The 144179-nt window shown below is 34.3% G+C and overlaps 11 protein-coding genes across 16 annotated transcripts in view; 5 read left to right on the top strand and 6 right to left on the bottom strand.

The window, feature by feature from the left end:
* LOC115452807 (exosome complex component MTR3) overlaps positions 1-12673 on the top strand; it is a 63909-nt gene extending 51236 nt beyond the window's left edge. Inside the window, exons 2-5 of one of the 3 annotated variants that reach the window (XM_030181413.2) lie at positions 11074-11284; positions 11369-11486; positions 11705-11864; positions 12163-12673. In XM_030181413.2, the coding sequence (XP_030037273.1) occupies positions 11122-11284; positions 11369-11486; positions 11705-11864; positions 12163-12648 (927 nt within the window). In that variant the 5' untranslated portion in view covers positions 11074-11121 and the 3' untranslated portion in view covers positions 12649-12673. Of the gene's footprint in view, positions 1-11073; positions 11294-11368; positions 11487-11704; positions 11865-12162 lie in introns of all 3 variants that reach the window. The other 2 variants (XM_030181412.2, XM_037441011.1) reach the window with 2 other exon arrangements.
* Positions 12674-13464: 791 nt separating this feature from the next.
* Positions 13465-13820, bottom strand: LOC115452808 (splicing factor 3B subunit 5). Its single transcript, XM_030181414.2, has one exon. It carries the CDS (start codon positions 13811-13813, stop codon positions 13556-13558), a length of 258 nt encoding a protein of 85 aa, XP_030037274.1. The 5' UTR covers positions 13814-13820; the 3' UTR covers positions 13465-13555.
* Positions 13821-14264: 444 nt separating this feature from the next.
* Positions 14265-21249, top strand: LOC115452809. The gene is made up of 12 exons (XM_037442148.1): positions 14265-14504; positions 14665-14970; positions 15297-15413; positions 15745-15862; positions 16147-16356; positions 16647-16835; positions 17391-17465; positions 17534-17684; positions 18324-18479; positions 18952-19118; positions 19466-19696; positions 20418-21249. Exons 1-12 carry the CDS (start codon positions 14358-14360, stop codon positions 20636-20638), a joined length of 2088 nt encoding a protein of 695 aa, XP_037298045.1. The 5' UTR covers positions 14265-14357; the 3' UTR covers positions 20639-21249.
* LOC115452805 (disintegrin and metalloproteinase domain-containing protein 10) lies at positions 20962-28276 on the bottom strand. Its single transcript, XM_037442143.1, has 11 exons — positions 28226-28276; positions 27551-27794; positions 26888-27083; positions 25813-25976; positions 25281-25478; positions 24738-24846; positions 24339-24450; positions 23857-24012; positions 22896-23055; positions 21831-22003; positions 20962-21060 (listed from the first exon to the last, which is right to left on the bottom strand). Exons 1-11 carry the CDS (start codon positions 28274-28276, stop codon positions 20962-20964), a joined length of 1662 nt encoding a protein of 553 aa, XP_037298040.1.
* A 128-nt stretch (positions 28277-28404) lies between these two features.
* Positions 28405-29576, bottom strand: LOC119190016. The gene is made up of 3 exons (XM_037441001.1): positions 29314-29576; positions 28842-29030; positions 28405-28597 (listed from the first exon to the last, which is right to left on the bottom strand). The coding sequence occupies exons 1-3, from the start codon at positions 29483-29485 to the stop codon at positions 28473-28475; spliced, it is 486 nt and encodes a 161-aa protein (XP_037296898.1). The 5' UTR covers positions 29486-29576; the 3' UTR covers positions 28405-28472.
* A 4156-nt stretch (positions 29577-33732) lies between these two features.
* On the top strand, positions 33733-50461 carry LOC115452806 (facilitated trehalose transporter Tret1-like). Its single transcript, XM_030181411.2, has 7 exons — positions 33733-33876; positions 42899-43128; positions 43762-44085; positions 44507-44642; positions 47149-47375; positions 47708-47905; positions 48312-50461. The coding sequence occupies exons 1-7, from the start codon at positions 33804-33806 to the stop codon at positions 48576-48578; spliced, it is 1455 nt and encodes a 484-aa protein (XP_030037271.2). The 5' UTR covers positions 33733-33803; the 3' UTR covers positions 48579-50461.
* Positions 50462-50946: 485 nt separating this feature from the next.
* On the bottom strand, positions 50947-76690 carry LOC115448422 (dystrobrevin beta). 2 transcript variants are annotated; one of them, XM_037440975.1, is made up of 22 exons: positions 76580-76690; positions 76001-76195; positions 75102-75318; positions 73882-73967; positions 72200-72351; positions 71279-71387; positions 69890-70056; positions 69182-69309; positions 68748-68851; positions 68010-68101; positions 67647-67685; positions 66767-66879; positions 66439-66619; positions 62486-62586; positions 61235-61320; positions 60558-60620; positions 59811-59906; positions 58943-58993; positions 57613-57695; positions 57149-57208; positions 52127-56616; positions 50947-51776 (listed from the first exon to the last, which is right to left on the bottom strand). In XM_037440975.1, exons 2-20 carry the CDS (start codon positions 76185-76187, stop codon positions 57182-57184), a joined length of 2082 nt encoding a protein of 693 aa, XP_037296872.1. In that variant the 5' UTR covers positions 76188-76195; positions 76580-76690; the 3' UTR covers positions 50947-51776; positions 52127-56616; positions 57149-57181. The 2 variants fall into 2 exon arrangements, with proteins under 2 accessions (XP_037296872.1, XP_037296870.1); XM_037440973.1 differs by having other exon boundaries at positions 76379-76668.
* On the top strand, positions 63313-65491 carry LOC115455378. 2 transcript variants are annotated; one of them, XM_037440989.1, is made up of 3 exons: positions 63313-63753; positions 64385-64512; positions 65392-65491. In XM_037440989.1, exons 1-3 carry the CDS (start codon positions 63381-63383, stop codon positions 65425-65427), a joined length of 537 nt encoding a protein of 178 aa, XP_037296886.1. In that variant the 5' UTR covers positions 63313-63380; the 3' UTR covers positions 65428-65491. The 2 variants fall into 2 exon arrangements, with proteins under 2 accessions (XP_037296886.1, XP_037296881.1); XM_037440984.1 differs by lacking the exon at positions 65392-65491 and adding an exon at positions 64743-65365.
* A 3409-nt stretch (positions 76691-80099) lies between the features above and the next one.
* LOC115448427 (sodium-dependent noradrenaline transporter) lies at positions 80100-100492 on the bottom strand. The gene is made up of 20 exons (XM_037442847.1): positions 100407-100492; positions 98427-98488; positions 96185-96298; positions 93706-93868; positions 91039-91086; positions 90306-90386; positions 89240-89362; positions 88765-88896; positions 88638-88700; positions 85407-85584; positions 84851-84984; positions 84355-84494; positions 83949-84052; positions 83586-83710; positions 82858-82970; positions 82494-82631; positions 82136-82235; positions 81493-81593; positions 80815-80982; positions 80100-80319 (listed from the first exon to the last, which is right to left on the bottom strand). The coding sequence occupies exons 1-20, from the start codon at positions 100468-100470 to the stop codon at positions 80221-80223; spliced, it is 2250 nt and encodes a 749-aa protein (XP_037298744.1). The 5' UTR covers positions 100471-100492; the 3' UTR covers positions 80100-80220.
* Positions 100493-138335: 37843 nt separating this feature from the next.
* LOC115448413 (protein FAM183A) lies at positions 138336-141821 on the top strand. Of its 2 annotated transcripts, none has more exons than XM_030175840.2 (4): positions 138336-138432; positions 138528-138654; positions 139248-139407; positions 141452-141821. In XM_030175840.2, exons 2-4 carry the CDS (start codon positions 138528-138530, stop codon positions 141585-141587), a joined length of 423 nt encoding a protein of 140 aa, XP_030031700.2. In that variant the 5' UTR covers positions 138336-138432; the 3' UTR covers positions 141588-141821. The 2 variants fall into 2 exon arrangements, with proteins under 2 accessions (XP_030031700.2, XP_030031701.1); XM_030175841.2 differs by lacking the exon at positions 141452-141821 and adding an exon at positions 140257-140804.
* A 410-nt stretch (positions 141822-142231) lies between these two features.
* LOC115448414 (coiled-coil domain-containing protein 103) lies at positions 142232-143503 on the bottom strand. The gene is made up of 2 exons (XM_030175842.2): positions 142990-143503; positions 142232-142543 (listed from the first exon to the last, which is right to left on the bottom strand). The coding sequence occupies exons 1-2, from the start codon at positions 143130-143132 to the stop codon at positions 142429-142431; spliced, it is 258 nt and encodes an 85-aa protein (XP_030031702.1). The 5' UTR covers positions 143133-143503; the 3' UTR covers positions 142232-142428.
* Positions 143504-144179: the final 676 nt, after the last annotated feature.

Here is a 144179-nt window from a genome sequence, read left to right as displayed (position 1 = left end):
TAATGGAAGGACAGCTTAAGCCATGTCAGTAAAAGAGGCATAAAATCCCTATTTAACCATACAATTATCAAATCTGCCCTACAGTTTGAACATCCATAATAGTAAAAGATAGAGTCGTCCCCTTAGATGGAATAGTCTAATCATACTCATACATAGTGAATAAAAACTCCTAAAATGATTATTTTATGAAAAATAATTAATAATTGGTTTTCCCGTAAAGTACTGCATGAATACCTAAATTTCCTTTAAAGATTTAATCAGAACCTCCAAGTGCTGATAAGCAAACTTATCTGTACTTATTTTAAGACTACTTTACATTAACTTTGTAATAAATGGGAAGGCCCAATAATTATAATTTGCAAAATCAAATAAGGTGGTAAAGATGTTTTTTTATGAAATATAAAAAAACAGTGTAACAATAGTAACTACATATTATGTTACATAACATATTTTAATTTAAATAGATAATATATTTATTATTCGATGAGTATTCTTAAAGTCTACATATATTATAAAACCTACTATGGATTAAAGTACAGTCAACCACATGAGTAGCAAAATTCAATACAAGACTATAAATAATCAATGTATTATTTTGTTATGTCCCTAAAGATCATGAGAAAAAAATGAACAACAATTAAAGTTAAAAAAGGTGCTGAAATTTTCACGCATTGGACCCATGTATTTTTATTTTATTGATAAATAAACTCCAAAATCCTCAAGGATTGTTTCTGTGATCATTGTTTTGTAACTGAGTTTGTAAAATATTGCATATTTTATAATATTGGGAATCATCATACCCCATTGTTTTTGAATAATTTCAATGTCCTGCTATCTTGTGGTAGTACCATCCTTTTTAGTAAAATTTTATATTTAGATTTTTTTAAAAATTCACACATTGTTTTATCAAGACTTTTATTCATACTAACATTTTGTATAATAAGTTAAATAAAAAAAGTTCATTTATTTAATGGTACTTTATAAAAAGGATGTAAAGTAAATAATTTGAAATGAGATTGAAGATTTGTTCTTTAATTTTGGAAAAACAGAGTACAAACATATTTATGTGTTCTTAATTAGAGAACCAGATGGAAAAACAGTATTTCTTTTCCAAATGATTGATTTTATTTAAATTAATTAGTAAAATATTTTTCTAATCACTTTTTAATAACACAAATATTAGTTAATGATATACTGCACAGCATAAATACAGCATTTTATAATAATGATACAGCATCATTAGACTATATAATACAATTTGAAACTGCTTGCGTGTTAGTTATGCACAATGTATATACAACATTTGTAAAGTGACTGTTGTATAATATACTTATATAAACATGTATTTTTTTTATCTTTTGCATATTTACTATGTTAAGAGCTTGGTTTTCAAAATTTGCATATTTATCATTTAAATATAAAAAAATAGCATACAACAAATTAAAGTTTAAACTAAAGAATTATTCGAAAATTATCTTCATTGTTAATTTTCCTAACAGGTATTACAAAATTATAACATTCAATACGACTTTGACACAACCTTCATTATAGAAAGTAAAGTAAGAACAAAAAATGCTCAATATTTTAACTGTTTAAACTCATGGCTTGGCCTGTATATTAAGGTTATTTGGAGATTAGTGAATTTTTTAGAGTTTAAACTATTAAAAAGTAAAGGCTATTTTATAATACATGGTTGTTTATGCTAAAAATAACTACATTATTATTGTTATCTGTAGGTATCGTTGAAAATTAAGAATATTCAAACCATATACCTATATGGAGTAAAAATTTAATTGCAATGTATAAACAATGGCACATAAACATTACTTTATGTAGACTTACCTGTAATTTGTCTAGCTACAATGTAGAAATGGTTGCTACGAAGACGACTTGTACTAAAATTTTAGTATCAAAAAGATAACAGAGCGGGTATATATGAATTCTGAACATAAGTCGAGCTCTGGATAATATGTTTTACCTAACAATTATCACATTTTATAACTGACTTCTCACATGCAGGGGTGCCGATATAAGTTTCATATATTTATACCACAAACAATATGTTTATCAAAATACAATGAACCGTATAAACAGCGTTATCGCGTAACTAAATGTAACCTTATTAGAGACGACAAATTTATTCATCTTTAATCACAATTTTACTATAACACACGTGAAACGTCATCTATACGGTTCATGACGGCCAATATACTTACTTTTTCGTAGCGCGCAATGGCGTCCTATTCGTCAAAACAATTAAAATACTAACAATACTATAACATTCCGATGTAATTTATGTTAAATTGTTAGTTTATTATAAGCTGATAAAACGAAATTGCCTATTTCATGTTACAATGAAACGACTGGCAAACGAAATCTCGACAAATATTTGACAGGTTGAATTAATATTGACAGATTTGACATTGACTTTCTAATACCTAAACCTTTATTGATAGCAATAAAAATTATCGACACAACTGACTTTCTAAAATAAAATTATAATAATTATATATGATAGTTCTTATTAAAAAACATTTATATTCTCAAATTATGATGAAAAAGTATTTCACTATTTTCGTGTTTATCAATTTATGAACGAAACCTGATACATTAATAATTGAAATTACCACAAGAAAACTGGCTTTATTTCACTAAAATTGAGCTAATACATTTTACTGACAGATAACAATAATATCGCCTTGGTGATGAACCATAGAGGAAGTAAATGAGTACATATCATTCTCCCTCCCTAAGACATAATCCTCCAAATAGGTCGGTGGACGTCTGTGACGTGTAGATCGCCGGACTTCATCTCTTTGATCCTGAACAATGGATTCACGAGTTTCAACAGTAGTCTCAGGTTCATCATCATTATCATCAGAAGACTGTATAGGTGCTGTTTCAACAACTATGGAATCAGGAGTTTCAGAATCATTAATAAGAGTAGGCTCATGATCATCATTACCAGGAGACGGTAGTGGTGCCAAATATCTGTTCGATATTGTACCTTCTCTTCCATCGGAGTATCTTACATAGGAATAATTTGGGTTACTTTGTAGCAGCTGACCTTCTTCTACAATAGGATCAAATTTGGAATTTCTAGCATTTTTTTTTATTAAAATAGGACCTGGACTCGTCAACCACGCAGGTAGTGATACTCCATTTGGACTTCTTCGTGAATTATTGAACATTCGTTCATGAGGGGTCATATTTATGGCTGTGCACAGAAGCGATCGAATAGAATGCAAAGTCAAGGGTAGTACTCTTTCCCAATCTGTAATATTTAAACATTTGGATTTAAGACTCAGTTGTATAGTCTTCCATAATGTCCCATTCAAACGTTCTACTTGGCCATTTCCTTGAGGATTGTACGGTGTCGTTCGACTGCAAGCAATTCCAAGAGATACCAAGTACTGAGTAAGCTCCTGTGACATAAACGAAGTTCCTCTATCTGAATGAATATACAAAGGTGTGCCGAAAGTGTAAAAAACTTCGTTAAGGCAGTTGATTACAGTATTCGCAGTCATGTCTTTACATGCAAACGCAAAAGGAAACCTACTGAATTCATCGATTATGGACAATATATACTTGTTCTGCGTTTTTGATGGTAACGGTCCCTTGAAATCGATGTTAAGTCTTTCAAAACAAGCTGTAGCTTTGATAAGCTGACCATTTGATGAAGCGTACCTTGGTTTGATCTCAGAGCATACACGGCAATTAGCAGTCATTTCACGAATATCACTGATTGAATACGGAAGGTTCTTCGAACGTACCCAGTGATTCATTCGTATTATTCCGGGATGACAAAGATTTTCATGTAATTGTTTTAGGTTGTTGGTGTTCATGTGTGCGCATACTCGAGACAGAGCGTCAGCGGCTTTATTTTCTTTGCCCGGGCGATAAATGATATCATACTTAAAACAAGATAATTCTAATCTCCAACGCTCAATCTTCTCATTTTTTATTTTGCTTGAGTGAGTTTGATTAAACATGAAGGAAACTGATTGTTGATCTGTTATTAATTGAAAATGTTTTCCAGTAAGATAGTGCCGCCATTTGCGTAGAGCTTCAACTATAGCAGCAGCTTCCTTCTCAATCGAAGATTGCCGTCTTTCGGAATCAGTTAAAGTTCGAGAAAAAAATGCAACAGGTTGACCTTTTTGAGTTAGAGTAGCCGCGAGCGCGTTTTCGGAAGCATCTGTTTCTACGACAAATATAGCTTTTTCGTCAATGGCAAATAAGGTAGCCCTGGCTATATCTTTTTTTAGATCACTAAATATTGCATTAGCTTCATTTGAGAACGGAAAAGAATTAACAGAAAGGAGTGGTTTAATTCTTTCTGAAAAGTTTTGTATCCATCTTGAATAATGAGCGAAAAGTCCTAGCGCCCGTTTCAATGCTGCAGCATTTTCAGGCGTGGGCAAATTAATTAATGGCTTTAGACGATTTTCATCAGGTTTGATTTTATTGTTTTGTATCGTGTAACCGAGAAGGCTTATCGTCGTTTGATTATATACACATTTTTGTTCGTTCAATGTAAGATTATATTTACTTACTGCGTCCATAAATTTCGATAAATTATTATCGTGTTCTTGTTTTGTCTTCCCACAAACAGTAACGTCGTCAAGATAAGTGAATACACCCTGTAGTTGTTCCTGCTCTATGATATAATTCATTGCGCGCTGAAACGCTGCAACACCGTTTGTTACTCCAAACGGAATCCTAGTAAATTGATATAGTTTTCCATTCGCTTCGAATGCTGTGTATATTTTTTCTTTAAGTAGTATAGGTACTTGATGATAAGCACTTTTAAATCAATTTGGCTAAAATAATTGTATTTAGCCACTTCCGCCACTATAGTTTCTATCTTAGGTAAAGGAAAAGCATCAAGTTCAGTAAACTTGTTTATAGTTTGCGAGTAATCTATTACTAGTCTCTTTTTATGTAAGCCTCCACCTGCGATCAGAACTTGTGCTCGCCAAGGTGATACACTGGGCTCAATTATTCCATTGTCAAGAAGTTTAGAAATTTCTATTTTTATGAATAATTTGTCTTCTTGGCTATGACTTCTTGATCGAATGGCTATGGGTTTTATTGGTAAATAACGATACAGGTGGCAATGACGCCTCTAAGACATTACAAATTTGTAACGGCTCTTGCGGACCCCCAAAATTGAGTTCTAGCGAAGAATGTGTTTTTAGAATGTCGTGACCAATAATAACATCAGAGCAGAGATTATCCACAATCAATAATGGTTGACATTTATAAAGATGCTTTTCAAGTTGAATATTTGCACGACAGATTCCTTGAACAAAGGATATGTGATTGCGGGATGCTAATGTAACCGTTTGGCTACAGGAATTAATTTTTACTTTTATTCTTTGGGCAAAGTTCCTGTCTATAAAACTAACAGAACTTCCGGTATCTATTAAGGCCTCTGCTTTACACCCATTGATAATGATACACACAGTAGCCTTGCTTAAACAGTTTGGAGATGCAGCCGATATGGCAGACAGTGGATTGTTACATCGTTGTTGAACATCATCATCATAATCCTCTGTTATAGCGTTTACTCTTTGTGGTTGTCCTGATCTGCATACATTTGCGAAGTGCCCTTTTTTAGAACAAAGTTGGCAATTTTTATTTGCCGCAGGGCAATTTATACGTTGGTGAATATTTCCTCCACAAAAGAAGCATTGGCGTTTTGATATATGACGAAAGTTTGACGCAACAGCTACTGCTTTATTTCCAGAATTAGACGCAGCGTTAAGATTCAATGGTATGGTAGTAGAATTGACATTAGTGAAAACATTGTTGTTCTTCTCGGCATTTTCGAGTGAAGTTGCTAGATTAACAGCTTCGTCCAAAGACATGTCTAACTTTTCAAGTAACCTTTCTCTTATTTTTTCAGATTTTATACCAGCAATAAAAGCACCGCGTGTCGATTCGTTTTTGTATTCTTCTGCAGTTACTTGTTTAAACTGACAATCAAGTGCAAGTAGCTTCAAAGCCCGTACATACTCTTTTATAGTTTCATCAGATTTTTGTTTACGGATAGTCAATAAATGTCTAGCTAATATAATATTTTTAGGCTTTATGTAAGTAGTTTCTAATAATGCCATAGCGTCGACATATGTGTCGCATTCTTGTATGAAACAATATATTGAAGGAGAAAGGTGGTTTACTAACAACTTCAATTTCTTTGAATCAGCAATATCTGCGTATTCTTCTAATAAAAAATTTTCGAACGTGGCGCGCCAATGTCTCCATTTCAAATCTGAAGCCGCTGCATTCGGCTCTTCCTCGAATCGCTCTGGGCGAAGATATCGTGATAAGGCAGTTTCAGCTTTCTTTGCGACTGACATGATAGAAAAAATTTTAGTGAAATAAATTGATACATTAATAATTGAAATTACCACAAGAAAACTGGCTTTATTTCACTAAAATTGAGCTAATACATTTTACTGACAGATAACAATAATATCGCCTTGGTGATGAACCATAGAGAAAGTAAATGAGTACATATCAAAACCATTGGCTGATAAAATATGTATAAAGTGTATTTCACACTACACTGCTACTTTAATCATTCTTCAAGCTGTTACTCATAAGACATCGTGAAACATCCAATGATAAAAGAATATATTAGTCACTGGAAACATCTAATAAATACATCACAAAAGTGTTAGGAATAATTTTAAGTTGGAAAACGTTATAAATTGTTTTTTTTGAGCTGATAGAAATATCCCTTAGTTTGCATTGTCTTTTGTATAATGTAGCAATGTATAATAAATACATTACAGAAGATAATGATTTTTTTAACTTCCGTCGGGTAATATAAAAATTTATATCTTTATATGTAAAATAAGTTGTAATGACTAACTAGTAATTTTTGTGTATCTGTTTCAACTTTCAATGTGGAAATATTTTTTATAATAAAGCACCCGTACACCGAACACGATAGTTCTTTCCTAGTCCCACTGGTTAACCTTTAACTGTGGACGTGCGGTCTCACAGGCCGCTCGCAGTTTGAAAATTTCGTGTTTACACCTTTCCACTTGCTCCCCTTGTATAAGGCGCTCAGTAGCTTTAGTTTTAGTGACGTAACGTGTGTTAAAATGGGAGACAGTGTCGGCGGCTGCAAATAAGGCCAGTTATTTGTCTTTAAACTTTAACCGCGGTCTGTGAGACCGCACGTCCATGTTTCATATACAAATTTTTTCGCCGAATTTGTTTTTTTTTATGTTATTTTCATTCAAAATGTTAATAAATATTAATGAAAGTGCATCTACGTCAAAATAATCGCCAAGGTCACAGCTGCAACATATTTATGATCTACTTTTAGAGTCACACCAGTCTGATAATGAGGAAACTATCGAGGATTGCTTTTATCAGAAGCTTATTTTATCCGAAAAAATATAAGTGACTATGAAGATAATACCAATGTCTCTATCATAGACGATAACATTATAAGGAGTATCAGCCCCAAGCGAGGATCCGCGAAAATTTATCTGGTTTGCTAGTACAGTACTAAAATTTTGACTTGACATCACCTATCAATATAGGCAGATAATATTGATAGGGGTCGTAAAAGGCACGATGAGCCTAACATAGCCCCCCGCGATTCCTGGGCGGTAGTAGTAATGTACTTTCTCTGCCAAAACTAAAAAAATAAAAAGGTCCACCGGAACAAAAAAAATTTTGAGAGGGGTCTATGAGATATATAAATCTGGGAACCTCTGCTCTAGACGAACCCCCTAGTCAGGATACTGACTCGTCAAAGCGCAAAACATGTCGTCTTTATCCCCCAAAACTAAAAAGAAAGTCCAATTTTAATTGCATAAGTTCTAAACAGGTCATACAGTTACAGTGTTCCAAACTTTTGTGAAAAACTGCCAATAATTTGATACATATTGAACCTTTGTCAAAATTTTTATGTTTGAGTTTAAGAAAACGTTTATTTGATTTTATGTTAGAATAAGCCTTAGATTTATAGAAAACACGGTTATTTTTTCAAAAAAGATTAATTCATTAAAGTTTTCAGCCCTTAAACTGATCTCAAGTAAATTTATGCCAAATAGTGCCTGTCGCCGCAGCACCTCGTTATTCGTTGAATTGGTGAATTTCCGGAGCGATAGTGGCGCCATCTATCATTACATCGAGGAAGTATTAGAAGAGGAGGGAGGTCGATTGCTGTCAATATAAGGACCGGCCGAACGACGAGAGCTCAATCTTGTAGAAGTTTTTGTACGAGTCTTATTTGGACGCTCGAACCGAGCACATTGTGTATTCCGCTAGTGTCACTATGCAGTAAATTGTTAGTGAAGTAAAGAAGTGTTTCAATAATTGAATAACTGTCTGGAAAATAAATATACACCGGTGATATTTTGCCGGTCATGTAAAAAAATAACCAAGTAAAGAGTTTTCACTTCGACATCAGAATTGGGATAAGTAATCGATGCCCATAAAATTGAATTGTGTTCAATACATACCTACGCTATGTAGCATACCATGCTATGTGTAAGCAACTTCGAATGATAAAATGTCTGCGGGTACCGCGATCCAATTGCTACAGCGTTCCTGTATGGGTGCCGCGCATGGTGTGGAAATTCTACGGAGGCGTCTTGGTTAAAGTAACTACGTGAGTGACGAATGGCGGTTGATACTAACTGGCCTATCGCAGAGTATATTTATCGACGCCTGGAAAGTGGTATCGTATGACCCATAACCCTTATTTTATTTAACTACCTTCGTAGCATAATTGTAATGCGTACACAGTACGAGTACGACTACTGCGCTGAAGGCCTGGATTCGAATTCCGGGTCGAGCTATTAATAATTCGTTATTTTCCCGTAATCTCAGGAGAATTAGTTTTACCATGTGTTATTGGACGTGATATCCGATCTACTTTGTAGGTAGATTTGTGATGCAATAAAATTGCTGTTGACAAAGAATACTTTGTAATACAAGGTGCTGGATGGTGTTTTTACTGTTTATGGGCGGTCGTATCGCTTACCATCAGGCGAACGGCAAGCTCGTCTCAGCATAAAAAAAAAAGGGGAGGGTTTGAAAAGTCCGACATGAATGACATTGAGGTCGGAATAGGCCAAACGATGATGCTGTTTTGGTTTTTGTTTTTGTGTGCAGAAATATGTTCGCGACTCAGGGCGTGCGCAGACGCGCCTCATGCGGTGCGAGTACGCGCATCAGGGGGTGCGGATGCAAAGCTACGCGCTCCAGGCTGCGCGGGTACAAGCATCAAAATTGGGAAGAACCTCCGAGAACTCTGCGAGAACCTCCGAGAACCTACTAACCTTGCAAAATAGATTTTCTTAGCAGTTCTGCTTATGTAACAACTGTGACAAAACAACGCAAGTTGCTTTGCGTTAAAATTCAATTATTCATTTATTATTTTCATAATGCTTACAACTACACTTTTACAATAATCAACGAGAATAAAATATCTGGAGAGTGGTACCTCTGAGCTAAGTCATGTGTTACCCTTGTGCTAACCACGGGTCCTTGATGTATCCACATGTGAACCCTGAGATACCGTTGGGACGCCTTGTGGAACTGTGATTAGACATGTGCACACCACAGATTCTAAATTGACAAAACAGTGCATTAGGGATGTCTTTGTGTACCGTACTTTACAATAACCTGCGAGAATAAAATATCTGGAGAGTGGTACCTCTGAGCTAAATCATGTGTTACCCTTGAGCTAACCGCGGGTCCTTGATGTATCCACAAGTGAACCCTGAGATACCGTTGGGACGCCTTGTGGAACTGTGATTAGACATGTGCTCACCACAGATTCTAAATTAATAAAATGGTGCATTAAAGATGTCTTTGTGTACTGGCCTTACAGCAATAATGCTTTCAAAATAAGCAACATGGGTTGCTCACAGTTGTACTAATAAGAGGAAGTTCTTTCTATTCTTACAGAATCAAAATCTACTTACGAGAATCAACGAGGTCGGTGCAGAGCATGCTGCACCGCCTGTTGGTATGGCCATGCTGGCGCAAATACAACAGTTCATCACATTTTATTTGACCAGTACTCACGTGGAGTGAGCTGTGTCTTTTACAACTTACCATATGCCATCACTAAGAGTGAGCTTTAAGTTTGCCTGTGTTCACGTGGAGTGAACAAGCTACTCGTGAAACCCATGTTCCATATCCAAAGCTATGTTGCTTACAAATAAATTGACTGAGGTGTACTGTGGAAGTAAACACCTTGGCAATGAGTTTCTGTTACAGAAAAAGAATGACCCAGCGATGCAGAGCACGCATCGCATTTCAGAATGGCCGTGTCGCCGCAGCACCTCGTTATTCGTTGAATTGGTGAATTTCCGGAGCGATAGTGGCGCCATCTATCATTACATCGAGGAAGTATTAGAAGAGGAGGGAGGTCGATTGCTGTCAATATAAGGACCGGCCGAACGACGAGAGCTCAATCTTGTAGAAGTTTTTGTACGAGTCTTATTTGGACGCTCGAACCGAGCACATTGTGTATTCCGCTAGTGTCACTATGCAGTAAATTGTTAGTGAAGTAAAGAAGTGTTTCAATAATTGAATAACTGTCTGGAAAATAAATATACACCGGTGATATTTTGCCGGTCATGTAAAAAAAATAACCAAGTAAAGAGTTTTCACTTCGACATGCCTTTAACTGTTAATATGATTTGAGTAGGTGAAAAATAAATAAGGATTGATTAAAAGCTTCTAAATTATTTTATTTTAATATGCCTAGAAAATAATAAATAAAATAGCGTAAAAATAAAATTTATATTCACGTTGTATTTTAACTCAGAACATAGCGGTCCGAGAGACCGCGCGTCCGTGGTAGTGTGACAAAAAAATTACGTCCATAGTTAAGGGTTAAATTGTAATATAAAGTAGTATTACAATTTAATTACACATATATACAGTATAAATACACTTTTATGTACAACCACAGACTAACTAAACTGTTTACTGACATTTTGATTTTTAACATTATTATTGTTGCCTTCTCCTTTAGGAGTAAATCAAACAAAAAAAAAAAAACACATTATTATTGTCAACTTTCAGACCGTACAAACTTTGAGGTTATGAAAGAAAACTGATAAATACTTCAGAATGCCTCTTGATTATAGAAGATTTAATGGCCCAGAAGACAGTGTTTCCTACAAAATTTATACTAAAGATTACATCAAGCCTTACGAAGAAAGATATAATGAACTTTTAGATGAAAATGGTTTAAGGAAAGATGGACGCGCGCTTAACGAAGCCCGAAGCATGTGTATGTTTTGTATGTGTTTATTCTCAAGAGTAAAGTTATATCTTCATTAAGATATGTGAATTTAATACAAAAAATGAATTTCAGTCGCCAGAACTGACATGGTGTCTCAGGCAAAAGGCTCATCGTACGTAGAATTTAAAAAAACAAAGGTGGTGTGCTCTGTATTTGATCCCCGGGAAATCCCCCATCAAAATGAATTCAGGTGCTCAGTTTTATAATATTAATACTTAATAATATAGTTTTATGTTTACTCTCAATACTCTAAGTGATAATTGAATTATGTTAAGTTAATCTACTGATATAAATGCGGGAAATTAAACCTTAAGTTTCTATCGAGCTATAATTTCATTGTTAATCAATCGAAATATCACTGATTCTCTATAAGGTTCCCGATTTAACAGCTACAAATTTATTTTCCAGTCAACTTGGTCAAATATTCTGTGAGGTGAAATTCGCGCCATTTTCGTGTCCACGTAAACGTCGACCACACGCCCCTGACAATGAAGAGAGAGCCCTGTCTGTTGCATTGCGACAAGCTTTAGAGCCAACTGTTTGCAGGCATTTATTCCCTAATTATCAGGTATATCAACTTCCTGAGTGATCAAGTTGATAGTTAATTTTACATAAATATATAGAGCTAGACATATATTATACCTATGTAATATGAATAAGCCAGATTCCAAATACTGGCTTATGATAATGAGTATAAGGTTTTCCTCTGATCAAGACCAATGTAGAAGTTTTTAGTGAGTATAGTATAAAAAAGGTCACATAAAGGTGTAATATTTATTTTTATTATAAAGGATGAGTGAGATAACCAATTTCAGGTTAAATCATAGTGTTATCTATAAGTTACATAACAATTAATTTATTTACAGATTGATGTATTCATCTACATTCTAGAACATGATGGATCATGTTTAGCAGCAGCAATAAATGCAGCTGGTTTGGCTTTAGCAGATGCAGCAGTCCCCATGTATGATATCATAACATCATGCTCTTTAGCAGTGATAGGGGACAAGGTATTTGTAGACCCAACTGAAGCCGAGGAACATGTTGCCAAAACAAGCCTTGAGGACAGTAATATTAACCATGGCATAGTCACGATGTCATTTCTGTCTGAATTGAAACAGATATCAGACTTCACACAAGTAGGTTCAATGGACGTAGAATGTATAACAAAGGCAATGGAGGTTCTGGAAGTGGAATGTGAGAAACTGGTACCAAACTTTCAACGTATAATGGTTATGAATGTGATTCATAATTTTGAGCAAAGGAAACGGTTGGATGATGAAGCGAAGGAGAGGGAAGAAGCACTGAACAAGAAGATGGAGGAGTGGAAACAATTGATGAGTGCTGGATGAAATATATTTTTATTTTTGTTATTAATTTGTGGTTTTATTTTTTTCTTGAGGGTTTAATGAATAAAGCATGTAATTGGTCCTCAAAACAAGTCCTGCAAGGGGCAATCTAGGTATTAATAGAATTGATTTGATAGACACAGTTTTTGAATGAAGCAAAAATATTTGGAAATTTGGGGGTCACTATCTGGAAAGTATTATTGTTTACAATTTACATAAACATACTTTAATTTACACCCAGGTGAAAGTATCTTCACTTAGATCACTATCTTACTATTGTAAACTTATTTTAGCCTTTCATAAATATAGCATGTTGCAGATAGAAATTATTATGTAGATATTGCCTGCAATTTCACTGGTATGTAAGTTGCATGCATTTCTCCAGATTAAAATACTGTCCATGTTAATCCTGGGCACTTCTCAATCAAAAAGCTAAATTTAGACCAAATTAGATTTCAGTTTTATATTCTTTTTTAAGGCCCCATCCGCAGCAAAACAGAGAACTAGTGATATTTTCAGTTCTCTATTCAAAATTCCTTATACATATAGATTTTTTTAACCCATTACAAAATCAATAACATTTTTTTTTAATTATCAGTAATTGATATAGTTGAAAAGCGTTATAAATATTTACCATAACAATAATGTTCAGTTAAACAGATCCCCCATAAAATCATACTAATTGATTTGGGACCTAATGCATGTCATCAATACTAGCCAGCTCAAAACTAGAATTATTTAATAGATTACCTATAAGCAGTACATATCATGTTTTTATAACCCAACTTGTGACCATGGACGTAAAAGAAAACACAAACCTATTGTGGAGTAATGTATTGGGTGCTTAAAAATGGCATAATAACATAAAAACTTAGAATTACAATATCTTACAACTAAGATACACTAAAAACTAATCTTCAGGCTTCTCTGGCGGCGGCCCGCATGGCTGCAGCATTCTCTCCATGAGATTAAACTTCACTCTAGCCTTCGATTCATTTTCGACGATGGCAAAGTAACTTAGCAAGTCTGGATGTCCCATGTAACTGCAGCAGGAATCTCGGTGTTGGTTTGTGAGCCACTCGTATTTAGTTGTGTCAGCATGTCCTGTGCCAATGTACTTGCTTTGGAGATGCTCTAGTTGGCTGTGGATGTTGTACCGCTCACCCATGTCTTCTCTGTGAATAATATTTTGGGATTAAATTGTTATTAAACAAAATGTTTCCAATAAGATAAATAATTCACCGAGATTTACGAATATAGTGTCTTTTCACGTAATAAGTACCTTTTGATTGGCTGGTTTTTAGAAAAGTAAATAACAGTGCGGACTTCAGACACAAAGCTCTTGATAATTGACAAATGTCAATTTGTTATTTTTCTGTTGAAATGCTTGAATAAAAGAATTAGTAATTGTACAGCCAGAATAATGTTTCAAATTATGAATTCGTAGTGTTTATATAAAAAATTAAATAATAATTCTATCAATACAATATCTATCGTCTACAATATATAATTATGACTCGTTATTTGCTTCCTATAATTAAAATAACAATTGTTTTTATAATAATATAAATTATTAATTACAAAATACATGTTAAAAATAAGAACATTTATTAAATGGAACGTAGAATCAGCGCTATTTTCAAACTTGTTAAATCGATTGTCAATTTGTTACTTCGAGATTTTACAGTAATTGTTTGAAATGTTATAAAATTATGGAAAAACCAGTCGATATAATAGATATTAAAGAAAATGAAAGAAAACTACGAAAAGAAGCCAAAAAAATAATAAAACAAAGGACTATAGAAGTATTGAAAAGACCGACACATTTATTCATGCACGAGAAAAATCTGATTAAAATTGTAAGTATGAACTTAATCATTAAAATACTCGGAGTAATGATTATGTATCGTCTTCCCCTTCCCAAAACGATACATAACATTAGTACAACAGTATTTCAACTTCTTAATATTTGGAATATTATTGACCATAAGGGTCAAACTAGTTTATTTCGTTTTTTAGCCAGAACCAAAACATCCCAACCACATCGTTTACGCATATTACCATAATAATCAACTGACAAATATCGAAAACTTAGATTTGTTATATAATGTAACCCATCTTCATCTTCAATGGAACAAAATAACCAAAATTGAGGGATTGGAGAAACTATACAACTTAAAGAAGTTGTATTTAAACAACAACCGCATCAGCGTGGTGGAGAATTTGGAGACATTGAGATACCTTGAAGAACTGCACATTGAAAAGCAAAATACAGAGAGTCCTGATGGGCTGTGTTTTGATCCTCGGACTGTGATTTCTATTGGAGTAAGTAGTAAAAAAATATATGTTATTAAAATGCAAATAGCTATACGGTTATTGGCATTACTCATGGTATACGTTGGTCGTAACAACTTTTTTCCGTTTATGGATATGTTGCCAAGCGGAGCGTTGAGTTCGTATACAACTATCCATTCATGATCAAATATTTGTTGTAATTCGATGGGACGCCGTGGACCGATAATATGGACTAGCTAAGCTTTATATATTATTTTTCAAATTGTTTTTATGTTACTAATAAAAAGGCGAAACTTTAAGAATAATTTCGATGGATTATGTTTGGTGCAAAGCATTGAATGTAAATTATATTTCAGTCATCGCTCAGAATACTAAATGTTTCGGAAAATAAAATAACAGATATGGCTTGGGTGAAACCACTAAGACGGCTTGAAGTCCTCATTGCAAAGAAAAATAAACTCGAAAACGTACAGGTGAGTCAAGCGGTATGACTTTACTTCTTGGGTAATAATAATATTGTCTTTAATAATGTCATCTTTTATAATAATGTAAAATATGAACAAAGTTGAGATTTGATACTCATGTGATATCTAGTGGCTTTAAATATTGTGGCGGAGGTTAGCCGTCATGAGTAATGTTTATATGTATCTTGGGATCGATCTTGAGAATAAACCGATTAATAGAAGTCATTTGTAATAACTTCTCACAAGATTTATTTCGTTTTATCAATTTTTGCAATAGATCCGGAGACAGCACTGGGAATCCTATATTGTTTTATATAAATATAATAATTAAATATTGCAGGCCGTTGCTGATGATTTATGCACGCTTACTTCGCTAGTTGATGTTAATTTCACCGGGAATCCTATGACGCGAAAACATCGTTACAAGGAAACCATAATTGCTAGATGTTCTCAATTGCGTAAGTGATATTTATTATATTATTGGAGATGTAAAATAATCTTGGCAATCGTAGTTATAATACATATTTCTAAAACTTCCACATTATTAACTTAATTTTTCTAACCAAAGTTACTTTAAGATTTTTTAACTGTGGCGGTATAACAATAAAACTTAGTTTATCTAGATATTCAAGTTTATTATATGTTTGTTTCGGTTACTATAAATATTATACAGATATTTATTTCGTTTAATTTTTTAAGTCTTCATTAAATACATCTATCTTCCACCTCTGTTCTTTTACAGGAGTCTTAGATACTGTTGTGATTCACAATACATCCAAAACGTTCCTGCAAAGCTTCGACAAGGCAGTGCGTTTGCGTCAATTAAATGAAAGGAACAAATTGATCATGAATCGGCAGGGTGTTGACGACTTCTTTGATTTGAACATGCTGCCTGGACCACGAGCGCTCAGTGCGCTGTCAATATCCGAATATTCTAACCAGAAACCTAAATGTTGGTCTATTTTTATTTACTTTCTGATAACGGCCATTTTCAACAAACAATCCCAATTTTAATCTTCAATCCGATCCCAAGAATAAACCAATCAAAATATGTAATTTGTAATCGTGTTAAGAATGTTTTTTCTGCTTGGTTCATTTTTGCGATGGATCTAAAAATATTATATTTGTATAGTAGCGAAGAGTATTAATAACAGTCATGTTTTTATTTATGCACATTGTGTTGTCTCAGCAAACGTTAGCTCATTGTTTTTTAATTTCTAACGATATTTATTTGAATTGCAGTAACGGCTATAGACTCCACATACACGTTATCGCAGCGTTCGATTTATCGAGCTCATCATGCCCCCTCGCCTCGTGCGGGGGTCGCACCCCCTATGGAGCCGCCGCCGCTACCGAAGCAGCCAACTGTGGCATCCGACTCGCCTCCAATTAAAGGGATACTCAAGAAACCCATGCCTATTAAATACATTTGAGTTATGTTGTATTTTTGTGATTAAAGAATTTAAAATATTTTTTGCATCGTTTTAGGATATTACTAGATCCCATAATTTGTTTTGCAGACCAAAAATTAATAAGTTAGTTTAGTTTAGCTCGCATCGCTAGGATATTTTTTTGATACTTATGCCGCTGTGCGTAGACTGCAAACTATGTTGCTAACTGCAACGCTCCGGTAGTATTTCTGAGATTGTAATACTCTTTAGTTCTTGATACTTTTAGGTTATTTTACAAACAAAGGCATAATATTATGACTGAATTAGTTATTATAATTATTTAATTGAGTCACAATATTGCTTGTTTTTGTCAACTGTTAGTGTCCAAATTAAATATTATGACAGGGAAATAAATCACACTTGGCTTGGCTTTATGGTTTTTGACCTACGTCGTTTCTTTGTGCGATGAAAAAAAAACAGAATGCTACAAAAGTCGACATGTACATTTTGCAACATACTTTTTATCAGCTGATTGTCAAAATTTACATTTGTCAAGTGATAAGGTTTTAGGTTATATTTTGGAAATAAACAACAGTCAAGCTAAAGTATTATTTAATTATGGACAATTTAATAGAAGAAGCATGTGATATTCTTAACGAAGAAACATCAGGTATTAAAATATTGTATATGAGCTTAGTTTTTTATGATACAAATCTATAAAAGTTCATATTATTTTAGCATTATACTTAGGCAGTGAAATAGCCGAGACCGATGTTCTAGATCCCTTACAGTTCTACAGAGAATATGTATCAAAAAACTTGCCGGTCGTGATAAGAGGGGGCTGTGCGGACTGGCCTGCTGTGGAAAAATGGAACTCAGAGTATTTTAGGTATAGTATACAAATGATTTTATGCCGATGCATTATTTTACTAACCGTAAGCTTACAAAGTACAAGATCCAAATATGCATTAATTAAAAAGAAATTAATGTGGAATGCCGTCCTATCAGCATATACGCATTGATTTTCAGATAGTATATCCATAATGACTATTCTTGAATTTTTATTCAGAATTACTTAATATATAGAGGCCTTATATTTTGGTCCCCAAGATATAAGCATAGCCTAGTTGCGCCATTTCCCAATATTTTGTTTTAAATTTGTTGTAAATTGTATTGTGTGCATGAAATGCTTGCGCTCGGAGATGCTGAGTTCAAATTTTGGATTGTGTTAAGTGATATTGGGTTTTTCTGTTCCATATCAGTATGGCGTCTGGTATCTTTGCCCAATACGGCGATAGGCTCGATCCCTATCAAATCATGGACTAGCACACTTGGCATAAACTATTCTGGTTGCATGTCTGCCTACCCTTTTGTGGATAAAGATGTGATGAGACCGTAGGATCAATTTAAAAAAAAATATATTTCTTGACTAAATTTTGCTTGTGTGTAGTCTAGTTCCTGGTATCAAAGTGTTGGGTATTTTTTTGTGATAATAAGTAAGTGACAGCTTACAGATTTTTTTTTTCAGGCAAACAATACCAGAAAAAAAAGTTACAGTAGCAGTCACACCGAATGGCTATGCAGATGGTATTGCAGAGGACTATAATGGATTGGAATATTTTGTCATGCCGTATGAAATGGAAATGACTATGGAGCAGTTTTTAAATTGTTTAGAAGAGAAACGGTAATATTTCTAAACAATTATGAAAGTATTAGGAGTCTCACAAATTAATAGTTTAATTAAGTTTTTCGCCAGCAAAACGGCGCACTAGCCGTATTTTTAAAATCTATCTACTCAAAAAATACAATTATATTCCTACAATATGTTATAAATTAACTTTGGTGCCTTAAAATAATCAAAAATTGATTTTTAAATAAATTATTTTTAAATCTTTGCATATTCCCGCCCTAACTCCTGTGCCAATACTGTATAAATGAATGCTCATGTTTGTTTGCTCGGGGGAAGGTCTTAAATAGGGGTCAATCACAAAATAGGACAGTAAAGCTTTTTTAGTCTGTGTAAAAAATAATGAATTTTACTATGTACTTACATTTTTTAATGTAATATTAAACATTTTAATATTATTATTTATATAAACTTGTAATCAAACCAATCATAGTAGGTATGTAGGTATACATTTTTATCTTTATTACAGAGATAATTTTATTCCTTACATACAGCGCCAGAACTCAAACCTGACTGAGGATTTTGCTGAGCTGATGCCTGATGTAAAGCCAGACGTTCCGTTTGCGAGTGAGGCATTTAACAAGAAGCCCGATGCTGTCAACTTTTGGATGGGGGATTCAAGAGCTGTTACTTCCAGTTAGTTGTTTTTCATTATGATTTATTTAAATATTAGCGAAATATTTAATGAGGGTAAAATCTATATATATAATAATAAAGCCCTATTTCCCTTGGTCACGCCATCACGCGTGAACGTCTGGACCGATTTCACAAATTTTTTTTTGTTGTGTTTTTGTCAGAAGGTTCTTATGAAAGAAAAAATTTAGAAAATTTAAGAAAACTTAAAGAAAATATATATTTATATAACTGTCAATTGTTTGCAATAACTATTAGCGATCGACAGAATGCGCGCTGCAAATTCATAGTTATGACGGGACAACGTCTGTCGGATCAGCTAGTCCTATTTAAAAAAATATTTTTTTCAGTGCACAAAGACCCATATGAAAACATTTACTGCGTGATTGATGGATCCAAAGAGTTTATACTTATACCGCCAACTGATCTACCATACGTCCCCTATAGGAGGTATCCTCAAGCTGAATTCAAAAGGGCTGGTGACAAATGGAACATGGTGCCTGTAAGTGGGGGGATAAAGATCACTGATGAAGATGATGATATTGGAAATGAGGATTGTGGGCTGCCTTGGATATGTGTTGGTAAGTAAAGATATTAATTTGAAGGGAGAAGTATCGGCGCACGTTTCACTAATGATTACCTAGATACCACTAGCTTAATAAAACAACAAAATATAAAAGACACGCTGTGTACTATGTTTCTACAGAAATGGTGTGCTAGGTCAATCTTTGCTGTGTATTTTTCGAATATTCAATTGAAATAAAATTTCAACTGGCGAATTATATTTCCTTACTTGTAAAACAAGCCTTAGTGTTACAATTAAAAACTTATTAGTTCAATGTCAGTTATTTTCTAATGGTTGATGGAAACCCGAAGGCCTATTACAAACATTAAAGAAATATAATTTATTATACTTACATTTAAGCTTTTACAGACTGCTTTTGTGGTGTAGTGGTATTACGGTACGACTGCAGTGCTGAGTCTCGGGTTCGATCCCCGGGTCCGGCAAAGTGATCTTGTTTATTTATTGTGATATTTTTATTGAGGTTTTTCTACTCAGTATCAGTACAAATTGTGGAATATATGCCAGAAATAGTGATAGGATCGTCCCTTATAACGTCATAGGACGGAATAGTTACGGCAAAAAGTGAGTCGAAATGTTGCGCCTCTGCCTAACCCTTAGGAAACAAAAGACGCCAGTGAATATCTAAGTTTTTAGAAATATCGCCGACCAAAATATTTTGATTAAGACAATTATCATGTAATTAAATTTACGATCTTATTATTCTATTTTTCTTCCAGATCCGCTAAATCCGAACTACATAAAGTACCCGGAATTCAGAAAGGCGCATGTATACAAGGTGCGTGTAAATAAAGGCGATTGCCTATACCTGCCTAGTCTCTGGTTCCACCACGTTAGACAGAGCCATGGGTGCATAGCTGTCAATTACTGGTACGACATGGACTTCGACATTAAATACTGTTATTTCAAAATGCTGGAGAAGTTATGTGTTAAATATTGAAGTATGGTCTAATTTTAACCACCCTGTACATGAATGACAAGACTTAAGCTTGATTTATTAAATAGTTCAATACATTAAATGTCTACTTAAAATTTTACTCAAAAGTGAAATTGATTTATTAATACAGCAAGTTACTCACGTAAGCAGTAGCTTACCTGAGTAACTTATGATGTAAAACTTACTAATGTTACGCTCTTCTTACGGTTTAAATGCCTTTGAAATTTTTAAAATGTATTTTGCCTCAACCTACTAAATTATTTCTATGAAAATATGTAAATAAAAAATATTGTGGTAAAATATTTAATTTAATGCATTTCCGTTATTTATATTACAAATATAATTATAAGAAGTATTGTATTTATCGTGCTTGCTTTGAATGTGCTTGAAGTAGATATATTCTGTTTTCCTTCCACTTGTATATTCTGTAAGGAAAATTTATATAAGGTTGAATAGGAAAGATCTTAAACAGTAAATAAAAGCCCGTTTACTTCATAATTCAGATACATTATATATTGGAAGTACTGAGCGAATATGTATAACAACGTAAGTTGGTATCTGTTTTATTTCTCGTTATACTTTCAGCTGGGCAATGAAATTAATTCGTCATAAGACAGATTGGTTTTGATATTATAAAAGAACCCTATCTACTTTTGTTCCATCCATTAGGATTAGGGGGGTCGGAGTTAGTGACGGCCGATTTAAGGTCCCGAGCGGATACAAAGGACCCCGATTTTTTTTGTTACATAATATAGTTGTTGCCTTTAGAGGTGAGGCTAAAAAAGTTTCCTACAGCTAACCTACCGCGCGAGGCCTCTCGTATAAGCGCAAAGTCCACTATAAAGCATGAGGCTCCGGGAGGTGGCCCCCTACGTCTCACCTAATGCAGTCACTGATTGACGCAACACGCTTTTTCAAACTTGCTGCACAAAGGATTTAGGTTCGTGTCTACGATTGGTCACCATTAAGTCAACCTCTGGAGGATTCAGAAAAGAGCAAATCATGTTATAATACCGAAGTGTTGCGTGGTTTAGTAATTGAACCCAGGATCGGTCGTTGCGCAGGCAATATAAGAAATGTAATAACTTACGCAAGTAAAACTCAATTAGCCTTCACAGATTTGTGAACTTAAATTTTTCACGAAATCCTGTGGGGTTTAAAAAAAAAAGGTTACTAAATGACGATCTACGCTCACCATACTGTCCGGGTAGATGTTAGAACGAGGCGTTATGTACGTCCGTTTGCAAATCCCTTTTCTAGAACAGTACCCGACGGAATTACGCGTGACGCACACCTCGCCCGCTGGCCACGCGCGTATCGTCCGAGTCGTGCAGATATTATCATCACATATCTCTAGAGTTACATTGGCTGTAAAAACATTTTAATTAATGAGGTAAAAATATGGCTAAACACACATAAAAAATATAGTTACATTGGCTATTTATAAAAATATCTATTAAATAATAGGGTAAAAATATCGTTGAACATACAATTTCGGCAAATTAAATAACATATTTTTTTGAAGTCGGTTAAAAGGAGTTTTATTGAACAATATCCTTATATACTTAATATATAATAAAAAAGAAAAACTTTATTTATGATGTAGGCGAATAAAGTTGCACTTATACCACGTCAAAATAATTTATAAGAATAATTATTATTATTTCGAAATATGAATTAAAATCACTTATATAAGTAACTACAGACATTTTAACTGACTATTATCACGGTCAAGCTGAGTTGTTCATGATGTAGATTGTAGACAATAATGTCTACAGAGGACTTATGTCTTTTTTTGGTTGGACCAATATGTTTTAATCACATTACCATTATTAGTATTGCTGACATGTATTAGATTAGCAAACAAGGGCTCTATAACATCGCCGGTATGCCCAGTTATTCGACATCACAAGTCGTTGACATTTCATTTGACCGTATAGACACAAATATTTGTGTGAGAGCAAACATTTGTTAAGTTTTTGGGTTTTTTAAAACTAAATAGTCGACACAAAAACATAAGAAAATGTTCTAGAAATATCTTTCCGGAAAATACGAAACTAATTGATAAAAAAAAGAAACTACATAGTTCTAAGTTTCTTTTTTATAAGCAAGTATATTAATAAGCAACTACAGAGTTATCGTAGAGTGTGCCTAAAAACAAATGTTTTAAAAAAATACCTACGTCCACTATAATTGTCATGCGGCCATGAGTCCGTGGTGTGTGCTTGAAAAACAAAAGTTAAAAAAAAAAAACACCTACGTCCATTATAATCGTCGTGCGGCCAAGAGTCTGGCAGACGTGAGTTGTTCGCCAGAAACTCCGTGGCAGCCAGCTCGGCGGACACGCATGCGCCCTCAGTGTTGTTTCCTGGCAGCTTGCAACATATTCCGCACATGTTGGCTGCTGACACCGTCCCACCCTTTAGGAATATATAGATTATAATCATAGTATTATTGGCGTAGTTACAGATTTTCTCTAGGAGGAGGGGGTCAGCTGGATGAAGCAAAAAAATACATGAAAAGTCGCCGAGTTACAGCATAAGGCTTTTTCTAGATTGATCAAAGACGTTACTACGGTGGGCACCGGCCACCCTTACACCATACCTAGTATAAATGTAAACAGGTACAAGTAAAATGAATTATAACTCCCTCCTTGGTGACGTAGTTTACAACCTACTGTCATACGACTGTGCTGATGGCTCGGATTGGATCCGTCGTCCGGTAAAGTGATAGTGTTTTTCTGCACAGTTGATACTGATGCTTGGATTCTGAAATTTGTGCCCGATATGGGGATAGGCTTGGCTCTGATATTAGGGGACGGAATCAAGCCATGACATGTTAAAGTTTTTATAAATCTTGCATTAAATTGTGGGCACAACATGTAAGTAATAAATAGTACGAAGACCGCACGGCAGATTGACGTTAATCAATGAGTGAAACGATTATTTAATGAACAATAAAACATATTCAAAATTGTCAAGTTGTAATTGACCCCCCCCCCTCCTCGCGTGACCACGAAGGCTGCAAAGTCTTCGAAACGTCGGGAGAAAACTAAAATATTAAAACCGCGATAAAATCCGAAAAATAGTTTAATTTTAATTATGAATCAATGTAACTTTGACTACAAATTTCCTTTTTTAGACATAATTTTACGACTCTTTTTTGTGAACATGTGTTTAACAATTTTAGATAATTAAAAAATAATGATGTGTTGTACCTACCATTCCTCTCTTGGTACACTGACACTCTCTAAGCCCGAGTAGCGCACACTCGGCCGCCTGACAGCTGCCGTCTGCCAGACATCGGCCGCCGAGCCCGCAGCGACACTCCGCCGTGTCGTTAGTGCACGTGCACTCATGGTCTTGGGTTCGGCAGTCCTGATTTATACGGCTATTAGAATGTTGGTGCAGCAGGATGTTGAGGTGATGGGTTTATTAAAATTGAGGCTATCATATATGGTTCATGCTTAACCTATTTCCTACCGTCAGCACATATCTGCTAGTTGACCGGCACTAATGGGTTCGAATCTTAGGTTGGGGAATACTGTGGTATGACGTCAGTTAGTTGGTAGGTCGTAAAACATACCAAAATGCTTAAGCAACAAGATTGAAAAGCTGTGCTATTTTGAAAAGATTCATACCAGCGAAATCGCAAGTTAGAGTTAGTATTTTATAATCTTTTTTTATAAAAGTAAGGTACTAACAATCCCGCTACTGGTCAGATTAGCATATTGACACTTGTGCGTACAACACAGCCCTTGTGACGGGTGACACATCGCAGATGGCGCCACGGAACACCCCTCTTTATGTAAAGTTCTGTAGAGAATTCAGAAAAGCATTATGCGTTGACAGTGTCCCGGGAAATGTGATGTGGGCACCGGAACGTTTGGCAGTCCTAATCTAGCTCCACATTATGAGATCTAAATCTAATGCCTTATGAGCAGGTCTCAGTTTATTGCCTAGTTTCGCAATTGCTGGGTATTGTTGCTACGGCTATATTAGTGCTTTTGATATGCTTAGGATCAGAAAACCTATCCGACACATAATCTAGATGTATTAAAAAAGTCTAAGAGTCTTAAATATGCAAACAGAATATACGTAACCCCTCCTCAAACACCAACGCGCCGCCAGCCCTGGGCGTGCAGCACGGGTCCTTGTGACTGCACCGGGACGGCAGGCCGCAGTCGCAAGCCTCACCTTCCTCCACTATGCCTGGATACGAATCAGTCCAAGGTGAAATGAGATGCGATGGAGTCAACTCCATTGCTATTGTATATGTATTGCTATTTTCGTCTGAACTTAAGCCCTCCCGCTCGAGCAAAACGGCACGCTTACCGTATTTTTAAAAGCTATCTACTCGAAATTTATAAAATACTAGCGGACCCGGTGGACGTCGTCCTGCCACACATGCTGTTTGTTGAAATTATAACTTGAATGAAATTTCAATATATCTCTCTATACTGTAAAATATGGGTTTCTTTTTGAAGATATTGTAACTGAACAAGTCCCTTTTATGAGATTTTTAAATATGTGCTATTATTTTTAAATATATTTTCTTGACCTTGGCACTGCTGTCGTTCCGTAATACAAATACGCCAACGAGGCAGTCACCAAATGAAAAATTACGCAGAAATGTGTATTCTTACCATTGCCGCAGTAAGGTCTGTCTTCTTCATTAAGACAATAGCTCATGCTGCTCAGGGTTGCCGCGATGAGTCGTTTGCTGCATATGGAGAACTCGAAGTTCTTGGTGCTCTCTGCTGACGAAGACTGTGAGCCCATCAGGTGTCCTCGACACTCAGGGTTGGGGAAGTTATCGTCGTGATGCGCGCCGAAACTATGTCCTAAATATTAAATACTATATAAGGGGTGGATAGCGGCAAATGTGTATGGGAAATTAAATCCATATATTAATCATAATACGTGATTGCCAAGAAAAAAATCTCTGTGAAATATTAGCAATAATCAACTTCTAAAATAACCGTTTTATCAATCATGCGTATCAATCGTTAAGCTACATATTTTTCTATCTTTACATATCTATTTCCCCCTTTTAGTGTCACCTGGGAGATGTAAAAAAGAGAAATACTGCATATCTCATGTAATATAGCGTACATTTATGTCTTCTCGCTGTAATCCTTAGAAATAATAGTTTTATTGATAATAATAAAATCTTACCCATCTCATGAGCCAGTGTTAAAGCGGCGATCCTCTCTGGCACTCGATCCCTGTCTTCCATTGTCGCGTGTGCTATCGCCAGCGTGTTGAAGGACCGTCCATACGCCCGACGGTCGCACAGACCGCCCGCGGCGCCACCCACGCCGCCTCCGAGCGATGTGAAACTATCCGGTAGGGTTAAGCCGATAATAAAATAAATACGTAGGTACTAAGGGACTTATTTGTATACGCTGTATGCTTTTGTCATAGTTGTTTTTTTATTTTATTCAAAAGGAATACAAAACAGTTACATATTAAAAAAGTAGGGTATAAAAGTACACAGCTACTGCATTAATAAACATATATAAGCGCTGCAGTATTACAAAGGTGGTATTGCAGTATATAGCTGAATGGCCTATTGTTAGTGCAATCCTTGTTTATGTTATGTAAGATTTTGTATTTTAAAATTTTGCTTCAACAATAAACTTCTTTCTTTCTTCCTATAATATATGTACTAACACCACTGCTATACAATAAGATAATGTAACAAAAATTGACAAAGAGTACACATGGAACTTAATAAGTTAAAGTTGTGTTGAGAATTGGTTTCGAAGCTGCGATATTTGTCTCGGCAGTCCATTCTACCTCCAACTAAGCTAAAGTCGCTTACATCGACGCAGTTAGAAGAAAATCTTTATCACGATTTTAACGTAACAAATCGTTCAACATTAAACAAAATAAAAATTACTAAATAATAATCAATTTTATGCGTTATAAAATAAGATGTACTCATGAGACCGGTTTTTGTAACTTGCAAGATTTCGAGACAACAGTTACCTGGTACTCTTCAATTTAGCCCTCGACCCCATCTCTGTAATTTTAAGTAATGTACTTATTGCATCATTTTAAAAACGCTGGGTCTTCGCCGTAAATCTAAACGCCGCATAACTCATAACAAACTATAAAAAAAATTACACGTCGAATTGAGAACCCTCTATTTAGTCAAGCTGTTTAATATAAGTACTCATTTCCTACGTATTATTTTTTCTCATAGCTCCATTTCATAATCGAACCAACAATCAAAATATTATATTACCTGAGCCCCAAAGTTCGGTTATGGAAGGCATGTCCCGAAAACGCGACACCAAGACAGACCTCGGAGAGGCGACGTAACCTCGCAAACTTCATCAAGTAATTCCGACCGTCAATTGCATGTTGGCTAATAATGTTCCCGAAGACACGGTTGTTAGTGTCGTTGGAAGTAAGTACTAGAATGTATTTCACTGAAAACCCTGAAAAAAGCAAAGTTAACTACAAGATCAAATTAAACTTTAATGTGCTACATTTTTGTTTTAACATTAAATAAAACTTTCGTAAAAGCACAAATTATAGGTAAATTTGAAGTACGTATAATCGATCAGGCCAGCGTGATGGAAGGTCAGCGTGGTGGAAGGCCAGCGTGGTGGACTAAGGCCTAATCCCTATCGATAGTAGAGGAGGTCAGTAGGCTGATATTATTATATATGTTTGATCAAAGGAAGTATGATTTGCACGCAATTTACTTTGTCCTTATATAGCTGTTAACATGTCCATAATTAAATATCGTGATCGGAAAATATCTTTGGTGAATTATATTAGGTACAACTTTAAGATCTAAGTCTCAAAATTTTACAGCAAGTTTTTTTTTCAATCAGGTATCCTAACCTGTTTCTTTTAAACATGTAATTTATACTGTAATATAATATAATATTATCCTTACCAATATTATCAGGAATTCCATCTTCATTAAAATCGGCATTTCTGAATATAATATCCGCCTGAGCGACCGCATGCATCATTCGCATCACCACATGCTTCAGGCTCGAGTTGGAATCTTTGTCGAAGAACTCCTTATCAGCAAGCAGGAGAAGGTCGCAGATCCTCGCGGGGGCGATGCCTGGGGAACGCTTCTGCTCCTCGATGCGGTATGGGAAGTAGGGGAATGTTGCTATTGATGCGTCTACCTAGTGTAGAACATTAAAATGTTTTGTCGTTGCGAGAAAAGTTTGAAATTGATGGGTTTGATTTTGGTCAGGCCTTTGATTCTCTGTATTTTTTCTTTTTATCGGTCTAAGTAAAGAATGTAGTACCTGATTATTTACTGCCAAAATCATTTAATAACTATCTTTATATGATATGATATTACTGAGAACGTCAAAGTCTATCTTCTTTGTACATTGATTGATCCCAACAAGTTTAGAAATTAAAACATTGATATATCGTTCTTAGGTTGGAATTATAGAAAAAAACATCAAAGTTTACATATAATCATAGCAAATCTGTATACAATCATCATCAGCCGCAGAACGTCCATTGCCTCCCCCAAAGATTTCCAGAACGATCTATAACGTGATCGAATCAGAAATGAAGAGATCCGTAGAAGAACGTAAGTCACCAACATGGCCCATCGGATTAGCAAGCTGAAGTGGCAGTAGGCAGGACACATAGCTCACAGAACTGATGGTCTATGGGGCACGAAGGTTCTGGAGTGGAGACCAAGAACTGGCAAGCGCAGCGTCGGTCGCCCGCCCAGTAGGTGGACAGATGACCTAATAAATTTCGCAGGAGGTCGCTGGATGCGGGTCGCTTCTGTATACAGTATAAGAGCGAAAGTATCGGTGTTTTATTACTGCACATCATCTTCACCTGATCACCTGGGTATCGTCTCGTCGGAGCCGTGGCACCGCCATATTGTCATTCTCGAACGCGCCGAATATCTTGGTGAGGTCATCTTTACCGTAAGGGTCTGCGTGTAGTGTTCTGTTACCTGAAGACAGGGTAATAAAGATAATATCTAGTTCTTATAGCGTCAGCTGATAGCTTTCTACTGAAATGGCGTGGGATTATTAGCTTCTGTTAAATTTGTTTCTTTTCCCAATCAGAACTATGCAGGCATTATTGTGTTTTAATTTGAAAGCTATATTCAGTTGTCTATTTCATACTGGTTTATAGTCCTTCTATGATACTATTGCTACAAAAGGATCAACACGATTTGTATTAAGTTATCCTACCTAAATGCAACACTCCATAGAACTGATGGTCTTCTCCAATATAACCTTCGGCAGATCCAGCGGCAGGATCGTCAATAGGGAATCCGTACGCCAACGCCAAATCCTCGAGGTAACTTTCAATCGATTTGTGGTCTTCCGAATCAGGTTCCAATAATAAGGCTGAATTCTGACTCGTCAGTGGGAAGGAACCTTTAGACGAAATCAAGTTCTGAGGTTTGGTGTTATTATAATAAGTACTAAGTAAGTTCTAACATGGTTTGTGAGATTGATTGCGGACTATAATAAATTATAGAATTTTTTTGTATTATTAAATTTTAAAGACACAGCTTAGCTAGAATTATTTTTTTTTTAATTATCCTAAAAAACTTGTTATTTAACATTATAACATGAATATTTTTCTTCTAATGATCGCTCTTTACACAGTTTTTGTACTTAAAAAGGCGTGTTAAAGTATACATGTTTTGAACATTACCTATGGCTGTTCTTTTCAAACACAATAAGTAAGTTTCCTTTCCGAACTTGGCTTCGACAAGATGATATCCATAAGCTTTGCAAATGAAATCCCCTCTTTCAACCTGACCTATATCTATTGCGGCAATTCTCAAGCTGTATTGATATACTAATATTAATAGTATTAGAATCATTGCTGTATTACTTATAATGGACTACATTTGAAGGAAATTGTAAGATGTCACATTTTGACTTCACATCTTGATGTTTTGTCAAAGAATTTAACCGAGAAATAGACAATTTATGATTGGCTACTAATAGAAACTACGTAGGTAGCTTAAAATGGAAAACATTGATACATATCTTCACTATTCTTTTTGGCCAAACCAACCCAGTTCGTACAAAGTAAAATCCAATCGCATCAGTTTTAATTGTAAAACATATAAATGAATTCCGCATAACACATTAAACCACGCGAAATACGCAAACAACCATTTAACATCCATAAAACTTTACGTTAAACGTTTCTCCCGCCAATTACTTAGAATATCCCACTTAGATACAATTAAGAGGCATGCTAAATACCACTTTAAATCCCATGACATCGCAGCGTATCTGAATAATTAGTTCTATTTTTAGTTACCGCTAGGTGTTCCTTGAACGTTGGTACTAAATATAAAGTAATTAATTCACGCGACGCTTTACAAGGACTTGGTTACGAAGAAGTCTAGCTTTTATGGTGTTTCAACCACGAGTTTACACGAATCAGTAGTTATGGTAATGAGATCCTGTCTAGATGAATTAATTTATCCTTACTGTAATTTCAAGCAGCTCTGGAACAAAATATATTGGGCAATTTCATGCTTTTGCGTTGTTTTTTGGTGAAAATATATTTGCGGTAATGTGTCATTTAAAGTAGCAAATTTGGTGGTCTGATAGATTACTACAGATTGAGAGATCTGATTTTAAATAAACTTTACCATTGCAATCGAAAACATTAAATTCTCGTATTACTCGCATATTTTTTATTGCATTGTATGACGAGACGAGCTTGCCGTTCGCCTGATGGTAAGCGATACAACCACCCATAAACAGCAGAAACACCATTCAACACCTTGAATTACAAAGTATTGTTTAGCGCTCCACTGCGCTCGCCATCCTGGGATATGAGATATTAAGTCTCATGTCCAGTAGTTACACTGGCTACAATGTTCTAACCGGATTACAACAGGGACTACACACTGCTGCTTGGCGGTCTAAATAAACATTGCGATGGTACTTACCCAAGCGGACTCTCACATATGAGAGACTTACCACCAGTCAAACTTATAATAGCTTTTATTTTACATTTCGCGTAAAACACAAGCTATTATAAGTCTGTTCACCTATAGCTCAATTAACGGCGGATGAATGAGGTCGTCAGTTCTATTCTACGCGCGTACACACACTTCCTTGAAACGATTAAGAAAATCAATGCGGGAACGCAGTTACAGATCGTATGGAATCCATTATATATGGGAGAAATATCACAGCAAGAAGTAGCCACGCGTCTGTGATATAAAGATGGAAAGGCCATCTTTTATTATGAGTAAGAATTAACGAAAGTTCGTTTTGTGATTTCGCGATTTACCTCTGTTAATTTTAAATAAATTTTCACCATTCATGAAATATAATATTGAAAATAGATCCTCAGATATACATTTATTAATAAAAAAAATATATTAATTAGTAGCGATTGTGATTTGACGTTTTGGAATTTGAAATTATTACCACTATATTAAATGAACAAATGATAAAACTTATCCATGAATGTACCCTAAGAATGATATCAACTCAACGATGATAAAGGCTTATAATTTTACATTCCGCAACAAGAAGAAAGTAGCGTTAATAATTTGTATCGCGTGTAGATATATCAAGTGGTGATAGGCAGCGCATAAATTAACAAACAGATCGCAGGCCGTGTCCAGTGTGTAAGTAACGGAGCCTTTACACCATAGATTTATTGGCGGCCAGATATTTCAATGTATTTCTTAGTGATGGGTAACTCTTCTATTTGTGTGTGGGAGTACATTTTTGAAAGGCTCTCTCAAGGTGTCTATAATTGGAGATGAGCATTAGTTCGATGGTGTATTACCTATCTCTTAAGAACGGGGCGCAACATGCGTCTTGTCAAAAAAGGTTTTTAAACAAATCATTCATTCATTTAGTTCACTCGCGTCACTATCCCATTCGTCATTTTTTAATGACGACATAACTACGCCTTGTAATTATACGATATAATGCTGAGTAAGTTTTAATATTCGAACTCAAGTGTCTCACACGATGTAACTAGTCAATAAGATACATCACTAGTATAACTTCACAAGAGCTCCAATTAAGATCTCTGAAGAACTAAGTTTTAACTCTACCGTAATCAGTATTTAATAGCAGCTTGTAATGTACCGCGTGGTCCTGGGTTCGATTCCTGGATCAGGCATTAATTTTTGTGTGACTGTGACCATAATGTGTGGCAAATACCATTGGCTCCGATTTTGGTTGCTGTAGCGGGTCTAAAAGGAGTGTCGACTGACGAGAAATGATTTTCCCTTCACCAGTTGATTCAATTAAGTTGGCGTCTTTGACACCGGATATATACAGGCTGATCCCGGAACGCGACACACACAAGGGCTACCATGGCGGATTTTACAGCTTTCAAAGGTAGCAATCCCGGCGAATACAATTAATATCCTACCACCAATAATGACATCCAACAACAATAGAATTAGATCCCTCAGGAGTTGACTTGAGGCAGGCGGCTGGCTGTAAAACTATTCATATTGCAACATGTGAGACACAACACTCGTTGTGTTGTCTATCCCAGTAAGAGTCAGGTACGAGGAGTGATAAAAGATACATGCGGGGTAAATTCACCGATTTTTATCACCTCTATCGATCTATATTCTCTAATTCATGACTGCCTCGTAGGAGATGCCTATGTCTGCTGTTAAGTATGCTGATATCAATAATGAAAAATCAACAAAATTTAATCAGAGGGCAAAATACATGTTTTTACATTTTGACCGTATTTATAAAATTTTCTAAACATTGATTTGTTTGGTATTATCACATATATCTATCACCTAATAGTACGGGAAAATTCTAGACCAACCGCAAATGTAGTAGAGTTTATCTGTCTACCCTTTAGGAATGCAGGTGTAGGCTTACTTATGGTATTAAATCCGCCAATGTATATTATACATATTTGTATATGAAGTGCAAATAAATAAAACTTACCGGCGTTTCGAATAAACGATCTCATTCGCTTTTAACAATCCGTCGTAAAAATGGACTAATCAAAATGAAGTTTTTTTTGGAAATTATTACAAATAACTAATTTTGATTGGTTTATTTTCAAGATCGAATAGAATTAAGGTTCGGTTCTTTAATGTACCTACCGTTAGTTCATGGGAATGCAACTAATATTTTTCTCCTAATGGGTCACCGTCAGAAGTCACTCAAGGCAACTAGATCGCGCTAATCAGTCTAACACAATGTAAACAAAAAAATTAAATCATAGAGTAATACATTATGTTATTGTGATGATAAAAACATTAATTGACTTATTTGGTGTCGCAGCTAGTGTTTCATTACTTCAATTGTTTTAAATATTTAGCTGGACTGTGGGAGTATATTGACCTATACTTAGCTCTGGGCTTGGAACATAGCTCTACAAATAATATGTTTTTGTTGTTATCTTTGAATAAATTGTAACTGCCCTAGTTCTGAGAGTAACAAAGTCGCATATATAAGTTGTTTTTTGTACTTGAAAAGCGTATTTTATTATTTTTTATCGACTTTTGGCGAATGTAATATAGGCTTACGTACATTAATGATAGGTAGTAGGCGTGAGTGAATTGTATTGTAAATTCGAATTCATAAATACCTTTAATAATTATATATTATGTGTTTATTTATTTTAGTGTTTATTTTTGAATAATTCATATATAATTTAAATGTAAAATTCATGACGCTATGAATACATGCTTCATATAAAAGGTATATAGGTATATATATATTGATTACGCGCGTAGCGTTATGTTTTTGTACACTTTTTGAATGGAATTTATAAACATATTTTCTAATCCTTTATAAGTTCTTGTAAAATTAATATGCATTTGAATCTTATAGAGTTTGTTATGTATTTTAGCAGTAGTCATTTTAAAAAAATATTTTATTGATCTTATCAGAATACTTGAGCAGGACAGGGACGCCGTTCATAATTTCGTCTCATTGCCCTTGAACCAATTCCTCAAGTCCCCGCTTAACCGGGAGCTCATTCCCGAAAAACAAGCTTTGTGTTTAATTAACACTTAAAGTCCCACGGCCACGTTTCCGTTAGATCGCATCGGAAACGCAGAAGTTAGCGCCTCTGGCTATAGAACCTCATTCGTGACACGGTACAGCCGCGGGCGCGCGCTCTCATGTCATTTTAAATTTATTATCTGTGATTAAATTTTTTTAAGTGTAAAAATGTTGAAATACACGGTGAAAAAATATTGTGCCGAGGGGAGCAAAATTAACCAGATTATAATTTCAGTTTTAAGTGAGTATTTTAATTTCAATTCAGCGAGCTGATATGAAGAATAAAATTGATAACGTTAATTGTTTTGAAAGAAACGTGTAAAATTTAAACAATCTGAACACGTTTAAAATTAAGCGTTACATTGCAATTATGCAGTACAATTATTTTAAAAACATTTTTAAACCCAAAATTATAAGTAATATAAATTATAAAATAACGTTGGAACAGTTACATACATAATATGGGTTTAAATTATGTATAATAAAAAATAAGAATTCCAAATGACATCTATCCCATTCCCACCAGCTATTTTCATTTTATTTAACTGAACTACAGAAAAGAATTACTTAGTTATAGAAAAAAAGGAAATTCATTACGTTAGCTACTTACATCGTATTTAAGATTTTTACCAATATTACCGAATTTTAGACTGGAGACCAAATTTTTTGGATATAAAAATAGATCGTTTAGATTATGTACTATTTATATTTGCAGCGATAATATATTATAACGAACGTTATAACCAATTGCAACATTGCAAATTGAAATCCAAAGATTAGTTTTTCTGAATTTGCTTAAATTAAATATTTATTTTTTTTTATATCAAAGAAACAGGATTTAAAAAGCCGGCAATATTATGCGTTATTATGTTGTTTTGTAATTTTGTGCAACATTTATTTTGAGTTAATGGTGTGTAAACAGTAAGATAAAAAAGGAGCGCCTAATATTAGCTTAATTTTATTGTAATTACTTGCCAATAATTTGCTATTAAATTCGAAAAAACTAATATATAATCTCAATAAATAAGTAGGTATTTTATGATAGTAACATAGAACTTTTGGAGTCTACGTGTGTATTTACCGAAACTCATTAGTTTTTAAACCTATGAAAAACTTGACAAACGAGTGTTCTGAGAAAATATTTTAATAGTAGATACAATAGTATTTTAGATACTTTAAGTTGAGGGAATAAAATAATATTCAGCCCAATATCCATACAATGTAGACCTTGTCCGAGAATTTGTTGTATTGCGAAAAATAAATAAATGTAGAGACGATGTAGAATAATAGTGCATTCCGACCTTTTCTGGGGTTGAATAAATAATGGAAATGTACTGTAAATTAATTTCATTTCAATGTTTGGGAATCTAAGAGGGTCATTATTTTGCCACCAGTGTAGAGGAGACACTTGATAGTAATATCACGGTAATCACGTGAAAATTATACTCTGTAATACGGGATAATATTATCGTTTAATTCCTCTGACAAATTATTTTTTTGTGAGCTTTTACAAATCACCCCATAAGTTCGGCGGTTAAGGCTGTATACCGATGAGTTCATGCGTTTAATTCTCGTGATGTGCGATTTAATTTAAACGAATTTACGAAATTAAAAGTTCTGCATGATATTTAATTTTATTTATTTCGGATATAAAACAATTTTACAATAAATTAAAAAAGTAGGATTTCATAAAGATACGAGATAATTGTACAACTAATTATATTAGCCACAGCTTATATACACATACGATATGGCGATAACCTTGTTTCGTAATATACCTTGGAAGAGAGTTAAACTTGGCAAACTTCGGGTGCTTAAGCTACACTTCTGCCCACCTTCAGGGGATATAGATTATAAAAGATATTCCTTTGATATAATGCATTCGTTTTCAAACATACAATAATATTATATATTTCGTACTCATGAATAATTAATTACCGAAAATCGTTAGGAAATGTTTTTTACGATAATAGATATTATGTGGAGCAGTTGGCATCTGAATCAATATTGCTTTTCTGTACCTGCATTTGACAACAATGATTAACCCAAATTAGTGTATGAATTGATTAAATTATATTTAAATTAGATGATATCTCTCTTAATTGCAAAAGTTTAAGTAGTCACCGTTTTCGCTATCTTTGCTGTTAAGCAAGGGTGTGCAAGGATTTTTTTCTACCGTCATTTTCAATAAATAATCCCGATCGCTTTTTTATATCTATCTCAAAAATGGATTTATCAGGAAAAAGTTTTTTTGACGCTTACAAATGAGTTATTTTGATTGGTTGATTCTCGGAATCTGATTGAAGATTGAGATGAGGATCTTTTATTGAAAACAGATGCTACTTACATCTACACTACTTGTACCTTTTTTATTGAGAGCAGGACAAAGTGGCTTCATTGCACCTAATGGTAAGTGAAGAGATACCCAAAAACATATCGACGGCCAAGATAATCATCCCCGGACGGTTGGCACAGTTATGCCGGCCTGCTTAATTGCTTCTGCATGCTCCGCTTGAAAAACCCCAAGTTGAAGGAAGGAGGGAACACGTATATTGTATTCAATCTAATTACTAGACATTATGCGGCTTAACCAATGTCTCAAGTAGGAGAGTAATGCAGTGCTTTATTTGATGTTCTAGATGTTGATTTTGTTTACGAGCGGTATATATAGCGGTTGCTTACGAACAAGTGTCATGCTACTGCTGGCATTCAGTTATTAAAAAAAAAATATTCTGCGTGTAATTTCGCAACCAACGTTATTGCTATTTCTCGGGATAAAATTCTTTCACAGGCATAAAAGTATTCAGCATTCGGGAATATGGTAGGTTCCTATAAGTGAAATCATTTTAAGAATCAGTACTGTGGCCGTAGACATCGCTTAAAATCGTTAAAGATAATAGAAAAGAACAAAAAAAATTGGAATGACTTATCGATAAGTCAACTAATCCATATATAATGTATAAAATATATAATTCCGTTAACGATTGTAGTTCCAATCTTATCTCGTGTGAACTATAAGGCCTTTAGCTTTTACCATCTTTAGCCAAAGCCTTAAAAAGCACGCGCGGGACTATGAAAAAGCCAAAATCTATAGCCTATATATTTTTTAAGATTTCATTGATGGAAAAAATCGCTGCGAAAACTTTCTTTTTTTTTTACAGTGGCTATCGCTTGGTCTTACTAAACTTACTAAACTGTTTTTATAAATGTCGATGAAAGTGATTTGAATTCATATGTATTGCAATTTCACTTGCTAACCTAGAATTGTTTGAGTAGGCCTTATTGAACGTGAGGTTAAGTTCATTTTTTTAATCAATCATCATGTGTCGTAACGGTATTTTGTGACGCTTTGGCAGGCTCTCCAATACCCAAGGTTCTGAGAACCTAATTTTTGCCGAAAGTTACTTAGTTAATTGTTTACCCACTAACCTACTTATAGGAAATTACTTTCTTGTCTATTGGATTAAAGCAGTATTAGATCGGTTTGAGTGGTAAAGAGATATACGGTTATAAGTATTAAATACATTAGTAGTTTACCTAAGCTTTTTAACTGACTCCGAAAGGAGAGAGGTTACATTCGTAATATAATTTAGATACTGAGCCCAACAAAATATTGAGTATGCATATAAAAATAAAAACACGAACTAAAGATGACATTACTTGTGTTTTAATTTTTTTAAAACTGTACAAGTTGAAAATGATGTTCTTAAATAGTAAGTTACATACGTAATCTATAATAGTAATATCTGCCCTGTATTATATACTGTCCCACTGCTAGGCACAAGCCTCCTCTACTACTGAGAGGGTTTAGGCCTTAGTCCATCATCCTGGCTCAGTGCGTATTCGCAGACTGCATATTTCTTCTGTCGTACGTTTCATCCCGCAAATTTACAGCAACACAGGCGCAGGCCCGAGCAAAATATTAGTCGCCTGTGATTAAAATCACGACAAAACATAGTGTTCGTAATTTGAAATCAGTTTATTTATCTTTACTTATTAGAAGTTTAGAAAAATGTCGATAATATTTGAGTATGCAAAGCGACTGGTAAGTGGTAATTAGTGGTGACTAATTAATGTTTAACTCATTTCTATAATTAGAGACGTGTCGCACGCATGTTGCTATGTGGAAGGTTAATGATTTTTGGCATTTCGATAATTTGCGCTTTGGCTGTATTTTACAGGTTCCTTGGTTCAATTCCCTAGCTGAGCAAATAGGCTTTCTAAAGAGTGAAGAAAAAATACTTAAGTGGATTGAAATTTTAAATTTGTGTGAGTTTCACAAAATCATGCAATTATGTAAGTGATGGTAGTTCTATCAGTCTTGTACAGGCCGAAATGACCAAGTTCACTAGGATAGCATAACTTCGAAGTTGAAGGGTTTTCGCGATACACATATAAAAACATTTCCACTTGTGGTTCTTATAACACGGTCGATGGGAAATGATGATAATATGCCCTCAAATAAATTACCTAATCTTCGGTTGTACAGTAATCTGTATTACGTAGTTTAAAGTACTCTGTGCATATCATGACTAGAACAAAAACAAAAAGTAAATATGTCTAAACTTTAATTTTTCAAGCATACCTATGCCTCAACTCGCAAAAAGACTCGGCTCGCATGAAAGAATTTTCTCGGAATGAAAGTTACACTCAATACATTTTCAGGATTTTCAGGATTGCCAAATTTTATTTAATCAATCAAATCACTCAGCAGTTTCTGTGTTTACTTCTAACAAACATCCAAACTTTCAAACTTTACCATTTAATTTTCAGATTAATAATATTGTCTAGTAGTTATACTAAAATTACAATCATTACATTCGCAGTCATTTTAAATAGTTCTCAATGAACACTAAAGTAGCCTACGTAAAACGATTTTATAGCTTGTTTACAATATTAAGTAACGTAAAGGTTGGCGTCGACTAGAGCAGAGGAGTAGCGGACCGGATATACCTAATCGTATTTATTCTGCCTCGATTTAGACTGCCTCGGTGGCGTAGTTGTACTGCATGCGAGGTACGACAGCGCTCTGAGGTCCCGGGTTCGAAATCCGGGTCAGGCAAAGTGATATTTGTGTTTTTCTGCTCAGTATCAGCCCGGAGTCTGGAATTTGTGCCCGATTTGGCGATAGGCTCGCCTGATCACATCATGGGATACTTTGCGAAAAATGGGTGCCCTTGTTGCGTCTCTGCATAGCCTTCGGGGATAAATGCGTGATGTTTTGTTTGTGTATTCTGTATGCACGTTCATTTGACCTCGGTGTTCAAACGTTCCTATAAGACGCAACACACAGCTCAGTTTCCTAGTAAATGTATAGCAGACTTAATACGAACTTGATTCGACTCGCGTCTAGTCGACGCTAGCCATAAGCATTGACAGTAGCAAACAATAATTTGTTAACGAGCTAAGCATTACGACATTGATGCTATTTTTCGGTATCTAGATATGTGATAATTTTTTTTGCAAAAATTAAACACACTCAACCCACTGTTAAAATGACGGAATCATGAACTTGTCGTGAATAGATCGACACGAGGATCGACATAATATTTGGCGTTTACGTCATTTTCTTAAATATTTTTTACCATTTCAGTTACTTATTCTTGTTATGTGTCAATTTATGTTTGGTTAAGTTAATGGATTTACTCTAGGAACATAGTCTCTAATATGTTATGCTCTGACATTCTGAAGCTATTAAACTATAATTTATTCGAGATCATAATTGGCTCTTTAACTTTTTAAAATTGTTTTCTGAAATCCGACTAGTGTTTATTGCAGAAATATATTTTTTTTATTGCTTTGAATGACGATACGAGCTTGCCGTTCGCCTGATTGTATGCGATACGACCGCGTATAAACACTAGTAATACCATCCAACACCTTGAATATATATAAAATATTGTTTAGTGTGCTACTGCGCTCGCCATCTTAAGACTTGAGATGTTAAACTTTATTATGTCCAGTAGTTACACTGGCTACAATATCTTTCAGACCGGAAAACCACAGCGACTACGCAATGCTCCATGGCGACAGAAATAGTCATTGCGGTGGTATGTACCCAGATAGACTCTCACATAAGAGACCTACCACCGGCGCAAACTTACAAAAACATAAACAAACGGACCGTAAACAAGATTCCTATATGGTCATCTTCATTCTACTAACTAGGCCATTTCATTATCTTAATTACTATCGAGAACGTTCAGACAGCAAGTCGTCAACAATTCAATCAGAGCTTACATTGTTTCCCGTGCCAATTGATCAGGCTCAATTACATCGCGATATTAAAGGCGTTATACTCTTCCAGGGACATCCTTATTTTGTAATAAAACAGCATCAAATACTACGAATATTTTAGCTAGAGTAGCTGACCCGACAGACGACCTGACTTAGCTATGAATATTCAATTAGAACTTCGGCTTTCCGTTTAAATTCAAAACCATTTTGGGAATTGAAATGATATTTTAAAATTCGTATTCATCATCGCGCGGAATTAAAATACCTAGTCTTGCCATAAATATTGTAATAAAGAAAAAAGAAAATTGTTAACTGCAAATAACATTTATTACTTTTACAGTGTGTCAGTTTAATACATAAATATAAAACAATTAAAAATATAAAAAGCTTATTCGAAGTGGTCTCCATTGGCTGCAATACAGTCCTTTTAAACGATGAGGCCAGTTATCAATAGAAGCACGCACTCTTTCCATGGGAAAATTCTTCACTGCCAATCGTATAGATTGTTTTAGGGACTCAAATTATCATGGCGTTTAGAGCAAGCTGTACTCTCTAAAACTGACCACAAATCATAATCCAGCGGATTAAGATCGGGACTAGACGACGGCCAGTCTTCAGCTCTGATGAAGTCCGAAACGTTCGATTCCAACCAAGACTGCGTGGACCGAGCTTTATGACCCGGCGCCGAGTCTTGCTGGAAGGACCATACTTGGTTATTGAACATGGTGATGTTAAGGGGCTTAACTACCTTCTCAAGAATGGTATCTTGATACACTTGTGCCGATGTTTTGATACCTTTTTCACAAAAATATGGCTCAGTCACTCCTTCATAGCTAACACCCCACCAAACCATCACTGAAGTCGGATAATGTCCACGTTGCACTCTGTCGACTAATTGGGAAGCTTCCTTAGAGCTTTGAGCATAAATACGGTCATTTTGTTTGTTAAAATGTTGCTCAATTGTAAAAATTTTCTCATCCGTAAACAAAATTTTTCTGTGACCTCCCTTTGCGTACCGCTTCAGTAGTTGTTTCGATTTTACCACCCTATTCTTCTTTAAATTATCAGTTAAGAAATGGCCAGTGCGTCTCTTATAGGCTGCAAGTCCTAAGTCATCTTTTAAAATACGCGACATGGTTCTAGGTGCTATCTTCATTTCCCGAGATAAAATCTTTTGCTTTCGGACAGGATTTCTTCGAATTCTTTCCCTTACTGCTTTGACCACCTTTTTCGTACGAACACTACGTGGACGGCCAGATCTTTTTCTGTCACAAACAGAGGAGGTCTCATTGTACCTATTAATAGCCCGGTACACAAACATTTTACTAATACCAAGTGTATGGAGAGTTTTAAAAATTGCATTTGGCTCCATACCTACTTTGTGTAATGCTATCACAGCGATTCGGTTCTCTTTATCACCCCACACCATTTTAATATCGCAAAATATTTTACAATGTATTGGCGCCAAAATGAGAAAACACAATGAACAATCGTATAAAAATGACAGATTCGAAATTCAAATGTAATATTTTTTTATAATTAAGTGTAACAGTATTTATGGCCAGACTAAGTAGTTGTTAGGTATTAATTTTTCCTATTGTTTGAGCAATTTTCTTAATTTGTCTTTCTGTAATAACCTTTTTCAAAGTCTTCCAAATACTGGATTGACTGCCTCGGTGGCGCAGTGACTGTCTTAGTGGTGTAGTTGAGTTACTGTAACGTAAAACTGTAGTGCTAAGGTCTCGGGTTTGATCCCGGGACCGGCAAAGTGATATTAGGTTTTTTATTCAGTATCAGCCCAAAGTCTGAAATTTGTGCCTATCATATCATGGGACGGAATACACACGACGGAAAGTGCCTACGTCTTCGTATATACGTGTGTTTATTGTATAAAATGTGGCCGGCGGTGGTATTAACTAATGCCAGGCTCTGGGCGGTAGAATTTTTGGCCCTTTTTACTCGATTTCCGAAAGAGGGGAATGTTTTTGTGTTTGCCCTGTTCATCATCCCCTAAGGCTGCCACTACAGATAGCAGTTTCACTTACTATTTGCATTTTAAATAAAAGAATAACTACTTTAAAGTCTAGTATCAGTAACTCGAGAACTTTTTGTTAGAGCGAAGTTCAGGAAATAAAAGACCAATTAAACTCTGTACATTCAGTATGTAAACACGTGTGGCTCATAAAATTGAATGACTCGTGTATCCGTATTAATTACGGATTGATTGATATTCATTCATAATAATTGAGATGAGCAAAGAAAATTAATGCTTGCATTTTAGTGAGTGCATGTTTTGAACTTTGAATTGGTTGCAAGGTAAAAAGTATTAACACTTTCTGCTTGTTAATTTTGTTTCTGATATCATTTGACCCGATGTCGATTTATTATGATTTGTTTTTTTAACTCTCTCTGCCCTTGCGCTTTGAAACAACGGTTTATGGGTTCAATTATACATATATTATAGACATAAAATGTTTGAACAATTCGTAAATTAAAAAAAAATACCCTGTCTCGTAATTTCTAATAACTACAACATAAGACGATCTCATAGTATGGAATAAGATCTACATACCTACTTATATACGTATGTATTATTACACGAATAGTTTTTAATTACTAAAGATAAAAAATAGCGTTGTTGTGCCATTACTAAATAAATATTGTCATAAAATTATGCCTAAAAGAAGATAATTTTTGGTCCAAACTTACATTGATTCCTATTTCCTAATTTCAGTTTTCCAGCGTCAATTAGTCGATCATTATACAACTTGGTCATTCATTAAATAATCGTCTCTTACGGCCATTTAGTATTCAATGATAAAAACGAATCTGACGTGTGACTTACATAGTACTTGTATACACTTACACAGGATTCAACTCGTCGTATCTTTGTCATATCCATATAAACAAAAATTCTAGCTACACATTTATGTCTTACCTCTTTTACATACCACATTTTGTTTTTTTTTAATAAAAAACACTATTGGTGTTAATAGCATTACAGTGGTACTCTTTTTATTTTCCAGTGGTCCTACCAGTATTCTCATATGGCGCTGCAGTGGGATGGATGTCACCCATGGGTCCAAGGTTGATGTCGAAGGAGACGCCTGCCGCCGAGCCAGTGCACCCTGACGTCATATCCTGGATGGCGTCAGTGGTCTACCTGGTCGGCACACCTACTGTGTTCCTTTATGGGTACATCGTCGATAACTATGGGAGGAAGAAAGCGTTGTTGCTAACGTCTTTTTCTATGGCGGTATGAGTTTCAAAATTTTATCTCTTAGAATTAGAATATGAAAAATGTGCTTTAATTGATTGTTGGATCTATTTATTGCGTAAATTTTAAATGTATCTACGCCTAATATTACAAATATGTAAAGTGAGATCGTTCGTCGAAAAGTGGGTCTGAAAATTCTTACCAATATGTTATTAATATTTATTAAATTAAATGAACATTTATTCTAAACATCCATAATTTGTACGCATTTCACATTATGTTTTTGGAAGATAATTATTTAAAACTGTCACCCACGTGTCCTCCTATCTTAATCGTTAAAAACTCATAAAAATAATGTGCAAGGGCACGTGACCAGGAATGAAAGCAGGTTAAGAGGGAAGGGTTGTGAGAGCCGCTCTAGATGTTTAACTCCTTTTGCCATGTTAACGAGACATCATATGACGCGTAGATAAAGAAGTACAATTAACAATATATATGGCCGCTTGTAAAAGGTCGATGACGAAATCTTTATACTTCAAGATTCAGAATCTGTATATAATTGGTTACCTATCAACTATGTATAAAATGAATTTTATTCCCAAAAAATACGTATTCTTACTGCAGTTCTCAATTTTACATCGCTTTATCTATGAAAGATAACATTTGTTACAGTTATGCTGGATCATAAAGCTGTACTCTACCGATACCTGGGCCTTAATAACAGCTCGAGCTATCGTCGGCATGGGAGTCAGTGGGTCTTACGTGGTCACCCCTCTTTACATCAAAGAAATAAGCGAGGACTCGATCAGAGGCACTTTGGGGAGCCTCGTAGTTCTCTCGCAGAATCTGGGAAACCTAGTAGTGTTTATTCTTGGAGAGTATTTGAGCTACAAAGCGATACTGTGGGTCTGTTTGGCGGTGCCAATACTCCATATACTGTTGTTCATGACAATGCCGGAGACACCGTCGTATTTGTTGAAGTGTGGGAAAGTTGAGGTTAGTATTTATTGTTTAAAAATTGTTTGACGTGTTCTGGAAAGCATCACAAATATTTGTGGTTGTAGAAGTATAATTTTTCTCTTTACTAAATAATGTCAGTTTTGATGATATTATTATAGTCCTAGGTCAAAGAGTTCTAAGATTAATTGTAGTTGAATGACTTGCTTTTACGCAAACCAAAATTAAATTCAATAAAGGATTGTAAACGTGAAGCGATTGGCGAATTGAGAGATTACTTACGAAAGCAAAATATTATCTAATTATTGCCAAAATCGCGAATGAAATGGTGAAGCTATTTTTAAAAGAAGATGTCTTTAATGCTACGATACGTTTTTCTTATACGTTATTAATATTGTTATGACAATGTTTAGACTACAGCCAGTTATTACGGAATGGATAAAGTCATAGATTTTTTCAGGAGGCACGCGACGCGCTTGCCTGGTTGAGGTGCAGGGATGGCTCCGAAGCAGTTGTAGATGTAGAGTTACAGAAACTGCTATTAGAGTTGGAGCATAGCAAGGCAGGACGGTTTACAACTGCAATTAAAACTATAGGTATGTAACCTTTTTAGTTGTAGCATGGTAAAAAGTATACAAGTGAATGATGGAGAAGTAAATGAATGCCATCTGAACGTCATGACAGCTTTTTAGTAAAGCCGAAAACGTTACAAGTGCCAAAATTTACATTTTGCTCGAAGATTTTGGATGAAAAGAAAAGTTGAAAAGTTCAAAATTATTATAGACAAAATGAAACCGTTATACAATGTAGAATGTAGATAGGCATGAGTAATAGACGAGCGTTAGTTTCTGTCTGGGTTTTACGTACTTTACAACCAAATTATCGGTTCTAATGACAACAAAATTAAGTATGTACTTAGATGTCATTTATGATGTTACTATATTAAAAATTCAAATAGAATGAGTGTATTTAATTGAACCTAGTTTCCTAAAAAGGACAAATAGAAAAATACCGCTATCACGCAAATTTTCAGCATATTATGTGCTAAATGAACTCCATAAACGAAATGGCAAGTTTGGGATAACTGTAGTATACGCACGTGATTTAACACCATTATCTACGTCTAGCCACGTCTAGGTCAACTAAATATACCTGTCAACGTGCTAATACGTTCCCCCAATCGCTAATACTTCGGTAACAATAAGTAAACGGTACAAATCGGTAACGGGACGCGTAGTGCTTTCCAAACAATATCGTTTCCCAGGGAGTCGTGTTGCCAGTTTTGTGTAGTGTTTGCTTACGTCAGAGGTTCCCGAACGTTCCGATTCACGCTGTTTGTTTACAATTTTTTTGTTGTTTTGATTTTCTTTTTGGTGGGATTGTTTTTTCTACTAAGAATTCCTGATATGGCTCGATATTTGAAGTGTACTTAAATCTATAGATTTCTAATAATCGTAATGTAAGCCGATTCAAATCAAGAGCTAATTATATTCGTTAATTTGAAACTCAAATTCGTCAAACTTAAAAATCACACGCAGCACTTTATATTCCTAACTGTACAGCTTCGTTATACGTTCACTTAAAATAATTTAAAATTATAAAGAACACACAATTCAAATTCCCGGTTCGCGGAGACCACTTATAAAATTTTGAGAACTGCCGTCCGCTAGTAATGAGAAAACCGATGGTTTATGTACATTCGCAGAGAGGTTTGCGTGTGGGCGACGTTGCCCGTCTATGAACGGACCGTTATAAAAAAAAACTAGCTTTTTGAAAACGTACGGCGAGATAGGTCGTGACAGATTTATTCGACTCTTGCATTTGTATATGTTGTGGGTAGGTAAATATTGTTTGTACGTAGCAATTGAATTGTTTCGGATTGGCTTGCAGTGTGAGGAATATTGTGATAAAATAATAAGTTTATTTATTCGTACTTAAATTGATCTCTAAAAAGCATTTTACGTAGATATCTTAATTATGTAAAATAAAACATTTTCACAGCAATGAATAGGCTTTTTAAATTAACTTTTTAATTAATTATTTATTATAATATCACACCGATTCAGGAAAAAGCATCTTTGTCCATTCTCCTAGCATTAGGTACTGTTACATTAATTAAAACAAAAAAAAAACATTTCTAACAACTAAAGACGCAAGCGCAACTAGTATACAAATAATCTTAAATATTGTGCAACCGAAACTCGTCTTGGACCACCCGCCGTATGAAACGCGATACAATAACTGGCTACGGGTGCTTTCACATCACTCCCGACATAAACTCTATTGCAAATGAATATACGTTACCTATTAGATGTTATTTTTGACTTGTGTTTTATTTTTATTCGAGTACAGGAACGGTGAATATAGTGTGGTGTAGTAGCGAAGGTCTATATAACACGATTCGTGCTAGCTTTCCTTTCGCAATTTATGTCTAATTATGCTTAGAACGAACTGTAGACCGCATTTATGCGTATTAGTACACAACATAATAGATTATGTTGGGTTCCCTTTCAGAAAATTTGACTCTTCCCCACTGATGTGGGCCTAGGGAAAGGCTACTAACTATAGTTGTAGTATTATAGAGTAGGTGTGGGGACCTATATTGTATTTTGGTGTCTCTACAATTATCATAGCCTGCCAACTGGGTTCTTAAAATTTTCTTAAACAGAAATAAATTAATCTTGATGGTGACAATACTGTACAGTATTGTCACCATTAAATTATTTTTTAGGAATTAAACAAGGCTTTGAATGTATTCTCGCAAATTAAGTACCGTAAGAGGTAAAACAATTGTTTCAATTTCTTTTTTTGTAATTTCATACATGAAATACTGAAGTATTTATTGTTATTCAAGGTCTATTTTGACGTCTTCAAAATATTTTACATCTAAGTTTTTTTTAAGATAAGTACTTATTAGTACACCCTCTCTTCTTATGCCCGTAGGTCATAATTAACACTGATTTCAATGAAAAATAAATCGCAAATAGCCCAGAGTACCTATCGAATCATAAAACGTCTAACTCAATTAAAAATCCTATGTTGTGCTATAAATAACAACATAAGGGTTAGCAAGATTATAATTTCTGTATATCCTATTTACAGTAACCGACCGCAGCACATTCCGCGCGTTCCGCATCACTCTGATCATCACAGTGGCCCGGGAATTATGCGGCTGTCTGGCTGTACTGCATTTCGCTTCCCTGATCTTTAAAAAAGCAAGTGATGGGGGCTGGGTTTTGACGCCGAACCAGCAGGCCGCTGTGTTAGGGGCGGTGCAGATGGTCGGCTCCTGTACGGCTTCTAGCCTTGTGGAAAGGACTGGGAGGAAGGTGGGTGTCGAGGGGAATACGTTGAAAATAATTATATATTTAATCTTTTACAATAGTGTATTTTAGATTAACTAAAGTACTATTTAAATGATATGTATCGTAAAATCTATTGTTTTTTTTTGTATGCATAAAAGAAAAATAATAATTTCATTTAATGATTTCAAAATATTGTCATGTGTCCAAAAAAAAATTGATATAGCATTATGATTTTGAAGTCGTCACGAATAATATGTAGAGAATGTTAATACATTTAAAAAAAGATATAGAAAAGCACACCGAGAGTATTAGTATAAACTACATATATAATAATTAAATTACATTTTTTTCCCCAGCCACTCCTAGGCACCACCTGCTTAGTGTCAGGTATAGCTATGTGTGCCCTGGGTGCGTGGTTCTACGCGCAGACCCTCACCGGAGTGACGGGGTCCTCCTGGTTGCCCATCGCCGCCCTCTGCCTCTGCATCTACTGCGACGCCGCTGGACTGCAGCCAGTGCCGTTCGTTATCATGACCGAGATGTTCTCTTTTCAAGTAAGTATAGTTTTGTAAAGTACCACCTAGCCCTTTATAAATCTAAACATATCTCCCCGAGTTATGTAATTTCTTTACGAACATGACATACTTATCCTATACTATCTCTTTGCCTGTTTCTTCTCGCCAGCACCAGTTTTAGTTTAAGATATTACTTATATCTAATATAATTACTGAATACTATGATAGGTAAAAAGTGTTTGCGTTCAATAAAGTCTTTCAATTTATCTGCTAAATTTCATTGTCCTTACAACTTCCATTCAAACCATTTCTTTCTCTACACACATAAATACAACAATAAAAAACGCACACACACAGTTACCATACCAGGCACACAACGGATTCCTTGCATGATGTGTGATAGAAGGGATACCAGCTCATATTAAATGCGTACTTTTTTTTGCAGCTCCGCGGCACAGTGACGTCGATAGTGATTGCATTTGCCTGCGCGTTAGTTTCGGTAGAATTGAGAGTCTTCCAGCCTATGTCTTCCTCCGTCGGTTTGCACTTCGTTTTCTGGCTTTTCGCAGCAGTGTGTATAGTTAGTACAGTCTACATAGCCTGTGTGGTTCCGGAGACAAAGCGGCGGTCGTTAGATGAGATATATGCTGAGATAGGAGGGAAAGAAACGAAAGACGAAAAAGATTGCGAAGCTGTTGTTACTAAACTGTAGTTAAGTTTAAATTGTTTTATGAGATTTTATTTTAAGCCGATTTTTGTAGATGATTCTAAGTGGCTGAATTTGGTTCCTTGGTAAGAATAAACCTAAAAGTCGTTTGTAAAATTAAAAAAGGAATCTTTTCTGATTGGTCGATTTTCGTTGTCGATCCGAAGATAGCGTATAGGATCGTTTATTAAAATCGGCTATATATAAGTATACTTGTTGCGTTTTAACTGACACAGATCAAAGCGTTAGAAGAGTTGTGTTTTTCTTGAACGCTCGTCTGCTTTCATTGTAATTATGACGTAAGCGCGTCGACAAATTTCCATCTCACATTCCCAACAACTAGATTTCCTATTGAGTATATTATTTTATCCAGAATAAATTTAGTTGAAGGCGTTACCTCGTAATATTGCGAAGAGTTTAATTCTGTCAAATATTTTTCGATATAATATTAACTGTCATACAAATTTTCAAACTTCGCCATAATTAAAAATGTTTCATTTTAATGTTGTAATCTTTATTGTAATTTTCATTACAATAAAGAGGTGACGTAAAAGAAACAAAAATAAACATCCAAAAATAGTTTTCGGGTAATTTTATTTTTAAAATATTTAACTGTACTTTGTAGTTAGTTGGTTTTAGCTGAAAAATGTCGATAAGCAAACGCTTTTGTTATAATGAGTACTATTTACAGCCGTTTTCAATATACGATCTCAATCTCAAACTTCGATCCGATTCCGAGAATGAACCAATCAAAATAAATAATTTATAAGCATGTCAAAAAGCTTCGTTCTGATTGGTCCATTTCGGAGATAGGTCGGAAAAAGCGATTAGGATCGTTTATTGAATATAACGGTTACTGGCTTTCGAATACTCAAAACTTTATGTTACACTTAAGATGTACTTTTAAATATAAGTGTACGTTGTTTTTGTTATAAAATGTGTAATGTATGACCTACCACTTGGCTATGAATAGAAGACATACTCAAGTAGTAGCACAGTACTAGCCAGTACTACACGTATACTTCGTTGTTATAAAAAAATTGTCAACTAAACATCTAGATTTCACCGGTAATTAGCTTAGAATAACTCAGTTTTTATGAGGCCGCTACGAGCTTTTCATAATATTGCAACGCTTGACCTAATACTTGGTCCTGATCCGTTTATTTCGGCGTCCCTCCAAGGTCTGTACATGTTTTCAAACGGCTGTCTTCGGGTCAATGATAAGAAAATACTTAATATAACCCATTGAAAGAAAATGAAATAAATTATTTCCAGTTAATCGATTTCGTTGTTGATTTCAAGATAGCACTCAAGATGGTTCATTCAATCGGCTGTATATAAGTAGCAGTGTCTGAGCACAACTGGCACCGCCCTAGATACGGCACTGAGCTTACTTTTTAAAAGCTGTTATATTTGATTATTTTGTACTAAAACAAAAAAAGATTTATTGTTGTTGACTGCTTAATAATTCGTTATACGTAGTGTACTTAATTTGGCAATTATTTACTATCGGTTTCAATAAACGATCTCAATTTTAATCTCCGACTGATCCAGAGAATAAACCAATCAAAATACGTCATTTGTAAGCATGTCAAAAAGCTTTGTTCTGATTGGTTCGTTTTCGCGATGGATTTAAAAAAAGATTGGTGTCGTATTGATTACGGTAGTTATAGTGTGTTAATGGTTACTTGAAGCTTCTCCAGACCCAGTAATGCGGCGTGTTAGCACTACTGCTTCCCGTTGCTCCACACAATGTCTGACACAAATTAGTGATATTTGTAGTTTAGGTTATTTTAGTGCCATTTATGTACTTAAGATATTTTGTGTATACTTTTGTTAGAAGCTAGATTTATATTTTAATAAGAAATATTAAATTTAATTGCAATTGATACGTTTTTTATTTAGTCAAATTTATAATCATCTATAAGGGTATATAAGTTTATTTTCTAAAATAGAATTCAAAATATATACCTACATTTACACTCCTGTATAGGAACCAGGCTGGAATACCTCTATTCACAAACAGATATGCGCGAAAATAAAAATGGGAGTCAATTTAAATAGCCCTAAAGATTTAGTTATCTGCATAAAAATAATTCTAGCGACCGTCGAGAGGTATACTATACTATTTATTTTATCGTCTTTATATTGGGACTAAATTATAGCTCACCATCAGGCACCGTGTAGCACGAAAGAAAATGCTATGCAAGAGAGCTCATACACTCATTCCTTAAATCTCTGAATGGGTAGGCAGAGGCAGACCTGGTGCACCCACTTTTCGCCGTGTGTATTCCGTCCCATGATGTAAGGAGTGAGCCTATGCCAGAGAAACATTTTGTAAATCAAAAGTATTAGGTTTAAATAAAACACAAAATTCACAAGCAATGGAATGTTTACAGTTGCGATGATAAGTTCTTACAATACCATGTATAGTACGTGTCCTTGAGAGGCGGTCTTAGCTCGTCAAACTACACATATACACGTATATACCGCGGATACTCTCTACTTTTCAAACCATTCGTTGAAATCACAACCTTATAACACTCTGTCAATTTCGCTTTAATACATTTTGGCCGAAAATAAATATACTTCGCCTCCGTTCCAACCCGAACACGTTCGGCATTGTGACAGAAAGACTAGCGGCCGAAACCGAAGACGAAGCCGAATTTTCGGGGAAACAAATAGGCCTCTCTATAAAGGACTCAAGGAACCAAGATAAGACCGCCTTTCACAATCAGTCAGAAATAACATTATTTTTTATACACAAATACAAAACACCTCATCAAATATATTCGGTTAATATGCATATAATATATACTTATAAGTAATAATTTTATTTAAGTGTACCTAGACGTATACGATACAGATAAAAAATGGAAGTTTACATTTGTTATATCAAAAAAGAAACGACGATCACATTATATTTATGTAGATAATATGTATAGAAAATGAGTGTTTCAGAAATTTGTGCCATCTCCTATGTATAGTTATAGATTATTGAACTGCCATGAAGACAGAAATAACTCACATCAAAAGAATTAAACCTTACCACATACCTGTTTGTATTAAAACTAAAAAAGCAAATTTTTATTTGCATGTTTTTTTTATAGTACGGCAAAGTGACTCCACTGTACCTGATGGTAAGTGGAGTTGGGTCCAATAGAATGGTGAGTGACAAGAGACGATTACGCCTTAAGGCGATACCTCAAGGTCCATTTTCATACATTTTGTTTCGGCTTTAATCTGGGTAACTAAACAAGTATTGGCAAGTAAAGAATTTAAATTCACGTCTAGTTAGTGATTAGTTCTCGCAGTTGAAAGAAAAATGTAAAAATAATGGCCTGGCCTTTAAAATTGAATATGTTCAATTTTAAAGGCCGAAATATCCATGATTATTAATTATTTTTACATTTTTCTTTCAACTGCGAGAACTAATCACTAACTAGACGTGAATTTAAATTCTTTACTTGCCAATACTTGTTTAGTTACCCAGATTAAAGGCGAAACAAAATGTATGAAAATGGACCTTGAGGTATCGCCTTAACAATCGACACATTTATAATTATGTTAAATATAGAAGTATATAACGAAAAAATTATTCACGAATTTAAAAAATTGGGCACACCAATAGTACAACTAAACTCAAATGTATACTTAAGTACCAATAGTATAATCATGTACACTATTTTTTGTCCCCATAGATTTGATATATTACAGTTATCTATAATATTGAGTTATTTCTGTCGCCATGGCAACCCACAATACATTAAGTATTAGACATACACCTACCGCTACCCTATTACAAAATCTATCCAATCCGAATAGTATAAAAGGTTACATTATGTACTTACGTTTATATCTCCACATTGCTGTATCATGAATTTACATTGCATGTATTTGGCCAGTGGTTATAAAAAATATCGATTACATCGAGTATCGATTAATCATAATCGATAGTAAAATGAGTACATAATTTTTACGTCAATTAGATGAAACAAATATTTCACCTAGATGTTTTTATAGAAACAAAATCATAATACGAATAAATTAATTTAAAATTGTAAAGTATTTTATTATCAGTAAGGAAATCATACTATACATATTTAAGTATGGTTTTTACATGATTAGTTGGATATTTTAATCCCACAGGATTAGAGAGGAGACTATGTCATATCGAACACAAATCTATTTTTTTACACCACTGGCCAACAACTACAAACATCGTTTACAAAATATTTCTGTTTAAGTACTTAATATCATATCACGATTTTCCATTTAGTACGCGGGAGGGACGAGAGAGAAAGGGGGGGGGGTACCTTAAAACACTTAAATAAACAATATCTACGTAAGTATATGCGGGGCGGATGTTTTTACATTTTCGATAATTAATCAGTTTGATTTCGAATTAAGTAGTTTCATTTTTTCCAACTTGATTAATTTATAGTTGATCTGAATGCATGGGAACTGTAAATAAAAATATCTGATCTACCAAACATTTTTTAAGTACTAATATATCTGAATGGTAATTAATAAATGCATTAGAAGTCTTTATTTATAAAAAATATTTAAATTTATTTTAATATACCTGTTAACTGATAAATGCGTCAAATTTGCCCCGCTAAGTACACAATAACTTACACACTACATAAACCTAATAATATGCTTTGGATCGATATTAAAAAAAAAAAAAACAATGCCACGAAAATGTTTTCGCATATAACAGATCTATAAACACAATAAATAAGTCCATCACATGTAGGCAAGACCACGTACCTTCATATAACAATATATTGCACTATACAATGTTAAATATGAAACTCTAATATAGGTCATTTCATTCGCGACGACGCGTCCCTCCATTTTTCCAGGGGGGGGGGGGGGGGGGTTTCGGGGCAAGGGGTCTGATTCAAACACTTCCCCGATTCATCGTAATGTGCGTGTGTACTCATACTGCTCACGCTCACTAAGTCCTTATAAAGTAGTGAGGCGCGTCTTCGTGCATGAAATTATCGATAAAATGATATGCAAACACTTAGCCTAATTTTGACGAATCGATTCTATACCTCAGAAAACCAATTAAGCGATCATTGCCGATTACTATAAACGATACCAGCTGTCGTCGGTAGCACGGTGAAAATGGACCAATCAGATTTTGACATGTTTACAGATGTTATTTTGATTGGTTCATTCTTACCGTTAACGCTTCGTAAGCGGTTAGGATAGTTTTTAGGATCGGGCGCGATATCGCTATATTAACGATGCTATACGCTCAATTATGTCATGACTCATAATATGCATGATTAGTTGAACTAAATCATATAAATCTTAGGACTTCTTTAATTTTCTGATCGAGTATAGTAGTTAGAAATGTATAAATATTTTAGAGGTATAGAATCACGACATAGCTGTCTTTACGAAAGGTTAAAACCATCGATCGTCTTTAATTTTAAATTTTATTATAATTTTATATATTAGTTAAAACGTGGTGTCCACATTATAATGTCTGTTTCCATAACGATAGGGCTCAGTTTAAAATAGTAAGTTTATTTAAACTTGCATAAAAAAAATGCTTTGGTTGATTTGTTTTATAATTTTTTCGTGCATTCTAAATTTTCTTTTAAAGTTCAAAGACTTTTGAAAGTCCGTTATAAGTTTTAATCAAATTTTAATGGTATTTTGAATATTCTAACTGAGCCCTTTGCAGAATAATATTAAATAAAAAAATGCATACGTCATTTATAATTTGTCTTTCTGATTGTAAATGAGCAATAAAAATCCATAAAAATTGATAAATTCGCAAATACAAGCCACTTTTGTTAAGTACAGGACAATTCATTTAATACAATTTACACGACAGGGGCGGAATGCAGGGTAAAATGTTGGGGGTCAGGATCCCCCAATTCATGACAAATGGGATTGTCATTCCCATCATGCCATTTTTATATATTAAAAAAACAATAAAAAATTATAAAATTAGCAGAGCTACAATGTAAGAAATGTCTAAAAGTCAATTTTCACTTTAATTCTTTTTTTAAAAATGATCGTTTTTATAACCCAAAACGATTTTTTGTTACAAATTAGTATTTTCTTTGTAATAGCTGCCATACATTATATAAACTAAATAAGTTTTGGTTTCAAAAATTTGGTTTCCACATACGGTGGTTGTGATAATTTTATCAGTCTTCAAATTAAGTGGTTGTGAGCAAACATTAGAAGCTAACATTGTATCTTTAGCTGCAATATCCATTACTTTGGCTATTGTCGGCAAGCCAATAATTCTCGAATAGGAAATTTCGTTTGTTAAAACGATAAAATATATGAGTACAGTATGGGTCAGGGAAATAGTATAGCGAGAAACATTGTAGTTTCAAGTAATCGAATCAGTAAGTGGCAGAAAATCGAAAAGTATACAGCCCAGAGCTTTATAGTAAATTAAAAAAAAACATTATTTGACGTTATATAATTTTACTCTGACTTAGAAGTAGCCTAGGATGGATGATCCATATTCCCGAACTATACAAAATTCCTGGTTAACTAATCCTATTAAGATTTAAGTACTGGATTAGATTTGCAAGAAACCTCCCTGTAGTAAGGTTTAAGACTCACACAAGCTGATATACTTTTAGATTTTCAATGTTGAATTAGCATTAAAGTTTTATCCTTCAGCAAAACGTCATTTCTTTGTAGGATAAATTTAAATCAAGCGAAGGGGAAGTATCAATTGACATATTTGTACGTTTTTGGAAGGAATTGACTAATGGAAGACGGAGAAAGGAATATGTTTTAAATAATAGAGGCGACAGAATAGACGTTTCACGATAGATATGCAGTTATACCGTTGTTACTACGAGAATACGAAAACGAATAAGAATATTCATATTAATATTCTAGTTTTCAGTTCGTATTATATTATGATCCACAGCCGCGTACCCCCTCTACTGTTAAGATTTAGGTCTATCTACTACACTGGACTAAGGGTTGGATTATCTATACTAATATGTAAAATTGAAGAGTTTATTTAAACCGATTTGGATTTTTTTTTAATTAATACGAAGCACTCTTGAGTGCAACTTTTTATCCCGGTTAAATATTTATGACGAAAAATCTTTTTCGAAAAAAGTCAGTGCAAAAGCAAGTATTATAATATATAGACAATAGATTTACTTATAAACAATAGATCCTTACCAAATGTCTTAATAGTTTTGAACAACCGAAATTTTCGGTAGATGGACAAAATAATGCCCGCTTTAGTTAAATATTAATAGACATTTTAGACTACGATTTCGTATCCTCGTAATAACCAACAAATTTCTTCATTCGATTCGAATCAGAAATATAACTTATTACATTTGGAAGTTATATTAATACATATAGTATCATCATAATGTACCGATCATAGTTGCCTCAATCCAAACAAAACAAAACCAGCGTCGACTAGACACATAAAGCGAAAAACATATATTTACATAAAAACAATTGTTCTCCAAACATCTGCGGAATAGGGATACATCTGTCTTAATTAACGGATTTATTATGCATCGCTACTTCTCATATACGTGGATGAAGTTCGAAAAGGTTGTTTTGGCATCAAATAAAATCATTAACTTAATTTTTTAAAAATTCCATCAATAACATATTTCTTTTCAAGTTATTTATATGGACATTCGTTGTATCGGTAAACAGTTACCTGAAGCCAATTCTTATCAAATTAAAATAATAATTTTGCCATTGTATTTCAGTTTAATTACGATTAAATTAAATTTAATCCACACTTCTTTTATAGAAGTATTTTATTAACGAGAAATAATTTCAATATTTTCATTAAACTCCAACCCAAAACTGAAAAACTAAAAAAAAAAAACTCAAAAAACCTTTCGAACTCCAACCACTATCAAACAATGTAGCATCATTACGCTAGCGGTCGCGGCAATTGAAAACGTACCATCCTAGGAAACACAAATATACATCCTATATATATATAACTATGGAGCTATGTGCGAGGGTAGTAGTGGCCGGTGCGGGCCGGCAGCGGCGGCGGCGTGTCCTGCGGGAACATCGATTCATTCGAATTAATCGAAATTTAATTCGAATAGATTGATAGGATCGAAAATTATAGAGATACACGTTAGTGGAATATGTATGAAAAAATAAGTTAAAGACTACTAAAATGTAATGTTAAAACCCCAATTAACTATATTTGAATATAGTTAACACAGACTTCTCACCTTCTATTATACTCAACATTAATATAAAATGGATTTTATATTGGTTTACAAATGGCTAATGTTTTCCATGTAATGTTAGTTTATACAGTCTATAAAAACATGAGGCGAAATAATTACGTGGGGGGTCATAAACTGAACATATAACCAAGTACATTCCTGTTTTACACCAGTTTTGACTTAAAACCAAGGCTATGGGATAGAACTATAATTCCGAGTGTGAGAATTTATCGAATATTATAAGCTTCCAAAATCCCCTCAAACCATTTACTATTTACAAACCAAAAAACTGCAGCCAAATAAATAAATAATGTTAATGAATGAAGTCAAATAAAATCGTGCAGATAAACAAACCTTGTAATGAATAATTTCAAGCACAACTCTAGTTTACGTTTTGACACTTGGTGCCATGCTCTGGAATAAAACCGACATCATACATTTAAAAAAAGCAAAATAATTAATGAAATAACAAAAATATGGATACTGAAAAAATTATTTTCCCATTTTGGACCTTACACCCAGGTGATGAGAACCTCTTTTACGTGTAATTTGAAGTCTTTATTTTGTATGCCAATGACAGATTAAAATAATTTTCAATTCAATAAAAAAAAAATACAAGCCAGTGCGAAAAAAAACCATACATTCTTACCAAAAAACAAAAAGCTAAAAACATAATTTATCAGTATTACACTGGCATTCCAACATTGGTTTTTACATTATAATAAAAAATGGGCAAGCCAGTGCAAAAAACGGCTTTTTTACAAAACCAAAAAAGTATCTAACCGCAAAAAATACCAATATTAATAAACACTCTGTACCTGAACATTGGTGTCGTGTAGATAGTGCCGCGGCGGCTGCGGCCGAGGCATCGGCTCGTCACTGTCTTCGTCTTCCTCAAAATCTGCAACATACATGCTTCATTACACAATATGTCCAATCAACAGGTACAGGGTGTTCCGTAAACTGGGTATTTTAAAAATTACTAATATTATGTTGATTTATTGGTTTATACAGGCTGTTGTACGATATGTTTTTTTTTTTAATGATATATGGCATCTTTGTAGCATCGATAATTTTCTTGTTGAGCAGCATATGTGGCTTTGTTAAAATATTTCTAAATCGAATAAATAAAACTTGCTTATCTGCAGTCGCTTAGCATTTTAGGCGACTTAAAAGATTTTTTTCATCATTATTTACTTTGGATAACAATATATTTATATTAAGCCCAATGACTTATTCAGTTAGAGCCGACAAATCACCAATCAAAAAAATGTTTTACATTCGAAATACTTAAAAAAAATCATAGAAAGCAAACTTATTTCCAAAAATTTTTTTTTTTATATAAAAATTAAATATACGCTTTTAGAGTATTTTTTTTTTATATATATGGCTATCTAACTCGACATTATGTCAACGGGAACGGTTCCCTATACATAAAGAAATATTAAACTACTTACGTTACATGAAAAATACATAAAAACATACACAGATAACATGCCAATGACGTGCAAAATATTAAACATTTTAAATAGATAACATAGAAAAATACTACATGGTATTTATTTATTATCATGATTGGTACATACTATACATAAGTGGAATGTTTTTATTAAAGTATAATAAAATAATAGTAAAATGCAGGTATTTACATAATATCAATAAATATTAAATATTATATTGACAAATATTTCCTAATATCAGGATTATAAAGCCATTTGATAGTTTTCTTATGATTTTGGTGTTTGTAAACAACGCGATCGTTAATCAAGTAAAAAATATTTAAGTGTACCTACCTGATCATAACTATTGGTTAGCGAAACTAAATGAAACATGACTTTTGTGTAAAATGGTTAGATATTCTTTCCAGGGTTATCAGGCGATACATTTATATTAAAATTAATACTTTTGTTGTTAATTTGTGTTGTGTGCCCGATATGGCGATAGACTAGAAACACACTTGACACTCAAGTGGATGCTCTGGTTGAACCTCTATCTGTCCCTTCGGAGATAGAGAGGTCTGTGTTGTTTTGATGTTATGTAATTTAAACAAAATCCATTTACAGTGCCCCAAATAATCTACAAGATACGACCCTAAAAAGTCGATGCCTAATCACCCGATAAAAAAAAAAGAACAAAACTAAGTCTTACCTCTCGGTTTCCTTGTCTCGCCTTTAACGGTATCTTCAGTGTCGGACCCCTCTGCAAAATATTTACCATAGTGAAACATCTACATACATAGACTCAGGACGATGCATGGGGGGCGATTCGCATTAAACATATATGACGCCTGATTCACAATACAATCACTTGGAGGTTATGTTTATACATGGTGTTGCAAAAACGAGGGATCAAAATTTATTTTTAATCGATAAAAATAAAAACTAGACTTCGATTCTTAAATGATTGCATAATTATTAGAAATTATATAGCGGTAAAAAATAATCGTTTTTTAAGATTATACAACTGTGTTTTGAACACATTTTTAATTCTTGCACGTGTATATTATAGATTGAATTGATTTTATAGTTTGACACAATCGTAAGCAGTATTAGAAACTGCGATTTTAAATGAGGCACTTATATTAGTATTTTGTATCCATTGAAACTAAAATAGACACAGATTTAGTCACAAAATTATAATGTGAATCAGGCGTTATAAACCACCGTCGAGTCCACTGGTGACGTCATAGAATCCGGAACATGCAGTGCATTTAACAAATGAGACTTTTTTTATTTTTAAATTACTATACATCTAATACTCATAACTTTCGTCTCCTAATATAAACTGAAAGAGACAAACGTAAATCCAAAATGGTACCGGGCCGTACAATGAAACATGAAGAATTTAATAAAAAGAAAACATTAAATCATGCCCAATGCACTTCACTCTATCTATTTATATAGAAACATGCCAAAATTGTAAAAAATCTTCGGCAACTATTCTCGATGGTCAAGTTCGTTGTACTATACTCCGTGGAGGCTTGAAGTTACCATAGACAAGTGGAGAGTGTACAAACCTGAATTAAGCTCTCTGACTAGCGTCGACATGGCGTTGGTGACGGAATCTGCGGCGTAGAGGAGGTCGCTTCGCAGGCTGCGGTTGTCTATGCCCACTAGGAACAAATACAAATATTTAATGACAAAACAAACTCACATCACACCTTTTATCTCCAAAGGGGTAAAGAGGTTTGCAATTAGGACACCCAATTTTTGCCATTTGTATTCCATCCCGTGATATGATATGGGGGCGAGTCTGTGGCCATATGGGATATGAATTTCGGACTTCGGGTTGATATATAGCAGAAAAACACCATATAAGTAATATTCTCGAGTCAGGATTCGAATTTGGGACAATAAAGTGTAATTGTACTGCGCACGCAATATAACTACGCAACCTAGACGTTGTTTTTTTATTAAAATAAAAGGACCCTACATCAATGAAGTAGTCGATACATTATTTACTAATATAAACAAGGGTCCTAAACAATATATTCCATCGATCACCGCAAATAGACCGATCGGAAAAGTTTACTTTGGTATGTATTGGGAGTCGATCAGGAGATGACGAAGGGCTTTTTATGTACCCATGTTAACACCGGGGGAATCTTGCGAAAGGGTTCCCTCGGCTTAACGACAACACGGGTATACGGGAGAAGGGGAGGTAGGGGAATGTGGGGAGGAATTGGGGATAACAAAGGGTGTGTTTATTAATTTCGCACGTAAAACCACAATTTAAAACTATAGGTGTTAAATAATTAACTCACTCGTTGTGGGTCGTTGGTTTTGATGAAAACTTCTTGTGTCATTCGTCATGCCTTCCATTGCTCCTGAGGAAGAATCAATGGATTATGAAACACCCTTTATATAGTTATATCTTGAACCAGCTTGCAGAAAATGTATTTAATATATCTAATGTTTATTTAACTGCTCGGAGTGTTGAGAAAGTAATAATATACTATAGAAATATATATATATATATATATATATATATATATATATATATATATATATATATATATATATATATATATATATATATATATATATATATTTCTTTACGATTAATGATTTTTTATGCCTTTTAACACGTGTAATATGATTCTTGTGGACTCTGACCGAAAAACCTACGACCAACCACTCATATATTGCTGAGTTTTAAACTCTTCTTAATCAAATAACCTATACTAGATTTTGCCTGCGGCTCCGCTTGCTTGGAAAAGTTTTCCTGGGATAAAAAATAGCCTATAGCACTTAGAAGAAATGTCGCTTCATATTAGTGACAAAAAATCAAAATGGGTTCAGCAGTTTCTGAAGGAGCGCGTTTTCGTTCAAACTCTTCAGTTTTATACATTAGCATAGATTTTATCACAAAGTCTTTGTTCCTTATTATAAGTCAATATATTTTTTTTATTCTACTGCAGAATGTGATGTGGTATATTACCAAGGCTGTGCGTCATGTCGATCCGTTCTCGTTCGCCGAGGGACGGTGTCTGCGGCGCGCTGCGGACCGTGCCGCGGGGCGGCTCTCTGTACCAACATAACAAAATGATATATTCATCACGTAGGTGGACATACTTGCAAATATAAGTCAAGATACATGATAATATTTAATTATTATTTTAATAAAGTCGCTTATATAACTAAAGACATTTTATATTAGATATCAAATTAAAAAAGCGGCGATAGCCTAGTTGGGTGTGGAACGGACTGCCAAGACGAATGTCCGGAGGTTCAAATCCCAAGGGCACACACCTCTGACTTTTCTAAAATCATGTGTGTATTCGTTGTGAATTTATCGTTCGTTTTAACAGTGAAGGAAAACATCGTGAGGAAACCTGCACATCTGAGAAGTTCTCTATAGGAATTTCGAAGGTGTGTGAAGTCTACCAATCCGCACTAGGCCAGCGTGGTGGACTAAGGTCTAAACCCTCTCAGTAGTAGAGGAGGCTCGTGCTCAGCAGTGGGCAAGTATATAATACAGGGCTGATATTATTATTAAATTACCTATATACATGATTACATATTAATATATTATGGCGGTAAACCAAGGGAACACGAAAGAATCCTGACGATTATGTGTAGACCAATGATTTAATAACAAATTAAATGAAAAAGATATTCCGCATCCACACACAGAGGCATATATATATGAGTTTCATGCCCATAGTCTATCTTCAATTTCAGTATTTGCAGGACAGAAAAATGTTCAATATTTCGGAATCCCACACCGATAATCCCGCAACTTGCGAGACTGCAAAAAGGCGCGGGATTCCGAAATCTATCTAATCTAATAATAAGTAGTACACCAGAGTATATAGACCAGAGGTTCCTAATTGTTTTTTTTCATTAACCCCTTTCATAATTTGCTGGTTCCGGTGGATCTTTTTTCTGTTTTTAGGTTTCGCAGGGAAAGTGCATTACAACTGCCACCCAGCCATTGCGAAGGATTATGTTGAGGTCACCGTGCCTCTTACGACCCCTATCAATATTATCTGCCTACGTTGATAGATGAAGTCAAGCCAACATTTAGTAATTTACTATCAAACCAGATACATTTTCGTGGACTCCCGCTTACTAATTGTGGACCATCCATTTTTTTATCACGCCAACGTAGACCCCGTCTAGTCTCCCGTGGACCCCAGGGGTCCATCTGGACCACTTTGGGAATCAATGATGTAGACAGCAACATTACCTCTCCGGCGCGGAGGGTTGCGGCTGCGCACCCGGCAGCGGAGGACTCTTCGTCGACCGTGGAGACGAGTTCGGGGTGGAACGAGGCGACGATTGCTGCGTCTGGAACAAGTGCAAACGTTTCATTGTATATTAAGGCTGATTACCTACCTAGCCTTACTATAGTACTATTACTACTAAGATACGTATAAAAAGTTATATTAAACTAATAATATTAACCTCCTTGTTAGTGCAATAATTATTTATGTTAGTAGTATTTTGTGTTTTTCATTATTTATCTTTGTACCAACAATAAACTTCTTTCTTTCTTAATAGGCCCAGCAGGTGTAATCCTATCATAAACCGCTCTCTACAAAGCCTGTATTTATGTAAATTATGTTATAACTTTTAAGATCTCGATAACAGCGCCACGGTCCTAAAATAATATAATTCAATATCGAACCAACTAAACACATTTATGAAATACCAATATTTCCAATGATAGAACCTTATACAAAATCTAGTATCAGGAGATGTAGACAAGATGTATTTTTACAATCGTTAACGCTAATAGCAATGTATGGTAATGATATATCTAAGCAACAAACTTATTGCGAAGATATCATTGCCATATAATCTTTTATTATGTATGGGATATATAGTTTTAACTAGTGTAGAAAAATCTCAGGTATAAAATCATAAATAACGCAACTATCAACTATGAAATAAATAACTAATGGTAATTTATTTTTATTACGTTCTTTCTGCAAATATTCAAAGTATTTTCCATCATAACAAAACATTCATTCTATATAAAAACGCAACAAATCATATCTTCAGCATTTGCAAACTGCATCAACTTAAGTTTAAACTTCATTTAAATAAAGGTGTTTGAAAGGTTATTCTATAAATTCAAAATGAATTTCTACATCGCATTTATCATTACCATATTATTACAAACCGTTTTATCATTACCAAAAACGGAACCGAAAATAATTCCAGCGAAAATCGACTCCAGGAAAAACATAAACGACGTTAAAATTGGAACAGTACAAAAACCTCCAGAAAAACCTTCAAGTGACTCCAAAAACCGAGAACTTACGAACCGTGGATATTTCCACGTGGACAATTCTGAGGAGTCCAGTTCTGAAACGCACGAATTGATACCAGTTCCTGATAACCTGAAGGGAGTAGACTTAATTTGTGTCGTAAAAGTCTTGTCAGAACTCGTTTCGTGTCTCAAAACTACCCAACTGTCTGCGAAGGGACCTACGGAGGCAATCACCGCAGGTATGTAAGAAGCGGTATGTGAGAAGGCCGACGCCGCGAGCAATAGCTAGTATAATATAAAACATCATACTAAGTATTTTAGTGAAAATTTATAATAATCCCCTAAGATAAATAGCGGAGGAACTATGAATTATGGTCTTTTATTATTGCAATAATAATAAGAATTAACATAGAAACTTGTTATAGCGAGTCAGCGATATGTCATTCCCATTAATTTTGTTTTTTTTTTAGCTTCTGTGATTGCAGAAGGCGTCTTGAGTATGACCTCAAAAGTGTTGGCTTTCAGGGCTAATATTATAATAAATAATAATATTAGCCCTGAATTACATACTGGCCCACTGCTGCTGCACGGGCTTCCTCTAATACTGAGAGGGATTAGGCCTTAGTCCACCACGCTGGCCTAGTGCCGATTGGTACACTTCACATACCATCAACATTTCTATAAAGAACTTTTCAGATATGCAGGTTTTCTCACGATGTTTTCCTTTACCGTTAAAGCAAGCGATAATTCACAAATACACATAACTTTAGAAAAGTCAGAGGTTCGTGTCCACGGGTTTGGGATCTACAGACATTTGTCTCGGTAGTCTGATTATTGTATTATAGAAGTAATAAAGTTTAATTGTTTCAGAGGATTTGCTCGTGCAAAACGGCCAAATAATGGCTTGCATAATGGCAGCTGCAGCTGGTTTGTCCCAGTGCATTTCATTAACCGAGATGGGACCACACTCGCAAGAATACGAATATGACTCCTCTGAGGTAAATAAATAAATAGTTAAGTACTAGGAGTATATTTTAGAGAATTTAAGATCTAATTTCATGATTCCTGAGAGGGTTATTGTGCAAAGTTACTGAAATTTAAATTATATATTTCTTATCTCTTTTATTTTTAAGATAACTGTACTAATATTATAAAAATGTAACGCTTGATTTTATGATTACGATTTTGAAAATACTTTCACTTATACGTAGCTACATTACTCCTATAGGTTACTACTCTGCTATACTCATCCCGGGAAAATATAAAGCGGGACTTTGATCCCGGAAAAACCTTCACGGGGCCGGAGTCGCGGGAAAAAATTAGTCAATGATAAAACTAACAAATCCCTGGTTTGCTTGTCAAATAACATAGATAGTAGTAAGACTACCCAGAATATTATAACACAGAAGAATATTGGTGCGCTGTTGAGACATTAGAACAGCTATACTCATTACTCAATCTTCGGTTCGCCGAGCAGCTGGCCCATCCACCCCCGTCCCCCTCTTCCCAGAGGTAGTAGCGATAATGTCTTCTTTCTCCGCGAAAAATAATAAAACGGCCTATAATACGTATTTATTATTATTGTTATGTGTCAAATTGTTAATGAATTCGTCAATTGTGCATTTATTAATTAATAAAATATACTTATTTATTATTATTATTATTATGTAAAGAAGGCAAGGAATTCGTAATTTTGTAATAGTATTTATTAATTAATAAATTATGCATGCTCTATTATTGTCTTCAAGTTGTTAAAGTAGGCAAAACATTAGTATCTATCCTGTGGATTTTCACACATAAAATGTACTTAGTTAAATGTGATAATATTCAAATAAATATTTGAGAAGTTAATATTGTGTACATATTCTTTATTACAGGAAATGACACATGGTGCAAAGTGGCGAATCAACTAAATACGTGCCGTTTTTGTTAACTTGAAATTGTTCTAATAAATATTATATGTTGTTTAGATAAATATTTTAATTAATATAACTAATTCCTTAGGGTAAATTGAACGGACGTGGAGAGGCGCAAAATTCTTTAATTCGTCAATATTATATTTCAACTAATTCATTTTGAGTTTACAGTATACCCAATTTACTAAAGAATACTAAATTTCACGTGCATTCACTTTTTTATTCCTTCTCTAAAAAGAAAATACAGTAATGTGTACTACACGTGCCCAATACGACCCATCTAAAAAAAAACACGAACTGTTGTAGTCCTCGCACGCGGGCGGCGCGTGCGCAACGCGTTCGCGATTTTAACACATCTTAGAAGCTGATATCGATTAGTGCAGGATCGAAACGCGACTAAACGAATCCTATTTTTATTCCATGTGTCGTGAGACGTGTCGACGTTTTCTAAAAGAGGGTTTTAATAAGCAAGAAACTTGCAGAAGTTATCTTCCGTAAGCGATTCTTACGGTGTGGCAAGCTCACTGTCAATTAAGCTTCCAGCTAGCAGGACTTGCTGCGAGTCGTATGTGTATAGGATTACTGGAATATTGAAACTAGTATAAATGCATCTGGAAGATCTTGTGCAATAAATTGCTAATAGAATTTGCTAGTCTAAACTTAGATATATGTCCACAATGTCATAGTAAATGTGTAGCAAGCGAATTAATGAGATTCGATCCCACGAACCTAGTGGAAACTAGTTATTTTCCTTTTTTTATTGCTTTGGGTGACGATACGAGCTTGCCGTTCGCCTGATGGTAAGCGATACGACCGCGCAGAAACAGTAGAAATACCATCCAACACCTTGAATTACAAAGTATTGTTTGGTATTCCACTGCGCTCGCCATCCTGAGACATGAGATGTTTAAGTCTTATTATGTCCAGTAGTTTCACTGGTGACAATGTCCTTCAAACCGGAACACAACAGCGACTACACTCTAGGAAGCTAAAATATACCGCACCCACCTTCAGCATCCTCATGAGTCCCTCGAGCTGCTGCATGAGATGCTTGCGCGACTCCTGCAGCGAGGACAGGTGACCCTCCAACTCGTCCTTCCTCTGCCTCAGGGCCCTCAGCTCCGACACCAGAGGCGGCGCCGACCCTGAACTGCTTGCCCCCGCGCTGGCTTCCGCTTCTTGTTGGCGCCTGGAGGTCAAAATTTTATGAATAGACGTTAGATAAATTTATTAATATTAAAATTTAAATTCTATGGCGTAAAAGAAACACAAAGCCTAAAATAGCCGATAATGCAAATTATTATGGTCACGATAAGACTAAAAATCGTGTAAATACCTGAGTCGCGCTATCTCCCTCATGATCTCCCGGTTCTTGGCCTCGAGCTGGGAGATGAGCTCTCGCTGCTGCCTCGCCGCGTCCACCTCCGACCCCTCGGACGACGAGCGGCCCTGCACACGAATAGCCATTGTTTACGTTAATTGGTTTAGGTGATAATGATTTTAGCGCGAATGTTAAGACATTAAAATTAAAAAAAATCGGATTTTATCGCTTTTTTTTATATTATAATTTTCTACCGACGTTTCGACGGACTGCGTCAGTCAGTCGTTCAGTCCGCCCCGTGATCAGGAAGTCTGAAAAGTCTTCGAAACGTCGGGAGTAAATTATAATATAAAAAAAACCGCGATAAAATCTGTAAAACAGTTATATTTTAACACCATTACATTATTAATTTTTAAAAATTAACTTAGTTACAAATCTTCGGGGATAGTGCAATACTACATAACTAAAATGGGCAAATACAGGGTGACAAAAAAATCAGTGACGACTTAAAACTGCAAATGTCGCCGTTTACTTTGCAAAAATAAAAACGGGATAAGACTCCCACTTTATAGATCATTATCTCGGAAAAATTGAGCCTATATTTTAAGTTAGACCTCTAGCAATACATCGGTAAAAACTGCATTGAATTCCATGCAGTAGCTTTTGCATGATGCGTGTACAAACATAGACATAGACAGAAAAAAAACTAATAACTCTTGTTTTGGCTTCTGTTGCTTTAATAATGACTTCAATAATAGTTTTTCTTCAATATACATAATGTACAGACATCGGATTGTTACAATTTTATTATATATAGACATCAATTCGGATTTTTTTAACATTTACGCAATTGCACTATCTTTGACATAAGTTTAATGTTACAAACGTTACTCACTAGTTCTGGAGTTAAAGAGGCAGACCGGCCGGCGCGTGGCTGCAACAAAAAAAAAATCATCATTAGATGTAAACAATCTACCAAATCACTTGATTATAACTGCTTATTATCTATACAAAAGACTAGACATAAAATAAAATGCTTTATCACGTAGGCGAACATAGTCGCACTTATGATAGGTCAAGTACATGAGAATATCTAATTATTTAGATAAAGTCTAAATTATTCGTTCCCTATACATTGCTTCGATACTACTTCATAACTAACATTCGTTTTAGTTGGGTAAAATATCACTAGTTAATAAAATCAAAAGGTATTATGGCGGCTTCAACTTGAGATTAATTATATACAATTCAGACTCACCATCGTCCTATTTTCCTGCGCGAGTCTCGCCGCGTATCGCGCGATCAGGCGATGTTCGTCGTCCACCCCCCGAGACAGGTGTTCTGCTATACCTGATAAACAATTCATAGCATAGCACGCTAAATTTATTTATTTATTTTTCTCACACACAGTCATTACAGAACTATTCCAATGCGACAATGTGGGGTAACTATCATTAATTTAAAATAAAAAAAAAAAAACAATTAAGTATAAAACAAAAAACAAAACAATCATAAACATATTAAAAACATTGAACAAAATAAAACATAAAATTATTATAAATAGTTTAACGGAGTGAAATTAGCCACTTTACCCGCTGTTTTCTTCGTGTCTATTGTAATAATTAGCAAAAAAAAACTAATCCGTTCGTGACTAACTTCAAGACGATTGAATTTATGCATTTTGTGTAAATTGATTTCGCTATGTGTACAACCAATATCATATTTTACTACTGAAATGGAAACTTAAATCAGTCGATCACCGGCTTGAATTCATTTGATTCTTTTTGTAGTATTCCTTCAGTATCCCACAAAAATAAGTGTGACGATGATTTGTGACTAATTTCAGGTCGTAAATAGGTTAACACAAACCGTTTATTACATATTAGTATTTTTTTAAATCATATATTTTGCGTGTAGTATAACACCAAATAATTCTTATTAATAAATTAAATTATTATTTTTTTTGTGGTAAAGGTCTGTTCTTAAGACGACTTACTTCGGTGAGTTGATCTAGAGGAGCGCGAGTCTAGGGATCCTGTGTTCACGTACCCGCCGACGTACTCCGGGAAGCCGTTGTGCGCTGGCACCGGAGATGGAGGTCTGTTATCAATAAATACATAGGTTATTATATTAGATAACAGTTTCATTTGGGATTAAATATTCATGGATGTTGAAGTAAGGCATTCGGTGGCAAAATCATTTTTTTTTGCAACTTGATTGAAAATTGAGCAGAATAAGGGCAAGGAAAATAAGTAGCAAAGAAGAAGGCAAAGATTTGTTTTGAGGAATATTATTAAAAATTGAGTGTACCAAGGCCAAGAAAAAAAAAGCAGCAAAGAAGAAAGGAAAGAGAAGTAGAAAGAGTAGGAAAGAGAATATTGAGGAATAAATAGAAGACGAGAAGAATGAATAGTATTTTGTGTAACGCACACGATGTGGCTGAGGTTGAGCGTGCGCTCGGGTTGGTCGGGGTAGCGCGGCAGCGGCGCGCGCCCGCGCTCCGGCACGCAGCGGAACGACTTGCGCAGCGTCGCGCCGATCTGCTTCGACGGCGACTTCTGCAACACGCGCGCACCACTCACCACTCACTACTCACTACTCACTTACACATCGCTACTTGATTAATTTCATTTCTACGTTTCGTGAACTGCAGCATATAGTTATGTGGCGGAAAAATCAAGAAAGTTTTATTTCAATAAATAATAATTAACTCGATATCGTTTATAAAGGAAGGTTCATAAACATCCATCCATTTACAAATGATGATACACATGAAAATAATATATATTACTAGGTTTATAAATCCATAAAAAAATGATACAATGAAACATAAAATTTAAAAACTAACACAAACATCAATAATCTGATAATTATTAATATTTCTTTTTACGTTAAAAAAAAACGAACAAAAATTCATGGTTAACCTAGTTTCTATTATCTTTCAGGATTATTCAAACTGAAAAGGTAAGTTTTGACATGTGATACATATAATTGAATAATTCATAGCTACCCCTTCATGTATCATTAGGAACTATTAAAATTTTAACTGAAAATGACTTAGAATCAAATATTTATAATATAACTGAATTTGGTCATAAAACATTACCTCACAACAGTACCTAGTTCTCGTGTACTCACATAAGCGGCGTACTCCTTGACCTCGTGGTCGTTGGTGTGCGCGGCGGAGACGCGTCCGCGCCAGAAGCAGTCCTGACACAGCGTGTAGTTGGCGCAGCGCGTGCAGCGGTACCGGAACCCCGTCAGCGACCCGCGCCGGCACGCGCTGCACGCCAGCGGGTGCACCACTGCGACACACTACACTTAACGCGGCGTAGAGGAACGGATGGTGGCGTTCCTCTATGGAACGGGAAGATTCCCGTCAGGCAGATGTTGTGACTGCCGAGACGAATGTCCGCAGGTACAAATCCCAAGGGCACACACCTCTGACTTTTCTAAAATCATGTGTGTGTTCTTTGTGAATTTATCGTTCGCTATAACGGTGAAGGAAAACATCGTGAGGAAACATGCACATCTCAGAAGTTCTTTATAGGAATTTCGAAGGTGTGTGAAGTCTACCAATCCACACTATGCCAGCATGGTGGACTAAGGCTTAATCCCTCTCAGTAGTGGAGGAGGCTCGTGCTCAGCAGTGGGCAAGTATATAATACGGGGCTGATATTATTATTTATTATTTAAATGTGCCTGACCGGCCGCAGCTCCTCCGACGGCTCCTATTCGGAGGTGGTAATGCAACGCGTTGCTCAAATTGTGCAAGCGTAATCCAGGATCGTCTGTCGCCATCTAGCGTGATTGCTTTGTTATCACTAAGTCGTGTCAACGCATCGATCATCTTGCAGTTCCGGCGATGTTGACGAGATGGCGGTCTATGCATTGATTGTACCGCCATAAACTCACACCCCGGAACCAACAGCACAGTCTCACGGCAGTCGACATTCTATTGGACCCCAATCCACTTACCATCAGGTGCAGTGAGGTCACAATGCCGTTCAATTAAAAACTCAAACTCAAGACCGAAGAAGCAACGGAAATAATATTTTCAACTCATCCCTATCTTCCTATTTGATTAATTTCGATACGATAATCGATAGAAGTACTACAGTTCTCAAAGACTCGCTGTGTTTCATAGTTTGGTGTCATAATATGAATGCTTTGACTGGTTAGACAAATAAATCAGTTTTTGTAATATGTAATATAAATATAGATTTACCCCCTTATTCATAAACGTTTTTTATCTAAGGACGGAGTAAAGCTGTGATAACAAGCCTGTTTCTCATAATAGACATAGGGCCGTTGTGATTGGTTATTATTGTTGTATTTCAATATTAGCCAATCACAACGGCCCTACGTTTACGCACTGCGAAGACTGCCATGCCGTCAGCACTGAGAAACAGACTTGTTATCACAGCCTTACTTGGTCGTTAGATAAAAAACGTCTATGAATAAGGGGGATAGGTTGCATGGTTTATGAATTAAATTAATAAAAACATAAAGATTCTCTAATATTACCATTTTCGACGCTCGCCAGGCGATGCAGTAACGGCAGCCACACAAGACACGGAGGTCCTGGGTCCGACATCAGTGTGTCCAGGAAATCATTCACGGTTATCTTGCCATTCTAAAAACATAACATATAAAATTTTTACAAGTTAATAAAATAAATGGCAATTTATTACTTTTCCGCTTGGACTTCAAAATGCTTTTTAGTAGCAACTAAAACATAATTTTAAACGTTTGAAAACTATAATTTTGTAATAAGACCAGTGTCAAATGAATGAATAAATGTGTACTGTAGGCAACTAGGCTAAAATGTGTGAAGACCATAGGATATAAGCTCATATGTAAAGACTTGTCAGTTTTTAATAAATGATTAAATAAAAAATAATTATTTGAATAAAAATAATATTACCCAAAATAACATATTTTACACACCCGGAGAGCTACCACTAAACAATAGGTGAAAAACCCGCCAAAGTGGCCCACATTAGTGAGGCGCGTTCCGAAATACGGTTTCAAGCAGGCCGGCATAATTATGTCGACTGGCGAGGGATTACCATCTCTCACTAGTCGACATTATCTGAACCCAATTCTGCTTACCATCAAGTGCCATCATGTCATCATTACACGTACATTTTTTTTTACATCATCCTTTTCTTCCAAGAAATCATCTATTTACTCGAAAAGCATGTGAGTAATTCAATTATGAAATATGTCACACCTGTTAATTAAACTATTTTATTTAGAGCAAATTCAGAGTTACAATCAGAGTTGCGGATGGACAACACCTCAGCCCCCCCCCCCCCGTGTCCATGAAGGCTGTAAAGTCTTCGAAACGTCAAGAGAAAAGTAAAATATTTAAACCGCGATAAAAATCCGTAAAATAGTTTAATTTAAACATTCGCGTAATCATAAGAAATCATTATGTCACACCTGGTTAAATATGGTGAGCGCAAGCGTGTCGTTGTAGTTGAAGGATGGTGACTCATACACCGCGGCGGGCAAGGCCAGCACCTCGCGCAGGTAGTCCGACAGCCGCTTCATCAGCAGGTGACCGTTTCCGTCCGACAGCTGGGAGAATATGTCTGTAACAAACATTACGCTGTATAGTTATAGATTGGACATCGGGACCCAATTTTTGCTTCAAAAGTTATTACCAACTAGCGACCCGCCCCGGCTTCGCACGGGTGCAATGCTGATACTAAATACACTACAGAAAAACTGTGAACGTTGTATATAAAAACATAGCGGCCCGCTCTGGCTTCGCAAGCGTATAACATAACAAAATAACATTATTTCTCCACTATTTAATGGATGTTATTATACATATAAACCTTCCTCTTGAATCACTATCTATTAAAAAAAAACCGCATCAATATCCGTTGCGTAGTTTTAAAGATTTAAGCACATAGGGACAGAGAAAGCGACTTTGTTTTATACTATGTAGTGATTGGAAAGTTTGAAATATTAATGTTGTATAGATAACATATGGCCAGATGTAATTAATTAATCTCATAAAGTATGCAGTTTTAAACAATAAAAGACATCTTCGTAAATTATGTACAGAATAAATTCTATAGAATGTTAACCATATTTTATTTAAATTAAATTGTTTTGGTTTGTGTATAAATTGAGAAGCTCCAGCCGGTAGCAAAGACATTGAACAGTAGTTATAGACTAAATATCCGGATTAAATTTATGCTTTAAAAGTTATTACCTATTAGTAAGAAGTCGCTGTCTCATTTGAAATATCTGTGTGACAAAATGTTAAAGCAACAGATATTAACACAAAAATAACATATTTACTGAAAATTTGCCTATATGCGCATTAAAAACGTGCAAATCACGATATGGAAAAAAAATGAAGTATTTTACATTGATATATTGCTATTTTACGGTAGATTGAGCAACCATCACCTGAGCGTAAGTAAAATTTTTGTATGAAAATGTCCGCTTTATATAAGCTTAGAACTCTTTGGTAGGTAACAATTTTGTGTGGACTTTTATATGCGTTTAAATGACTTCACTGGACTTCTTTGTAAGCGGAGTGGGGTCTGAGTTACTGATGATTATCCCTCGCCAGTCGGCACCATTATGCCGGCCTGTTTGAACCAGATAATTATTTATGAAGATAGATCATATTTAACTAATGAACTGTTTTATGTTATTTTACGATACACTGAACGTTGCCAGAGGGTTCATCGAAAGTCAACACTGAACTGCTTAACCAGTAGCACATATTATGACAGCTTAGTGAATGAGATACCTTGCTAAATTTAATTGCAATATCTATAATTAACCTATGCCTGATCGGGAAAGGGAAGAATATTTAAAAAAATAATCTTAGTATGATCAAACATGCAACTCCTCAGTTCAGAGCCACCTCATCTCTTCACCAGGGGAGATTAATTACGTATGAATTGGCGAACCCAAAGGTGAAAAAAAACTGTACAAATTATTATTTCTGAGAATTAAAAAACACTGTGAATCATTTGAAAAAAAAATCTACTGCATTACATCATAACAAAGATTACCACACTGTAATAAATGACATCAACGTTTAACACATTCAGATAATATTCATAATGATTAATTCATAAACGCAAACGACTCACATCTCAGTTTGTCCATGAGTTTGCCCGCACACATTGTAGCCAAGGCAACTTTGATTGAAAACACTCTTATTTTACCCACATTATCCCTGAAAATAAATAGAATTATCAATTTCAGCATGTACAATCAGACAAAAAAGTAGCTGGACAAACTCTATTTTCCAACTGCTTTTAATTTTTGTGTCCTTATCAATATTGGTTTTTTGTTTATAAAATAAACTTTAAAGTGATGGCTTTATTTTATATAAATAAGATTTCTTTTGAAGTTAACATGTAGGACGGATTTGGAGTTTTGCAATTGTTCATCTATTTTTGTGGCTGACTGTACAACCAATTAATTACTTTAATTTGTTGTACAGTCAGCCACAAAAATATTCGACATAATATATTTTATTTCAGTATAGTAATTAAGGTAAATTTTTTGGTCACTAAAGTACTTTCAAAATAATTTGTTCCTTTTACACAGGTGAGAGAAAGTGTCCAAGACAGGACAATCTAAATGAGTAACAATAGTTATAACTTCTGAAATACAATTTACTACTATATTCATAAGAAACATTCAATAAAAATGATATTTCAATATATTAAATTTAAATAGGTGTATTTAATACAAATTGTCCACTTTAATTTACAGAGGAGGTGACAAAGATAATGCATCACTTTGATAAGTTACTACTGTAACAACTTGATGCTTGTTATATTATTGTAAATATTTGCTTAGACAATTCCTTTTGTATTGTTGATGACTCATAATGCATGACTAATATGATAAATTTATCGAAGAGTTAACCAATGACATCAAAAGACAATCATTGTTTAACATTTTAGGGTAGTTAAAAATCAAATTTTATTGTAAACAGATAGTTTTAATAACTTTTGGTATGTTATTAGCCTGTAAATAATATTATCAATACATCTATATATATAAAATGTATTTCTATTTCCCTTCGTCACGCCAAAACGCGTGAAATGCTGGACCGATTTCACAAATTTTTTGTTGTTGTGTTTGTTGTCAGGAGAAGGTTCTTATGAAAGAAAAAATTCAAAAAATTGCGCGGAAATTTTGAAAATTCAGTGAAATGTCAGCGATTGACAGAATGCGCGCTGCAAATTCATAGTTAAGACGGGTCAACTAGTACATAATATAATTATCAGATATTTTCTTGTTTTTATATAGCAAGTAGGAGCATTATAGAATGTTTAAAATATAGCAATATTCTCACCCCGTGCTATACGCAGACAGCAACCAATTCAACAACAGAGCAGAACACGCCTCCACAGATACTTGGTGTGCGGGGGGAAGCCTCTTATTTAAGTTGTGATACAGGGACGACACCAATGTCTCCAATCTTGTCACATTCACGCATGCTGTCGGCTCCAAAGTGTTCAGAGCGTTCTCACGGAAAGCCTCTATTACATTCCATATGTCTATTACATGTACTGAAAAATTAATTACCATCAATTGGTTTAATTAAGCTAGTTTGTAAGCTCTAAATTGAGGAGATTTTTGCTTCTGTATTCCAGTGATGTTAAGATGTTCAGTAATGTTACAATTGATAAAACAGTTAAATAATCAGTTAAGTAATATTTATATGTTATGAGCAACTGGATTGGTTAAATAAAATTGTTCTGACATATGAATATCCAACTGTCTAACTTTGGTCTATATAAACCTAGATTTAATGTAAATTAGGCATAAAAAATCCATTAAACAGCTTCAGTATTTACTTTTAAACATCCATCTGATATGGTGGCTCACAATTGGCTTATTGTATATTTTCTTTATGTTTATTGTTTTAGAGAGCTGTTCAATATTATTAAGATCTGTCTTGTATATATTTTTTAAACATTGAGATATTGTTAATTAAGTTTATTATTTTTTGTTGATAATTTAATAATTATGTGTGTTAATAGTTACAGAGAAGAAGTATTTTCAAATGAAACCAATAGTTCACAAACTATAAGTTTTGATTCAAATTAATTTTACATAGCAAGCAAATGAGATGTTTTTAAAAATAGATATTGTATAACTAAGTTAAATAGCCACTGTGTTGATATTTAATATAAACAAAACATCCCTTCCATTGATTTAAACAGATCTGAACTAAAATATGACACTCACAGTTACATTTCTTCTGCACATATCTAAGTTTACATGCTGTTCTGTATGATGCAAATCTGATCAAGTCGTAGTTCTGCTCCCTCATCTCCTGCAGGAGTTGGGAGCGAGGGTCGGAGCCGCCGCCACCGACGCCCCCAACGTTCCCCAGGGGAGGCATACCACCCACACTTTCTCTCTCCATTGACATGTTTTGCACTGTAAATGACTATAAATTACTATTCCATTACACCACTGTACACATATTTATATAAAAAAAATATTTAGTGAATATTTTTGGCTGTACTGTAAACGTCGGTTGGTATAAACCGTCTGCAAGGTGTTTAGTTGTATAAATTTATTACTGATTTAATTTTATGTATGACTAACAAACTGTCCTACCTTAACGCAACGGTTAGCTCATAACTTTGTTGACATAACGATAATATATTCACGGCAAAGCACAATTTGATTTCAGAGATAAATCGATCTAAGATATTATAAGACACAACATAAGTTTTCTTCAAGACACTATTGTTATATATCACCGCAATATGTCATAAAGCACTGGTTTACGTGTCTTCGCAATAGCGAGATAATTACCTTATCGTTTAGAGTTATGAATAAATTAGGAAAGACATTTCTTTACGCTAATAAATTACGGAATATCGAAATCAACATGACAAGCCTGCCATTAAAAATTTGTTTCTTACTACGCAGTACAATTTAGTGTATAGTATAGTATGAGTATAAATCTTTTTTTATGATTTAATTTTTCCTATGAATATGTTTGATTATAAAAATAATAATGATAGTTTTTTCTTACATACGAGGTATAAAGAAACACAACAAACGAGTAACAATAAAGAACGTAAATTGGAACGTAATGTGAAAATCAGTCATTTCTTTTTCCATTTTCTTTCAACCATGGACACAAATTTAACTTACTAGCTAATAGATATTATGATGATTAGATGCATTTTTTAAATATTTTTTATTTTGCATGCATTTTTAAAGATCAATAAGAAATAAATATATTTAGGAAACCTGCATGTACTGAAAAGTTCTCTATAGGAATTTTGACGGTGTGTGAAATCTACCAATCCGCACTAAGCCAATGTGGTGGACTAAAGCCTAATGCCTTTCAGTAGTAGAGGAAGTCCTTACCCAGCAGTGGGATTGTATAATATAACACATAGCTAATATTATTATCTAGTTTATTTCAACATTCTCAAAGTACTTATTGAAGATATTTTCGTGGTTCAATACAACCAAAACGTGTAGGTACTGTATATTGTGGTATCGTTTGGGTGGCGAAATCTTCTTGTAAGGATTCTCTAACTATACGACGTGTATTTAATATTGCGGCTTTCGACATTGTGATGTAGGTATTTTCTGGGTTACTTACTTTAAGAGAGTGTAACAAGATCATGGACTTCTTCTTTCAGCTCTATGTATTTGTGTATTTTTCTGGAAGTCTTTTGTATTTTATGAGTATTCGATACTGCAATGTCAATAACATATAGGTATTTATTTCTTAATTGTAACTATGAGTATGTTGTCGGGTCTGTTGTGTATAGTTTTGTTCGTTAATGTAGCTCGATCAAAGTACATACATACTATAGTTGATATTCTCTAGCACTGGTTTTTATGTGTATTAATACAATATAAGCATGGGAAAGGGAGGTATTACCTTTGCTTACTTTTGCTGACGATGGGAATGGGGAATAAAAATACTAAAAATGTTCTTACGTAATGCGTGGACAGCCCCTCAGTGTACATTATTAGAGAATTAAAATTTTATTTGTCTGACCATGTTTATAATGTTAAAGTTAAAGTGTTAGATGAATTACGTCAAAATATGTAAAATGAAAATTCAATTTACGCGAGGCCAGCATACGAAAGAATATGTCTATGCGCTTAAATCCATTTCCGGAGATTTCCGGCTCCGGTGCGCTATGGCGGCATTTTGAAATAATGAATCATATCGTTATCTAACACATTTATTTATAAATGAACACAGTTTACAATTACATTATAATCTGTTGCTGTCAACTCAAAATCTACGTATTTACATCACAATCATCACTAAACACTACTAAGTTTATACATTATTTTTTACTCGCCCGGAGCGTTGTCAATACACGATTGTCTAAATATATATTGTTCACAATTCTGCGAGTTTTCCTTTATTTTTAAAAACATAATAAACTTCTATTTCATCATTCTAAACTTTCTTATTAATTTTACTATCTTGCATGAAAAAAACTTGCTTTAAAATTGCCTCAACGGTTAAGAATATGCAATTTTGTAAATGAGGATAAATAGTTAATAAATATTATATTAAGTATGTAGATAAATACGATAAACCTATCCATTTATCGATGATAACAGTTTGTTTGAGAACTGTGAATATATCCAAATTATTCAGAGATAAAATAGTATCTCTACATAAGTCCAATACATCAATATTATACAATATGCTTTTAATTAGTTATATATAACATCTTATTTATATATAGTTAAGCTTAAACATTGTTAAATAGACTTTTCTATTGCATATTGTCATAGTTTTAACATAAACAAAATCAATAGCTTTGTAAAATGTAATACAGTCAACATTAATTTTATTTAAGCCGTTAAAACGCCTGCGATACACAGAATATCAAGAATCATTATTACTTATTCCTCCTTTATCAACAATTCTATTGTCATACTATAGAAAAAAAATCATTAAAGAATTTATTTCACTAATGTCTGTTCAAGTTTCATACAAAATTAAATTATTTCATACAAAAATATAGAAGCACATATTGCATAAATACATCTAAAATTACACAAGTGTACGTAATTCAGGTATAAGATATATTTATAAATATATATTATGTTATTTATACAAAGTTATTGTGTTCGTCACAGATTATTTTGCCGATTTGTCCAATGGACGAAATATATGCGATATCTTGACTATAACGATTAAAAGCGTTTAAGCAATGGGAATAAATATATATTCTATGCTACAGCTAACTATGTGGGGTGATTTTTTTACATTTAATACTTTTGCTATTTATTTACCTATATAAAGATTATGAAATAAGGTTCTCGAATATGATTTATTATAAACACTACCTACTGTTGATACTAGATACTTATCAAAAAGAATCTATGCCGCGCGAAAAACATATGGTCCCAAAAGAATTTCGGAGCTTATTTTTTTTTTCTTGACGTGAATTAAGTAAATAAAATTATATTTATACAAAAATCATGCGAGTAATTCTACAGATAGAAAATGATCTATACGAAAACTAAATACTGCATATTGTTTGATAGAATTCATTATAATATTTCCAACAATTATAAAGTTATTTTTTATATCTAGGCTGTATGTTTCTATAGGCTATTGTAAAAATACACACTACGCACATGAAACGATTGATATTATATTACAAGTTATTTGGCAGGACCATTTATAGTTAATTCTACGTTTAAGTACATATTAAGTAGATATTTCTAGGCTTAAATACATACATTTTAAGATATTTTCGACTAAATAGCTTTATAGGATAAGTGACCTCAGTTGAGAGTTGAAAATTTTTAATATTAAAAAAAAGAAATAACAATAAAAATAAGCTATTTCATATTATGTTTAGTTTATGGTTGTAGCTTTATAGAGTTACATACATAGCAATATTAAGGTATTTCTAATTTACAATTATTAAGAACTACATTCGACCTTTATTTTGGACTAAACAGATATTTACTTATTGTTCGCCAAAATATTAATTGGCCGATGCCTGCAATTTATTCACATTATGACGAAACTATTTATAATGAAATTTATTACTATACTCATAGATAAGATGTAAGCTTATACAATATTTTTACATCTAGACAATTTTAATTACTAGACCGTTTAACGTTCGAATAATATTTAAATATAGTATAACGTTCCAATTCACATAACATTGCAAATAAATGTTTAACAATATATTTACAAAATAATTTCATAAACAATATAAGTAATTTATTCAATAAAATATTATTTGATAATTAAGGTATAGCATATCTATTTTATAAGTAACATTTAATATTTTAGTAATAATTAGAAGTTCTAAATAGCATTCAATTATAAAGTTTTATAACTTAAATAGATATTTATATTTTTATCAGCTAAGTACACGAATATTTACCTTATTTATAGTTTTCTATTAGTTGCCGTAAACTTAGGAAAAGCAAAATAATGCTTAGACATACAGCCAATGTTTCCAAGTAAAGCGACTAACAGGAGCGCCGCCGCGGATGGCTTCATGTTCAGATTCCGGCGATATGCAGCAGGCGATACGCTGGAATGAGCAATAATGACATCAAATGAACTCGTTTATTACTGTCATAACAGTAACATAGGACAGTGGTTAAGAAAAATATGCATAATTTTGAACTATAAGTTATTAATTTATTTACCTATCTGTTTCATAATACATCTATATTATATTATAGTTACAAACATAAATCGCTTCTGAGTAACAACCATAGATATGGACAATTATTTATACATTTCCTGCCAAAATGTATTTGGCGGGAAATACATAGGTGACGTGAGAGTCGGCCATTTTGCAAAACTATTCCTCCTATAAGCGACTTCACTTTGGCAACTAAAAAAATTGCGCAACTTTTACTGCAAGGATGTTATCGTCTTCAAAAAAGTGACAATTATCATACATAACCAAAGACATTAAACGATATAGTTACTTAGTTATCTTAGAACTATTTGTACATAACCTATAAATTGACAAATCTCTAGCACCCTTAATATATACATACACGGAATCTGATATTACCTGTCTAAAAGTACCAGGCGTGGACACGATCTTGTAGATGGCGACGATGGGTATCATGAGAATGGAGGAGCAGGCCAGCCCCCAGCCCAGCACCACGGCCCACGGTGGGTACGTGTAGTGCTGGTATTGTAGTGGCTGTTGATATAACAGCCCGAAGACTACCACACCCTAGAAAGAATTAGTTTATAGCACCCAACTCTAGTCGGTCATGCTTGTTTCATTTTATGAATAATAGTTTGTGACGGTGATTCAGCCATGCTTTATAAAGTGATAGATGCACTACTGACTCGATATTATTCTTAATTCCACTAACCGACTTAATAAAAGAAGAGGTTCCCAATCCGACGTATATATATTTTTATGTTGGTTACAATAATCAGTATTTATTAAGTGACTAATAAAATTGCTAGCTTGATAAATACTTGAACAAATATACAAAAACAATACATACTTATATAAAGGTCATATTTAGTCACTGACTTCAAAATTGGTTACCAGTATATACCTCTTATGTTAATTTTTTTGGGTTTTGACATAAATTTTTTGTTTTTGAAGTTTAATTTTTGTTAAGTACTTAAATAGTTTTGACGCGTTACATAATTTAAGTAGTTTAAAATATAGATCACTATATATTATGATGGACATACTTCTTTCATTTTAAATAAGAATAATGCTTACGATGATAAATATCGGACTGACGAACTTCCAGCATATCCTCCAGTAGATCCCCGGACGGAAGCCAAGCATCTCTTCGACGTCATCCGAGAAACGTTTCAGACCTGCAAATGGTGTAATTAGTAAATCAATATAGAAAAGCATAAATAGAAAAACAACTTTTCACTTATATCCATCCCATGGTTGTCTTTAAAGAGTAAGATCATCATTTGTACTTTGTTCTCTTTCTTGTGGTGTTTATAAGTCACTCATGTACAAGAAAGTATTATCTACTTATATAAATAAAAATCAGTTGCCACATATACTACGTAAGGTCATTATTACTAATAAGCGGCTCGACCGACTTCACTGACTCCGTTTTCGTTATGTCCCTGATAATCAGGAAAAAGGTTCCACAAAAAAAATCTACAGAAAGGTTGTCAGTTTGAGTGATATTTTTGTATGAAAATATGTTTTCGTACACGTGATTTCAATACTTAAACAAATTGAGAGTTTATATAGTTCCAGTTTCCAGTTTGTATCATAGGATAATTTTCGACCCGATAGGTGGCGCTGCTGTCGAGACCTAAAGGTGAAAAATATTTTATACAAAATATGGTATGTGGCAACGTCTGCCGGGCCCACTAGTAAAATTAATAAATCTTACCATAGAACCAGGAAACAGCCAAAGCTTCAAACAGGGCAGAGCACAGTAGAGATATACCAGCGGCGTAGGTGTCCAAGAGGTGAAACATGTAGATGCCTCCCTGCAATATATTAAACTTATGGATCTTCTTGGTTTAAGGCGTTAAGTAGACGCTGTCTTTTGTTGCTAAGAAACACTAAACTGTTATGAAACTGATAGATACTGATATTATTAAACCTGTGGAAACAAATGCCAGTTTCACACCAGTATATCTTAGCAACACGTTGACAGCGTCTGCGTTGTGACTTATAGAACGAAATAACTTTTTTTTGATACATTGGGTACAATTGTATCGATTGAATTTAATTGTATTGATTACCGGAGTAACGTTGATGCAAGCGACGCAGAAGGATACACAGACGACTAGTAAAGTGAAATGCTCTCGACGCAACCAGTGAGCTCCACTGGACCTCGCCTGGTCCAGCAGACCGGTAATGACACATTCCAACCCACCCATCTGTGTAGAATATTATTATCTTAAGTATATGATTCAAAAACATTATTTGGCAACACAAACATAAAATAATACGAAAAAATGATTTTCCTATTTTGACGTCACTAAAAAAAACAAGATAGGAGAGCACACAATCTACAACACGATGTTGTGATTTGAACACAGATATCATCAATTCGTATTTTCATATTTCAGGCCATTACTTAGTTTTATAGCGTCAAAATCTTACCCCAGAATCTAAACCGAGCATAATCAGCATAAAGAAGAACAGCATTGCCCAAAGACTTGCTCCCGGTAGAGTTGCCACCGCTTCGGGATAAACTTGAAACACCAGTCCAGGTCCTAAAATGAAGACACGCAGAATATCTTCTGCAATTATGTTCTGATGGATGTATTCATATAACATATCATACCATGGAACTTTGGATATTACACTAAACAGGATTGAACTATCATTGTTTCATAGAACTCTGTGTTAAGAATTGTTTCAAAAAAGTGGAAAGGTAAAGATGACTCTTAAACGGTGTGCCACTCTTTGTTATTAACCCTTTTCCATCAAAGCGGTACTAAAATAACCTGAGATAACTAAATGACACTATTGGTGGCAACTGGCAGCATCCTCATAGGTACCAAACTAACTCTAACAATCTTATTTGCTTCAATTCGTGCAGTTAACGAGGGAGCAGGAGCTGAGGTATAGCTACCGTCGTATTAGCCCTATTAGTGTTACAGTGCCTCCGAACTTTAGGGGCCCGTCTTGGCTAATACCTACATTAAACTAAGCGGGCGCCTAAAAGTTCGCACTGCCCTGGATTGGCCTCAACAATTTTTTATATAGGCCCCTTTTATAGCAAGCTACGTCACTCAACAGGAGACCCATTAAATTGTGATTTATTTTTTATTTTTACATACCTTTTTCGAAGATTTAATAGATAGGTATCATGCCATAAAAATTACCTTCTGTAGCCACTGAGGAAATCGGCACTCCTTGCTTGTACGACATGAAGCCAAGGTAAGTAAAGATCACGAAACCGGAGAAGAACGAAGTGAAACAGTTCACCAAAGTTGTGACCAAGCAGTCTCTGCATGAACGAACGGAATAATATAGTTTTCTTTTTTAATTGGTTTACAAAATGAATAAATACATTAATCTTATTTATAGAATTTGGTAAGATATTTGACATTTACCTAAAGATTTAACTTGAAATTGGTCTATTAGTGTGCTCTATAAACTTAAGTAGTTAGATACATTACATAGATCACAAATCAGAGAAGGATTTAAAAAGGCAGTCTTATCTAGTTGTTATGTTATATATTTACCTATAGCAGTTGTTATGGAAGGTATTATAGCTGGCATAGGAAAGGTGAACTCCAAATCCAGCGCCAACGGAGTAGAAAATTTGGACAGCGGCGTCTACCCACACCTGGAAGGACAAAGGAATGCTATATCAGGATAGAAGTTTAAATAGCTATAGAGATTAATATCCCAATAGCCCTAAATTTAGCCATTATTTGCAAAAAGAAGAAGACCGAATATGTCAGCTCCCAGAGATTTAATCTATCATAATAAAGTTATGTTTACTATCGCTAATAACATATTCCGTAATAAGGTTTGGAATAATATGACAGCTTATAGAATAAAGCTATAAAAAGCAAGACATTGGGGTTAAAAACAAATACACTGCAGATAATTAAATTAGGTTAATCATTAAAACCATGATCATACCTGTGTATCCTTAAGTCTGGTGAGTTCTGGTTGCAGATAATACGCTATGCCTCGAGTGGCACCAGGAAGCAACAGACCCCGAGCTAACAATATCGACAGTACCACGTATGGCATTGTAGCTGTCATCCATACTACTTTGCCTACAAGAAAAGGAATTATAAAGACTTACCACTATTATAATTTCAAAGTCACAGGTGAAGACTAGTCCTATAAGGCGATGTACAGATGCTTTCAACGTATCTTCGAGTAACGCTACGTTATTTACGAAATAGATAACTGATTAAACAACTTCAGGTATCTTTGCTACCTTCAAAAGTGGCTTCAGTAATTTCACCAACTTTATGTTTCGTAGCATTGTAGGTTACTAAAGTTATTGAAGCAACTATCAGTTTCAAAATCTAGAATCCTTTCTCGGCACCAAGTTGCAGCGTCTGCACGGCACCTAATAGGCATTCTGACTTTCTTACAAAACTTGGAAATGTTTATGCAAACTTACCCGAACTCTTGACTCCTTTGAAAAGAGAAAGGTAAAGCGTCACATAAACCAATCCCAAACAGACAGCCAGTTGCCATTTCGGAAAGCCCAAGTCGTTAAGTCCTTCTGAGTGCTGCATTTCCAGGACAGCACGGCTGTAAGAAGAAACAATGTTACAGTGTAGAGGGATAATATAAAAAAGGATAGAAAGAAGAAGCATGAGACAGATCTAAAATAAAAGCTGGAGGGCCAACACTAACTTGTCCAGATTTTTCGAATTAACTATGAGTTGGATCATAGAGGTTTCATGATAATAATATTTAATTAGCTCTGAGGCATGAGTGAGATGCTAGAAGAATCTTAAATATATTAAAAAGTTCGAGGCGTTTCAAATCATCTGATAGTATTGAACTTCGAAGATAGGTACTTATGTTTCCTGCTTAAGGTAAGTTTACAAATTTAACATTTATTTTGCACAAATTATCAGTACTAATACTTACAAAAACTGTACATTTTATGAACCCGATGAAAAAAATTATTGACTCTCCGAAACACTATAAAATATTTAAATACTTACTGAAAGAACTCGGAGGCCGGGGTAAAATGCGATAAGGGTCCTTGGTACTTCACATCAGTTCGGTTGGTTGCGTTCAGCCGAGCCGCGTCCCAACACTGCTCCGTGTTCCAGGAGTTGTCGCAGTGCACCCACGGGAGCTCGGAGCGGGCTGATGATATTAGGAAGTAGAACGCCCATCCTACGCGAGGATAACAACTATACATACGTGGACATACCGCATTCAAAAGTAAACTGGGAGAACTTATTATATTTACAGGCGGCTGATTTGTGTTTGAAAATATAAATTATATACCTTTGTACTATTTTTTAAATAAACTGAAAAAGAATTAAATTCATAAATCGTCTTTGTTTTACCAATCACTGATTAATATATTTTAAAACAGAGTTCCACGAACATGTAGGTATATCTGTCTGAACGCGATAAACTCAAAAACAACCTAACGGATTTATGAAATTTGGTATGGACATAGTTCGATATCTTAGGAAGGACAAAGGCTACTTTTATTCCGGGTAAATATATACTTAGCGGCAGTTTAATCCCAGAAAACCTGTTTAATGCGTGCGAAACCGCGAGCAAAAGCTAGTTATAATTATAATTGAGTACGTAGTACTCTAACACAAATATTAGTCATTTACTATGGTTTTTGCAGTCCAAATATTATATTCTGGCTTTTTAGTCTCTTTTCAGCGCTTAACAAAGATCTGCCAAAGATTTAAGTGGCGCTGATATTTCAACGACAATAACAGGAGAGGACGGAAATGCAACTATTCTTGCACAAACTCAGAGACAAATGACTCAAATATTTTCCACTTTTTGCTCGATGTCAACCACAGATTTCAATCCTATATCATTTTGGAATATTCAATATAAATTTTGCGACTGAAAGGTCAAATTCACAATATTAGATTGAAGCTTGCGGTTGTTCGGAATTTCTCAATTTTCATTCATTGAAACAGTGGTTTTAGTTATGATCTTGCTTGCAAGTATCTTTGCATTTGTATCAGAATATTCTAGAATGTATTGCGATATTAAAATATGACATGAGTTACGTAGATATGGCACATAAAATATTCAAAATGCCTGTATTATTGAAACATTACATGCCCATTAAAACAATGTAACTTACACGAATAAATTTTAAATTTTGGTAGCGTTCCAAACGACCAATTAGATCATAATATTTTAGGGCTATCGGTTACGGTGTAGCGTTGATAACATATTACATATTGATAAGACATTAATTGATAATAGACTATTATAGTAATACGTATAACGATGGTTTGCGGCAACGCGTGCTATAAATAGGATCATATTTAGCACCATACGAATCTGAGGAGTTTATTCTATACTAGCTTTTGCTCGCGGCTCCGCCCGCGTTATAAAGTTTTTCAGGCTAAAGTTTTCCATTATAAAAGTAGTAGTTTCCCGGGAGCCTATGTTCTTCCCAGGGTTTCAAACTGTCTCCATACCAAATTTTATCTTAATACGTTGGGTAGTTTTTGAGTTTAAGACGTTCAGGCAAACGGATGCAGCGGGGGACTTTGTTTTATAATATATTTTTTAGAACTTTTTAAGAGGAATAATCCCGACATACATCATTGTTGCATAACTTTAACCGTTTACGCAGCGCACGCAACGGAAGCTCTCAAAACGAATAAATTGTCCCCGTATTTGTAACATGTATCATTACTGCTCCGCTCCTATTGGTCATAGCGTGATGATATACAGCCTATAGCACCCCACAAATAAAGGGCTATCCAACACAAAACGAATTTTTCAGTTCAAACTGGTAGTTCCTAAGATTAGCCATTACTGCTCCGCTCCTATTGGTCATAGCGTGATGATATATAACTTAGAGCACTCCACGAACAAAGGGCTATCCAACGCAAAAATATTTTTTCAGTTTGGACCGTTAGTTCCAGAGATTAGCCATTGCTGCTCCGCTCCTATTGGGTATAGCGTGATGATATATAGCCTATAGCAATCCACAAATAAAGGGCTATCCAACGCAAAAAGAATTTTTCAGTTTGGACCGATAGTTCCTAAGATTAGTAAACAAATATAATGAGAAAGCTTCGAACTGCTAAGCTATCGGGAGTTACACATGTCATTGTGAGTCAACCATAAAAGATAGACATATGCTGTCGTGGGATATTTTTACATAATTTTAAGGAGAACATTTCCGTCATACATGATTTCTATGTAGCTTTAACCATTAAGGTTGCACACGCGACGGAAGCTTAAAAATGGAGTAACTTCTCCCGTTTTCCCAACATTTCCCTTCACTGCTCTGCTCCTATTAATTGTAGCGTGATGAAAAGTATACTATAACCAGCACAGGAGTATGACAAATAATTGTACCAAGTTTCGTTAAAATCCGTCGAGTAGTTTTGTTTCTATAACGGTTATACAGACAGACAGACAGACAGACAGACAGACAAAAATTTTACTAATTGCATTTTTGGCATCAGTATCGATCCCTAATCATCCCCTGATAGTTATTTTTGAAATATATTTCATGTACAGAATTGACCTCTCTACAGATTTATTATAAGTATAGATAGAAGATAGATAGATGACAGAACAGAGCCATAGTTATGCTTTATAAAACACAATTTATTTTCTAGAACATTCCGGGGACCTAAATGTCTCCTTCATTACCTAATCTGATTCCTTGCCATCAAGACCGAGAACACTTGGTCTCTGGTATCATAAATGGTATTGGACGATGAATAACACTGCACTGGTTATTTAGTAGGTCTTTTATTGTCCAAAACCGAAAATAAAGCAGCTAGACCGGAATGGTAACATTATCTTAAAAATTCTTTCGTGTAGAAATATAGATATCAACTCTTTATTGAACACCACATAAGTAACAGAAAAAAACACACAAATATACTTATTAACTATATCTAGTGTAACAATAGGCGGTCAGTTGCAAAAAGCGCTCTCTTCCGAACGTTGGAATATGGGTTTATTTTTATGTAATGTAATTGATAAATAAAGACGTAATCATGTATATGCATATACCTATATACATTTACGTAAAAATAAATATAAACAAATAATATGTGCATAAAATAATTGATTATGATTTAATATAAGTTTACTTTTTATGTTATTAAGACTGGTAGAGCTACAACATTATGTAAGATGGTCGGTCTCGTTACAACGATTCTTTTAAAGTTGTGTTAAGTGCTAGATAAAGCTATTTAAAAAGAAATATTTACCTATGATAACATTGTAGTAAAAAGACACGTAGAAAGCCACCATGACTGCGCAGAATCCGACACCTAAAACAATAAAACATAATTAGTATCATTAACTATGCACTAAAAATGTTAACCACAAACATACCTTTGAATAGAGGACAAATCTTCCATAACGTGATGGGCCCTTGCCGGTTGTATTGACCCAAAATGAGTTCCATGTAGAATAGAGGGACGGCTCCGAACACTAACATGAGAGTGTAGGGAATCAGGAATGCACCTGTACGAACGAAGGAAGCAATCAATTACAAAGGTGAGACATTATACATTGTCAATCTATTGTAGAAATTGCTTTTTCTGTCATCAAGAATCAAGAAACTACGTATGAAGGATAATACAAATTAAAACGTCCTGTTAGTATGAAAAAGTTTATTTTAATCTGAACAACCGACTTAAATAATAATTAAAAATTTCAACGACTTTCTGCTGCAGAGAAAGGATTATAAAGGTTATGAAGAAATTAAAATTGCGGATATAAAATAACTTTATTTATGTTTTAAATAAAGGCGTAATTTATATAATTTTATAATAAAACATAGGTACTATGTAAAAGTTGAACTCACCTCCGCCATTCCTGTAACATAAGTAAGGAAACCGCCACACGTTCGCAAGGTCAACCGCGAACCCAATTATGGACAAGAGAAAATCCGCACCAGTCCCCCAAGTTTCACGGCCGTCTGTTGTTTCTAAAATTTTAAAAAATAAGTAAAATGTCTGGGTTGTTATTTGAACTCAATGTTGGAAAATATATTTTTTCAATCTAACCACCTAAATATTGAGAATTAGTAAAAATATGTACATAGGTGAACATAATTAATTATTTTTCATCTATTTTCGGAATACAGTCGTGAAATTTGAAAGTATATTTATTGGACTTAAAATACTACCAATCAAATTTATTATTACGCAATAAGTTATATTAAGTATACTCTATAACCCTTTGCTAGAGCAACGTAAACTACACACCTTTATTAGTAAATCTTTGACTAAATAATTAGAGTCTCATATGTTTTTATAATGTTGACGAAGGTTTCCCTTGAACAGAAAATCAAAACTGTTATTTACGTGAAGTTTTAATTTCACTTTAGTGTGACAATAATAATAAGACAACTTTTCCAATTAAATAAGCAGCGCGAGTATAAACACTGAATTCATTCTGTTCATACAAAATTGACGAAAATTATCATTATTTAGCATGAACTCATTATTTTTGATAACCCGATTCCATTTTATAGCAAAAGTATGTAGAATCAAGTAATTTTTATTGTTAAATATAAAGAATATAATAATATTATTTCGCACGAAAAAAATGCAAAGCCTAGACTCTTGTGGTAATTATTAGCAACAAGATTCACAGGCGTCAAGTTTTTTGTTTTTCAAAATTATTTTATATTTAAAATGATGGACCGTCTACTACGAATTTTTTTTATACTTATATTGGTAAAATGAACTACCCTATGTCAGTCGTCTTAAAAATCCACTCTATATAATATTATCTTCCAACTTTTACGTCTCTATTGTATTTAGTAGAAAAACTGTCAAGACAATTAAAAAGGGATTGTTCGCAAACAAGATACTTTGTTTTTATTTTTTATCTTTCCAATATAGTATAGATAATATACAAATTACCAGGTTTAATACTGTTCGCCCTTAACCGCTTAGAGGTGTCGGTGTAGAAGCATTCTTCTTCAATCTGAATTTTAGGCTCTTCTGAGAAAAATAAACTTATATTAGTAAGGTAAAGTTATGTTCAATTGTTTAATTTATTCCCCTCCACTCTTTTCTTCAACAGAACCATGCATAGTGGAAGCCACAGCTCGATGGTTAAAACCTTCACGGCCCAAACGCATAGGTTCGCCAACTCTTTACTATGACACACCATTAGGCTTTGGAATAGTTTGCCTGGGCGTGTACCTTCTTCCTATAGCCCTGAGTCCTTCCGTAGTAGCGTGAAGAAACCTCTTAGTAGGCCGGCATGATTGTGTAGAATGGTCTGAGATAGCCATCTGTTGCCAATCGATACTTTATCTGGACGGCGTCGCGCTTACCATCAGGTGTAATTCACAGCCACGGATCTTTTTCGAGGCGGGGCAACATCTGGTAAATGCCGCCACCATCCACCTTTATTTTTACCTTTGTCATCATCATCATTTCGGGCCCCGCGGAACATCATTTATGTGTTTATGGCAAAATTGCGTTAATGATAAGTTGGGTATTCGTCTGCCAAGTTTGAATTTGCCGCCATCTGACTTCGCCGCCCGGGGCATGGGCCCCGGCTTGCCCCCCTCTAGATCCGGCGCTGGTAATTCATTTCCTTTGCCGAGCTCGATTAAAAAGAAATATACTAAATTTATGTACTTACTTTTATAGCAAGACAGAGTGACAACGGATCCTTTCGTAGATTTATGATCTGTAATAAAAATTCATTAGTTAAATAATATTATGGGAGACATCCAGCAGGAACAATGCAAATAGATTTATTATCTATCAATTAAAGGTTGGTGTCGTATCAGTATTTGTAATACACTTATAAGGTAGTATGACCACAATAGCCTGTTTCCTAACATGGTCCACTACACCAATTTCTTTTGTGTTACAAAATACTATGATTTTTGTTAGTTATTTTATTATTAAATTTGAAAATATGTAAGAATACGTTGATATTTAATCAAAGAGATTTTAAAATTAAATGGGCTATCAATGATACCGTTACTTTAGTAATATTTGTTGCAGAAATTCATACATTTTGTTTCAATCAATTCAAGAATAAGAATAAAAAAAAATCTTATTCTCCAAGAAACTCACAAGGGAAACCACAACTATACTTTCAAAAATCACCAAAACATACCCTAAAATTAAACCATCAAATTAATACCTCATTCTTACGGAATACCTCGCCATCCCGTGAGATCTTAATAAAGCCAAGCATCCGTCCCTGCACCGCATAATGGGATGCCGATGCGGAAAAATTCCGCAATAATTCCGCAGAGGTGCCAACTCCATATTGGAATTCAAAAATGGAACCCGCTAATATCGGCCGCGCTTTGCCGTACGAAATGGAATTTTACATGTCTAATTGAATATTTTTAGTTATTTGTATTAGATTTAGAACCGCATGTTGATTATATTTATTCTGTAAGAAAATACTATTTACTCTAGAAACACTATTCATTACTAAGCTTGTAAAGGATAGCAATAAACAACATTAAATATAAGTACCTATTTTTCCAGAGCCATAACAAATAAAAAAAAAACCAAATAATATAGATTAATACTAAAGAATTGGTATATTATATTATATAAATTAACAATTTTATAAGCATGACTCTACATAGAGCAGAACCTTGCAGACTTTTAAATAAAAAGAAATGATTAAAAACATTATTTAAAAGAAATAAAGCAATACTGAAACATAATGTATACCTAAAAAATCAGCATACACATTCTAAAAGATCTTCGTCATTTAAAAAGATATCAATTTGAAAGAGCTCATCAAAAGGTAATCAATAGGTGGGTAATAGAGGTCACCGGGCCCTCAGGGAAACTTCCTGACAGAACGAAAATTACTTACATTCAGACCTTAAAAATAACCAATCTTTCTTGTCATTGAATTTTAAGGACTGTCATGGTAATAATACGCCGCGCCGTGTTTAAATGTTCTGCCCGTATCAGAGGACTTTGTTATAATATATTTTTAACTAGCGACCCGCCCGGCTTCGCACGGGTGCAATGCTGATACTAAATACACTATAGAAAAACTGTGAACGTTATATATAAAAACATAGCGGCCCGCTCTGGCTTCGCACGGGTATAACATAACAAAATAACAGTATTTCTCCACTATTTAATGGATATTATTATTATACATATAAACCTTCCTCTTGAATCACTCTATCACTTAAAAAAACCGCATTAAAATCCGTTGCGTAGTTTTAAAGATTTAAACATACATAGGGATAGAGAAAGCGACTTTGTTTTATACTATGTAGTGATAATCATTTATTAATTGTATTTTTTTTATACGCTCGAGGCAAAATGATCCCACTGTGCCTGATAACTGTAAGTATTGTAGTGGAGTGTAACTGTAAGACTGTAAGTGGAGTGGGGTCCAATAGAATGTCGACTGACGAAAGGATTATCCCTCGACAGTTGAGACAACTTTGCCGGCCTGTCTGAACCGCATATACACAGGCTGATCCTGGAACGCGACACACTTATGTGGGCCAATATGGCATAGTTAATTAAAGTTTAATAATACAAAATAACTCAATAAATATCAATGGCCTTTTAACTGCATGAAATGTTACTGCGCGATATACCGAAATACTTCAAAAATATTACATTTCTACCAAAACATGAATTCGGATGAAACACTTCAACCATCGAAGCGATAAAAAAAATCTCTTGGTGTTGCAAGCAATTTAACCGTGAAAAAATATATTAAACTGGACCGTAGGTGATGTAGAGTGCTCCAGTGTTGCAAGTTATTGCCACTTCAATGTTTATTTACTTCGGGTTTGTACTTCCGTACTACGTTTGTTATTGGAGAAACTGTTTTCTTTATTATCTCGGGCAATTTAGTGTGATGCTCTGATTTGTTAATTTAAAACAGTTCGACATACCTATTAATATGGATGTAAACCGCGTAGTGATGAGTTAAATGTACCATTAAATACAGATCCTGAGATAGTTATAGTAAGTCCCATAAATTTTATATCAATTTGGATACTAGAAAGAAGAGAATTCTTTCTTTCTCTTCCCCTTCCATGGGGAAAGTGGCAACCTTCAGGCGGTGGGGACTAGGCAACCGCCTAGAGCTTCTTACTTCGTCATGCCTGTTCTTTCATTTTCGTTTTTTTTACAAAATTACTACCCTGATAAGCAAAGCACCAACAACGATATTTATAAAATCGAGCATAATTTTTTGCTCCCGGCTTATGCATTGCGACGGTAAAAGCCGCCACTGCATAGAGGAACGCTATATCAAGAATAACAGTTATAAATTTATGAAGGCTGATAAAACACTTACCAAATGCCCTCGGCGTGCTGCTGGCCGAACAGTAGCCATCGTCGCGGACGCTTCTGCCTCCAGGAGTGCCACTGGCCCCGCGGCTCAGTAACGCTGGACTAGCTCGCTGTTCTTCGTACGATGGAGCAGTATGTGTGACCACAACAGTGCCGCTGAGACTCGCCTATGAAAAAAAATAATTCTAAAATCCAATATTTTTAAAAACATAAATTAATAAAATGAGGCTTGTTCATTGATCTATATATATTTATATTAGTCCAACGCTTGACTTATTTCTAAGATTCCTCGCGATCGTCTTCCGACGTCTTCATTAAGTGTGTGTGCGTGTGAAATTATTGTTATAATTATTTCAATGTTTATGCTCTATGATTTTGTCTATGTTTTCATCTATAGTGTATCCTGCTTATGTGCCTTTATTTGAAATAACAACAAATAATTTGATCGTTGTTCCTGAACACGACGTAAGTACAGTTATTTATGGCTAGTAAATAGATTTACTTGTTTAGGTAGTCTTACCTCGTAAAAAAATGTACGATAGAAACGTTATTGCACAAATCATTAAAATAAATAATGCCCAAGTGGGTTTTGGCACGTAATAGACCCCAACATACTTTTTTTTATCAATTTACAAGCAAATGAAACATATTCCCAATACGGCGAATGCCAAAAACTATTTACTCGGTACGCTATATAATTTGGATCTACAATTTACATTAACTAATTACTCAGTTCATAATCATCCCTACATTAGACAAGACAACAGATAAGCGGCGGCGCCTTGACTCTTAAACCATCTAGGGGCCGATGGGTGATTAAGATTACCTAACAGAGTTATAAAGCAATAATGTGATAGAGAATTAGCTTAGTCATTAGCGCCACATTCTATATTATATCTTATATTAAACTATTATTTTGTTTTTATTAGTGTAGATTTTTCTATAAATTATAATTACTCTACAGCCGTTTTCAATAAACGATTCCAATTTCAATTTTTAATCCGATTCCGAGGATGAACCAATTAAAATAAATCATTTGTAAGTATGTCAAAAAACGTTATTCTGATTGGTCGGTTAATGAGATAGATCGAAGAAAAAGATTAAGATCGTTTATTGAAAATGGCGGCTAGTTGACAGCTTAGCAACGGACGGCTCACTATAGTAGCTAATAACTAGGTAGCTAACAGTGGCGAAAGGTGACATTTTCCGAAAGGGAACCGGACACAGCATATAAATACTAATATCCATAAACTCGATCTGTAAATCATTGTAATAGTAATTAGATTATATAAAAAGGCAAGCCAACAGGAATAGGGTTGGTAGCAACACCACTACTTTGAGTTACCTACACTGCATTACCTAGGGCTGTAGCTAAAACGTCTTGCTATAAGCGTAATGCTAATAGAATACACAAAAAAATGGTATTAAAATAGGGGGCCTTATTCCGTATATAGAGGCGAATCCGTAATTTTGCAATTACGCGCGTTCTATTCGAAGAACAGCTTCGAAAGTCGTATAGGTCAGAGTTAAACAAAATAACTTATTTACTTATACGACTATTACAACTGCCCTTCGATTAGAACGTTCGTAATTGTAAAAAGACGGATATGCCCCCGTAGGCGGAATAGGGCCCCCCTGATCTTAACATATTCGATCGATAAGTCTATCGCTTGGATATATCGATGATATTCAAAAACATTTTATGTTTTCTTTTAGCTTTAACAATTGTGGAAAGGCGTCTTCGATACGACTCATGAATTGCATTTATCTTCCTAACAGTTAGTAATTATATCGGCTGCAATATCATTTAAATGAAAACAAAAAATACGTACGTAGGTAGGTACAATTGAATACATAAAAAATTCATTCCATTGAATAAATTCTAGTCAAGTACTGACAGGTAAGAGTTCAATAGGTGTTCGTGAATGTAAAGGCTGTCCAGTTGGAGGGTTCGTATCAGGGTTAAACTCAATCGTATTACTGTCAAAAGTGTCTCACACACGCATGTGACCTGTCCAAGTTGTCGCATAAACAGATTTCTCCAGAATTATATAGGTAGGTTACGTTAAAGGAACTATAAACGATATTGATATTCATGTTTATGATTTAGAGATTTAAATTTTATTTATCTCGGAATCTACTAATTGGATTTCTGAAAATTCTTATACAAGTGGGAACCTAGATTATGAAATTACAATTTATGGGCGGAAAGACAATGCAAAATTCACACGCATTAGCTTACGCGTACATGTATACTATTCCTATCGAAAATGGTTGGATATATATTTTTTTTTATTTAGGCAAACGTTTCATATTGAAATAAAACGCGTCAAGTAGTAGGGGAGAAATCCGAAAAAAAATGTTTTATTTCAATGCTACAGAATCCTATATCATTTATTGACCACATATGTTCCACGAAAATAGTAAAATACATTGAGTATATTTAACGACGGTAAAAGACCCAGGAAAATAAATATACAAACCATAGTAGGAACTTTATCGTAATCCTTGTCATAGCTGCTAGGTCTTGGGCGCGAGGTTGGCAGAGCGCTCGTCAAGTCTGGCTTGTGAACGGTCGCATCGCAGCTGTCCTGGTCCTGAACAAAACGAGCCGAATTAGAAATACTGTATAAGCAGGGGCGTAACTAACCACCGTATCAGCTGTATCAGGGATACGAGGCTCCCGAGCATTGGGGCCCATCATGGCCCATACCTACATAAAACTAAGCGGGCGCCCAAAAGTTCCCACTGCCCTGAAGAGCCGTCAACAAATATAGATATAGAGCCACTCTATGGCCAGCTATACTACTACCACTACTACTGTGTATAAGCGTTAATTTTCAGCTTGTGGTAGTTTATATTTCGTATCCGCCCAGACAACGACCATTGTACACAAGGTGTTAAAATCCGCCATAGTAACTAAGCCCCCTTAATGTCCCAAACAAACGCGACTCCGTGTCGTTTTATTGTGATTGGTTGCGAGAGTAACACGTGACTGATGCATTAGTCTCTCGACCAATCACAAACATCAAAATTAAATTACTTACGAGTTGAGTTTTTTGGGACATTCTAAGGGGACTGGTAAATGTGTCGCGTTCCAGGATCAGCCCGGAGACTGAAATTTGTGCCCGGATATGGGCTCACCCAGTATCACATCATGGGACAGAATAAACTGCCAAAAATGCATCTGATGCGCCTCTACCTACCCCATAGGGAATAAAACGCGTGAGTATATATGTAAGGAAATACGTTTATTTCGATATAACAGATACTAAATTATTGTTATTCATACAATCAGTGTATTTTGTATAGACTTTATCAGGAGCTACAAAACTATTCTTAAAGGTAAATAGTGAATAAGTCGAATCATAGAAATACAATTTCCGGCACGTGTCGAGTGACTGTGGGTGTTACTTCACGTGTATTGAAAGCGATTTGGAAAGGTGTTTTTGCTATGGGTAGCTGTTTACTGTGAATTGGAAGGTTATAAGTTCCGTTCCTGGGTCGGATTTGATTATTACTTCTTGTGGAGTTTCTCTTAGATCATTTAAACAACACTAGATCGCTTAAAAAGGATTATAGCAGTCAATAAGCAGGTAGCTGTCTTGGTTAAAATAAGTTAAAATCAACCCTGTATAATACGGCGTCATTTTGACATTATGTTACTAAACAACATACTTACTTATTAGTCCATTGAAATGTTACATTTTTTAGGCCTTACCTTGCGTTTTTTAGAGGACGCAATTTTATTTTTTTGAAGTGTAGGGGGGGTCAGTCTAAAGCTAAAACCAAGTTTGTGGGGTCGCCACCCTTGTCCCACGGCCGCCATCTTGAAAATAGGGGTTGAAATGGTTTTTACGATGTATCTCTTAAACTATTTATCTGACAAAAAAAATCTATAAACATTTTTTGTTGCAAATTAAATTCTCTACAACTTTGGTCTAGTAACTTTTGTCGTAGAACTATAAATAAAAAAGTTATAAGCGAAAATGTTAAGAAATTCAATGTTAAGCAATGTCCATTGCAACGTCATCAGAACGTGTGTTTATAAGGTTCATAATACTTTTTTTTGTACTCATTAATACCCAAATACCCAAGGGACCATTAGGGAACAAAAGAACATCTGCCTGCTATTATTATTATTATTTCTAACCTCTTATTAGGTTTTAGCTTTAAACTGACCCCCCCTACACTTCAAAAAAATAAAATTGCGTCCTCTAAAAAACGCAACCCCAAATGTAACTTTTCAATGGACTATATCTATTTGAAAATAACACTTTACAAGAAGTTACTTGAGTCGTAGATGTAAAATAAAAAACATATAAGTTTCGAACAAAATAAATATTAATAAAAAGTAATTTTAATTTTACGCGTCCTAATAACTACCTACTACTACTTTAAGAGAATTCGTTGTAGCGGCAGCATCATACTTTCAGTTAGAAACAAACTCACGCACTCGCCATATTCGAATTAAACTACAAAATGATAAAAAAACCAGAAACTAAAATCAGGACTTTTGGTAAAAATATTCGTTATGATGATTTTTGCCACAATATCAGCAAAGGTGAAGACGAGCATGTGCTTTTATTTAGTAACGCAATGTCAAAATGACGATGTATAGTATTCCAGTGCTGGGCACGGACCTCATCTCCTTCTGAAGGGTAGGGTTATTAAAATAAACATCGATTCCATTAGTTAAGAGCTAGATAGGATGAAACAACATACCAAACCACCGCGTGGTGACGATCCGCGCCGGGAGCCGCTGCTTGAAGACCTGTTGCTGGCCTCTGCAAACAAACAAGCATTTGGAAACAAAACGAGGCTCAGGGTTTCTGGATTTATCGGGTTTATAAACGTTTGCGAGAACACTTCCTACAGGGTTGCTCTGCTCATTACATGCGATGTCTTTCATCTTTTTATTAATTACATTAAATCTATTTTGTCTGCAATATAATAACATTCAAAAAACTTTAGAAGTCAAAAACAAGCGAAGTCTAGATTGTGATTTTATTAAAAATCAAATTAACTTAACATGAATGATTATTCATGAAGAATGTATAAAAAAATTACAGTTAATTTCATTTATCTAATAATATTGCAATTTAAACGTTCCAATCATCGCGTTATATTCAATACTTCAACATACTTCCTTAAATTCCAGATAATTTCACAAATATAACTCTGCATTACGGGGAAATCAATTGGGAACAATTATCGTGGACTCCCAACGCCACGCAGGTATCAATCATACAGCCACTTCAGCCGACTTCAAATTGCACTGCAGTTGTACGCAGAATCGAAACGGAATGAAAAACATTCGACCCACGACCTTTGGACTGATATTTAGACTTTAGTTACTGCTTTCTATCTATTATAGGAGTGGGGCAGAGACCCCAAGACGTTTGATGGTAAATGGAGCAGAGTCCAGATATAGTTTGGACTGACGAGAGACCCTCGGCAGTGAACACAATTATGCCGGTCTGTTATTGCATTAAATCTTGTTTTATAAATGATAATAATGTATTAATTCGGAAACATCACTTTTGTAAAGTTAATAAATAAACTTTCTAAACAAATCGTATTATTGAAATATTAGTTTTCACTAACAAATAATGCATAGTTTGAACGTTTGACTCTATATGCCTGAAATGCTTTACACGAATTCCTTGTAGTTTTAATACAGATGAGCATTAACAAAAGAGTTTTGATAAATTCCTTAACTGATTATTCAGTCAGAAAAAAAATATTCTTAGGATAAAGTACAACACAAATAACTAAAAATGACAGTTGTGTATATAAACTAGTCTACTTGTCTCACATCTTATTTAGTCATATTTTTTATGAATAACTTATAATAATATTTTCTCTTTAACTGATAAATCACTCCGTAAGCAATTACAAAACATTGCCATGTGCGTATTCTATTTATTATAAATATTTATTGAAAACAATTCTATAGCAATATTGCCAAAATATTTATTAAATAATGCTATAGCACATTGCCAATAAATTTACCAAAAATATTTAGTTATGCCGTGCTTGATAATCCTGTCCATAGACTTAAGTTGGTCAAGTATTTCGTTCCAATCATATTATATTAATCGAAGAGAAGCCACTAGAAAATAAAGTTCAACTTGCTCAGGGTAAACTTCCAATTGTAGAGAATTTACTTAGATTCTAAGGCTTATCTATCTTGCCTAAGCGCAAACGGCTATTGTAAACGCGCTGACGACACACGTTATTGACAGGTACAGTACTGGGTCTGCATCTGTATACATTCTACAATTGCGAAGTGTCCATATAACCCAATTCCTGCCGTCTTCCCTTTATTTAGAATTTATATAGAATCTAAATATACTTAGATTGATTTACAGACTCTATTTATGCATGTCAGTACCTATATATTGTGTCAGGTTTCCTTTCAGAAAAATGCACCTTTCGCCAATGATATACTATTTACAGCCTTGTTAACTTCAAATACAACTTACAAGCAGAAACGGGAAGTTGCTTGCGACTTCAGCTTCGTAATAAATTTTGTCCGAGATATAAAATTGCCTTCATCACATATTAAGTATGGTAATACAGAACATAGTCTATTTGTGTGCTAAATTATACTTCTATTCGTTTTGCGGTGTCGGCGTTGACTTTTATTAACTATCCAAATATTTTTACAAACTTTCACATTCATAATATTAGTAAAATTACCACGACTGGTGTCCCTGAGCTCGCCAGCTCCCACGCTGTTTCCCAAAACTGGCATTCCCGCCATCCCGGACGCTACGCTCGCCGCTCGTTCATTGCGTCACACCTGAACAAAAGAAACGACATTATTTCATTTTGTTGTTGATACTTACATATATAATAATAAATGAAAATGATTTTTTTCTGTAATATAGGTATATGTTTACTATAGACAAGCTAAGATGACGTTGGCCACATTACTAATAGCTCTCTCAATACAATGTTCAATGGCCGTCCCGTTTATTTCTTACCAGTGAATAAATACCACAGTTTCTAGAAATAATGTAAGTAATTATGAGGAAACCAAGTAATACAACACATTAATATACCTATTATATACGTGCAAATAGGAGTAAAGATATAAATCGTTTCGTTTTGAATTGACACTCACGGATAATTAAAAACAAAAGAAAATCTGCATTATTTTATTCTGTAGCTTTTTATACGTAGGTACACCATGGAACTCAATATGCCATGCTCAAATAAAGGTGAGATTAGAAGTAAGATTAACGTCATAATCGATTATATTATTACCAAACGAAATACACATCGTATTTTCCTCACAATGTTATGCATTTTTATACGAACAGAGCGGAAATGACGCTGCCTCGTCGCCGCATTAAATTCAAGAGTTAGACTCCGAGATTCCTTCAAAGTTTGTAAAGAAGTAGTGGGACAGACGTCGGAAAAACTCCAAGACTTATAAATACTTGAAACGTGCGATCTTGTAGAATGTGACCATGATAATACTGACGATAATATTTTAGCTGGAATTGGGTATATTATAGACATAATTAGGAAAAAGTTACTGTCCCTCATATGTCTGTGTACTGCCCTGATGGCGTAGATCTGCTGCGGTATAACTGACGCTAAGATATAGGTTTCTATACGCGAGTCAGGTTTTATATTGAGTTGTTCTAATTGATATTATTTACAATCCTGCTGAAAGTATTTTCCTTATTATATTTTTTGGCAGTAGACTGCTTCGATTGCGTAGTAGTATTGCGTGTATGACTAAAGCTCTTAAATCTTAGGTTCGAATCCCAGGTCAGGCAACATGATACAATGAACAGCATCAGGCCGGAGTCTTAAATTTGTGTCCGATATGACGAGGGATTTGCCCCTATCACGTCACGAGGCAGAGATAAAGGTGTGACGTGTGTGTGGGTGTGTGTGTGTGTGTGTGTGTGTGTGTGTGTGTGTGTGCGTGTGTTTATCTTTTTGATTGCAGCGGTCTTAGGGGAGACGAACAGGGCAACCACTTGGGACCTTGCGCTAGTGGGTTCTTCACGTTGTCTTGGCTGAGTACCTTTTTTTTCTTTAGCTATATCCCTTTAAAAAACAGAGTCAGTCTTCCTACGAAATTGTTAAAATCTAAAATCTTATTTCGCGTCGGCTTATGCCATCACTGATCTATAATTTAGCTTCCGCAACCAGTTTGGAACATTCATAAAACAAAATTCATCGTATTACCTGTTAATGTGATAGTATAGTTAATTACATTTCATCACGTGACTTCGCAAATTATCATAGATTTCAATGTGGAGGTCACACGAAATTAGGCTTTCAAGGTCGAAATAAAACTGACAAATAAACCTTGGATATTGAATTGATGGACATATCATATTTTAGGGAAATGCTTTGATTGCTTCATGTTTTAATTATCAGGCAATTTTTTTTTTGTTTACTGTAACATTCATGGGCGCCGCCAAGATTATTTTTAGGGAGGTGCATCTGCATCTGCACATATTTTTTTTTCAAATGAAAATCGCATGGGTATTTTTATATTATAATAATAAATAATAATATCAGCCCTGTATTATATACTTGCCCACTGCTGAGCACGGGCCTCCTCTACTACTGAGAGGGATTAGGCCTTAGTCCACCACGCTGGCCTAGTGCGGATTGGTAGACTTCACACACCCTCGAAATTCCTATAAAGAACTTCTCAGGTTTTCCTCACGATGTTTTCCTTCACCGTTAAAGCAAGCGATAATTCACAAAGAATACACACATAATTTATTAGAAAAATCAGAGGTGTGTGCCCTTGGGATTTGAACCTGCGGACATTCGTCTCGGCAGTCCGTTCCACAACCAACTAGGCTATCACCGCACATTTATATTATGCTAAACCATAATAAAACCTCTGTTTTCGATAGTTCCCATTGTCATTCAGTTATTTTTATTGTGATTTGTTCTGGACAGGGGCGTGCATATGCATGCACCCCTATCCCGGCGCCCATAGTAACGATAATAATGTGCGGCGACAATCCATTACTCTAGTGAGCGTATATGAGACCAGAACGACTCTTGGTTTGATCTCTAGGAAAATCGAATTATTTATTTAGATTTCGTTAAATAAAATTTCGTACATGTCATCCAAACTATAAACGCGGACACCCAAATAAATCAAAGCTAATACGCATAGGTATAATGTAAAACTTTATTCGGAAAATGCCTTCATTTCGGGACAAACTCTTCAACTTTATTCGAATTTTATTGAGTACTTGTAAGATAATAATAAGACCCTTGTTTACTTTGAAGGAAATAAGAAAGAACATTGCAAATGTCACCACCTACGGACAAAGCTATCGTATTTCCCATTTATAGATATCAAACAAACCTTATAAATTCATTCCACTCACCTTGGAAAATTAATTGTTCTGACGTGTCATATTAACAAAATTATTTGTTAACGAAAATTTTGTTTTTGAAGAATTTAATCATCATCATGTTTAGAAAACTTGAAATAAGATATTATGTATTTTTAACAGCGAAGAAAACTCATTCAATTCTCAAAATGAATCAAAACTGTGCACACAGGTTTTTTTAAAATTGAACCTGCTCGTGTTATCCTAAAATGTCGTTTCAAAATTTCGTAATTATCGTCTAAGAACTTTTTCATATATATTATCGTTTCATTTCGAATTCTTGAAAAAACTGTTTCAAATTCATTCAGTTGAAATAAAATATTTCGTTTCAAAATGGCCGACTCTAGTATACAGTTAATAAACTTCACACAACAAATATGAATATGTCTCGTTGATTATAAAACTAATTTCCCTCGTTCGCAATGAAAGTGACGCATGACGTGACATTTAGGTAATGACGGACTTTGCAGAACAAAATAATGCTTAGAAACTTTGTTCATTTAGTTTCATGGTAAAGAATATCTCACTGGTTGAAAAAGTATGTTCTAATGGGACATTAATTAGTTAACATATAGAATGTGAGGATATATTTTTTTAAAATAAATTACCATAGAGTCAATAATGGTACAAAACAAAAATATGATAGTATGTTTCCGATTAATCGACATTTCTCTTCATAAAATTCATATACCATGAGCTTTTGTCACAAGTCCGCCCAATCTCTAATTAACTAATTTAAACTTAATTTAGATTGTAATTGTTATTATTATTTATTTCTGCATGTGAAAGCTTGTAATTGGCGTATAGTTATTTAAGTTACAACTTATTTTGTAAAATTTGCCGTAAGCTCCCCGAATACCCCAAAATAAAATAAAATAAACATTTGGTATATCATATAATTTCTTCAAAATAAAAACATCTTCAAAAAATTCTGTTAAATTAAATCTAAATCAATTCAATACACCTATACAAACATTTTACAGACAAAGTCAATTTCATTTTTACTACCAAGAAGTTCCCCGCAACTTAATATCAAAACTCAATAACTCTCAAAGCTGAAAACGCTGTGACCTTTGCTCAAAGATGCTTCAAAACAACAATATGAAAGCGCTATACTTAAATCCACAATGTTTTGCTGGCCATCGTAATGTGGACACTGCTTTATTACCTCTTCTGTCCGCCCCCAAAAGGTTATACCTCCAACAGCTGACATTTAACGGCGTATCAAAATTAATAGTCCGCTTTATGACAACGGATTATTAAAAACTATTCATGTGAAATTAAAGTTAGCAAATGCCTAAGAAATTAATCAGTTGTATGTCATTCATTTTAAACCAGTGTTTCAACTAATTGCTATTTTATCACTGTTATTGTTATTTTCTAATTCAAAACAATTAATACAAGTTTCTTCGATATTGCTTACGTTATTTATTTATTTGTTTACTCTTTATTGTACCAAAAAGAAAAAAATTATACAAAGAAAAAAAGAGAGACAAAAGCCACATGTACAAATGGCGGTCTTATCGCTCTAGGCAATGTCTTCCAGACATTATATAAATATTTTAACAGAGTTTAAATTAAATAGACTGCTCATTATAAAGTGACGAAATAATCCGTCACATGACGTAAAAACCTATCATTTACATCACAAACCCGTCTGAAGGGAACTCGCTATCAATAATATAGTAACAGCGTTAATTTCAATCGGCTCTTAGTACCTACTGTGTTCTGTTACTATTTCGGGAAATGTCCGTAATTGGCCTCTAGCGTCATCCACATGCATTGCATGACGTCAAGATTTGAGCCTGTTTAAATTTAAGCTAACACGTGAATAATTATTAATTAGACTTGAAATTAGTCAATTACTGGAACTTATTTGAAGATCTTATTGTGTCGTGTCAGTAATTTCAAAGAAGTTTGCTTCACTTGCCGCCAAAAAAAAATAAAGCCTAAACCTTAAGTTCAATGCATTATGCAAATCGAAAACTAAGCCAATTTAATTTAGCTTATCTCGCATATCTGATATATAACTTTAATACTTCTTCCGCAAACTACGTAAACCATCATAAACTGTCACCCTTATTCACAAACAATACTATGAGGATGTATAATGCGCCCGAACGAATAGCGTCGGCAATTCCATAGTTTTCTTAGGCCTTGTTCAGTTTTGTTTATCTGACAACCAACTGAAGCAAAGACGTTTCTCAATATTAGTCAATCACAGCGCCCCAGGCTACGCCCTGAGAAGACTGTCACGTCAAAAGCACTGAGAAATTGACTTATAATTGTGTGTACTTGGCTAATTAACATTCTACGCCGTAGCAGTTTTTATAATAAGTTCTATGTCTATAGTCCGCGGCGTAGAGTCGCCAGCGGCCTAGGTTTCGGCATATTTCAAAGTAGGCCGTCCCTACTTTCTGTAAATTAAATGCATTAAGTATGCAGGAAGTTTTAAGTCTGATTTGAAGAACACATTGTTATATACAAATTGTTTGCTTGAGGATGCTTTTCTTTCCTTCCACGGGACACGCAGAGCGGCGCAAACTAGGCGCCTATTGTAAAGGAAAGTATTAATCCGGCAATGGATATGGAAGTATAATTTCTACATGTAATTTTGTTAGCTATGCGAGTAAACTAACTTGTCTAGTTTTTGATCTGCAATCCGCGTTATATCATTATAAGTACTACTCTACACAAAATGGTTTTAATGCGTAAATGCCAACGAGGAGTTCAACGCCTACTTCGTCTTAATATTTCACACGCCAAGACTCTTTTCCTTTTTAATTTGAGCATCAATTTGTTGTTCTTGTAGTAAACCGTGGATATTGATTGAACCTGTACATTTATATAAATGTTGCAATAATAACTGATTGTTAGCAAAATTTGTTATCCTAAAATATGTAATTAAATCATTTTTGCTACGGACATCTGTAATAGCTACTGTCATTAACGTAGCTTCAAAAGTATGATTTAAAAAATAACATTTCCGAAGCTGATTGATAGGTTAATATAAACAGAAGCACATTAGCAAAATGTTTGACTCGCAGGAAATTAAATTGTACCGTGCTGCGTCTTCAATATTTTTAACGTCGAAAACATTCGACACTTACAGGTATTTTACAACCGACTTTCATGATGAAAACGCTTTTGATAAATAATTTAAACAGAATTTTGTCCAGATCTCGATTTAATATAAATTGTAGTCTTTATTAGTTAATTGAATTTAATGCTTTAGTGTAAGATGATAATAAAATACGTCGTTTTAGATATCATAATATTCCATAGACAATATTATTTTTATAAATAATTATAATACCTGAGTATAGTCTATTGAATTCGTTGTTAAAATTACCATATTTTACAAGATAATCAAAACAAATTGCAATATTATTATATTATTCGTTAAATTATTTTATATTATGCAATAAATAAATAACAAAAGTCAATGTCACCAAATATTTTTGCAGCATAGACAAAAACAATGCATTTTTTTTAAATAACCTCAAAACCGAACAAAAACGTTCCTAAAACATAAAAATCCTTGGCTCAGAAGCCCGCTGAAACTGCGTGAAATCCGTGCTTAATGTAGCATAGGTACAATTTACAAACGAAAAGCCCGCGATAAAGCAATAAACCTCACACGAGGTAAAGGAATCGCTCGCCCCTTCACGATAACGGAATCTTCAAAACCGAAGTTTAATTGTGCGTGAACTGGCCTTAGCAATGACCTTGTCATAAAAATCTGATATTTTTTACGCTGATGATCGTACACAACGAGGTTTGAAAATTTTTTAGGGTAGGCTGCGGCTTGGCTGCGACTTGATTGCTGACATCGATAGGCAATGGCAACCTTACCATCATTTTAGCTGTGAACTCATCCGTCCTTGGTGGCAATAAAAAGCATTTTTTTCAGCTAGAGAACATAATACCTACAAAAACAATTTAATTGTGTTCTTTTATAATCAGTCATTTTGATAGATAAAACTCAAAATATGATGAGCATATATAAATGGTAGTTGTTATTCATAGTTAAATTTACATGTTCGATTGTGTATTGTGTATACAATATCTTTTTTATTGAAGGGATTGATTTTGATTATAGTATTCATGGATAATTCAAACAGGATATTAGGGCTGAGAAAAACTTAGTTCAAAAACAACTATTTCATAGATGTTCCTGTCGATGTAATGACAGCGTGGTTGATTTGAAACCAGGGTTTATCAAACAGGGTAAAGATTTGTAAATATGTTGATGTATTACTGCGTTGATTTTTATGCTCTATTAGATTTTGCTTGCAGCTTCGCTAGTGCAAAAGTGTTTTTCCTGGATAAAAGTCCCGCTATGCATTTTCCCGGGATATAAAGTACCCTATGTCCTTCCCAGGTCTCAAACTATCTCCATATAAAATTTCATCGAAATTCGTAAAGTACGTAGTTTTTGAGTTCATAGCGTTCTGACAGACAGACAGACGCTGCGGAGGGCTGTGCTTTATAATATGTTTAGAATCTGGCGAGAGGTTCACTTTCATGTTACAGAAAATATTTCCGGCACTTTAAACTACCTTTTTAAAATTAATCGTGTTACATTATGAACACCGACTACAAATTGTTAAATTTGAAAAACTTTTTGTAAAATAAATTAAAACGTCTTCAAAATCCACTAAAAACAAAAATAATAATATTACCTATGTACTGGTAAACCATTTAAAAATTCTATGGGACCAATCTAGTATTTTCTATCAAGTATACAAAGATTGAGTACTGAGGTAACAAACTTTAAAAAAATACACCTTCAATTGCGAACATCATACTTTTAAAGTCGGTTTAAATACTAGAAATCCATAAACTACCAATGTCCGCATATTTATAAAACCAGTACTACTTGATCAAATTGAGAGCCATTTCGTCCGCTCCGATCAAACCAAGAGCTCGCGGATCCGAAATTTATCTTTGAAATGAAGACATTTGTTATTCAAGCATTTACTTAATACACTATATCAATGCAATAAGGTTATGGATTGATTTAGTTTACCACCATCGAGCAACCAGTAAAAGTGAAATTTCCCGAAAAAACCGTTACAACATATATGCATAAATGCGGTCTGTAAATCTGTCTAATGATAATTAGATTCTATATGAACTCTACATAAAGGGAAGATGGCAGGAATCGGATAATAGGGATTATAGACCCCTCAACACTGGTAGCAAATATCCTACTACCACCACCAGGACCAGTTTCATAATGTTTGAGTGAATGTTAATTATCGAATAGGATGATCAAATAAAAATGTTAATCTCCCAAATAAAAGGTAAACAAAAGAGTGCATTTAGCATCAACTCGTATACGTTAACTGGGTATTTAGTAGTGCCGGATTTATATTTTTTATGAGTGTAGGCCACTTTATTTCCGCCGTCCCGCCATTAGGTAGGTTAATGTATGTATGTATGTAGGTTTTTAAAATACTTAATAATTTTCCATTTGTTTGTATTATGGAAGGCACTAAAATTAAATAAACGAACGATTAATTAAATGGAGTGAGCGTCCTCTAAAATCTGCCGCCCCTAAGAGGCTGCCGCCCATAGTCCGCGGCCTATACGGCTTATTTACAAATCCAGGACCGGTATTTAGTACTTACTCAAGTGAAACAGAACCTAAGTGATTTGTCTTTTTGATTATGACATTAATGTTTATAAGAAAGAAAACTACTATAAATAGGTATTACTTATAATGATGAGTACAGCGTAGTATAATTATGTGTATTGTCAAACGTAGATTGCGCAAGTCATCAAAATTATCATAATGGGACTTAAATTTGATTGACCTGGTTACGCCTTTGATAAAAAATAATGCATCTTATATATATTTCTTAATAATTTCTCTTTATATTTGGGGCCATCACGCGGTGTACCAGTTTTCCCTACTCATCTACTTCAAACAAAGCCACAAAACTCTCGATAATCACAAAACTGGCCTATTTGTATGAAAGTTCCAACAATTTGCTGATATTTATGCACGGCTTCCTGTTTTCTTTGTCGTATTATTATTTCATTAGCGATATCTTACTTGCATCTCGCTTTCATGACTTTATAGAAAAATTACAGAATATTTGAGAATGTTTTATGGAAGTTAAATGTTAAGAAATTTGATTCAAATGAATAGCTAAATACTTTTGTGCTATGCTGGCGCGCAATTTTCTTACCTTCTCAGGCTTTTTTTAGGATAAAATCATTTTCCAAAATGTGATATTATGCTCTTTAAGTATATTATGGTATATAGACTTTCATTAGCCCAGCAAAAGAAGATGTGGACTGAATTGGTTGGGCAATAATTTGTTTAGACTTTTCCGATACGATTTGCTCGAAGCTTGAAAATGATTTGAAGAATTTTAATAGCCCGCAAACAACTTAAATACTCAACCGCGTCGTGGGAAATTTTCTAAACGTTAGTATATAGATAGCTACAGTTACATTTTTATGCTTTTAGAATTTTATTATAAACGAGCTTCCGCTCGCAGCTTCGCCCGCGTGGATTTCGGACTTCAAAAATGGAGCCGGTCGCGAACGTTCGAGAATGTTCGTTTTACGAAGCTACTCGCTAGCCTCTAGGTGCCAAGCAAGCCCCCTGCCTGTGCGTTCGCGACCTTATATATATACAAAAATAATCCTTATAGAATGATTCAGTATTCACGCATGATGGCTTATTATTAGCGTATTTCATGTATAATTTTGGTGTTTCTATACCGATTTCTATGATTCTTTTTTATGGAATATTTAATAATGTTAACTTTTTTAATTAGGGATGACTGAGAGTGTTAGAAACGTAAGAGTAGACAAATATAATGAGAAAGCTTCGAACTGCTAAGCTATCGGGAGTTACACGTGTTATTGTGAGTCAACCATAAAAGATAGACATATGCTGTCGTGGGATATTTTTACATAATTTTAAGGAGAACATTTCCGTCATACATGATTTCTGTGTAGCTTTAACCATTAAGGTTGCACACGCGACGGAAGCTTAAAAAATGGAGTAACTTCTCCCGTTTTCCCAACATTTCCCTTCACTGCTCTGCTCCTATTAATTGTAGCGTGATGAAAAGTATACTATAACCAGCACAGGAGTATGACAAATAATTGTACCAAGTTTCGTTAAAATCCGTCGAGTAGTTTTTGTTTCTATAACGGTTATACAGACAGACAGACAGACAGACAGACAGACAGACAGACAGACAGACAAAAATTTTACTAATTGCATTTTTGGCATCAGTATCGATCCCTAATCACCCCCTGATAGTTATTTTGGAAATATATTTCATGTACAGAATTGACCTCTCTACAGATTTATTATAAGTATAGATAGAAGATATAGATAAGCACCTCTCTTTTTTTATAAAATCGAGCACTAGCAAGACGATATTATGCAGTACAAAGACTATAGGAATCTCAAAACAAGCATTAAATACCACATTTCCATCTCTTATGAGTCGCAAGTCGAATATACTGTAAGATACTTAGTTAAAATACATCGTGAGTTAATGAGCGCGCGAGGCTTTACCGGTATATGCTCCGATAATAACTATTCAAACGTAGAAATAATTAGTGGCTTTGTTGATGAATAATCTGGGATTTAAACTGACATTTCGAACTCTAATTCAAAAATGGGGTGGTTTTGAACTTTGATTTTCTGCTATGGGGTAACTAGAAATACTTAATGAACAACTAAACAAGCTAGTATCTACTAAATTTGGTAAAATTGAGGTGCTTCATACGCATAGTAATAACAAAAAATATTAATGACACTATTATGTATTTCAAGCAGCTTCAAGTTCAAATAGCTCAAATATATTGGCGTTTAAGTAAAATTTTATGTCTAACTTGGTAGGTAACGGAAAAAATCAACGTGCAGAAATCTGCATACCTTTGATTTTTGAGTCCTCGTTATGCTTTCAAAAGTATAGGTAGTTCGCCAACCCACATTAGGCTGACGCAGTGAATGTAAGACCTAACCCCCTCATTAGTAAAGGAGGCCCTTGCTCAGCAGGGGTACAATTAAATTTAGGGGTAATATAATATTATTTTTATATTTTACGACTACTTTTAATACACAAGGGTAACCACGCACTACTCTAAGCGTAGTATATATTGCGAGACATTTTTACCCAATTAATGAATAAAAAAAAATGTAGTCAATATATCGATGCAGCAATAAGGCAATTTGCTTGCCAAATTTCACTAAAATCTATTACCAATTTATGCGTCCAATTCTAACTAAATATATTTACAATGGTATCTAATATTATTATTGTACCACGTAGGATGATAGGGTAATGATTTAATATCTATTTTATATATAAAACTAAAATGTTCCCAAGGTTTAACGATTTAATTATATACTTTCCTACATATTTGTATACATCCCTCCACATACAATCTCGTATTACATTACAACAATTCCTCTTAGAATTTATTGCGTCGTACATAAACCTAGTCAATATGATAGATGTCCTAATATCCGTAACAGTATCGGCGTTGCAGACAGTCACTTACCGGTGTCGTGTTCCATACTAATGGTGTATGCAGTGTCCTTGATATGCGTTGTCTTAGATAGAACTTCTTTGATAATAAGGCGTTTAAAGTTCGCTAATTACTGTACGGAAATATGTTGGGCGTAGATTAAAAAGGGGTCCAATTTGCAACAAAATGTATTACAGTTGATGTTTTAATGAATATACCATGTACCTTGGTTAGATGGCCAGTTGGTATAAACCTGCTGACATTTTATTAACTAACAACTGAGGTATAATGATTTCTTATGTTTACGCGAATGTTAGACATTGAAATTAAACTAATTTTCCGGATTCTATCGCGGTTTTCTGTTTTTTATTTTTCTCCCGACGTTTCGAAGACTTTGCAGCCTTCATGGTCACGGGGGGACTGAGGTGTTGTTCATCCGCAAAGTCAAAGTTACAATATCTACGTACATTTTACAATTATACAACTTTTTTTAAAATTTTATATGATTTATAAGAGAGTACACAGATTAGAGCTGCATATTACAAAAGTATATACCAACTTATCAAATCACAGACAGACATAAAAACAAAACAAAAGATAAGATTCAATTTCAACGAAATGCAATCTAAACATTATTATGAATAAAATACGTTTACAAATTGAAATTGCAGTAAAAAGTTCCAATAAGAAATACAAAGGAAAATAGAGTTAAGAATACACAGATGCACTCAAGTCTTATTATAACAGAGAAATCTAATGCTGAACGGTGACCTTGAAGGTTGCATCAATAAATCTTTCAGACGCAAATAATTTTGTATTTACTTGCAATAATGGCCGTGAAGTTTTTATAACTTCCGTTCTTGGTAAAAATATTTTTCATATTCAGTTTCGGTTAACGTAGTTTCTTTTATTGCAGTGGAATAATGAGATGAACGTTCCTCTCACCTAATGATAGTGCAATATGACCGGCTATAAATAGTCGCAATACCATACAGATCTTTGAATCACAAAGCACTGCATGACACTCCACTCTATCCAGGTTAGTTCTTAATTTTTTTTATTGCTTTAAATGACGAGATGGACTTGCAATTTGCTTGATGTCAAGCGACATGACCGCTCATAAACAGTAGAAACACCATCCAACACCAAGTAACAAAGTATTGTTTGGTATTCCATTGCGCTCTGCATCCTGAGACACGAAAGGTTAAGTATTATTACGTCTAGTAGTTACACTGGCTAAAATGTTCTTTAAACCGGAACGCAACAGTGACTACATACTGCTACTTGGCGGCAGAAGTAGATATTGCGGTGGTACCTACCCAGGCGAACTCTCACATATGAGAGACCTACCACCGGTAATACCAACCAAAACGACCAATAAAATTATTTGGAACACATATTAAGCCTCGTCATAAATGTAATTTCTGTGTACTATATTATGAGTTAACAAGTATGGTGTATTATTAAAGTTCAAAATTACCCCATTGAATTTAAAGAAGTTAACCGTTACTACTCATTGCATCTGAAGGTTAAAAAACATAATTTATAATGTAAATATCCATATTAAGACAATAAATATATCGTAAAATGATGTATTTTGATTATTGAATTCTAATATTATGATTTATGATATTAAAATATTGAAATCTTATCAATAAAGTTTACATAATATAGGATTAAGGATAAGTAACAAGACGAAGAGATCAAATTAAAAAAGTTACAAAGTCTATTGGGAATCTCTTATCTTTATGAAGTTTCATTAGAAAACCTTGTTCTTATAATTAATATCAAACTTTTTAGAGTATCTTCCAATGTCTCCACGCATAATTATACACCTGTACACACTACATACATGGGGCATACACCGTATATATACGCTATTATTTTAACAAAGGTTTTTCATCATAATTATTTTTTTCCGCTCTGAAGTATTGTTACGTAAAAAATAATAACTAGATTTTTATGTGTAATAAAGTCGGTTAAAAATAAAATCTGACATAATTTTATTCCATAATTGGTTTTTATTTATTCTTTCAATATTTTTTATGTAGGCATGTAAGCGAAGAAAATGAATTCTATTTTTTTAATTGTATTGAATTAAACATGCTCCGTTGTTTTACGGATTGGATGGTGACAAACGATGGGGCAACCCAGTATTGACTAATGTTTCCTTAAAAACGTTTTGTACGTTCATAAAGAAAGATAAGAAAAAATAGGTAGGAGGAAAAGCCAAGCGTTTGCTTTTTATAAATAATAGAACGTTAGCTAGAAGTTCATGTTTTGCTTAACTAAATACAAGTTTAACTGGTTTTAATTCGAGTTACTAAAAGTAACTTAACTTTTTTGGATTGTAAATATCTTTGGTGGTCTATAGTGCCAGATTCGTACCCAGATCAAACTATTCTACTTACCTATAATTATAATTACTTCTAATTAACTGTTTGAGATATAATAACGAAAAAGGTACTTAAATGAATAAAAAATAAACACGACTCAAAAGTCGTTGTCTTTTTTAGAAGTATTAAAAGTATGGAATCTGAATATATTCAGCAGTAAAGATTGTAGAGTTGATGATGATAAAATGTAATTTAAGGTAATCATAGCCATACATACAATATCGACCGCCTGAGGTCGTAATAGCCTATGCTTTGTAAACCTATACGGATATTACCGCACACTATCGTAGATTGCTTGATTAGAGCATAATGAAGCTGATACAAACCTGCAGTTCAATGGGAGCACTGAATGGCTATGAAAGCCGTATTAGCCATTAGACAGGGGTTTAAGAACACTAGGAAATACACAAATGGGGTATTTAGTTCATTGTGTTTGGGATGAATAAAACTTTATAGGGTTTCGTAATTTTCTTTGGTAAAAAAAAACATGAATTAAGATTAAGAATATTACAAAATAAATAAAATTATTTAATGTATGCAAATATTATAAACACGATCGTATTTCTATCTTGCCCTTTCGTGGGCACTTAACCAATTTTGATAAAATTTAGAACTGATTATGTTTAAATGTCAAGAAAATACATAAGTATACTACGTTTCTTTTTTTAAAATAGCTATTCGCTGCTTACTTAATTCGACACAGACGAAGATATGTTTAAAATATGGTGCACAATACTTCCTTCGTAACATCAATTAGATAAAAAAAAACAGTAATTTGTAGTTTACATACTATTTCAGTAAATACCCCATTAATTCTTAAAAACAATATTTTGCTTCAAGTTTTCTATGAAACCTTATTTGTCGGCCTTCGTTGTCAGTCATAAGAACAGTAATAATTATTAGGGCACCTCAAGGGTAATTTTCAAATTAAAGTATTCATTTTATAAACAAAAACATGGTTTCGTCAAGAACAGTTGAACAATATAGAATGTAAATTTAGAATAGGGTGTAATATAATTTAACATACCTAACCTATTAGTGTTAAATATATTATTATGATAATACTCAAATATTTTTCCTTGCAACATATAAACTAACTAAAAAAAATTAAACCCTATATTTTCCAAAACTTGAAATAAACGGCTACGTAATAGATTTATTCATCAAATGGTATAGCGTGTACTTTTTCATTAAGCCTTAATGCACACTGAATATACATTAAACGGTTTTACAAAATACCTTTCACTAAATGGCCGGAACAACTGATAGTGACTACAAAAAGCCAGGATGTGGGTAGCACGAGGACACAGGCTGTGAAAATGTTTACTAAACTTTTATGTTCAGATATAAGGCATAATGAGCACAGTAGATATTATAGTGTATGTTTTGGACTACAAGATTACTTGTATATCGTACTTAGTTTTACTCGCGGTTTCATTTACATGAAGATTTTTCCACGGAATAAAACGTGTACTGTGCACGTTACCGGAAAAAAGTAACGTATTGGGGTAAGTTTTACGTCTGCATGTTAATTTCAATATTTAAAATCTTTGCAAATATATATAATAATTATAAACTTATTATTTAAAAAATAGTTATCTATGGTAACAGTTAATAACATCAATAATTCATATAAACTTTAAATTATTTGGTAAATGACTAACACAAAAAGTAGCCATATTAAAAAGCGATGTATTCTCCAAATATAATTTACTGTTTAATTACGCATTCTTTAGTACTAATACTACAAATAAATGACACCTTATTACGCCTTTAAGTATTGCCTGACACTTTTAATGGATAGTTCCCAATTACCCCAAAAATTTGTTAAGTGAATAATAATGATAAAAACTTATTTTCTTTAAAAAAAAGTCAAAAGCTCTTGATTGATCTTTAATAATACTTTTGTCATTACTAAGCATTTGTAACACATAGAAACAGATAATTGTGATGTTCTACATAATTGATAACAACTTTAGGCTTATGTTTATGAAACGATTTATAAATTAGTATATTTTTACGATAGCAAGCCTGGATTTAAAAAAAAACAATATGAATCTTAATCATACTCATACAACTAAACCTACCTTTAACAAATTTTATTTAAAACAAGTAGAACTGTCCAAGACACAGCATCTAAGTCCGTCACTAAACAAAGTTGTGAGTTCACGACAAAGTTTTCAGTTCTGTCGTGCGGGAGCGTGCGTCCCCTCCAAACAATGGTACGCGACTGAGCACGCTTTCAGAACTTCAGCGACCCATCACACATTGCGGCGAGTCTGTTGTCTTTCTTATGTTGTTTGTAACTTAAGTACTTTTACTGTACGTTAGTTGAATGTGTTCAGATTTACCTCCTTGGATTTATCAAGAGGGGTAAGTTGTAACTAAAGAAATAGTTTTACTCTGGTACGTGTATCGTGCGTGTTCAAAGTTACCCCACAGAATATTATTATGAAAATTTCTCTCTCGTCTTTTTTTTTATCTATCAAATAATATATGGAATGAATATATAAAACAAAAAACAGATGACAGACAAAATGGTGTATAACAACAATTCTTAAATCCTATTTCGTTACATAGATTTATTTTGAGAAATACTCTGACACTTATAAATAATTTTCGACAGGTATTCATGCAGATGTTAGTCAATGCAATTAGCACCAAAGTGATCTGTGGGCCCAGCGCCCATTGGATTCAATTATTAACCACTTAGAACACTGCAAAATAATAATAATATAGATAGACATCGTCATTACAAAACGTATTCCCGAGGTTTCTGACCTCATCGTCTTGCTAATATTACAAAAGCGAATGTTTGTAAATGTGTTCAAATGGATTTTTAACCGACTTCAAATTATGTTGTTCACAATTTGACGTATTTTTTTTAAAGGTTGTTGCATATAGATTTCTGGTTGTTATTGAAACAAATTCTACTCTGCTTCCAATTATACTCTATAGAGAAACCACATAAAAATTTGTTTAATAATTTCGAAGATGTAATAAACTAACAGAAAAAAGACAGACAAAAAGTATTCCACAAATCTGTAATTCGTGATCAATTAGGTACTCTTATTTTATAACCACCCACTTTTTTACTACTTTTCTTTCACTGTATAGTATCACTGGTTCTGCTAATGTAAGTATAACTCTTATAAATATACGTACAATTTACTGAATAGAAGTATCTTTTGTAAAGACGTGAGAGCAAAATCCTCAGTGCACGTGATAATTGGGGCGTTGAACGTGTGGTTTCCACTTAAAATACGACGCGGTGACAACCTTGATATCTCGAAATCGAGAGGGTCTCGCTTCGTAGTAATTAAGTTAGGTTTCTCAAGTATTCTACAACTTTTCTACTTTTGGGTGTACAAAATATTTGAGTTTCAGTGTTAGATTTAAAATTTTCATAAACTCTTTGTGTAGAATGTCTTTTAATTCTCACGTACAAATATATATCTACCATTTAACAAATATATCAATAAAATAAATTAGTTGAATTTATTAATTCTATTCAAGTTCAGTACAGTAACATTATTTTTTCTGTTACTGAGAGGGTTTTAGGCCTTTGTCCATCACTCCGGCACAGTCCGGGTTGGCATACTTTTCATACCCAGAAAATTCTTCTTAAGATATAAGAGAAAAGTTTAAACAGTATTGTAACTAAGGAAATAGCTATAGTTGGGCTAGACGGTGCAGTGCAGCGGGTTTGAAGGTTAATTGAACACTGACCAGTACCTATACTGAAGCAAATTTTTCTATAGAACTTTCTTTTGCTCCCGCTTAATAGAGTACCCAGGCCCAAGTGGAGATATTTACGTCACTGGTACTGATAGTAATAACACAGCTCCAATTTTTTTGCAGTAAAGCTCTGTCTGTAGTCGGGCTCCCTTGCTAATGGGATGGCGGCCCACGACAACTATAGCATTCTGCCAATTCTAAACTACAAAGGATACGTCTGGTGACACGTCAAAGCTTGTGTTACAGGGTGATGTTTATACCTATGTAATTGTAAAATTGTAAAGGTTTTAGTTCATTTGCATTTAAAATTTAATAAAAACATGATATCAGTACGCGAATGTTAGACATTCAAATTAAACTATTTTTTGGATTTTATTTTATTTTTATTTGTTTTTATTTATTTAATTAGATCCGCCAGCGATAGTTCACAATAATATTATACAAAACCAAATATAAAACTTAGGATCGTGTGTACCATCATTATAGGAGGATACAACGTTATAATAATTTGAAAAAAGTATTATAATAATATAAATCCAATAAAATAAGCGTCACAGTTTTAAAATATTACAATTAAAATTAAGTAAAATATAAAATATAATCTAATTTAAAATAACAAGTACAACGCAAATAAAAATCGAAACAAAATAATAAAGTCTAAAAAAAATGCATCCATGTCCTAATGTTATGATTTAAAGTTATTAATTTATATTTTAGCGCGGTTTTAAAATTTTACTTTTTTCTCGACGTTTCGAAGACTTTTCAGCCTTCATGGTCACTCGGTCTCCCCCGTGAAAAATAATTTAATTTTAATGGTATCAGCACATTATAAAACAAAGTCGTGTGTTTCGTCAGTCTGTCTGTACACGATAACCTCAAAAACTACCAAACGGTTTTGCATACGGTTTTTAATGATGGACGGAGTAATTCAAGAGAAAGGTATGCTTACAATTGATTAATGTTGTGTACGGCAGAAAAAATTAAGTGCTCAGCTACGTGTGTGATGCCGAGGCAGATCGTTAGTAAACAATAAAGTCGATTACCAAACAATCTACATTGTTCGTAAGACTGTAAGCCAATTATTGAAACTGTATTAATTTATCAACAAGCACTTTTGTTACAATAGTTCCTTATGAAAGCTTTGTTTTCATTATTGTATTCTGTTAGAAATTGAGTGCTTAAAATCTTTTTCTTATTGTAAAAAATGGTGTAAAGAATATAGTTTCGGCCCGCATTCAACAGATACTAGTACTAATACTACATTCAACAGACACAGGACAGAAACAAAATCACACTCTTAATAAAATAATGATCTATTTCAAAATTGATAATTTGTGGCAGTCGTCGGAAACTAATTTTTGTTTGCTACCTTTTTTTTTTGAAGTTGCTATAAAATTAAGCTTATTAAAGATAGGTAAAAAATTAAACCTATAGCAGGAAAAAAAAGGGAAAAAATTAAAAGGTCGCAAACAGAAATTGGTCGTTTGACGATTCCCACAAATTGGCAATTTTGGAATGGGTCATTATTTTATTAAGAGTGCGAAATTAAAAACGAATGTTTCATCGGTTATAATTTAAAATCTTTACCATCTTGATGTCAAATACTACGTAGAATGTTAATCCTTTGGGAATATAGGAAAACGCATTGAGGAAAACGTTATTACCAACCAGAAATCAGATTTTTTAATTAGTCCATTACGAGATTACGTTTCGTCGCCGCTGAGATTCACTAACACACCATATAGATACATGTTTTTGTGAGATTTAAAATTGTTTTTCCCAATCGTAGCGGAGCCGCTACCTATTAAAGTTTAGTAAATAGTTAATCTGTGTACATCTTTCTGCTTTCTGAATATTTGACAGGAACAAAAGGTCTAATTATTTCCTAAAACATACATATTATAATTAACGTCCTATCTTGGTAGGAAATGCGGTCAATCTTATTTCTCTTATAAGACATTTTTTTTTCATCACAACTACTGCACTGAAAACTTACAAGACAATGTAAAGGTGTCCATATTTCCTTATCGCATTTGTGTCCTATGAAATGATTTGTGAGAAGACCTTCCAAAAATACCTAAATAAATTAAAATTCCATCTTAAATCTAGTCCCCTTAGAATGTCCTAAAGAATGCAAGTGATTAGTTGATGTGTAATTTTGATATTTGTGATTGATCGCGAGACCACTAACTACGTCAGTCACGTCTTATCTCTTAACCAATCCCATTAAAACGAGATGGAGTTGCGTCCTTTTTTGTCTCATTCTATGCACACATAGTGAGAATTGACTCCAGTACAATCAATAAAGCATACGCCTACCAATAACGTAATATTACAGAATATTGTACAGTAGGTACTACACCGAATTAATAGTAACATGATTCAATTCTTCTAAATAGTCATATTTATTGTTGATTTTATTACCTTTTGTGTTAAATTTTGAATAGTAATATTAATTCCGTTTATAAAGAGACTATGTAATTCTGCACACGTGCAAACTTTGGAATGGACTTCATGCATCGGTGTTTCCTGAGCGCTATGATTTGTCCTTTAACCGAGACTTTACAAGAGTGCTCAGGTCCCGGTAGGCAATAAATTGGGTGAAGTTTTGGCTTAGCTGTGCCTCTGTCATTATTTAAGCCCATGGTTGGCGGATACTGCTTACTATCAGACGGACCACTAGCTCGTTTGCTTACAGAGGTCATAAAAAAGAACATCATGAGTTGTTATGTTTATGCGAATGTTAGGCATCCAAATAAAATTATTTCTCGTATTTTATCGTGGTTTTTAACCGACTTCAAAACAAGGTAGAGGTTCTCATTTTGACTGTATTTTTTATATTTGTTACTTCAGAACTTTTGACTGGGTGAACGAACCGATTTTGATGATGCTTTTTTTGTTTGAAAGTTGGTACTTTCCGTGTGGTCTAATAAAAATTTCATGGTTGTTGGACTATTGACTTCGGTAATACATCAGAAAACACTTAACATGATGTCGTCAACTATAAAAATTGCTTGTGACGGTTCAATAGAAAAATATATTTACCTTTTCATTGATTAACTGTTTTCAGTTCCTCTTAAAGAGAATAAATGTCCCAAACACAACAAAACACTGTACGACTTTAAAACATTTCCTTCAGGTGTGAGTAATGAGTTTTTAAATACTGTCGATGTTTTCGAACATGTGATAAAATAAGAGCTCGGCTGTTCGCTTCCGCGGAGACATCTAGATTGTACTTTATTTCTCTCGCCATTACAGATTTATCGGGACTTAGAACGGTATTGTAATCAAAATGAAGTAAATATTTTATAGCGTTACATATTTGGAATTATATTTGGGCTGCTATTACTAACTATAGATTTCATAAATTTTTGTAAACATGTGTTAACTCACGCACACATTACTAAATGGAAAAAAATATTGCCCCCACTTTTCCACAAGCTGGCTTTCACTGGTTACAGGTCTATCACCGGTGAGGTGCTGTCTGGGTAGGTACCAGTGCGATTTTTATTTTTACTGCCAAGCTACAAGCATGCACTGTTGTTGTATTCTGGTTTCAAGGACTTTGTACTCAAGGTAATGTGCATTACAAGACCACCTTGTGACATCCCCGAGGCAATTCTTGAGCACTCGGTCTCCGCACTTTACGCACGCCCTTGCACTGGGGGATTTTACTGTGACCCTAGGCACAGATTTCAGTGTGTATACCTCTTGGTTATCAATACTTTTTGAGGCTCGCGAACATTTCTCTTCCTTCGCCCCTCCGCCCATCCTAAAGTGGGTTTCTATTCGTGTCCCACACATCCTCCACCAATGTTTCTCTCACAACTCTCCGCCGGAGCCCTGCAGTTGCTAAGCCAGAGGATTCCAGTATCCCATTTACAGGCTTCCCCTGGTGTTGGTTGCGGGGTTCGATACACAACAAAAAAACCTTACGTCTCAAGTTAACGAGCGCACAGACTACTCTGAAATTGAGACTTCTATACGGTATTCCTATATTACTATTTATAGGCGATCGTATTGTCATTTAACTGCAATAAAAATAGATACGTTTTATTGTGGTCTGATGAAAAATTACAGGTTAAGGTCAGAGTACTCTATTCGATCTATAGGAGTAAATCCGTTTGTTGTAATTACGGACGTCCTATTCGAAGTACAGGTATAATGGAGCATTTTTCGGTTAAAAAACTTCACTGCCTCATTGACATAGTAGGTGACATAGTACGATACCGATTTAAGGTCCCAAGGTCGAATCTCGGACCGGGAAAAGTGGAATTGAGTTTGCTGTTTGTAATTAATTCCCAATAGATGCTGATAGGCTAGCCCCATATTATATCATGGGAACACACATGGCAAAAAGTGAGATCCTTGGTTTCTCTACCTAACCTTTACCTGATAAAGGCGTGATGCGTGTATTTTAAATTGTGCTGTATGGTTGATGTTTAAATTGAGTTTACAGTTGTGACAGTGACAGATATTGCACTCGCACTAGACTGACGTAATTTGTATGAAATTTAGGAAAATTGGAAGCTATTGCCACACAGATTTACATAGATTAAATATTTTTACATATATCTACCATGGAAGGATATTTTTATAATTGTATCTAAGTTATTAGGAGTATTCTTCTTATTCTTTAAGTGCCTCTTCATTGTTGAAGGTTGACCGTTAGGAGTATTAGTTACGTAAATTAATTGCTTATAATAGGTCGATCTGGAAATCTTTGGGGAGACCCATGTTCGGCAGTGGACATCCTGTGGCTGATGTTGATGATGGGCTGTTAAGTATGACTTAAGCAGAATTTCAGTATTTTTAACTACGGGCTTTTTTCAATTACGGGCGTGTTAATCAATGGACAGCTTTGATAGCCGTATAGATATATAGTTAATTTTTGAATCTATAACCTATACGAGTAACAAAACTGTTCATCGATGAGAACATCCGTAATAATGAAAAGACGGATTCACTCCTGTAGACGGAATATATTTATAGTCTAAAAAAATATAAAATAGACAGGCCGGCATAATTCTAGCTATCATAAAACAAGCAACCACTCTCAATAGTCGATAGCATAATTGGACTACGCAGAACATTAGGCCGTGAAGCCACTTTGAAAAGATAAAGATATGGTGAATCAAAAAGAACAGACGTTGTGATTTACACAATTATTTTCAGCTTATTCTGTTGTTTATTACATTGCGACCTTTCCTGTACGGAAAATAGCAAAAGGTTTAAATTTAGTACGCGCTACCTAGAGGCGTGTCGTACAAAATTAATATAAGAGACGACCCTTTGCATGGTTCAGTGACTTTGCTTGCATCATAAGGAATTTATTAAAACCCGCTGTTGAAGGAAAATTTGGAGATTAGCTTAGATCGTTGTTTAAAAATTGGAAAAGGTGAGAGAAATAAATTTCCATCATTGTCATGTTCGTCTAGATCTGTTGTCTATGGATTTGGTCGAAATTGGGTTCTTTTTTTTCGATAATACCAATCTATTACTTGGCTAATGTCATCAATGTATATCTGGGTGAATATTTGAAAATAGACATATTCGGTGTTCCTAAAATAAATTCAAATATTGCTCCCAATCGCGATCTTTATCGATTCGATGTAAAGTTTATCGCACTTATATACTATATAAATCAAAGGCACAGTCTGTAAATCGATATTCAGGTCGGAATTGGATTTGAAAAATGTTCACGAATGGCAATGAGAAATGACACATATGGTAATTAGTATTTGAAAAATGGTAATTATAGTAGGTGCTTGGTAGGTAATAAGTTAATAAATAAATACCGTTAAAATCATATAATATATTATATTTATGAATTATATATAAGTCTCTAATATATAAAGATTGAAAACAAACATCTATTCATTGCCACCATTATAATATATAATAATTGTAACGCAACATGATTAACCGATTTTGCTCTTAATAATCAACAAAGTTTGATCAGCAAAATAAATACATCTAACAAAATAACAGTCTTGTTTAATTATTACAATAATATTGTATTTTAAAACCAACAGAAATGAGAAAATCCATTATAAAAATGCGTTAAGGCGATACCTCAAGGTCCATTTTCATACATTTTGTTTCGGCTTTAATCTGGGTAACTAAACAAGTATTGGCAAGTAAAGAATTTAAATTCACGTCTAGTTAGTGATTAGTTCTCGCAGTTGAAAGAAAAATGTAAAAATAATTAATAATCATGGATATTTCTGCCTTTAAAATTTCGTTCAGATTAAAGCCGAAACAAAATGTATGAAAATGGACCTTGAGGTATCGCCTTAAACATTGATCTTGACTTAATTCTTCAAGGAAATAATGCTAAAATGATACAATATGTCGAATGTCGACGGACCACCTGATATTCAGAGGGACTAGTTGCTTTAGGTGTTTGGAAATTAATTGTAGACATACTAAGTATGTCGAAAAATTACAATGTGATAGCAAAAATGAATCTACTTATACTATGAATAAAGAAACTATTATTGATGAGTTGGGTTAGTGAAACTCTTGTGCTAGACGATCTGTCAGAAGACCCCGGATCTCCTGTTGTTAAAAAATATTATGAATCTGATTCTAATTCAAGTTTAAATATCTTTTAAGTTCCTATGTTATAATTTATCAGTTTATCTCATAACCTTAATTAAGAAATACATTTACATGCGACTTGTTCAAAATATTATTTTTAGTTGATTTTATTTTTCATATAACAATTCCGATAGATCTAAAATCTTTTCAACATTTCTTTCTTTGCAGTCTTCTAGCTCTTGGTGTTAATTCTTAAGCTGATAATATTTTTTCTGTGCTCTTCGTTTTTTTATCGTTGTTTTTCTTTCTGTTTTTCCTGGGCGTATAATAATAGGATCAGCTTTAATTTTTGTGTATCTACTTCTAAGCACAATTCTCAAGGCTTTTGCTTATACTTCTTCATTAGATTTTTTTATTCCCAGGCATCTTTAAACTCAAAAACAGTGAGATGGTAAGCGATACGATCACCCATAAACAGTAGCAAGTCTACCTGGAATTTTAAATTACAACGTACTGTGTGGTACTTCACTGCGGTTGTGATCCTGAGAAATCATAAGGCGTTAAGTCTCAAGATGCCCTGTAATTACATTGTTTACAATTTTCTTCGAACCGACACACAACAGTGCATGCACACTGTTTCCTGGCAGCAGAAATAAACACTCAAGAGAAGCTACCTTCGTTTTATCTAAAACTTCTATTGACTGGTGATAGGTCTCTCATATGTGAGAGTCCGCCTGGTTAGGTACCACGGCAATGTCTATTTCTGCCGCCAAGCAGCAGTGTGTAGTCACTGTTGTGTTTCGGTTTGAAAGACATTGTAGCCAGTGTAACTGCTGGACATACTAAGACTTAACATCTCTTGTCTCAGGATAGCGAGCGCAGTGGAATACCAAACTATACTTTGTAATTCAAGGTGTTGGATGGTGTTTCTGCTGTTTATAGGCTGTTGTATCGCTTACCATCAGGCGAATGGAGGCCTCGTCTCTTCATTCAAAGTTAATAAAATAAAAAAAAAAATATTAGTGAACTCTCCTAATATAAGAATTTATTAAACCATTAATTGCATAACTCTTTATACTATTATTTACTTTTTAGGGTTCAAATAACGTTTATTGTCTTAAGTTTATATAAACAAAGTATAAAATACGATATTAATACATTTTTGTTTACTTCAACTTTACGCAATACTAATTACAATTTGTTATTGCCAATTACCGTTTACCAAAATTCAAACGGTAAACACGGTAATTATAACGACGGTAAGCAGTTTTTGCTACATTTTATTTTATAAAACATTCTTTATACTACTTTATAATTTAAGAAACCATAAAACAGGACAGTTTTTTTATGACGATAATTATAGTTAATCCAAATTGTAAATAAGCAACACAGACTTACCACAGCAAGCTCAAACGGAAATGAGAAAAATTTGTGACAAACGCTTTTTTTCGACCATAAATACGAGCTGCAGCTGCCGTATAATCAATTCTTGATGTGTAATCTGCTTGAGTCGCGAGAGGAAACTCAGCTCTAGCCGCAGAATAAACCAAACAGGCACCGACCCGTTCCGTTTAAGTTTTAACACTATGACTATTTCAACAAATGGTAGGTAGAACAATGTGTTGGGACAAATTTCAAAGTGGTTAAAAATAATATTAAAGTGATCTTTATAGTTTGGAATTTGGGTAGCTTGTAGAGTATGTATTCTATTATCTGAATAGTTTAAAAAATACGATCTTCAAAAGTTTTTACTACTTTTCGCACATGGATTGCTAAAATTTGGAAATTGTGACACGGATGGTAATTAGATTTAAGGCATGTTTTTGAGGATAGCTTTTCTATTTATTACAATACGGATATGTTTTTCACATGCACATATAACCCATGAACCAAGCTTTAGGAAAAATAAAAAAAAACATTAAATAATATTTGTCTAGGTAGTTATTTATTTAGAGCCGCGTAATATGCCCTTTTCAAATATTCACCCATCTACTGTTCTACTGCTGATTATGATGTGATTCTTTCACAGGCCACCTCTACTACCTTGAGAGATTAGCGCTTAGTCTACAACGCTGGCCTAATGCGGGTTGACAGACTTAACATACCTTCGAAGTTAATGAAGAATTCTCAGGTATGTAGGTTTTCTTACGTTTTCCTTTACCTTTAAAGCGAACGATAATTGATAAACGATACACAACTTTCGAAAAGTCTGAGGTGTGCCTGGATATTTAATCTCAAACATGCATCTTGGCAGACCATTTCATTTCCAAATAAGCTATATTTTTTTAAAGGCCTATAATATGCCTGTACGTCCCCTCCAACTAAGCCATCGCTTTTTTAATAGCCTATATGTACGCCCTTCTGACAAAAAGCCTACACACTTGTTATAGATGAAAACTAATTAGAAATCCCACCTCACCTTGGATCTTTCAAAACTTAGGGTTCTGGCGGTGTACCGTCTGAAACCGGAGTAGTCTTTTATAACATAGGTATCTAGGTCTCACGACGCTGTAAGGTTATAGTATTCATCAGCGATAGTCAAATACGATGAGCGTGGGTATAGATTCTGAAGTTTATACATAGATTAAGGTATTACCGAAGGACTTTTAAAACAATCCCAAAGACCTGCCAAGTCATCATCGTCCACCCACACTGTCATAAATTACGTGTGATTTTGTAAATTAGGGATGTGCTGATTTCGACAGAAACCCTTAAATTTAATAACAATATTCTAATTATTATTTAACCTCAAAAAAATTTATGACTGGCCACAATTTTATCTAAGACCCAAAAAGTCATATGAGCTGTGAATCTTATTCCCGCATTACTTTTATTGTCTTTTGATTGTAAAAATACAAATTTTCTATAATTTATCACGGGATTGATGCCCAATAGTATGTCAATCGTATTAGAGGACTATATTAAATTTGTCCGTCTTGCGTCTTTAGAAAATACACGACTACAGCGAAGCAAGGAAGGGTAATGATTTAATTTACAGATATATGCTTAGTTTTAGGTTTTTTGTTTGTTAATGTTAATGTTATGTAAATTAATTCAAAATGTCACCAGTATTTATAAAGATACCAAAGAGACACACATTTGGATTAAAAATCAATTAAATATATATATGTCACATAACTCCTGCGTTCCTTTATCCCGAGAAAATATATCCCGGACATTTTTATCCTACGGGCGGAGCTGATAGCAAAAGGTAGTGATATAAAATTGGTTCAAACATCTCTAGCAACTTCCAAAGTTTTTACCAAAACCAAAATCTTGGCGTCAAACAAGGGGACACAGATTAAACAGGGTTAAGATATCTCTCCCGTTTGTAACAAGCGCGGCTATTTTCAACGAGAGAGGGCCATTAAATACGACAATAGCTTCCCAAATTAATGCTAGACATTATCACGCTATTTGAATTTCTATTAAACGTTTAGAGAAGATTCCGCGATGGTTTATTTAAAAAATAATGAACGTTATTAATTTGTTACAATTGGTAATATTAAAGATTTATGGACGTAATGTCGCCTGTTTAATGGTTGCGTACAAAAACTGTGGACCACCAGGTCCTATGTTCAAATTATATGTTGCGTGATACTTTATGTTAGTCAATAACAATATTTAGATTTTACTAGTGGTAGGTCTCTCATATGTGAGAGTCCGCCTAGGTAGGTACCACCGCCGTGTCTCTTTCCGCCGCCAAGCAGCAATGTGTAGTCACAGTTGTGTCCCGGTTTGAAGGACAATATAGCCAGTGTAAGTCTTGGACATAATGAGACTTAACATCTCACGTCTCAGGATGGTGAGCGTAGCACCATACCAAACAATACTTTATAATTCAAGGTGTTGGATGGTGTTTCTACTGTTTATGGGCGGTCGTATCGCTTACCATGAGGCGAACGTCAAGCTCATCTCGTCATTCAAAGCAATAAAAAAATGAATATGATACAATATGGGACCTAACATTGCTGACGAAATACAGGTGTGGTCCATACTTCTGACAAAAAAATTAATAGTCATACTACATAAATCTTCTGTTAATGTCGTATCGGGTTCAACTCTTTATTTTAAAAGACAAATGCTGCAATCATGCTGTATAATAATTTATTAATTTCTAAGCTTAATGTGATCCGTTTTTTTTTTTGTATTATTTTTAGTCATATTGTTTATGTTAGATTGTTTTAATTTTATGTAATATGCGTATGAGTGTCAAGTGGCAATACATTAATAAAATATTTTATTTTACTTAACTCCATTAAAATATTAATATTAACCACGATTAAAAACACAGCAAAGCTTCAATAATCTTCATTACTAAAATACCAATACCAAAGCGATTGCAGCTAAGGAATTCCAATTCAATCCGTATCAAATGAAAGTGCAAGAACTTAAAACTAACCAAGTAATCGCTCGGAGGTTGCGCGGGACACCTGTGTCCCTTACAGGGATCATTAAGGTCTACTCGTGCCTCCCTGGGGTGGAATCCACACCCATTAGGTTCGGTTTACCATCTAAGCCGTAATCTACCGTGAGCGATTGGAAATGTTCTTTCTTTTTGTATGTACTGTTGATTGCGATTTCAATTACACACTTGAGGAAGGAATGATGATATCAGCGTTAAGAAGTTGCTAGATGCTGAATGGCTGATAATAATGGTGGGACAACGAAATTAAGTATCATTTAGTAGAATCTCGCAGAAGGGTTGGTAGAGCAGTATACTTATTTATCAATATGTAGAAAGTGACTAACGTAAATTGATATTGACCAAGGTTCTGGACATGCTCACATAGTAGGTGATGCAGATTTGGATAAGCTACTTTGATGTTTACGGTATTAAGATCCTCTTACAAAATGAAAAGCTTACAGTAAATTACTGGAGTTTTAACATAATAAGTCAACGTAATCAATAATAATATTAGGTAAAATTGAATACAAAAAAAAACTATAATTTCAAATAAATAATTCGATAATCAACTCCATCAAAATTCCATACGTCAAATGAAAAATACCAAATAAAACCAAAAACATTTCAAACATGAAAGCTATGCACAATAATCAAACGCATCAGCACAATGAGAGCCGCACCTTACCGACGGGGGGTGGGGGGTCGATGGGGGGTCGATGGGGGGCCGATGGGGGGCCGGGGGGTATTTTGCGGCTATTCCAATTATACGTCTTATGAAATAGTTGTGTCGCCGGGTGACGATTTCGCGGATGCCCGCAATATCGACGGGACGCAATCGACGATTGGAATTTTTGTTGTAATACGCTTTGGTGATGAGCGCAGCGATTCTTAATGATAAATGTTTATTAGTACTTAGAATAGATAATTAATCATTAAATTACATCCATGAAACGATATTAATAGTGCTTAAGGGAGAAATTCGAAATTAAGTAAAACAACAAATTACTAAAGCAATTTTAATATACATACTCACTGATTCATGCTTTTTATATCCAAAAGATTAAGCTAAGTCGCAAGCTGCCGAACTAGGGCACTCACTTTTAGCCTTACAATTTAACTGTGTATACGTATTTCAAATCTACAATTTCTGGGATAGATAATGGGTACTAGAGGATTTATTTTACATAGAATTAAGATGCTTTATTTGGCAACAAGTGTAGCAATAAACGCGCTTTTCACCCCTTGAGTTATATTCACCAAGCTATTCTTTTTTTACCCATTTAATCATTATCTTATCTACTAACTAAATAAAATTATATTTTTAATATAGTGTTTCATACATAGTATAATGTGTTTAAAAGTAATTTATTATATCCCGCAAACACATGAGATTGATCCAAACGGAATTATGTTAGACAGCTAGTATACAAATAATAAAATAAAAAATAATACGCTTCCGAAATTCCATTGTAATGAAATTTTGAATTGTGTTTAACAAATATTTACTAGAGAGTCATTTCGTAGTTCCCTCCTAAAAGTCCTTTATTAATGTCTGATACTGTTCACTCGAATATTTGAGTTAACAACTCAAAGTCATCAAACGATCATCGGTTTAAACCTACTGAAGTCTGCAAAACAATATTTATGAAAACAAGTATCACAATATTATTCACTGAACATTTATAAGATTAATTGTTGTGTGATTCTGTTATTTTAAGTTATATTTTCATGAGTCTCGTAATAAATATATAATACTGGCTTTTGCTAGTGGCTTCACCCGCGTGGAGGAGTTTTCCGGGATAAAAGACCCGCTATTTTCTCGGGATATATATAGCCTATAACCTTCTTAGGGTCTTAAACTATCTTTATACAAAATTTCATAAAAATCCGTTCAGTAAATTTTGAGAAAATCGATAACATACAGACAGACAGAAAATGGGACTTTCATTTATAATATGTATAGATTATGTTTAGTAAACAAATGTTTTGTTATTTCAAATATATAGGTACGTGATTTATTCAAAGGTAGACTATCTCTCATGGACTAACACGAAAAATTTAATTTATCAACATCCCTAAAATGCTACAAAATATTTTTACATAGGGTAAAAAAATCAGAATCTCTTATTTTATCTGAAATAAAAATTGTAAACCATTCTACGAGTACTGAACAATAGTTTTACGACAACAGGAGTTAGAAAGTTTATTATTTTTTGTTTCAATTATTGCTTATTAATTGTTCGCGGCTCCACTGACGGCAGTAACTTCTTTATCCCAGGACAAAAGTCTCCTACGTACCAATCTATCAAATCAGATCACAGTTATAATCCATTCCATATTATATTAATCCATATATTACTTATTATCACAAACTTTCGCAATTTATTTACTATAATGGTATTAAGAACTTATAATTAGTATGAAGTAATATAAGATTATTAATTAAATTAATATTGGTTTCCGCTGCTCTTATGAACATGGCCTGGTTCTAAGGAGCCTCACGCGTCTCCATTGCGCGAAGAATGAACGATATAGCCGCACGATCAAGGTTTTAAATTCAGTTCATGGATCTCTATCGGAAGGGCGATTCATTTATTGGATTTTTATTATATTAACATTCTATGGCAAATTATTTTGTAATTTTGAATTTGTAAATACAACCTCTTAATCATTCTAACCTAATAGCATTAATAAGAATTAAAATACGTTAATTTGTAATATTGTATTTTTTACAGAATTGAAGTAATATGGAAGTAGAATCTTCAATTACATGGTAAGCGTCAGCTCGCAAAAGATCAGTGTGATAAAACACTCTCTAGAATCCTGAAATGAAAAAGCACTTGTAACATTTTATATTTATATACGTATATTTTCACAATTATATATTACTATTAATGAAATAGCATTACTTAGTAAATTATTATAAAAACTATGGAATAATAAAAGAATAATATTCGATTTTGGTCAGATTAGGTATCTATTATGAACTACATACCCATTTTAACTCTACAATGTGGAGTCCACTATGCTATGTGTACACTGTACACCATGAGCCCTAATTATGATGCATAACCTGCATCATAATTAGGGTTCATGGTGGCCACACTGAGGGAGGGTACCTACACGGTTTTAGATTTACATTAATTAATGCGAAGACTTGTTTTCGGGAAAGATTTCTCAAGATATTGTTTATAATCTAAATATATATTATTATTATATAAAGCTGAAGAGTTCGTTTTCTTGTTTTTTTTAACGTACTTATCTTAGGAATTGCTAGTTCGAAGTAACAAAATATATTTAATTGTGAATAACCCATTTATTGAGGAAGATTATAAGCTATAACATCGCTATGAACAATTAATGAAAATCAATGAATATTTATTCCATTTAAGTGCTTCCGTTGTGTATGTATGGGCGGTTTTATCGCTTACCATCAGGCGACCGTCAAGATCATCTCGTCATTCAAAGCAATAAAAAAAAAGTATATGATACAATATGGGATCTAACATTGCTGACGAAATACAGGTGTGGTCCATACTTCTGACAAAAAATTTAATAGTCATATTACATAAATCTTCTGTTAATGTCGTATCGGGTTCAACTCTTTATTTTAAAAGACAAATGCTGCAATCATGCTGTATAATAATTTATGACTTCTAAGTTTGATGACCTAATTGTTTTATTGGCATTATTCTGTAATTAGTTGTTTATGTTAGATTGTTTTAATTTAAGCTAATTTTGATTTAAAAAAATGGAATATCTAAGTTCTACAGGCTACTACCCTTACTTATCCCGGAAAAACTGTTTCAAGCAGGCGGGACCGCGATCAAAAGTTAGTATATAATATATAAATGTAGTATGAATGCCAAGTGGCAATACATTAATAAAATATTTTATTTTACTTAACTCCATTAAAATATTAATATTAAGCACGATTAAAAACACAACAAAGCTTCAATAATCTTCATTACTAAAATACCAATACCAAAGCGACTGCAGCTAAGGAATTCCAATTCAATCCGTATCAAATGAAAGTGCAAGAACTTAAAACTAACTAAATAATCGCTCGCAGATTGCGCGGGACACCTGTGTCCCTTACAGGGATCATTAAGGTCTACACGTGCCTCCCTGGGGTGGAATCCACCCCCATTAGGTTCGGTTTACCATCTAAGCCGTAATCTACCGTGAGCGATTGGAAATGTTCTTTCTTTTTGTATGTACTGTTGATTGCGATTTCAATTACACACTTGAGGAAGGAATGATGATATCAATGTTAAGGAGTCGCTAGATACTGAAAGACAGATATCCTATAGCTTATAATAATGATGGGACAACGGAATTAAGTATAATTTAGAAGAATCTAGTAGAATTTAAGATGTTCTACATTTGCTGATGGATTGTGTGAAAAGGAAACATGAAAGAGATATATTAATTAGAGAAATTAAGATAAATAAATGAGATGTTGGAATAGTACAGACTGTTTGAACAAAGCCTCATACAGAAGAGGCAAAACTATTTTAACAAAGTCTCAAAGAGAAGTGGCAAAATGTTTATGTCTCTTGGCAACTAATGATGATTAGTTTTAGTATTTTGTAACCATTACACTCGAGTACGTTATATTGTATGTAGTTAATATATTTTCATTTATTGTGCTTGTGTTAATATAGTTCTGATGGGGTTGGCATGTCCTTATGGATAAAACTCCAAAATAAATATAGAATTAAAAAAAAAGAGTCTCGCAGAAGGGTTGGTAGAGAAGTATCCTTATTTATCGATACGTAGAAAGCGACTAACGTAAATTCATATTGACCAAGGTTCTGGACATGCTCACACAGTAGGTGATGCAGATTTGGATAACCTACTTTGATGTTTACGGTATTAAGATCGTCTGACAGAGATGAAAAACTTACAGTAAGATACTGGAGTTTAAACATAATAAGTCAACTTAATCAATAATAATATTAGGTAAAATTGAATATGTAAAAATTATAATTCCAAATAAATAATTCAATTATCAACTCCATCAAAATTCCATACGTGAAATTAAAAATACCAAATAAAACCAAAAACATTTCAATAATGAAAGCTATGCACAATAATCAAACGCATCGGCACAATGAGAGCCGCACCTTACCGACGGGGGGTGGGGGGTCGATGGGGGTCGATGGGGGCCGATGGGGGGTATTTTGCGGCTATTCCAATTATACGTCTTATGAAATAGTTGTGTCGCCGGGTGACGATTTCGCGGATGCCCGCAATATCGACGGGACGCGATCGACGATTGGAATTTTGTTGTAATACGCTTTGGTGATGAGCGAAGCGATTCTTAATGATAAATGTTTATTAGTACTTAGAATAGATAATTAATCATTAAATTACATCCATGAAACGATATTAATAGTGCTTAAGGGAGAAATTCGAAATTAAGTAAAACAACAAATTACTAAAGCAATTTTAATATACATACTCACTGATTCATGCTTTTTATATCCAAAAGATTAAGCTAAGTGGCAAGCTGCCGAACTAGGGCACTCACTTTTAGCCTTACAATTTAACTGTGTATACGTATTTCAAATCTACAATTTCTGGGATAGATAATGGGTACTAGAGGATTTATTTTACATATAATTAAGATGCTTTATTTGGCAACAAGTGTAACAATAAACGCGCTTTTCACCCCTTGAGTTATATTCACCAAGCTATTCTTTTTTTACCCATTTAATCATTATCTTATCTACTAACTAAATAAATTTATATTTTTAATATAGTGTTTCATACATAGTATAATGTGTTTAAAAGTAATTTATTATATCCCGCAAACACATGAGATGGATTCAAACGGAATTATGTTAGACAGCTAGTATACAAATAATAAATATACAAATAATAAAATAAAAAATAATACGCTTCTGAAATTCCATTGTAATGAAATTTTGAATTGTGTTTAACAAATATTTACTAGAGAGTCATTTCGTAGTTCCCTCCTAAAAGTCCTTTATTAATGTCTGATACTGTTCACTCGAATATTTGAGTTAACAACTCAAAGTCATCAAACGATCATCGGTTTAAACATATTGAAGTCTGCAAACAATATTTATGAAAACAAGTATCACAATATTATTCACTGAACATTTATAAGATTAATTGTTGTGTGATTTTGTTATTTTAAGTTATATTTTCATGAGTCTCGTAATAAATATATAATACTGGCTTTTGCTAGTGGCTTCACCCGCATGGAGGAGTTTTCCGGGATAAAAGACCCGCTATTTTCTCGGGATATATATAGCCTATAACCTTCTTAGGGTCTTAAACTATCTTTATACAAAATTTAATAAAAATCCGTTTAGTAAATTTTGAGGAAATCGATAACATACAGACAGACAGAAAATGGGACTTTCATTTATAATATGTATAGATTATGTTTAGTAAACAAATGTTTTGTTATTTCAAATATATAGGTACGTGATTTATTCAAAGGTAGACTATCTCTCATGGACTAACACGAAAAATATAATTTATCAACATCCCTAAAATGCTACAAAATATTTTTACATAGGGTAAAAAAATCAGAATCTCTTATTTTATCTGAAATAAAAATTGTAAATCACCATTCTACGAGTACTGAACAATAGTTTTACGACAACAGGAGTTAGAAAGTTTATTATTTTTTGTTTCAATTATTGCTTATTAATTGTTCGCGGCTCCACTGACGGCAGTAACTTCTTTATCCCAGGACAACAGTCTCCTACGTACCAATCTATCAAATCAGATCACAGTTATAATCCATTCCATATTATATTAATCCATATATTACTTATTATCACAAACTTTCGCAATTTATTTACTATAATGGTATTAAGAACTTATAATTAGTATGAAGTAATATAAGATTATTAATTAAATTAATATTGGTTTCCGCTGCTCTTATGAACATGGCCTGGTTCTAAGGAGCCTCACGCGTCTCCATTGCGCGAAGAATGAACGATATAGCCGCACGATCAAGGTTTTAAATTCAGTTCATGGATCTCTATCGGAAGGGCGATTCATTTATTGGATTTTTATTATATTAACATTCTATGGCAAATTATTTTGAATTTGTAAATACAATCTCTTAATCATTCTAACCTAATAGCATTAATAAGAATTAAAATACGTTAATTTGTAATATTGTATTTTTTACAGAATTGAAGTAATATGGAAGTAGAATCTTCAATTACATGGTAAGCGTCAGCTCGCAAAAGATCAGTGTGATAAAAACACTCTCTAGAATCCTGAAATGAAAAAGCACTTGTAACATTTTATATTTATATACGTATATTTTCACAATTATATATTACTATTAATGAAATAGCATTACTTAGTAAATTATTATAAAAACTATGGAATAATAAAAGAATAATATTCGATTTTGGTCAGATTAGGTATCTATTATGAACTACATACCCATTTTAACTCTACAATGTGGAGTCCACTATGCTATGTGTACACTGTACACCATGAGCCCTAATTATGATGCATAACCTGCATCATAATTAGGGTTCATGGTGGCCACACTGAGGGAGGGTACCTACACGGTTTTAGATTTACATTAATTAATGCGAAGACTTGTTTTTCGGGAAAGATTTCTCAAGATATTGTTTATAATCTAAATATATATTATTATTATATAAAGCTGAAGAGTTCGTTTTCTTGTTTTTTTTAACGTACTTATCTTAGGAATTGCTAGTTCGAAGTAACAAAATATATTTAATTGTGAATAACCCATTTATTGAGGAAGATTATAAGCTATAACATCGCTATGAACAATTAATGAAAATCAATGAATATTTATTCCATTTAAGTGCTTCCGTTGTGTATGCTGCCTAAACGGTTAAAGTTCGGCAACAATCATGTATGACGGAATTATTCTTCTTCAAAAGTTCTAAAAAATATAATATTTTAAAACAAAATCTCCTGCCGCATCTATCTACTTGCCTGAACGCGATAAATTCAAAAACTAACCAACGGATTTCGATGAAATTTGGTATGGAGGTAGTTTGAGACCTTTTTTTTTTTGGTTTCGCGGAGAAAGTCCCTTATTACTACCGCTCAGCCTTCGTGGGGGGCGACTGAGCGGTTATGCTGGGGTAACCGTGCCTTACGGCCCGGCATTGAGCCGCCTGGATGTGATGACAACCTTCGGGCGACCCCGGGCCGAGTCCTTAACCTGAGTACAACTAACCTATGCACGGCCTACCAGCTAAAACTCCGCGGTGGCCCTCTTCGGCGCATTAGGGACGGCTGCGGGCTTCCTCTGACGGAAGTGTCTAAGTCTTCGTCCGCAGCCGCCCCTGCGCGGTGCCGCCTTGCAGCCCGTCTCCTATGAGGGGGGGGGGCTCAGAAGCCCCCGCGCACCGAAGGACGCCCACGGCGTCTACGGCAGCATGAGGCCAACTACACACTGCCGCCCATCCCGGGGGTCAACCGAAAAATGTGCAAGGATGCACAAAAATGCACTAGGGCGGACAGCCCCCTGCTGCCCGCCGACGACCCACTTCGTGGCCCCTATTAGTCGCCTCTTACGACAAGTAGGGGATACCGTGGTGGAATTCTTCAAACGCCCCCATTCCACAGGGCGGGAGACGCCGGTCAGTCGTCTACACAGCGCATGTAGTTTGAGACCTGCGAAGGAAATCGGCTACTTACTATTCCGAAAAAATGTATAGCGCGACTTTTATCCTGGAAAACTTTACCACGCAGGTGAAGCCGCGGGTAAATGCTAGTATCTAAATCAAAAATAATTATAATACTATTGCAGGTTATAGCGGCGATAGCCTAGTTAGTTATGGAACGGACTGCCGAGACGAATGTCCGAAGATTCAAATCCCAAAGGCACCTCTGAATTTTCTAAAAAAATTATGTCTGTATTCTTTGTGAATTACCGCTTGCTTTAAAGGTGAAGGAAAACATCGTGAGGAAACCTGCATATCTGAGAAGTTCTGTTTAGGAATTTCGAGGGTGTGTGTGTCTACAAATCATCACTAGGTCAACGTGGTGGACTAAGGCCTAATCCCTCTCAGTAGTAGAAGAGGCCCGTGCCCAACAGTGGGACGGTATATAATACAGGGCTGATATTATTCTTATTGTAGGTTATAGCAGTGCAGAGTCAGGTCGACATATCTGAGGGCTATATTTTGTTTATTCAGCCTTGCATACCTATACATATTGTACACATAGTTACAAGCCAAGTCCACGATAGTGGGCAATCTATCCGCCATCTAAAATTAATTTGGCGGCAGCGCTGGGGTAACCGTGTTAACCTCCCTATTTAAATTAACATCAGCTCCAGATGATTGCGACCACAAGACAACGTCTCCTCGTTTATACGGATTATAGAAGATGGCGTTGTATTCCTTGGAGGTTTTGTTTTGTAAAATTCTTCAACAGTATTTTCTGTTCTAGGAATTGTATTCAGAACCTTACTATCTATCTTTGATAAAAGTTTAGAAGGTTACAATTTCACTAGTGTTGTGTTGATTAATTTACATGGAATATAACCAACTTGCCTCCGGGTAGCGCGTTTGAAATAAAAATATTTATATGTAATATTTTTTTATATATTGTTTATGGTAGGTATTTTGCTTTTGAACTCTTTTGCGTCAAATAATAGACATCAAATGATCAAAAATATTGACACGGCAGCCACGGCAGTTTATTCGTAAACATTTTTATTATTTCTCTACACAATACAAAAAACTTATAAGGTATGTTTTTATTGAATTAGAATTAAGGAGAGTTGTTGAATAATTAGGATTCTGCAGTCTTCTAAGTTTTTAATTTATATTTTCATTGTTAAAAGATGGGTGGTGAAGGAAAATGCACGTTTGGCACGCGGATGCCCATCGATATACACATGCTCAACGAAATCATTTACAGGGAGGTGAAACACTTCAGAAACTACAAGATATACAGACCTAACTTCGGATGTTAGTAAATTGCATAGACCGATTTGTACCGAATTGATTTTAATTCAATTTAACCTACGATACGATTTCCCAATACGATTTCGATCGTACCGTTAAATCGTAACTATTTCAAAGATTGTGTTACACCAGCTTCGTTAATTTTATTGTTATTTTAAAACAACAACGAGAGGAAAACTCTTGTCACTTGCATTACAAAATCCTATTTTTAGTACCTAGTCACAGAAATACTGGTAGTAGGTATCTCATATGTTAGACTCCGCCTGGGTTGGTACCAAAGTAATGTCTATTTCTGCCGCCAAGCAGCAATATGTAGTCACTGTTGCCAGACATTGTAGCCAGTATAACTACTGGACGTAATAGACTTAGCATCTCATCTCTCAGGATGGCGAGCGTAGAGGAATACCAAACAATAGTTTGTAATTCAATTTTGGATGCTGTTTCTACTGTTTATGGGCTACCATCAGGCAAACGGCAAGCTAGTCACGTCATTCGAAACAATAAAAAAACATACAATTCATGGCACTAATTAATTTCATAAGCAAACGGACGTCAATTTCCAAGAGTATACCTACAATAACCTATTTGTCAACCAGCTATCCCTGTAACTGGGAAGTTCTACGCGGCGCACGACCAGCTAAAAGCAGAGTCACAAGAACAGACTAAGAAGGTCGATGACTACCACCACAACGTGGCACAGACCAGGGCTAAAGGACCCCGCAGTAAATACCCATCTGCGGCCACGGAGAATCAAGTGTAAGGTTTTATAACCTTTTATTTAGTGTTATTTATTGTGTGCTGTTGATAGTTTCCACGCTATAATGCGTCACACCACAACGTGGCACAAACCAGAGCTAAAGGACCCCGCAGTAAATACCCATCCGCGGCCACGGAGAAACAAGTGTAAGGTTTTATTCCCTCTTATTTAGTGTTATTGTTTGATCGTGTTGATAGTTTCTACGGCATAGTGCGTGAGAAAGCTGCACCAATCTTATCTCAAGCTTCGAGGCAACAATATTTTAAAAAATATTGCGGAGTATCATGGCTGTCCTTTGCAAGATATCTGGGTGTGAAGAGTTATCCATGCAGTTAAAATACTAACATTAAAATTAAATTCGCTTTTGGTAATAAGACTCCTATGGAATATTATTCTGAATTAAATTGTTATTTGATTTGATTTGTTTTGTACTCGTTGCGATGCGTTAAATAAAATATTTAAAGGGACGTTAAATTTTTTATTTAACGCATTGCATTTGATATTCTATGAAGTTATGAGGTTTTTGACTGCTTGTTTAGAAACCTTATTCGTCAAATTAATAAACCGTGTTATTGATATATAAAACGAACAACACACGTGATCGACTTTCATCTATACTGAACTTAAGAATTTTTTGCTATTTCGATGCAACGATTATTTCACCAATACGATAAAAACAGTCGAAATAAACTGTGATAAGGAACAAAAAATTATACATTCGTTAAGCTATAGAAAAAATCATATATAACATGAAATACACAAATAACTTGACAACACATGAATAAGGTAAGATTGCATGAATTAAACACATTATGAAAGAAAAAATTCATAACAATTTTTCCCCTCAGATACGGGTGGTACAACGAACCTTTGGTCCGTATCGACCGCAACGACCGCAGACTTTACCACCCCAAGACGGAGAGCATTCACACCAAGATAGAAATCATCATTTCCATGGCCAAAGTTTAAAACAAAGCATCTGCTAGAGCATAAACGAATCGCATTTATTCCTTATGCAGTGATCCGACCCGTGGCGCCGCGAATTCTTCCTAATAGCATGTTTCATAGTAAATATATCGACGGTTGAAAGGCATTGGCTTAAGCGACATTTTGCGACACTAAGTTTCAAAAATATTTAAAATCAGCACGATTTTTCTATGTTTTTTTAACTTAGTTAAAATTTTTCGTAAGAAAATGTCGCTTAAGTAAATTCAAACGTCGATATAGTGGTTAATTGACGCAAATCGATTTTACTATACTTGGTAAGCCTAGTCGCCACTATCCATAAGAATATGGTTAGAAATATTCATCAAAATGTATCCAGTACCTATTAATGTAAAATTTATCGCTATTTATGTTTTGTATGTTTTTACTTAAGACTTCAAATTTATTTTTATAAATCTTTGTTGTTTATATAAAAATGGAAATATTTATAAATCATTAATGCGGTTTTATTTCGGTACTAAACAGAAATGAATTCTTTTTTTACACAACATAAAATAATAATATATTTACAATGTCCAGTGTACACATATTATTATAAGCTATCATTCAATTTGCGAGAGTATGTGAGCTATGGCCTAATTGGTTGTGGAATAGATTATCAAGACGAATGTCTGCAGGTTCAAAACCTAAGGGCATACACCTTTAACTTTTCTTAAATTATAGGTATGTGTATTTTTTATGAATTATCGCTAGCTGTAACGGTAAAGGGAAACATCGTGAGGAAACCAACATACCTGAGAAGTACTCTATAGGAATATTGAGGGTGTGTGAAGTCTGTCAACCCGCACTAGACCAGCGTGGTGGACTAAGGCCTAATCCCTCTCAGTAGTAGACGAGGCCTGTGCCCAGGAGTAGGACAGTATATATTACAGCGCGCACGGAGCAGTGTAACCTGGCATGATTCAAGTTTATATAGAGTAGTAAAATAGAGTATATTATGTGTTACTAAACAGCTACAAGTATCGATAAATTTGCATTACTACTTCAATAAAGCCGTAACTAAAAGGAAAGATCTTAAATTGAAACCTTTTTATTCAGATACGGCTGGTACTCTACTCCTTTAGTGAAGATAGACCGCAATGATCGGCGATTCTTCCACCCGAAGATAGAAAGTTCCAACACCAAGATCGAAATCGTTATTCTCACATCGAATCCAAGGAATAAGAAAAAGTAAAGTTAAGATCCGCGCAGAGGCTGTCAACTCTTAGACCATCCAGAAAGGACGTTAAATCCAAGGAATAAGGAAAGTAAAGAGTTAAGGTCCACGACTATGTTGTCAACTTTTAGACCATCTAGAAACACACCATGTGCTTATTGCCGTGAACAAAACATTCTGGTGGTAGGATATATTGTATATCCGCACGGATAGCGACCACCGTACACAAGGTGTTACCCGCCACAGTGGCCCACGTAAGTGTGCCGCATTCCGAGATCTGTGTATATCCGGTTCCAACAGGCCGGCATAGTTGTGTCGACTGTCGAGGTGTCATCAAATTTAACACACATACTGTTTAGTGTCGTTATGAACACACACATAAAAAAATCATTATAATGTGATTATTTTAAATACATTACAACAGTGTTTATGAATGTGTGCAAGAGCACTTGATCTTATAACTTTGGCAGAAAGGAAAGATTATAATATAAAGCGCGTACTTTATATATTGTCTAAGGTTTCTAGATGCCAGTAATTTTAAATATTTTTAAGTGTTTTATAAATCTTGTATAAGTTTTGATAAGTTTTTTTAATTTAGAATATTGTTAATTTCTTAATTTTAGATGTTGATATAGTATTTTCTTTCAATAAAATGAAAAAAATATGTTCTTAATAATTTTATTTAATGAATTAGTGAAATGGATTTAACGAATAACTAGTCTAAAAAGTTAACGAAACAAAAAAAAATAAAGAAATAATTTAGGCCGCAAATATCATTTAAGGACTCCACAAGCTATAAAACTACAAGCCTAATATATGTGAATAAAAAAACATAATAAATTTACAGCTAATTATCGCATCACTCATTGTACGAATTTTTAGTATTGGTAGCGTATTGGTTCCAGCTTTTAGGAGTTTTGTTCTTATAGTCGCTTCTCTGCAGAGGTTGCAGATGAGCCGCTGCTACTCGATCTCTGGAAAGTCACGAATGATTACAATAGTCATTTAAAAAAAGAATATGTCAGAGGAGGCCGAAACTACACCAATATGAATTGAACTGTTTATCAAAAATTATCTACTTTCGAGCCCTGAAATAGCTCGATTATTGAATCACGCCGAATAACACAAGATATAATTGAGAACTACCAAACCACAATATATAAACGGGGTGGGATGCACTCTAAACTAAGTCTTTGGAAAGAGAAAGGGGCCAAACTTTATGTTGTGAAGACAAACAACAAAATAGAGCTCACATAACATTCTTTCTGAAGTGATTTAACACACAATATTATTCTTCAGCTAATAACTATCTAAAATATCTATACTTCATACATCGACAAACAACTAACAATATTTTTAATCATAAGCACTTATTAATTTTAAACCTTAAGGCTTAAACAATAATATAAAGACAACTCACGCAAACTCCTCGTAGTTCTTAGCGGAGTAAATCGCATCACATTTCACATTGTTCACTCGCCAGTACTTCCTATCCTCCTCCACGGAATCCCTCAGTTGTCCCTCCATAGCTGCCACATCTTCTTGGCTTAAAGGCTTATTCATCTTTCGAAAATACGCTTTGAAAATTAACTTTTTGTATGCTTTTTTACAATGGTAAAGAACGATGTAGAGCGAACGTAAATTGATTTTGTATTTCGCTCAAAGAGAATTGATTTCGCTTCTTGTAGATTTGGATTCAATAACAGTATTTTGACGGTTGTTATGGTAACTATTGTTATAGGAACGAGCTATTGTCCGACGCACAGGGCCTCCACAGGGCCGACGTCAATTGGAGTAATTTCTGCGCGCTTCAATTCAGCTGATATCAACGTTTACTAAGTTCGTTATTCTCTCCTAATAAGTAAACAATTATTTTCATGCATGTTGTCTATACTAATATATAAAGCTGAAGAGTTTGTTTGTTTGAACGCTCTAATTCCAGGAACTACTTAACATTACATTACTCCTGAGTCCTATTATAGGCTACATTTTATCTCAGGAAAATATTTATCCCGGAACAACTTTTCATACGGGCAATACCGCAAAAGGTAGTGATATAAACGCAGAAACCGATACACGAATTATTATTTAAAATGGCACATATCGGTTTATCGTAGAAAAGGGCACAGCAGAAATTATATTTTGGGAAGACTTTCAAACAGTTAACTTTCAGCTAAACCTCTTGTAAACTGCACGCTTTAAATATTCAAGTATTATAAACGATTATGAGCTGCTCTACATAAAAATATGGAGTTAAATTAATCTTTAATAATATTATCATCATACTTAAATGTAATATAGAAAATATTTCTAATCCGTTCTTAAATTAAGATTTATTTTCCCGTCACCCATACTTCACAGTAGGTATAATGAGCAAAAATCTCGTGAAATAGAAAGTTCATAATTGTACTAACAAAGAAGTCGCGGTCGAATCTTATATTTACTAAACACTTGCGGAAACTTCTTGTAAACTATTAATTGATTGGTTCAAATCGGTTGCTAGGGAAAATATATTTGATACTTATTAATCAAACACCCGCCTTCATGGCCGTAGGGGTAAGCAGAAGTGCAACCAGAGCAACCATTTCTAACCTGTGTGTTTCGTCCCAC

This window comes from Manduca sexta, chromosome 4, assembly GCF_014839805.1.
Source record: "Manduca sexta isolate Smith_Timp_Sample1 chromosome 4, JHU_Msex_v1.0, whole genome shotgun sequence".
Classification (NCBI taxonomy): domain Eukaryota; kingdom Metazoa; phylum Arthropoda; class Insecta; order Lepidoptera; family Sphingidae; genus Manduca; species Manduca sexta.
Note: the sequence above shows the minus strand (reverse complement) of the source record. Positions and strands in the feature narration are given on the sequence as shown.

Coding starts and splice junctions, on each gene's coding strand:
- LOC115452805 (XM_037442143.1), bottom strand. CDS start 28,276: ATGTGTCCTGCCTACTGCCACTTCAGCTTGCTAATCCGATGGGCCATG. Junction 24,451..24,737: donor GCGTTGGTGTTTGAGGAGGG/GTTACGTATATT, acceptor AATTCTCTACAG/AACTTTACATAAAGAGGGGT. Junction 23,056..23,856: donor AGTGTACCAAGAGAGGAATG/GTAGGTACAACA, acceptor ATATTCCTAAAG/GGTGGGACGGTGTCAGCAGC.
- LOC115452809 (XM_037442148.1), top strand. CDS start 14,358: ATGGAAAAACCAGTCGATATAATAGATATTAAAGAAAATGAAAGAAAA. Junction 16,357..16,646: donor TTCTAACCAGAAACCTAAAT/GTTGGTCTATTT, acceptor TTTGAATTGCAG/TAACGGCTATAGACTCCACA. Junction 17,685..18,323: donor TGGAACTCAGAGTATTTTAG/GTATAGTATACA, acceptor TTTTTTTTTCAG/GCAAACAATACCAGAAAAAA.
- LOC115452806 (XM_030181411.2), top strand. CDS start 33,804: ATGTTGAAATACACGGTGAAAAAATATTGTGCCGAGGGGAGCAAAATT. Junction 44,086..44,506: donor TGAAGTGTGGGAAAGTTGAG/GTTAGTATTTAT, acceptor AGATTTTTTCAG/GAGGCACGCGACGCGCTTGC. Junction 47,376..47,707: donor TGGAAAGGACTGGGAGGAAG/GTGGGTGTCGAG, acceptor TTTTTTCCCCAG/CCACTCCTAGGCACCACCTG.
- LOC115448413 (XM_030175840.2), top strand. CDS start 138,528: ATGGGTGGTGAAGGAAAATGCACGTTTGGCACGCGGATGCCCATCGAT. Junction 138,655..139,247: donor ATACAGACCTAACTTCGGAT/GTTAGTAAATTG, acceptor TTTGTCAACCAG/CTATCCCTGTAACTGGGAAG. Junction 139,408..141,451: donor GCGGCCACGGAGAATCAAGT/GTAAGGTTTTAT, acceptor CTTTTTATTCAG/ATACGGCTGGTACTCTACTC.
- LOC115452808 (XM_030181414.2), bottom strand. CDS start 13,813: ATGGGTGAGCGGTACAACATCCACAGCCAACTAGAGCATCTCCAAAGC.
- LOC119190016 (XM_037441001.1), bottom strand. CDS start 29,485: ATGATTCTAATACTATTAATATTAGTATATCAATACAGCTTGAGAATT. Junction 29,031..29,313: donor TTTGAAAAGAACAGCCATAG/GTAATGTTCAAA, acceptor TTTCGTCTAAAG/GTTCCTTCCCACTGACGAGT. Junction 28,598..28,841: donor CTATGGAGTGTTGCATTTAG/GTAGGATAACTT, acceptor CCCTGTCTTCAG/GTAACAGAACACTACACGCA.
- LOC115448427 (XM_037442847.1), bottom strand. CDS start 100,470: ATGGCGGGAATGCCAGTTTTGGGAAACAGCGTGGGAGCTGGCGAGCTC. Junction 85,585..88,637: donor TTACTACAATGTTATCATAG/GTAAATATTTCT, acceptor ATCCTCGCGTAG/GATGGGCGTTCTACTTCCTA. Junction 82,632..82,857: donor TGCTCGGTTTAGATTCTGGG/GTAAGATTTTGA, acceptor TATTCTACACAG/ATGGGTGGGTTGGAATGTGT.
- LOC115448422 (XM_037440975.1), bottom strand. CDS start 76,187: ATGTCAATGGAGAGAGAAAGTGTGGGTGGTATGCCTCCCCTGGGGAAC. Junction 61,321..62,485: donor CAACCCTCCGCGCCGGAGAG/GTAATGTTGCTG, acceptor ATGTTGGTACAG/AGAGCCGCCCCGCGGCACGG. Junction 59,907..60,557: donor AAACCAACGACCCACAACGA/GTGAGTTAATTA, acceptor ATTTGTTCCTAG/TGGGCATAGACAACCGCAGC.
- LOC115455378 (XM_037440984.1), top strand. CDS start 63,381: ATGAATTTCTACATCGCATTTATCATTACCATATTATTACAAACCGTT. Junction 63,754..64,384: donor TACGGAGGCAATCACCGCAG/GTATGTAAGAAG, acceptor TAATTGTTTCAG/AGGATTTGCTCGTGCAAAAC. Junction 64,513..64,742: donor ACGAATATGACTCCTCTGAG/GTAAATAAATAA, acceptor TTACTCCTATAG/GTTACTACTCTGCTATACTC.
- LOC115448414 (XM_030175842.2), bottom strand. CDS start 143,132: ATGAATAAGCCTTTAAGCCAAGAAGATGTGGCAGCTATGGAGGGACAA. Junction 142,544..142,989: donor AAGAACTACGAGGAGTTTGC/GTGAGTTGTCTT, acceptor GTGACTTTCCAG/AGATCGAGTAGCAGCGGCTC.